At 47.4% G+C, this 144,179-nt stretch overlaps 1 long non-coding RNA gene across 1 annotated transcript; it reads left to right on the top strand.

Annotated features, from left to right (window-relative positions):
* The first annotated feature begins 75,412 nt into the window (after positions 1-75,412).
* LOC140213514 (uncharacterized) lies at positions 75,413-124,774 on the top strand. The gene is made up of 3 exons (XR_011890373.1): positions 75,413-75,810; positions 124,344-124,452; positions 124,663-124,774. It is a non-coding gene; the product is annotated as an uncharacterized lncRNA (long non-coding RNA).
* The last annotated feature ends 19,405 nt before the right edge of the window (positions 124,775-144,179 follow it).

Below are 144,179 nucleotides of genomic sequence, written 5' to 3'. Positions count from 1 at the left end.
CAGGATGAGTTTACACACGAACAAGTCTGAACGGGGTCCCGTTTGGCATGCACATAGGTTTAGGCACGACCAGTCTTTGCTACTAAACTTGCGTATACTAGACGCACTGGCACCGGACAGGGGCGCTTCTCTGGCACAAAAGCTGGCTTAATCTTGAGCTTTGTGGCAACCATAGTGGCTGGTATCATGCATACCAGTTTAATGCTTCAACAGAACTGGGGAGGAACATTTTTTTTCAATTACCTTACAATTTAGACCCTAGTGGTATATTGGGGCCATTATCTTGCTCTGCAGAAATTACGTGACCAATGGCGGGCATTGTAGCTTTCAAATAAAGCTGCGTGCACGCCAACTGCTCACAAAGTTATTTCGCAAGCCGTGTCTTTTTTAACACGTAGACTTTTGAAAAGCTCTGGCACACTAACAACGTATACAGCACGCGTTCGCGCACACACGCACACACATGCAAACAACGCAAGCCGTGTACGAATGCGCCGGTGACAGACAGTAGGAACGTTTATATACCGCTGTCACACGAACATTTCGATCGCTATCAAGCCCGATCCGAATTGTATTTCTGGTTGCTCAAAAGAACTAATAACAAACGAGAAATTCAATCCGGATCGGGCCCGATCGCGATCAAAAGTGCGCCGTGTGATAACCGTAATGCATTAACACGTCCACAATAAAGCAAGAAATCAAGCCACCATGGCAGCGACGTCCGATGCTTGGAGGGCACTGCTTATGAACTGTACACACCCGAAAAACGGCACACAAAAAAACAACGCGAAACAATGCGTCGATCACATTTCTATACGCCAAATGTGTCGTTAATAACGCCTCAGAAAAACAGACACCTCGCAACATTCACAAACCAAGCTATGATATGCTGCGAACTTCAAACCGATTTCCGGTCCTGAGACGTCTATACTTCCGCTACGCAGATTGCTGTCTTCTCTCTTAAAACCAATGTTGCTGAAACACGCCGCACAGGACGCTGTACGACTCGTATAACATCAAAATGTTATGCCGTCGTACACGCCGTCACCTTCCATGAGATCAATGAAATCATGGTCGCTTCCTGTGGCGGCCTACAGGTAGCGGCACCGGAAGCGCCGGTAAAGCTACTGATCATATTATTGTCCCGTCTTCGGCTGTCGCTACATATAAGTGCGCGTCTGCATTGATGCTGGTCGATGTGGTTGTTTAATCGTGTTTACGCTGTGCCGAGAGAAATCGTGGTGCATTTTGTATGCATTGAGAATCACAGAGCCCTGGGAACGCGCAATGTAGCGCGCAATATCTTTCGTGTGGTGAGCTCATTACGAATATTGTAGATATGACCCTTCGCGCCTTCTTTGTTCCCAGCTCATGAAAAGCCTCTGTCTTAAGAATCTCCTCCTCTGGCACTCTCGCATCGTATCAAACTGTACGGAAGAATTTGGTGAAAGTTGTGCTATTGCATCCTGTGGTTCATCCGCTATTCAAGAGTATGTGCGCCGGAAGGACCGTTGGTGCAGTCGATGCAGCAGTACCTGTGACACCAAAAGAAGCGTTTCCCGACTACGCTGAGAAAGGTAGTCCGGCGGTTGCGCGCATTCTTCTAGTCTATGGTTCGTGAAGTGTGCGTTGTTGCACGGATCGCAAGATCCGTAGATCAACCGAATCCGGATTCGTAAAGCAACAAAAATTATAAATGTGCTTTTCAAATGTTCGTGCTTCATGTGGCAGTGCACATTTACCAAAAAGTTGTATGAAAATGGCTCTTAAATGCATTGATGTTGCCAAAAGATTTATCTATGGTTTATTTATTTTCTCCTTTGAAGCATGCTAGCGTGGTTGGTTCTTCACTTCACTTCAGTTTATTACCTTGAAGGCCCCAGGATTGGCGGTATTACATAGGGTTGGGTAGATATTAAAATAAATTATATACGCAAGGGAAAGAAGTTTAGGTACAAGTTCGCTCGCTCGTAAATGTGTTATTTATACAGTTCAAAAACGTGGATGGGCAGGTGATTGCGGCGATGTCGTGTGGAAGGTCATTCCAGTCCGAGGCTGAACGTGGGAAGAATGATGTGGCAAAGTCGTAGTGTGCGCACGCGGACGGGCGACTTGAAAGGGATGACCAATGCGGAGTGAAATGCGGGCAGGAGGACTGATGTAGGGTGGATGATGAAGTGGGCTATAAAAAAAACCTATGAAGTAAGTACATAGTAGCGATACGACGCCGATAAGCCAGGGTTGTTAAGCTGGATTCTTCTTTTAACGATTATATACTGACATTATATGAATAGCATGAATGGATGAATCTTGTGGCACGATTCTGTACTGAATCTAGACAGTTTGTTAGATATTTTTGGTTAGGGCTCCAGATGATAGAGACATATTCCAGCTTAGAGGGTCCGAGTGACTTGTATGCAAGCAATCTTAGGTTTGGTGGCGCTAGACGTAGATGACGTTTTAGGACACCAATGCTTCTCTTAGCAGATGATATCAGTCTAGTGACATGCGCGTTCCAGGTTAAATCGTTAGACAACGTTACGCCTAGGTATTTGTAATACTATGTTATTGCTCTCGTGACGCGCGAGACTGTATAAGGGAACAGGAGAGGATTACGTTTTCGATCAAATGACATGAGTTTGCATTTATGGGGTTTAGTTCCATGAGCCATTGGGGACACCAGTCCTGGACGCAAGTTAAATCTCTTTGGAGAGTTAGTTGATCAGAGGGGTTACTCATTGTGCGATAGATAACACAGTCATCGGCAAAAATACGAACGTTACAGGATGTGTTAGTAGGTCGTTATTATATATTAAGAATAGAAGGGGAGCAAGGACTGACCCTTGCGGGACGCCTGATTTATTTATTTATTTATTTATTTATTTACACATACTGCAGCCCCTGTTGGGGCTATAGCAGGAGTGGATAATAGAATACAAGAAAGAAATACAATAGGCAACAAAGAAAGTTTAGGCGCAGTGTTGAGGGAGTACAGACAAGAATTCATTTAATGGGAGAGAACGGTTGGTTCCTGGTAGCGAATTCCAGGCTTCAATTGTTTTAGGGAAAAAGCTATACTTAAAAGTATTATTGCGTGCAAAAAATGGTGTAATGTTAAGCGCGTGATGTCTCCTACTAGAAGAGATTTTTGCAAAGGTGATATATTCATTACTGGAGAGGCGACAAGATGAGTGAATAATGCCATGAAAAAATTTTAAAGAATGAACGTGTCGCTGTTTGGCGAGAGATGTCAGGTTGAGTGAAGACATGACTGACGATGGTGAGAACTGGTGGTCATAACGTCTGTAGACAAATCTAATGGCTTTCCTTTGTATGGCCTCAACTCTGTCTATTTCGTACTGCTTGTAGGGATTCCAAACGATACTACCATACTCAAGTATAGGGCGAACAATAGTTTTATATAACAGTAATTTAGTGTCGCGCGGAGAATTAGACAGAGTACGACGTAAATAACCGAGTTTTTGTAGAGCTTTAGTCGTAATGGAATCAATGTGCTTTGACCAGGACAGGTTAGTGGTGAACGTGAGACCAAGATATTTATATTCAGAAACGCGTTGGATTAAATTATCATTGGATCCGTAGCTGAAAAGGAACGGGTTAGCTTTATTAGAGAAGGACATAACGACAGTCTTACGGAAGTTAATATTCATTTGCCATGTTTCACACCATTTAGAAAATCTGACAAATGATTCACTAAGGCAAACATGCTCAGAGGGAGATGAAATGATGTCATACAATACGCAGTCATCTGCATACATTCGAATTTTAGATGATATCTCGTGTGGCAAATCATTAATATATACTAAGAAAAGTAGAGGTCCGAAGACCGAGCCTTGAGGGACGCCCGATGACACATCCACCACCGAAGAATTGAGGTAAAGCTTACGAATTGAGTGCGGTGAGACAAAAAACTTTCTATCCAGTTCACTAATTGAGGGTTGTTAAGAATGGCATTTAGTTTGGACAGTAGTTTTGAGTGAAGTACGGTATCGAAAGCTTTGGAAGGGGCTTTGGAAGGGTTGTTGTAAGAGATCTAGAGGTTTTATTATTAACGTGAACAAATTGGGTACGGTTTGCCAGAAATTCTATTATCCACTGCAGTACGTTATGACGCAAGTTTAAGCAAGAAAGTTTTTGTAGCAAGCGCTTGTGAGGAACCTTCTTGAAGGCTTTCGCGAAATCTAAGAAGATTGAGTCAGTTTGAAGGTTAGAATCAAGGGCCACGTGGAGGTCATGGACAAAACTAGCTAATTGTGTTTCACAAGATAGGTTCTTACGGAAGACGTGTTGAGAAGGATGAAAGAAATTAATAGAGTCAAGAAAGTTCATTATGGAAGAATATATTACATGTTCCATGATTTTGCAGGGCACACGTTTTAAAGAGATGGGGCGATAATTATAGGGCGCTTCTTTCTTATCTGGTTTGAAGACCGGACGACCTTCCCCACCTTCCAATCGTGGGTATGCTACCTGTTGAGAGTGATCGTGTGAACAGTAATGATAGGTACACTCAAGAAGCACGATGAATGTTTTATAAGAGTTTGCTGGTGATTTCGTCAGTGCCTGCAGAAGATGACATCTTTATATTTTCATTGATACCAGTTATGCTGTGTGCAGTGAATGTGACTGGTGGCATGAGCGATCTTGGTGGGCAGTAGGGACAAATGTTGGCATATCATTTTCGTTTGTGAAGACAGATGAAAATGCAGTGTTAAATATATTTGCACACTCAGTGTCGCTCACTTCCTCGCCATGTGTGTCGGTAAGTGTAATGATAGGCACATAATCAGGGTTTAGCACTTGCCAGAACTTTCTGGGGTTATTGGTTAGGATCTTCCGCAGGTGAGTATGAGAAAAATGCGTGTTTGGCATTAGAAATAGACCGCAAATATGTTGACTCGGCCTCTTGGTATTTATTTCATGCGCATTGTCTTGGGTTTAGTTTTGCTGCACACAGAAGTGGTTTTTTCTTGTTTTCAAGTGTTATCAAGGTTCTTTGATCAACATAGGCACAAAAATTCAACAAACGAAGATTACTGTTTGTGTGCATAATTTTTCATTGACAAATGGTATAGGCATTTCTGGAAGTAGTACGTCGATGTGTCGCCCCCACAGCTGACAGTTGCTCGAGATAGCACCCGACTGCTGTGTGGACGCATGGCCAGATTTTTAGCTTGCATGCAAATTTTTCAGTTAATAGAGTGTCATCAGATAGCGTGTATTATTGTCCTATGAGTTATCGTGCATTTGTAAAGGATTCCGATCTTGCAGAGCTGCCGAAATTACAAGAACAATGTTTCTTTTTAATAGAAAATCAATTGTCTTTTTTGTGTTGTCACTCCGAAAAGCGGTTGGTCTGTTGTCATTTTGAGCGCATCGTCCTTTGGGGCAGTGCTTTGTTCCGCCGCATAAGGAAGTTGTGATTTGGAACGCTTTCGATGAACTAAAGAATTTTCTTAATAGTAACATTCACATTTCAGTTCATACAGATGTACGTTTGTGTGAAGCTTTCTATAGATAGATTCATGTTTGCTGCAGTTCAAATTACGTGTTATGTAACTGCCTGTGATGTAACAATAATTTATTCGCACAACCAGATGCAGCTTCATGTAACTGGTTGTATGAGACTTTTCAAAATGTAATGGGATCTTGTTATACCAAAAGTTTGCAGTTTCAGCAGGGAGGACCTTCTTAAACATTTATTATTGTTTAGGGATGTCAAGATGTTGTGAACCAGAGGGACCTCCACATAAACATCTGCGGCACCTCTGCAGCCTCAATAGCACGGCAAAGTACCTAATGGGCATGCTGCGACAAGGTGTGTGCAAAGCTGTCGCTGCCACTGACACGAGCTGCAGATTTTGTGGGTATCATTCATAGTTGGAAACTCTCGTGAATTTTTCGGGGGTTTACAAATCTGGGTGCTTTTTACGATTTTATCAATGTCACTTCAAAAAGAGAATGAAGTTGCGTTGGTTAAGGTGTTTTAAAGCTGTAGAGCGATGAGTGGCAAGACATTGTTAAAATGCATGTAAAAATTATTGTAATGCTATTTTACTGCTTTATTATTAGCAATTCAATATCTCTAATGAGTACATCGGAGCGGCACTCGCTTTAGAGAAGTTCGGCCAGACAAATTACTGAAGCAGCCTAAAGCGGCAGCAGCAAACACACGGAAGAAGCCCTGAAATAAAAGAACTATGTTGTCAGTTACTACCCTATGGTTCGCTGCTGCTTTTTATGCGGCACGTCAAGTTAAATATAGGTTTATACTGTGTTTGTGACGTAATAATTCGGCCGACACCCGCAAGGTGGAGAGAAGTAATTAATGAAGGGAAAATCCGGCATCCACCCATTCGTAGCAATCGCTGCCAAGGAAACGCCTATGGGTTCCTGAAAAGGAAAACCTCACAGTTGAAAAAAAATTCGTCCTTGTCCGGGACTCGGACCCGGGATTACCGCCTTCACGGGGCAGCCGCACTAGCATCTGAGCTGACCAGGCGGCTAGCAGGCGGCAGGGGTAAGTCGAAATTGTAGACCACACTAAGCAAAAGCAAGGGTTTGAGGTAATTTCTTCCCCTTTCATAATCACTTATCTCCACGTTGCGCTTTTCCGCAGAACTTATACGTCAGAACCTCGCCTTTGCTTCCTGTTGTCAACAAATTCGACTTCGCCCTGCCATCTGCTAGCCGCCTGGTTCGCTCAGATGAAAGAGCGGCTGCGCCGCAAAGGCGCTGGTCCCGGCTTCGAGTCCCAGACCAGGACGAACTTTTCTTCCACTGTTAGGGTTTGCTTTCGAGCAACCCGTGCGGGATTCATGAGTAGAAATTGATACGAACGGCTGGATGTGTGACTTTCACTTAATAATAATGTGTGCATGCCAATTTGTGAGTGCGGAGAACAAGCTTAAAAAAATTGTGTGCTATGTCCTGACAAAGAATTTAGTGACGGCAACATTTCTACAAAATAATATGTTCACAGGTTGGCAGTTATGAAATAATGTACAACAATGATGTAGAGCACTTTTGTTGTTGATGTCAAATTCACAACGTCCATGTTCGGTCTACTTGATTTGTACATTTAGAATTTGGCCCACCTTCTGTTTGATCAACTTACATAGTTAGCCCATCTGAGTTAACTACAATTGGGGGCTATTGTATGTATCCATGATATACCTACTCACTCTATTGTTACAGATATTTTAGGGACTTTGTTGTGAGGCATGCATATCCTTTTACCTGTATGTCTTGCTACAGGTTGCCAGACAAAAGCAGAAAAGCTTTGCCCACCTTTATTGTTATGCTTTCATGTAGACTTCTAACATCTGTGTCCACACAGACTCTATGTTCTTAATTACATTTTCCTAAGTGTTCTCTATTGTGTGTTACATTATAATTTTTACATGTTTTTCTTTGTTTTTAGAGGGGGTATTCATTCCTATAATACTAGAGAGAAAAGGACCTCAAAACAAATAGTCACGAAAGGTGGCTTAAAAGTGTATAAAGCTTTGAATTCAACATTCCATCTCCTAAAGTGCTACGAGAAGTAAAACATTTCTAATTACTTTTTTATGTGCTAGCTGCCAGATACATTGCCCCATTATGAGAGTACGTATTTTTTCTTCTTTTGGCTGACTAGTTTTGTTGAAAGTTCTCCTTGTTAGTTCAGACTTTGTTTTCTTGCCACGTCACGCAATAGTACAAACTGGAGCTTATGAGCTTAGTGTATAATAAAGACGCAAATTCCTGAAGCATGCAACAAACCATGAAGCATAACATTTAAATGTTGCCAGTTTATAATCCTTCTGATGTGCAGCGCAGCATGGAACTTGAGGCTGATCTCTTCAGATGTAAAAAAAAATTGCAGGTTATGAAAATGTGGTCCCACAACCTACTGGTTACGCATGTCAGTCAGCCTGTTGCAGTGGTCACAAGTGAGAATGGAACCGAAAGCTGGGCATACTCGGCTCTTTTGCATATGACACAGGATAAAGCTTCAACTCTGCTATTGCTTCTCTCATAACAAGAGCATCCCTCTCACCTTCCCCTCCTACTATTCTGTCAAATTGCCAATATGCATGACTAATAGAGACTTGGCGAGAGGTTTACTGCTGAACTTGGCATATGTGTGCCTAAACAGTGGTACCCCTGAAGCAATGATTTACATGGCGCGCTTGTTAATGTGGCCAACCTATTATTTGCAATTGTCTGCGACATTCTTAGGGAAACAAAGTATTGTGTTGTGAATAATGTGTAACCAGTTTCCCAAAAACGACCAGAAACAGTACTTCTTCACCTAACAAAAGTGGTTAGGCACCCCATGCTCAAGCCATGCTTTCTTAAAAAAATGTTATAGCTTGTTGTGTCAACCATGGCGTTAAAAGTGGCAAACAAAGGTCATAACGCGCTTTAATTTTACGATGAAAATGTGTGTGACCACCTAACCTGTCGCCTTTCCCTCTTTTGCCAAAAGTGGTTAGGCACCCCATGCTCAAGCCATGCTTTCTTAAAAAAATGTTATAGCTTGTTGTGTCAACCATGGCGTTAAAAGTGGCAAACAAAGGTCATAACGCGCTTTAATTTTACGATGAAAATGTGTGTGACCACCTAACCTGTCGCCTTTCCCTCTTTTGCCGTAGATACACCTAGCTTCTGGGATAAGTACAGACGTATCACAGCTACAGCTAGCTTCTGGGATAAGTACAGACTGAATAGGCACATTTTCTGATTTTGATGTAGTACTATACAGAGCTCCATCCAAACCTGTGTTTTCTTTTGTATTTAGACCATGAAACCACGTTTCTGTTATAGGAGAAGAAATCCATTTAGAACGTAAAGCGCGATAGCCTCGCTGATGGGAAAATCGAGTCCCATATTTTCTGAAATGACCACTGTTTTTCACATTAGACAAGGATTTGTAATTTTGATACATGACAAATAGAAGAAAATGACATTTGGCACCCTCATGTGGAAAAGCAATAAAAGAAGGACGCCCTATTATGTGACTTTCAATAAGTGTAAGCGGCTACTCCGCTTCATTAAAGATATTGAAATGTGGAACATTACTTTCTAATAGAAGCTTTTTTCTGTTTTTTGCAAAACGCAGCTAAATCTGCAATTCTTATGAGCACAATAATGTCAGAGTTTCTGAAGCAGGGCAGTGCACGCTGTAACCCGTTGTAGGAGACCATAGTGGCACTGTAAGGCCTTGCATGATGCTTTTTAGCGCAAGAAAGAAGAACAAACGAAGACACAGGCGAAAGAAAAGGAAAAGTGAGTGCTACACGTACAACTGATATTCTGAAAAACAGATCATTTATATATTGTTACGTAGGAAGACTCAGAAGAAAAGCTATATACAAACATATTTACCATGAAACAAGCCCCACTTCGCCAACCGGAAACAGCCCGCGCTGGTCTGTAATCGTCGTCGTCGTTTTCAACCTGCTCGCCTCTTCGTCATTGCAAGTACTCTTCCGTAGCACTACCCTTGGCGGCAAAAGCGCCGTCCCGGAGCGAGTAAAGGCCGGACTCCAAAGCAATGTAGTAGGACTTGAGCCTACTGACGTGCACGACATCACTGGATGCCAGAGTAGAGGACGAGGTCGAACTCACAGGAGCAATTTCGTACGTCACAGGCGTCACCTGGCGCAGCACGCTGTGGGGTCCTGTTTATCGCGAAAGGAGCTTCTCTGAAAGTCCGACGTGACTGCAGATTACGGTGGCGGGCGTTGTACTGACGCTGCTGAGTGATTTGCGAGGCCGTCAGTCGAGTACGGGCAAGGTCGCGTGAGTGATCGGCTATGGCGATGGTATAGGGAGCATACTTACTTGTTGAGGTTGCGACAGGAGGAAGTGCTGTGTCAAGGGGCAAGGTCACTTCGCTACCGTACAGTAGATACAATGGTGAAGCTCCGGCGGCGCCGATCCAGGAAGAATTATACGCAAATGTGCCGTAAGGAAGGGCAATGTCCCAGTCGTTGTGGTCATTGGAAACGTACTTGCACAGCATGTCGGTAAGAGTTCGGTTTAACCGCTCTGTCAGGCCATTGGTTTGAGGATGGTATGAGGAATTTTCTTGTGTTGAGTGGAGCAGGAACGCACAATGTCGGCGATAACGTTCGAGAGGAAGTTACGACCACGGTCAATAAGCAGATGACACGGGGCGCCATGAGCAAGATAGTGTCACGCAAGAGGAACTCCGCGGCGTCAGTGGCGCAACAGGTAGGAAGAGCCTGCGCGATAGCGTATAGGGTGGCGTAATCTGTCGCGACGGCTACCCATTTGTATCCAGAGGTTGACGTGGGAAAGGGACTGAAGAGGTATATTTGAACACGAAAGAATGGTTAGCGAAGGCAGACACAGAGAGAATGCCGTTGGCGGTACTACTGTTGGTGTCGTCAGGCCCGTCTACCGGGTAGCGAGACAGGCAGTCAGCGTCCTTGTGTAGTCGGCCGCATTTGTAGATGACAGGATAAGAATATTCCTGGAGGCGTCTTCCAGTAGGATTTTTCAGAGAGGATAACCACCAAAGCGTGTGATGGTCTATGACAACGGAAAAGGTCTGCCATATAGATGTGGGCGGAACTTCGCAACCGCCAAAACTAGGGCCAGACAGTGACGGACACTGATGGAATGCTTGCGCTCCGAAGTTGACAGGAGACTGCTGACGTAAGCAATAACATGGTCATTGCCGCGTTGGCGTTCTGCCAGTAATGAGCCAAGTCAATGACCGCTGGCATAAGTACGGACTTCGGTAGGCGCAGAAGGACTGAAATGGGCCAGAGCGAGAGGCGTTGTGAGAAGGTAGTATAGATGCAAAAATGCAGAGTCCTCGTTATCGCCCCACTGAAAAGGGGCGTCTTTTTTCAAATGCTCGGTTAGTGGTCGTGCTATTGCCGCGAAATTTCTCACGAAACGGTGGAAGTACGAACAAAGGTCGATGAAGCTGCGCACATCATTGACACACTTCGGAACAGGGAAGTGCGTAAGAGCATGGATCTTGCCTGGGTCTCGTTGCACTCTATTCGCGTCAACGAGATGTCGAAGGACGGTAATCTGGCGATGGCCGAATCGGCACTACGATGGGTTGAGTTGCAGACCGGCTCGACGAAAAACTTCCAGGACTGCGGAGAGGCACTCGATGTTCGTCGCGAACGTTGAGCAGAATATGATAACGTCGTCCAAGTAACACAGGCACGTGGACCATTTGAAACCGTGAAGAAGGGAGTCCATGATGCATTCAAAAGTGGCAGGAGCGTTACATGGACCGAACGGCATCACTCTGAATTGATAAAAACCGTCAGGTGTTACAAGAGCAGTCTGCTCACGGTGCACATCGTCCACGGCAATCTGCCAGTAACCGGAGTGAAGGTCAATAGAGGAGAAATAGGGAGCACCGTAGAGGCAGTCAACGGCGTCGTCAATCCAAGGTAGGGGATACACATGCTTTTTGGTGACACTGTTAACGTGCCGATAATCTGCACCAAAGCGCCATGAGCCATCTTTCTTTTTTACCTGTACAATAGGTGACGCCGATGGACTACATGACGGTTCAATAATGTTCTTGGCAAGCATTCTGCGAACTTCGGCGTGAATAACTTGACGCTCAGCAGGTGATAATCGTGACGGGCAGCGATAAGTAGGAGGGGCATCAACGGCATTAATGATATGTTTAACATCTGTAGTTTAGGCCAAAGGACGATTGTTAAAGTAAAAATTATCGTGGTTGGAAAATAGAATGCGGTAGAGCTGACGAGCGTGCTCGCACGGCTTGTCAGGCGAAATCATTTTCTGTAAGTCGGCGATGGTAGAAGTTGCCGAATGCGATGGTAGAGGAGGATCGGCTGAATTGTCATCTACTGCAATATATGCTACTTAGTTATCCTCTAATGAGCAAAGCTGGGCCAGAGACATACCGCGTGACAGCACTTGTGTCGTCAAGCCAAAATTGACCACGGGCAGGCAGATGTAATGCGCCGTAATAGACAAAATTATGAGGTACTGTGATCCCGTGTGTAAGGAGGACGTCTTGCATAGGAGCCGCGAAGTAGTGATCGTCGGGCACTGTTGGGGATTGCACTAAGTCAACGTAAGTCAGTGCCGAAGGTGGTAAGCGAACGAAGTCGACGGAACTGAGGCGACTGGGTTGGGGTTCAGCGGTATCCAGAGCAAGCAGCTCCAGTCTAAGCCGAGGATGGTGTAGTGGGGTCAACGGGCGATGACTGAATAGCACGATAGTGGAGCGACCGGCGAAGGAGACGCGGGCGGCACAGATACCAATTACGGGTGCTGTTCCACCATCGGGGACACGGAGAACAGGCGTCGTGGTGGGCGTGTTTATTTACTTTAGCCGGTTGCGAAGGTCAACGCTCATTACCGACACATTCGCCCCATTCTCTATATGAGAAGACACAGAAACACCGTCGACTTGCACGTCAAGAATGTTCAGACGAGTGGGCAACGTCAGTAGAGGTTTTGGCGGCGTAGGGAGCAAAGCAGCGTCACCTCGAGGCGCTGAATCGTCATGCTTTCCGGCTGGCAGTGGCGTCCGAAGGGAGTCGGCGAATAGGAGTGACGGGGCTGGGGAGAGCGAGATTGTCGGCGTTGGGGAGAAGGCGAACAAGAATAGGGGCAGTTCGGCGCAGGAGATATGAGTGGCGGCATTATCGCAGCGTGCGCCATAGGGACGAGAAGTGCCATGGGGGGGTCAGAGTAGGCAGTATAAGCAGACCGGGTCGGGTAACTCCAGCGACTGCGACAGTGCTGAGAAATGTGTTCGATTCGACGGCAGTGAAAACAAATGGTCTTTTCGTCAGCAGTGCGCCATTCAGATGGGTTGCGGAAACGTGGTGGATAATAAGAATGGGGGTGGGGTGGAATCGAAGAAGCCGGGTCTGTATAAGGGCGATGGGCCGAGCAGATGGTGTGACGACCCATGTTTGCGAACTCCTGGCGGACAACTGCCTGGATCAGGTAAACCGTGACGGCAGGTGCGTTGGAGGAGGTGGAGTCGAAGGCAGCCGGATAGGTGGCCTCGATCTCATGCCGGACGACCCTGGTAACATCGCCAGTGTTGTTGGGAAGAGGAGCGTAGACACAGTGACATGTCGCTGGAGTGTTGGGTGGACAGGCAAACTGCTGGTCGATACGTCGGCTTTTGCGAGTTCCAGGCGGAGGCACTCTTTTATAACTGCATCTACCGTCGTCACGTTATTGAAAACGAGCAAGTCAAAGGCGTCATGGGCAATGCCTTTGAGGAAGTGGGAAACCTTGTCTGACTCAGTCATGTGTGCGTCAACTCCGAGGCACAGAGCCAGGATGTCCTGAATGTAGGAGACGTAGGGCTCTGTGCACGTCTGCACATGGCCAGATAACGCCTTCTGCTCGGCAAGCTGGTGACCGTAGGGGTTGCCGAACAAATCACGGAGCTTTTGTTTAAGCGAATCCCAACTGGTTATCTCATCTTCGTGCGTCCGAAACCAAACCCGAGGAGTGCCAGCAGAGTAAAAGACTACGTTGGCGAGCATGATGGTAGGGTTCCACCGGTACTTGCGGCTGACCTGTTCGTACAGGCTGATCCCGTCCTCGACGTGTTCCCCACCTTTGCCCGAGAATACGCCAGGATCACGGGGAGCGGGGAGAGTGAGGTAGGTCGTCGAAGTGGCAGCAGGTGTCGGAGACGGCTGACTCGAGCATCATTCACTGACAAAATAAAACATGCCCTTGACAACTCCCATATTGTTGGTCCACTTTTCATTGACTTCAGTAAAGCATTTGACACCATCTGTCATAACATCCTTTCTTACAAGTTAGAAGCTCTGGGCATTCGTGGCCCAGCTCTTACGCTCATCCGCAGTTATTTGACTAACAGAACTCAAGTTGTAAATTTCGGAGGTTCACTTTCGCGTACTAAACCAGTCACTAAGGGTGTTCCACAAGGCTCACTTTTAGGCCCTTTACTTTTCCTAGTGTACATTAATGATCTTCCTCACTGTTTAACCAGTACTTCATCCATTCTATATGGTGACGACACGACTATATTTACTAATAGCAAATGCATAAATACTGTAATAAAACGACTAAATTCTGACCTAAGCAACTTATCTGCGTGGTGCACAAGTAACAAACTTCAGATCAACCCTTCGAAAACTCAGTTTATGCTTTTTCATACACATAAACGCGTCATCGCTCCCGCGCCACCGCTCGTCTTACAAACTCATGTTCTCTCACCTGCACATGAAGTTGTCTTCCTTGGCGTCAAACTTGACCCCCAAATTAAATTTAACTTGCATGCTGACATGGTTTAAAAAAAAATTGCCTTTGGAATAAGTGTACTAATGCTAACGCGCTCGTATTTTCCACAAAACGTCCGAACTTCACTTTATCACGCATTTATTCACTGTCACTTACAATACTGCATCTCAGTTTGGGGAAACACATATTGCTCGCACATAATACATCTACAACATTTACAAAATCAAGCCTTGAGGATCATTAATTTCTCTAGTTACATGTCACATGCTGTACCAATTTTCAGTTCCTTAAAAATACTACCATTACGTTACATGCTCCAGCTGAAATTGGTTTTACTAATATACCGCACACTAAATCATGAAATAATTTTAGATGCATTTAATAACTCTGCTCTCACCAACACTAACAATACGAGATTTTCCTCTAACAACAATTTTTTACTTCCTCGAATAAACACTAATTATGGAAGGTTTACTTCCCTTTTTACGGCCATTAAATACTGGAACAATCTACCACCCCATATTAAAGCCTGCCGCACAACATTAACATTCAGGACAGAGACGAAGAAATATTTACTAACGACACTACTGGCTACTGATTCATTACTATAAGTATATATTGTGTACAAATCTATTTCCCAGTTTTCAATGGTTCTGTACTTACCTATTGTATCGACAGCCTTTATTTATTGGTTATTCTATATCTTCCTTTGTCTTCTTTTTTCTCCTTTCTTAGGCATTTCAAATTTTTTGTCGCATAGTCTATATAACATTTGTACTTTCTGTATTGTAAGCATATATTTATTTCTAATTATCTGTTACATTAACCCCGTGTTCTTTGACATGTGTCATTCCTATGTTCTATAACGTGTCAAATACTACATATTTATTTATTCATACGCTGTATCGTTTTCATTTGCTTGTTTTGAACTTGAATTATTGTAAGCAACCTTTTGTATTTGTTTATTTTTTCATTAACTTCGTGTTTTCTGGTGTCTGTCGCTGCTATGTTGCGAAAATGTATTAATTCATGCAATGTTAAATTACTAATAGGAGGTCCCCCTGACAGTTCTTGTAACTCCGGGACCACCTTCTGTACTAATGATGAATGACGAAATCAATCAAATCAACCTTTACCACTTGCGTGTTCTTAAAACAGTTGTCGAGGGTTATATAAATTTCAGAAAGGAATAGGTCACTTAACAGACGCACTAGGTGAGTACAGTTGATTGTCAAAAATAATAAAAGTACGTTTGAGATAGCCTTCCAATAAGGTTAGGAAATTTTCTAGAATTTTCCTGTGAAGGTACGTTCCGTACCTTCACAGGGTTAGCCACCATCTCAAGAAAGTGGCGAACAGGTATGGAGTACCTGTCTTCTTCTCCATCTCTAACAAGCTGGCCCGTCTCTGCCACCGAATCATAGGTGGCCCCACGAACAGGTGTATAGTGCAGCTCGTTAAGGGTAACGTGGATTGCACCGAGGGAGTGGTTTACCTGATTTCGCTCAATTGTGGCTAATGCTAAATTAACAAACTGCGTTGCATCATCGACAGAATGAGAGAGCACGCAAGTATTTTAAAGAAAAATACGGCTGACTAGTGTTTTTTAACGAGAGGATTCTAGGCCGAAGCAAGAACAAAAGTACACGTGAACTGTTAGAGGCCTTCTATATCTATACCACTGGTCTACCTCGCGTAAGTCAAACTTCTGTTACGCTTTATCATTCGGAATTCAGATTGCTAAGCATATCAAAATTGATCACAATGCCTTCGGCGGATAGACGTCTCTCGCTTGTTTTATGTCATTGCGCATCTGCATCTTTGTGTATATATGGGATGCTCTGTTTTTTGGAATAAACAGTTGTAAGTGTAGTGCTTGTCCTTGCTTTCTTTCGCCTCTCTCTGTCTGCTTTTTCTTTAGTCTTTAGCGCTGGAAAGCAACATGTTAAGTAAGCACCAGCTTACCTAAGAAGAATTATTTTTGACAACTCAGAAGTCAGATACCTCATGATTGGAAAACAGCCAAAGCCATACCCTTCTTCAAAGACGCTGACAAAAACTTAGCTGAGAGCTACCGACCTATATCACTAACGTACATATGCTGTAAAATGATTGAACATATTATTGAATATCACGTTTACCATCATCTAGAATAGAACAACTTCTTTTTTTTCATATTCAACGTGGTTTCAGGAGAGGTTTTTCCGGCGAAACGCAACTGCTTGACATTACGATTGATTTAGATTTTAACATGGACTCAAACCTTCAAACTGACATCATCTTTGTGGACTTTTCTAAAGCTTGTGACCGCGTAGCTCATTGTCGCCTGTTTTTGAAGTTATCAATTAAACTTGATTCAGTAACTCTATCCTGGCTTCGAAATTGTCTTCTAATAGGCAGCACTTTCGCTAACAACTCCTCTTGCCCCCTTTCAGATGTTCCATCAGGTGTACCACAAAGAAGCGTTCTTGGTCCCTTACGCTTTTTGGTATACATTAATGACATACCCAATAACTTATCATCATGCATGCGCATTTTCGCTAAAGACTTCATTATCTATCATTCTATTAACACCATCGATAACCACATGATCCTCCAAATATATCTTAGCCAAATTAATAATTGGTGTGACACCTGGCTAATGACTCAAAATTCAGCAAACTGTAAAGGGATGTCTTTCACCCAAAAACGCACTTAGACTATTCCTGCTGTATTAAAAATGTCCCATTTTCTCGTACCTCATCATTTCAATATCGAGGCGTAAATTTCTCAACCAACCTCTCCTGCACTTCTCACATTGCCACCATATGTGCCAGTGCTTCCCGATCACTGGGTTAACTGTAACGTAACCTTCGAAACTCACCTCGACTTATCCGCAAACTGGCATTTCAAACAGTCGTTCGCCCTCGAGTTGAGTTCGCCACTCCAGTCTGGTCTCCCCACCAGAGTTACTTACCATGCTGGGATTAATCCAAAACGGAGCCGCACGTTTCATTTCCCCGAATTATGACTACCGTTCGTTTCACTTCAGCTGCTATGCAATCGTCGCTACATAGCCCTTTTGTCATTTTTTCATAAAAACGCCTACCACACTAACAAACGTTCCCTACACCTAGAAACGTAATCGCAGACGTCGCACAGATTACACAATCATCATAACTTCATGCGCATCTATGGTAAAACAGAAGCACATACCTCGTCTGCAATACCACGTGCCATTCGACTCTGGAACAACCTCCCCGATAACATAGTTGTGCAAACTGACCGTGAAAAAACGAAGCACTCACTCAACTCGCTCAACCCTTGTTAACCCTTATCATCACACTCACTGTTCTGTGGCATTTTTTCTACGTTTTCCTTGCACTGTTATACGTTTGTTACAAACTTATAGAGTTCCTTTTTATTGTACTCCTATGCAGCATTGTGTAGCTAATACGTTACTCTGACTTTTAGGCTGTGCATTTGGCTGGTGTTTTCTTTTTATTATTGTTGTTACTAGATTGTATGTACTTGATTCTATGCCCCCCTTACTCAATACCCATGTGGGGGCCTTGTAAGGTATTTTATAAATAAATAAAACTTGCATACATAGCCGAAACAAGGCACCAGAGAGGCAGCAGCATACAAAGGTAGCATTTTATTTTCCGAAGAGTATTTTTGCAAATGGTTAATTAAAGTTGAACTCATTCCTGCAAATGCCACCGATCAGTCTGCTTTCAGAATTAGTGAATTAGGCTAAGGGCCTTCCTATCACTTCTGTGTTGCTAGCGTAGGGCCTCCTATATTAAGGCGGCAATGCTGATCGAAAACTTCGACTTGCGAAATTTCCACGTAATATTGGAACCGAAGCACCTATAACTACTCCCGAGAATGAGCATTTATTTTGCCACAAATTACCCGGCTCCAAAGAAATTTGTTGTTAGTCCCTTTAAAACTGCTGTTACGTCACATGCGGAGCATCCCATTTGTTCTTCCCTTTACAGTGACTCCAGTTATTCAGTTTCATGTTGCATGGAATGCCAAGGTAATTTATTTGAGGCCAAGGATAAGTGCCTGCTTTGGATGGGTATACGATGACTACGGTGACATGACCCGGTAAACAAGCTTGCAAATTTCGCTTTAAAGTAATGGTAAAGAGGAGCACTAAATCCTTTTAGTTGGTGTAAGTATTCTCTGAGAAAGCTTTCTCTACTAAATATTGTAACAAGAGTTTAAATCTAAAGAGAGAATGAAGTTCCAAATTCAATTTCTAAAATTTTGTGCCAGGATTTCACTGCCAGTACGTTAGGGGCACATCATGCATTCCAGAGAATTTTCTAGTATTTTAGCTATTGCTGTACAGTTCACTTGTTTAAAACTTGTTTAGGTTCAGTTCCTGGTGCACTTATAATCCAATGTTGTATATTTTCCAAAGCCAAATAAATTTGACCCCGAGCAGGCTGCGTCATATTTCAAGGCATCACGGAAAGCTGGTGCGGGACCTTTATTGTAATTTGACCGTCCATCTCTCATCCTGTCTTTTGGGGCAAATGAAGCCTACTCGTTGGTAACTATTGTTTTTTGGTATTGTGGTAGAGTTATTTACTAATGCAGCTTAAATATATTGTTACGTGTAGAAAGATACATACGGAAGAGGCTATTTACAAGCTATTTACATTAGACTGGAGCCAGAGCACCAGGCCGACATTTTTCTTGCGCCAAGGGCACAGCCCCACTTCGTCGTCTTTCTCGCGGCGGCTCGTCTCTCGGGTATTTACCGAAAATATCGTAATAATATAATTTTCTGTGGTGCCCTGTTGAAGTTTGGCGTGAATCATGTAGTATGAGATGACACTGGCCGAAAGTTCAGTTGCATGTCAGCAGTTTGTGATGTATACTCACCAGAACTGTCCTCAGGAACCCAGAGATGTCACATCACTGGCTCCTCAGTGTAATGATCCCTTGAAAATCAAATAAGAGCATCTATAAATGTTCAGCAGTAAGCTCAATCATACATGAGTAGTGACAAACCATTACATCAGAAAAGCACTATAAGACTCTCAAATATTTGGCTTTTAACATTTTTAATTCTGATATACTGTCTTCTACAAAATATGCGTAGTGCGTCGAGAATGTTTCAGTACTTGTTTTTGCCTGAACAGGTGGCGAAAGACCAGTTCACTATTTTGTCCGCTGCATACTTGTACCTATCTTGATCTCTGGAGTTGTCTGTAGGATTATTGTTTACACAAAAATCAAGGTGGTTTTCAATGATGCCACTTTTCCATAATCTGCAGAAACACCAGTTTGTCGAAGTAATTGAACAAATGCAATCTTCTGTAAAACAAACTTGCTTTGCATAGCAAATTCAGTAAGCCTTCTTCAGTGCAGTAGCTGGTATAGGATATACGTAGAAAACTGTTTCGCCAAGATGTACCGCATGAGAAGGTATGTTTCTTGCTCATTCTATACAACGTAGCATTACCTGGTCTTTGAGTTACTTTCAGTTCTATTCACAGTACATACACATTGAAGATATAAGGGACAGGCAGGTTTGGTGTTCACAGTGCACACATATCGAGGTAATACCAATCAGACAGAGATTTAAAGAGCACAGCGCTCTTTCACTTTCATTGTGGGCACAGTCAAAAAGAACTCTTGCCAATTTTCCCAAGCTTCAACTGTTGTGGTTGGTGTTTTCGGTATACAAAATGCTCATAAGGAATTCGTAGCACTGGTGATTTTTGTGTGTATTGAAAAGGCTTATGCAATTCCAGAATAATTTCGCTGATTCACAACGTGCTACAAGACTTCTCACTGTTTATTTCAAAGGCTGAATTGGATAGGAAGCTATTGTAGTATTCTTCAAGGTGCCCTGGTGCATTAAGCTTCTGCAGATGCTTAAAGGTTGTACTATCTTGATGAAAATTAAGTTGAAGCGATAAAAGGGTGATTAATGAAGTGTAATAATGGCCTCCGGGTACACACGCTGACTTGTGCTTCTGGCGACACTTATTACTAAACCTTGTCAGGTAATACCCTTAGCCTTATGGGTGCTGTAAGCTTGCACTGGCTGCCGGATGGCCAACATTACAGTGTACATTAAAATTATTCTGCAAGGAATGCAATGATATCGGGATTCGACCAGCAAGTGACAACCTTTGATTACACTGTACCTGGAATCAGCCGAGCTTATTCAGCCAGGGAGACATCCATGCATAAGGGGAGGGGCATGTCAAAAAGGGGGCGTTCTAATAATGTTTCTCACATAGGTAGCTCATGTATATTGTTGCGTATAGCGAGCTGTGGCATGTGCGCTAAATGAAGTTCGAGGCGTTTGCACTTTATGAAACATAAGCGGCGACGCACAATACGATATGAACTACGTTGTCCTCTTCTTCAGATCCCTTGCTGTGCCACCTCATTTGGCAATATAATATTTCTTAACTTGTATGCTTGGACATGATAACCTAAATACGATAAGGCTGTTGTTTGAAGGGGTGTGCGTCGGAGGATTTCGTTATTCGGTGCTTCGTGATTGGCGGTTGGCCAACTATAGTAGACCGAGCGAACCACGCGCGGAATCCGTTCAAGAGATCCTGCAGTGCGCTCTTTTTGTGGTCCGTAAGATCGGTGTTTCTGAGCGAACTGATATCTGGGTCCACTTCAGAAGCAAAGCACTCGACGGTATCGGTTGATGGTTCGGCGTCGGCGACGGCATTGCCACGAAAATATGCCGATGATCAAAGGTATAGTCGGTAACGAGCACCGCCGTGTAGCTATCACGAAGTTCCACAAGGCTTCGCGCTACACAAGTGCCTTGGGTCAGCAACATATAAATGTCGCCTTCTACATTGGCTTCACCGTCTCGTAGCTCGTAGGACTTGATGGTAAGCGTAACATTCGCAGGCGACGGCATCGTGACACTGTCGCTGAAGCGCGAAGTGCAGATCTATGTCCAAAGGCGTCGGTCTGTGTTGTTGCCTTTTTTGTCGAGAAAGTGATCCAGCGCTCGCGGAGGTCAGTAATGGCGCCACATTTCCGGAGAAAGTCCATCATAAGAATTACATCGCGACAACACTCGCGTAGAATCAGACAAGTGGCGAAGAATGAAGCACTGCGAGTTTACACTCAGGCCGTGCATAAGCCAAGCGGTAGACCAAGAATAAGCCAAGCGATGACGACGTACGAACTGGTGCCCCATTCCAGGGCAACTTAACTTTTTTCAGAACGATTACCAGTATGTCACTTAAGTAATCGGCGCCGGTATCTACAACTGCAGTCAATTTTCTGTCGTCGATCAATGCAGGTATGTTCAATGAAATCTTGTTTGCGAAAACGGTTCTGGCGTCATCGTGTTTTCGTTGTTCTGTGCTTGGCACGATACGATAATTTCAGAGCATCGAGTATCAGCAAACCCGCCTCGGAAGGTCGCTGAGGTCAGTTTTTTCGGCGTGGACTTGGTGATCTCCCTTGCGCCTCCTCGAAGTGGTATCAGAAGCACGGAAATATCGCGGCGGTGAGGGTGAGCATGACTGCCGCTGCTGTTTCCCGATATACGCTGTTGTTCGAGGAATTCTGCGGTGTAGGGAGGCCTTTCGCCGAACCTAGGTCGAGGTTAACCGATAGAAAACCCGCAGTCCGAGACGTCGGTACGTGCACTCCCGACACACATGGCCAGCTTCGCCGCAGTGGTAGCACAGCGGTCGTCGATCGGGTGCTTGCAAAACCTCTGATTTCCTCGTGCGTGTTCGGCGGTCATCGAAGTACGGTAGTGGAGTGGTCGGAGCGGCTTGCGCCAATTGCAACGCGACTGGCGACGCAAGTTAGGTAGGCGCGAAAGCTCGGGTGGGCTCAGTAATACTTCTGCCGAAGTCTTGCGCCCGGACTCGCGTGGCAGAGGTGGAGCTTCACTGCTGGAAAGAGATGCCTGCAGTGCCCGCTGTACTTCGTGGCGTACGACGCTGGCGATGGAGTATGCGTAAGCATTGTGGCTCTTCTTCATCTACACGCAGTCCATGTCGTTATCAATGTTATGAGACTTGATCCGACGAATATAAGCGACAGCGCTGCGGCGACACGAGCTGCTGTGGTCGACGGCGCCAAGTGAATGGCGCAAGCAAACTACGGCCTGTGGCGGGGCCAGGTGCGCTACTGACGTTCCGTTCATTTTGAGCCGTTGTCGCTCTTTAGCCTTTCTCATCCGCGTCGAACCATTATCAACCGTTCTCCGGTGGCGGCGGCTTGTGACACGGCCGCGCGAACCGTATCTTGAAAGCGAACTGCAATGCGGACAGAGTGTGCCTACTGCTGAAAACTTCATGCGCAGTGTTCTCACCGTATATTTCGCTTTGAAAACAGACGCGCGTACACCTATCTTGAAATTGATCTGCGAAAAGCGCCTAGTGCGGCATGAGCTGAGAGCTTCGTGAGCGCTATGTTCTCGCCGCGTCGGTCGCGGTAAAGCGAGAGCTAGAACGAAGGTGCATTCACTCGCTGCTGCGGGTTCCATATTGAAAGATATTGCGTGGTACGGACTGACGGACGGATGGTTTTTTATTGTTGGGTAAATATAGAAATGCTTACGTTATAAAAAATCGTACGGTTCGCGAATTTCGCGATAACAACCAACACCAATCTACTCCCCCGCCCCCGCTGAGCGATGCCGCCTTGGTTGCCCCCTTTCCACCCTCAGGAAAAGGGACACTACGCCTCTATCTAGGTTGAAGTAACGATGATGAAACGTTAACAACGACAATAACGCCGTATCCATACGCGTTGTCCCATGGCCTCCAAGATTTGCATGCGAAGCTGGCGCACGCGAACCTAGGAGGCATAATTGACCGCTTAATCGCATAAAAAGACAAAATATATTGCCTAATGACACAGTAAAAAATGTAAACAAAGAACTGATCTTAAGCATACTGGTTGGGGAAAAGAAATCAAAAATTAGAAAGCCGCAATGCACGCCACGAGCCACCACCGCCGGCATAACGTCGGCACCAACAGTTGGCAACATTGGTTCACCACTACACCGCTGTTTCCTCTCCGCAACGAGAGCCGCCATCTTCTCGCGCCTAACGTTTCGTATGGTTTTGTTCTCTGCAAGTCCGCGCACGCAGCTCATCGGTGGATGCACGACTGCACGGCGTTACAATACGCCCTGCGTCATTTTCTCATGTTCACATAATCGGTGTGAGACATGTCGCATGTGATATGTTTGATAGAAGTGCCTCCCGTCCAAGTGAAGCGGCCGTACGGGCTTCCGAAGCGTCGACGGGTTTGCGGCATGTGGATTTCAGGTACAGCGATGAGCACAGTGAGGGTGAACACGCGAGCGCGTGGCCGACGACACTGTTGGCGACAATCACTGGAAGCACTGCACATGCGCAGTACACGTTTAGCGAGGCTGTCTTTCTAGCGCGCGCATCACGTCACTAGAGAGGCCCGTCCATCGTCTGCTAGCCGAGCTTCTGCCTTGTGAACTGATACTTTCGGCATTTCAAGTGCTTCATGAAAACAAAACTGAAAAAAACCGCACATAGCTATGTGGGGCGTGACTAATATCTTCAGAGTTGTTCCGCATGCAAATGCAGCATATAAAACACCGAGCACCTACCGCAGACGTTCAGTCTGTCGCCACATGCTATTATGGCTAGAGTTCCCGATCAACAAAGACGTTTTGTTGTTGACCTTTCACTAAAAGGTTATTCCCAGGGATACATCGGCTCTTTAGTAGATAGGCCTCTCAAGACTGTGAACCGAATAATTCAGGCATATAAGAACGAAGGTCGCATTCGGGATGCGCCACGCGCACCTCGTCCTAGGGCTACCACTGATGACGAAGATGCATGCGTAATTGCAGCTGTTGTCGAGAACCCTTTTTTGCCTGCCGCAGCAGTTCGCGAAGAGTTGGATTTAGACGTTTCGGACACTACTGTTCGACGTCGCCTGCGCAGTTCAGGCCTTCGCAGTTACGTCGCAGCACAGAAGCCGCTGCTTACGACTGCCAACAGGCAAGCACGACGGCGGTTCGCTGAGCAGCACGTGTCGTGGACAACCGACGACTGGGGGCGTGTCATCTTTTCGGACGAGTCCGCGTTTTCGACGCGACAAGACCAAAGAGTGCTTGTGTGGAGACAGCCAGGAACACGGTAACGTAAGCTTTTTCGTTGAAGAGTGGGTTTCTTACTTTATTTAACAACGGCATGCAGGAACGATCCAGACAACGTGCAACGTGTCTTTGGCAGCGGGAGAGCAAGTGTGAGCGTGTGGGGTGCGGTTTCGCAATATGGTTTAGGACCATTACACCGCATACGTGGGCACTTATCGTCTCAGCAATACTGCAGTATTTTGAACGATGTACTGTTGCCATGTGCGAGCAATCTATTCCCCGACGGCAACTATCTTTTCCAGCAAGACCGGTCGCCGATCCACACGGCCAGGGTTGGGAAGGACTTCCAGGCAGAGCAGCACATACCCATAATCGAATGGCCATCGAAAGGAGCGGACCTTAATATTATTGAAAACGTGTGGGGCCACCTGAAAGCTGCCTTGGCAAGAAAGCCCCTTTATTCCGCGACTTCCGACCAGTTGTGGGCCGCAGTCAGCCACGAATGGGAAAGCCTCAAGTCCAATCACGAATATGTGCAGGCACTTTATGAGTCACTACGGTCCAGGACAGCGGCAGTCGTTGCTGTCAGTGGTGACATGACTCGGTACTAGAAATTCTAATATTTTATTTCCCTGTAGTACGTCTGTTCCACTTACACTGCGAGCTTGCAGTTTAGTTCAATAAACAGTTGAAACACAAAGTGTCTTATGCTGATTTATTCATTCACGCGCCACATTTTGTACCAGATGGGCTGGCAAGTACTGAAAGTGTCAGCTCAGCAGACAAAAATGCGGCTAGCAGACGACGAACGAGCGTCTCCAGTGACGTGGTGCGCGCGGTGGAAATATCCTTTCGCAGAGCGCACACTGCGCATGTGCAATGCTTCCAGCGATTGCCGTGACGCGGCGCTAACAGTGCCGTCGGCCACGCGCTCGCGTGTTCACCCTAACTGTGCTCATCGCTGTACGCGCAAATGCGTTTCGCCCTCCTATCGAGCTCCGGAGCTAAGCGTGCAATATTAGATGTGAAAGATGCAGTGCCCGTCATCATGGTGTGAATTTCGAGCTGCAAATGAGAACTGTCGCACTTCGCGCACACCGCGGATGCTAAGTCAGCGTGGAAATTGTTTTTCATTACCGTAATATGTTGTTGTCAGTCAAACCTGTGGTGGTGGACATCTAGCGCCTTGACTTTTGCTTGTGGCTGCGATAAGTATGTAAATGGAAGCTGTAATAATTGTCGAGAGCAGACAGTTTCTTCGCTCGATGTTTGGTCGTGTTCATGGCGTTATGAAGGCCAGAAAACTGGCTTGATGGTGCTTAGTTCTAACTCCAAGAGGCGTAACGTTGGCGCTGGATGCGTTTCTTTTCCGTACCGCGAGTACCACTTTCATGCTTTTGTTGCATGAGAGTGGTAGCTGCTACATGCCGCCTGGACAGAATACAATAAAAGCAGTTTTCTCGCTTTCATACGTATGCAATGTGACGTAACAAAATTCCCATCGTTTTATTATTCGGAGCGTAAATATCCAGTATGGTTAAGTAGGAAACTCTACTTCTATCTTAGCTTAGTAGGTGTGAAACAAGTGAAACTCGGATTCCTTTTTGAATTGTTCGCCCAAACCGCACCGCCTGCGGTTGCCTCATCGGGTATTTGACAGTGGCTTCGCTACGTGAGTTGTTTTATGCACAAATATTGCCCGGTTAAGTATCCTGTTAATTTATGCCGACGCTCGTTCATCTTAATTTTAGGCGATTGCTATCCCCGAGTACCAGACGATGCCAAACTTGTCGTGAGGTGTAGCAAACTCGGGAAATTCAAAGTGGCGTGGCAGCAAGTTCCTGTTTTTACGTTTCTTGCATTCAAAGCCAACAGACACAGTATCGCTGATTTATTTCCATTTTTCCTGTACTTGATCAATCTACTGTGACAACTGTATTTGCTCTTTAATGTTCTCCATTTATTGTGTATTCAGCTTGGCTGCCAGAAAATGCTTGACTTTTTTTTTAGTACCCAAGTGACGGAATATTTCACTGACGGCCGCGTGTGAAACACACAAGATGACAAAACTGATAGCGAAATGATGAGAGGTTTCTTTTATAGAGTTAGGACTCGACTTTCGGTGAGGATGTCAATCGACCTTGGGCCTGGTGACAGCACACCGGACATGGCCAAAGTGCAGCCTGTCAGTTGAGTGCCCCCGAATGGACCATCAACATCGGAAAATGAAGCAGAGCCAGACAGGGGCAATTTTCACTTTGGAACAGAATACTTAGAGCTGCCTTTTTTTAAAGAACTAAATAACGTATTTACAAAACAATCCTTTCTCTTTGTGCACCCTACTTAGAATTGTTTTTGCTTGTTATACAGATCGTCAGAAAGCAGTTCATCTGAACCCCTTTTGCATGCACAAATAAATAAAGAGTGTGCTTTCTGAAGAAATTGATGCACTGAAATGTGCATTCGGCACACACAGAGATGGAAAATAACGAACAACTTTAAAGCGGTAAAAAAAAACAGGTTTTTAAGTTCTTCTAAAATCCTAACCCACCTTGTCATACGGAACTAAATATAGCAGCAACAGAGGTGCATGCAGAGAAGTGTTTTTAAATGCTTGCAAGAGATGGAGATTGTCTAAGAAATTGTTTTTATTTACTCGGAGCTTCTTGGTACCTTGGCAGTGCAGCAAGAGCTCAACAAGATGTCCTCCTCCTAATAAAGCACCTTTAGATTTTAAAATTAAATTAGGGCTTTTACATTCCAAAGTCGCAACCTAAAGTTTTGGGAACCTGACTTTCTTTAATGTACACCTCAATCTAAGTGCATAAGCGTTATTGCATTTCACACCCATTGGAGGGTAGCTGCCATGGCCTAGATTGAAGCTGTAACCAACATGACTGAGCAGCATGGCACATAGTATCTGGGCTATGTATAACACCAGGTCAGAATGAGAACTACTGCTTAGAACCACCAACTTCTTGGCTCACAAGCACATTGTACTAAGTTAAAGGAGTATGGAGTACTGACAGCGACCGTTTATGTACCAATTTCTTTTTAGGCTGTAGACTTCATTATTAGGGGGCAAAGCTTCAATAGTCAAAACCAGTAAATTACAAAACCAGCTCGAAACACGCACCATGTATATCTAGATTTGGACATGGAAAGGGAGTCCATTCATGTCACCGAAAATGGAGGTGGCAGTCACACCATTTCATGCATTTGGCCTAAAACATAGTCTATAATAATTAACCAATTTCTAAAATATTCTTCTCAAAACGTGTTTTTCTAGCATGAATGAAGGAGCCAAATGGTGTTCAGGTGCATGAGTAGTTAGTTGCTCAGCACATCCATGTATTCACAGGCTTCTTTCAAGCTTGAAAAAAAAAAATTTGTATTGCACCTATTGAGCAGTAGACAGCTGGATCGGGAATTTTTCAGGATGCTCTATAATTTTAGCACTGACACTTTTACTTTGAATATAAAACTTGAGCAGGTAAATAATTGTTAATAACCAATTACCTAATTAGGAAAAATGCGAAAATTGGTTTCACTTGCTCAAAACGATGGCAAACGATATTACCTTGGTTCTGTCCAGCTACGTGGAACTTGTACATATTTAAAGCTTGCACAAGTCACACAGACCACCTGGTACTTACAAGGCATATATAGAAGCGGCTAAGTTGTGTGAGCCAGCCATGTGTAGCGAATCATGAGAAAGCCTTCTTTCTTTGACTTAAGGGCACGGTGAGATTTGCATGTTTGACACCTTGTATCAGTGTGTTCTAGGCCTGTTCGTAGTTTAGCTGCTACATAAACAATATTTGTCCACATGTAAGCTCACATGCATCTTTCAAATATATTGCCTGGTGTTACCAAAATAAACCATCCTGGCGCTTCCTTCATTATGTCTTCATCTGTTGCTGTGCTAAATTTTTAACATGCGACTGCACAATTTTTCATCTAGTTTTTATATTTCCTCGTTGTTTGGTGGCTATATTTCTGAACGAGTTGTTTTGTTTAAACCCTGTTACACACAGCATTGCTGTATAGAGTGGGAATTGTTTTTTTCATACTTACATTAATACACCTTGCCTGGGCAATGTAAGGCTTTCTACGTAACACGGCCCTGCAATAATGTTTTATATTGCATTCCGGCATCGTGCAAAAGCTGTTTACTTACCAGATAAAAATATGTATAAGTGTTGGAAGTAACGGAACTGGTAGAAGCCAGCAGATAATGACGCCAAGGAAAGCATACAGGAACATGTTTTAAAGTTGTTTTTATATGAAGTATAGAAATGTTAAATTCAAGGGAAATGAAAGTGGATGAAACGACATCCACCTGTGGGTGGGGAACGGACCCATAACGTTCACATTATATACTACCCACTGTGGTACTAAGGCTGCGTTCGAGCGTCAACACTCTGAGGGGCCATTGTGGACGGTTGAATGCTACCTTGGTAGCACAGTGGTTAGTGCATCGCGTGCCTAATGCAAAGGTTGTAGGTTCCTTCTTCACCCATGGTTGGTCGTTTTCTTACCATTTTGATTTGCATTTATCATTTCTACATTTAAATAGAATACTACAAATAGGTTTCCACGTGCCTTCCCTGGCATCTCCCAGCTGTGATTTAGAAAAATTTTCACCCTCAGTTCCCTTTCTTCTCGTTTAGAAGAACAGGAGCTTCATTTTAAAAATAATGAATTCACCTTGTACAGCATCTCAATGTTGTATCAAAGAAATATTATCACAGCATGTGTATTACTAAGTGATGTTTTTGTTAAGATGATGATATAGCAGGGGACCTAATTAGTAGCCTTTGTTTAAAGAGATATGACTAGTCTAATACATAGGAGGATGTTAAGAAGCACTTCTAACAAGGTCTGATCATGAGTTTAAAAAAACTATAATCTAACATGATTTCAGGCATAACTGTTGCCCCTGAAAAATATTTCGATCGTCTGCATTGGCAATGTTTTTAGAGAGCACCCATACTGCGTTGATTGAAGTAGCCTCGTGGAACATGAAGCATCGCTTCTTGCTGGGTCAAGGAAATATCTGCAAATCTGAGGTGCATGTGTCATTAGCTCGAATGCTGTTTAAAGGCTGCTAATAAGAACATTACTGCACTAGCCATCCAGAGGTTGCTGAGATTGCTTCAATAGTCTATTCTATTCGATCATAACTAATTTACTAGATTGAATTTTCATTACAGTTGGCTTTGCAATGTTTAAGCAAAATACCACAATTGCCTACTAGACATGTGACTGAACTAAAGCGTGGAATAAATGACAAGTAAGATTTATCGGACAGCAAAAGTTAGTTTATTACTCTAGAACAAAATGCCAGGCACTTCGGTTATTTCTGCCATACAGTTCCTTACAGTAATTTCTAGTGGGAACTCTGGCGCTGCATTCGTACCACCATGAGAATGATGGGAAGCACATGGATTTGTCTAATCTTCGTGCTTGTGAATTCAGACGTTCGTGTGGCTTTGTATATTATACGCTATATAAATCTTATTGTCGTCAATTTCAGCACAGACTACTCTTCGAAGGGCAGAAGACGCCGCCAACACGCAAAATTCCTCTTAATTGCAATGATTGAGCTTGCCCAGGTGACCAAATCGAAATGCGCCAAGCGTCTCAAGGCACTGGTATGCCCGCGATAAATTCATCAGGGCGTTGCACTCGCTTGTCGTTACATGCCTCTGTGGCTTAATGGTTTCAATACCAGACTTCTGTTCTATAGTTCCTGTGTTCGAATCCTGTTGTCGGACGATTTTATTGATGTTTATTTATTTATCACAGAGTATATTGTTCAAAATGGCTAGTTTACAAAGTCACAAGGACGTTTAAAGCCAAACACACGACGTTTAGGGAAATCCATGTACTTCCCGTAATTCCCTTGCTTGTACAACCGTTCTTGTTTCATCTCCTGTAGACACTAGCGTCAGAGTTCGCTCTAGTAATTATTGTATGGAACTCTGATTTCTGCACCTGGCTGGTGCAGAAGCGGCACCACACCTGCTGCGTAAACATGCACTACCTTTCGACAAAGTGCAGGGGGTGCTGTGAACACGCCCTGCACAAAAGCTTGCACTGAGTAAAGCAAATCACAACGTGCAGTTGCTGCCATGTTGAACTGGTGGAACGAGTAGTGAAATGCAGCACCTCCTAAACTAGTTCAGGAAGTGCAGGTTAATCGAGTAAAACAAGTTGAGTGATCCTACATTGCATTCACGAAATATACTTCATGATACCTTTCCATTCATTTCCTTAGTTATTAAGAATCCCTTTTGCATTGTTGTACAAAACTACAGAATGCCAACTTATTTTCTAGCATTCACTGGTAGCAAACATGTCAAAACTAGTTCTAGTTTCTCGATTGCCGTTTTAGCCGTTAACCCCCAAGTTAATTCCGGAAAAATGTACACGATTTTCCAAACTTTTTTTATGTACTCCTTTTTTTGGTGTTATTCTCATTCTAAAAATACATTACTTCATTGCTCTCTGGTTAAAAATACAAAAAAAATAAAAGCTGCTCTTGAGGGCAGCTTTCCCTGAATGCCTACTGTAATTCATCTTTGACAATAAAAGAAGCATAACATCGGGCAGAAAGAGTGCGACTCGTTATTGGCGATATTGGTACTACCTCCAGTCACTAGTACAGCTCGGAATCAAGGGTTAAAGGTTGCGACTTCATTGCTGCCTAAGTTTAATTCTGCAGGTGTTACACGTGCGTATGTAAGTGTGCATGCATTAAAATGACTTCATGCTTAGTGCAAAGCAACTGTAGTGCAGAAAGGCATCAGCCATCTTTATATATTTGCTTTGTAAAGATGCACTAAGTTTACCTTTTGATGTATAGCCTGGGCGCTCTTTGGCCAAAGATGCCCTTGTGTTATTAAACCCTATCAATTAATCAGCTTTTTGAAGTAGCAGGTGCTTATTTTTTCTCAGGATCGGTGCGCCAGTCTTAATTTGTTTTTCTTGAACTGCACAATTCCTACTCATAGGAATGCATGTCAACTGAGGTGTTCCTTTTTCAATCAAGAATGTTGAGGTTGTCTTTGTGAAACTCGATTTCTTGCCTCAAACAAGCTTGGACAAACTGACCAAGCTGATAATTCTACCTGCTTATATATGAAATATGTTGCGGTTATGAACCCTCATAATGAATGACACATAGTACAAAAGTTTTATGTATTAAAACGATTTCATGAAATTTTTCGTGTTTTTTGCGTTCGTGTTGTCCGCTTTTCTACCCTTGTGTTCTGTCTGCACGCCTCACCTCTTTCTATGCATAATAAATATAGTCTAAATTAACCATGCTTTCTTTACAACGACGAAGAGAGAAAAAGTTCCAATAACGCCTTGCATTCAGTTTCGTGGCCCAGACGTGTATGCAAGCAACCTCCTTCATGTGGACCATAAACTACTCTTCAGTGTCTCGCGGACTTCCATGCGAAGCCCTCAACATTCTCGTCTCAGTGGAATTGCTGCTCATCTATCAGCGTGTCCATCATCAAGACTTTCAGCTGTAAACCTTCTGAACGACCTTTAAGAAACCTTAATGATGTTTCTATTTAATTTTCACAGTTGGCCGTAGAATTGGACCAATTTTGATGTTTCTAACATTTTTACCTGGCACAAAGCAGTGCAATAACTTTAAACCAGTGTAATGTATTTAAGTGATGCGCACTGTAATGCCTATCTGGTTTTGTTAGTGTTTAAGAAATTTGAATGTCTGATGAGGTAACAGCATTACAATTTGTCATCGTGGCTCGTTTCAATAAGCTGCTTGGAAATAAGACGCAAATCCTACCACATGCCAGTTGTAGCATTGTCGTTTTCATGACTACAGTATACGCGTTTCAAAAGATGAAAAGTGGGGAAAAAAGCCTAAAGAACATAACCATCCTAGGATTGTCATGTCCTTACAGCTCTGCAATGAGTAATTCCTCATACATATTGGGAGCACATTGGTCGCAATCCCTACAGGTATACTTGATAAGAGAATAGCTTGCACCCAGATTTGCCACACAGTTGATGGCTGATGGCTTTTTGTCTTCATGGTATTACTATGTATTCAATATTCATTTGTATGTAAAGGACACTCCAGGCACTGAATTACCAAATGGCACTTGCCTTTCAGGGGACAAACTGTCCAGCACGCCTGTCACAAAACGTGTTCTAGGGGCTACCTTGCCTGTATAGGTAAATGGACACCAGATGCTCTGTGTACAATGTAATCGGTGTACTTGTCTGGAGTGCTTGAAAGATGTGCTACGGGCTGTACTGGCACTATCTGAAGATAATGCATGGTTCTAGAAAGCCTACAGCTGAGCATCTGCCACCGTACTGAAGGAAGTGTCCTAATATATTTTGTTGATGTAGTTGAAATTTAGGAGCTGCAATGAGTAGTTCTGACTGTGGTAATGCTGCCAAACTAAAGCACAAATTACACACCTCGACTCATACAATGCACTATGAAGGTTTTGCTAGGTGGTATCTGTTTGCTGCCTGACCTTATGGCACCTTTACGAGTAGTCAGAGGTGATTGCAGCTGTAGAGGCCTTATCAACTGGCAAGGTGAAAAAGAATGCTGCGCCACCAGTGTGGCTGCACACTCCCAGATGGAAGCTATATTGAACCAGGTGTACGAAAGACGGCACCTGTGCAGCCAAAACATTGTTTGAACCCTATAGGAGACTGCGTTGACAACCGCACACAAGTGTGCTGTGTTGGGGTCTCGGTGCTGACGCCCGTTATTGCCAATGGGTCGCAAGCCCCAAGGGTAGCGTTGGCCTGGCGGCCTGGGGCACTGGAAGCATCCGAAGGTCCCGGCAAAGCAAGAGAAGACTGGTAACAGAACAACTTGTTTATTCTAACATGGTAAAAGAGCGGCCGGTCAGGTCGACCGAAGTGGAGAGACGGGAGAGCACGTAACTCAACAGAACAAATCGGAGCCTCTCTCCTGGCGTCCGGGGGCAGCTGCTCTTATACTCTCGGCGTCGCGGTCCAAAAGGGAAGGTCACGGGAAGAGCCCACGCGACGGCGGAGCATGAGCCCACGACGGCGCGCACGGTCGAGCCGAGAGACATGGTGAGCCGAGTGTAGTGACGCATCGCCAACCCGCCCACACGACGGCGCGCACGGTCGAGCCGAGAGACCTCCTGGCTCCTCATTTGGGGAACTCCGCTCCCCGGCTGCCGCGCTTTGACAAGCGAGGGCACACACACACACACGCACACACGAAGACACGTGGCACTGAAACACGCCTGGACACGCTTGGCGGGGAGGCGTTGCGGCGGCGTCGCACGGGCCAAAATGTCCGCCGCTTTGAACGAAGCCCCGGCGTCCGTTGCATCCGCGCCGGCATTACCGCGCGTTGTAGGCGAAACGTAACAGACCGCCCCGCCGGGGGAAGGAGATCCCGATGGTCAGGGGACTGCATCCGCTGTCCGGAGGGATGTCGCTCGATGATGCTCATAACCGAAGTCGGGCGTCCTTTGGCGTTTCTTGAGCGCAGCGCACAGAGAAGGCCTCGTTCTCACGTTCAGGTGCACACAGGACACTGCAAAGTGACTTCGGGAGAGTTGACATTTTTGTTCTCGTTTCCGGCAAGTGTTAGAACCACGCCAAAAGTCAACCGCTCAGTCAGCAAGCACGGCACAACCCTCACTAAGCCCTGCCAGGCTCTTTCCCCTTTTATACTGCTGCCTAGTTCCTTACAGTAGTTTAGCAGCACTCAGAACGCGTCCACAAATCGGAAAATTGCACTAGAAAGCACATCATCACTTTGAAACACAACACAAAAGCAATAGGTTAAAAATCCTGCCTCAGGAAGAAAAACATCAGTAACAAGCAATTTTGAGGCTGATTCCCACGTTAGGGGCTTCGACTTAAGCCATCGGCGTTACCGTTGAGACTCCCCTTTTTGTAACGCACCTCAAAGGAATATTGTTGCAAAGCGAGGCTCCAGCGCAGGAGGCGGCCATTTTTGGGAGAGATGGTCTGCAGCCATTGGAGAGGGCAGTGATCCGTCTCAATGATAAACCTCGAGCCAGCTAGGTAACATGACAATTTCTGAACGGCCCACACGATACACGCACACTCTTTCTCGGTGGCGCTATACGCCTGCTCACGACTCGTCAGCTTACGACTAGCATACAGGACGGGGTGTTCTACTTCTCCATTTTCCCGTTGGCACAGTACAACGCCCATGCCTCGCTCACTAGCATCACACTGAACAACGAACCCTTTTGTGTAGTCGGGCGATCGTAGCACAGGCTGGCTTGTTAGGGCGCTCTTTAGGGCGCTAAAAGCTCTTTCCTTTGTCTCGTCCCAGACGACTGTTTGCGGCTCTGTCTTTCTTAGAGCATCCGTTAGGGGAGCCGCGATATCAGAGTACCTGGGGATGTACCTCTGATAGTAGCCGGCGACACCTAAGAACGACCGAATATCGGTCTTCGTGCGCGGTTGCGGGAAGTCTCGCACAGCGGCCACCTTTATTTCAGAGGGGCGGCGACGACCCCGACCAATCACGTGTCCGAGGTAGACAACCTCGGCCTGTGCTAACTGGCACTTGGGAGCCTTGACTGTCAAGCCCGCATCGCGCAGGCGGGTTAGCACTGCCCGCAAGTGCGCCATATGCTCAGGCCAGGATGCGGAGAATATCGCTACGTCGTCTAGATACGGTAAAGCAAATTCTTGCTGTCCCCGCAACACTTTATCCATGAGGCTTGAAAAGCAGTATGGCGCGTTCTTCAAACCAAAACTCAAAACTTTAGGACGGAATGTCCCCATTGGTGAAATGAACGCCGCATACCTACTAGCCTCTTCTGTAAGTGGAACCTGCCAATAACCCCTGACAAGATCTAGGGTGGAAATAAACTGAGCGCTACTCACTCTCTCAAGGCGCTTCTCGATGTTAGGGATCGGATAAATTTGATCCTTAGTGATGGAATTAAGCCTGCGGTAGTCGACGCAAGGACGAGGTTCCTTGCCCGGCACCTCAACTAAAATCAAAGGGGAGGTATAATCACTCTCACCCGCTTCAATAACACCGAGCTGTAGCATTTTCTTTACCTCAGCCTCCATAATATCGCTCTGGCGGGGTGACACCCGGTACGCCTTGGATCGTACTGGCTCTGGGGAGGTAAGTTCTATGTCATGAGTAAGGACAGAAGTCCTACCAGGCCTCTCAGAGAACAGACCTTGAAACTCTTGTAAGAGCTGGTGTAGTTCGGTTTTCTGCTCAGGCGACAGCGATGCTTTACTTATTAACTCACTAATGACTTGATCGGTGTCTTTCCTGTTTGTCACTGAGCCTAGTCCCGGAAGCTCGACCGGAAGCTCTTCTAACTTTCCCGCATCGGGAATTTCCTCTCCAGTATCTGGTGCCTTTAACGCTACAGGCTCAATTTTATTCAGTTCGGGCGTGCTCTGAATACCAGCTTGCTGCGCCTCTGACCCTTTCTCATCATTCAACAACGTCGGCCCCGCAACTACCGCCTTTGCAGCGAGCTCCCGAACCTTCGATCTGGTTAAGGCCTGAACGCTAGCCTCACCAAACAAAAGCCCCTTCTCGCGCAGGAGGTGATCGGACCTGTTCGAAAATAGGTACGGGTACTGGGGGGGCAGCATAGATGACACTGCGGCCTCCGTCTCAAGTGCTCCGAAAGGTCCTTCAATAAGCACTTTTGCTACCGGCAGACACACGCTATGAGCTTCCACTGCTTGCTTGATCCATGCGCACTCGCCCGTGAACATATCGGGTTCTACGTAAGAGGGGTGAACTACATCCATTGTAGCTGCGGAATCGCGAAGCACTCGGCACTCTTTCCCGTTCACGAGGAGGTCTCGCATGTAAGGCTCGAGAAGCTTCATGTTCTCGTCAGTGCTGCATAAAGACAAAAACACGACTTTTGTTTTTGTTTCTGGACACTGCGCCGAAAAGTGACCCGGCTTCTGGCACGTATAACAAACGCGCGCTTGCCTCGTCTCGAACCGCTTTCTGCGTTCGGCTTCGGTTGCCGCCGTTTCCTTACGTTCGGTCGGACTGCTTTCACTCGCATCCGAACTACGTGTGTCCCCCTTTGCTCTCATGGGCGTGAACTTCGGCCTCTCAAACTTGGAGCCAAATTCACCCTTTTGACCGTCCTTAGCTCCGCGAGCCCGACGCGTCACAATCTCCTCGGCTAACTCAGCGGCTCTAGCCACCGTACTAACGTCTGGCCTATCCAAGACCCAGTACCGCACGTTCTCTGGTAACCGACTATAAAACTGTTCTAGCCCGAAACACTGCAGAACTTTCTCGTGGTCACCAAACGCTTTCTCTTCTTTGAGCCACTCCTGCATGTTTGACATAAGCCTGTACGCAAACTCTGTATATGACTCACTTTTGCCTTTCTCATTTTCCCGAAACTTCCGACGGAACGCCTCCGCTGACAGCCGGTACTTTTTTAGCAGACTCGATTTCACTTTGTCGAAATCCTCTGCCTCCTCTCTCTCCAAGCGAGCGACTACGTCGGCCGCCTCGCCGGGTAGCAAAGTGAGCAAGCGCTGTGGCCACGTTTCCCGAGAGAACCCCTGCTTCTCGCACGTTCGCTCAAAGTTAACCAGGAACAAACCAATGTCCTCTCCAAGCTTAAACGGCCGCATCAGGTCAGTCATTTTGAACAATACTCGTTCTCCTGCACCGTGTGCCTGACTTCCATTACGAGCGCGTTCCATCTCTAACTCGAGACGCTTCATTTCCAAAGCGTGTTGACGGTCGCGCTCTTCTTTTTCTTTCTCTTTTTGTTCTTTTAGTTCGCGCTCCTGTTTCTCTTTTTGCTCTTTAAGTTCGCGCTCCTGTCTTTTTGCCGTCTCCCTCTCCTCAATGGTCTCAAGGCATTCCGACAGCTCGTCATCCTCAGCTTCTAACTCAAGAATAGCCCTTAGCAGTTCTGGTTTTCTGAGTTTGTCTGAGACATCCAGACCCAACTCTCTCGCAAGCTCCAGCAATTTCGGTTTGCGCAACGACTTCAAATCCATGGCTGCTCTGAATGCTGCTTTCTCTACTGCCTACTATTGTCTTGCCGCAAACTAACCCGGCAGCAACGACAACCACAATTACCAGCTCTGTTTCTAACACTAACAAAAGCCTGGCAAAACTCAGAAGAAGAAAGTCCCGCACTCACCAAACCTCGCAGCCAAGACTTCAGCGCAGTCGTTCCGCTGCAGGCAACCAGTCATCACACAGGGCTCGTTGCACTGCTCCCGGATGGTCGTTGTGCTGCTCAGCATACATTCAACCGCATCTCTTCGCTGCTGGCCTCCGTTGTCGCGATCTCACCGCTGGCAACCAGATGTTGGGGTCTCGGTGCTGACGCCCGTTATTGCCAATGGGTCGCAAGCCCCAAGGGTAGCGTTGGCCTGGCGGCCTGGGGCACTGGAAGCATCCGAAGGTCCCGGCAAAGCAAGAGAAGACTGGTAACAGAACAACTTGTTTATTCTAACATGGTAAAAGAGCGGCCGGTCAGGTCGACCGAAGTGGAGAGACGGGAGAGCACGTAACTCAACAGAACAAATCGGAGCCTCTCTCCTGGCGTCCGGGGGCAGCTGCTCTTATACTCTCGGCGTCGCGGTCCAAAAGGGAAGGTCACGTGAAGAGCCCACGCGACGGCGGAGCATGAGCCCACGACGGCGCGCACGGTCGAGCCGAGAGACATGGTGAGCCGAGTGTAGTGACGCATCGCCAACCCGCCCACACGACGGCGCGCACGGTCGAGCCGAGAGACCTCCTGGCTCCTCATTTGGGGAACTCCGCTCCCCGGCTGCCGCGCTTTGACAAGCGAGGGCACACACACACACACGCACACACGAAGACACGTGGCACTGAAACACGCCTGGACACGCTTGGCGGGGAGGCGTTGCGGCGGCGTCGCACGGGCCAAAATGTCCGCCGCTTTGAACGAAGCCCCGGCGTCCGTTGCATCCGCGCCGGCATTACCGCGCGTTGTAGGCGAAACGTAACAGCTGTCACAGCAGAAAGTTGAGAACAAGCAGGAATTTTACCGGTGTTTCTTCGAAACATTAATGCAAGTCATTCTATCACCAAGGCTGATAATCATGCATAGGTAATGAGAACAGGGCATTTGTGACACACAAGGGGTCATGTGTCTAAAGTTTAATTAGATAAGTAATTTATGAGATGGAATTATAAAAAGTATACCTTTTGTTCCTCAGTGGTCTCTTGCAGAGACATGACCATTTCCGGCAGTTTAGATTTTACTTTTTATGTCTAGCTTTGGTGTGCATATTGCAACTGTAAATACCAGTCTTTGCTCTGTCCTGCCCAGTTTTTATGATGTCTTTGTGATATTTGCAATATTTTTCAGTTCAGCTGAGCGCAGTATGTGTCTACTATTACTAGTTTTCATGTTTAACTTTTGTGCAGTGCTCACCAGTTATTACTAGAAATGTTTTGTTCACATATGCTCTCGGATTGTTGTACGAAGTGAAACGGACACAGACTAGAAGCAGACAGGACGCGCGCTAACTCCCAACTAAATTTTTATTGAAACGAACAGCATATGTATATATATAGGTGAGTGCAAAAACCGCAGCATAAGAACATGACACGGTATGAAGGCATCAGTTAAACGTATCAGCAAATAGGGAAGTCATGAAAGGAAACAACAAAATGACTACTTCAGATTAACACACGTGTTGTGAAGATACTGAAATTCGTATTCTAACAGTGACAAAGATGCATAACAGCGAGTCGGCCTAGTTGGAACAGATTCATATTAAAACTTTTTGCGCGCAAACAAACGGACGACGAAAAGGGCAACACAAGGACGAAGCGCTCGTCTTTGTGTTGCCCTTTTCTTCGTCCCTGTTTGTTTGCGCGCAAAACGTTTTATAATGTGACAAAGATGCATGGCTAACGCGAGTCTCTCCTAATCTTTTAATGTGGAATGCCTCATTATTTCCCGTGTGGTCTGGCACTTGTGTCTTGAAAGAAATTTTGTCTTCAAACAGGTTTACAACCACAATTGAAACATTGTGACGCTAGGTACGAAGCATTAGGGTTGTTAAGCGAATGTTTGTGTTCTTTTAGTCTAATATTAATAGGCCTGCCGCTCTGGTCAATGTAAGTCTTCCCGCACTTGAGAGTAATCTGATAAGCTATACCAGTGTTTCAAGGCACAGAAGGGGACACGTGTCTAACACCGCAATCATCTTTTCTTTTTTGCCACCCTGTTCAAGTTTTCTATTGTTTTATATTGTTGCACATGACTTAGTAATGGCAGACTTAACAGCTGAGTAAGCTAGTCATGTCTACGCAATATGAAACAGTTTTTCACAACATATAGATAGACTCGAGCAGGCTGCTTATCCGGTGCATTTATAATCACTAACCTGCGAAAAGCTTTTAAAATGGGTAAAAAGCCCCGCTAAGAAACAAGAACAAAAAAGAAAAAATGTTAGCTCTGGTGCCTTATGTACATACATTATCCCGTGGTTTATGGAATTTAGCCAATTGATATTACGTCCATACAGTTTTCTCGGCCCCCCACGAGTTGTTTATCGTGCCCTATGATAAATAGGAAACCTGTGCAGGGTGGCAAAAAAAGAAAAGATTGCGGCGTTAGACACGTGTCCCCTTTTGTGCCTTGAAACACTGGTATAGCTTATCAGATTACTCTCAAGTGCGGGAAGACACATTGGACAGAGCGGCAGGTGTGTTATTATAAGACTAAAAGAACACAAACATTCACTTAACAACCCTAATGCTTCACATCTAGCGTCACATATATTAAGTTTCGGTTGTAAACCTTTGTTTGAAGACACAGAAATTGTTTCAAGACACAAATGCCAAACCACACAGGAAATAATCGAGGCATTCCACATTAAAGATTAGAAGAGACTTGCGTTAGCCATGCACCTTTGTCTTTGTTAGAACGCGAATTTCGGTATCTTCACAGCACGTCTGAAGTAGTCTTTTCGTTGTTTCCTTTTTTGACTTCCCTACTTCCTGATATGTTTAACTGATGTCTTCATACCTTGTCATCTTCTCATACTGCTGTTTTTTGCAAACACCTATATATATATATATATATATATATATATATACTTCCTTTCAATGAAAGCTTATTTGAGAGTTAGCGCTCGTCCTGCCTGCTTCTACTCTGTGTCAGTGCCACTGCGCTGCAATCCAAGATCATGTTACCGTACCAACTCGCCCAACGTCTATCCTTTTGTTCACATAGACACACTCAGAAGTGTTCTTATGTGGCCGGTTATATTACGATAAGATGCAGTGCTTTTCGAATGAAAACATGTGATAGTTCGTAGTGGGGTTATTTAAAAAAACGTTTCTGCTTAAAATCTAATTGAACAAGCCTGTGCTATTATTCAGTGCTTATGTATCTGTATTGGTATGGTTTTACTCCTTATCTTCCTTTTTACTTTTAAATTGTGCAAACATTATTATGTAACCATTTCTCTTTAATGCAATAAATACTTTTGTTCGGACATTTCTTCACAAATTTTACGATGATTTTGTTCAATTAGGTAACATTAGCCTTGGTGGTTGTTGTTCAGGTAGCTTAACTTACAATGACTGTGGGATATTCAGTGCAAGCATATGGTGAAAAATAAACTAAACTGTTCGGTATAAGCAGGTCACTGGAGCATGCATAAATTTCAGGAAATAGTGCATGCTTATATATTAAACAGCACGCAAAGCTATCCGTGCAGTTTTGTTTGCAAATGATGAAACATTTTTCTAAGTGGAAACGCTTTGTTGCACTTTGTTCTTTGGCTTTCACTGCTACCTTTAGGTCATTTTATATGTGAAGGTACTAGTAGATGCATCCCGTGGAGATAAATGAGAACTTTGCTGAATAGAGGTGTGAAATGTGTGCTTAAAACGGCAAAAAAGTGCTTGACAGACAAACGTATACTTTTGTAGTACTGCACTGGCTACCGTCGCCAATCCATGCATTGCTTGCGCTCTATTGCATTCAATATGAGCTACAACAACGAGCTGTGGTGGCTTTCCCACCTGGTAAAGCTGCTGTTGCTGCGAAAACTTTTGACCAAGAAAAGGGTAGGTTTTTAATTATTTCAGAAATGCATGTAACATCATGGGTTTGGTTGTGTGCTGTATCCATGGAGTGATAAGTACTGGTGCACCAAGGTGCGGGAGATCCTGTGCCCTTAGTGTAGCGTGCGTTGTTATTGCGCTATGCATCCTGCCGGTAGTGTACTATCACTGCAGAGGAAGATGACGAAAAGCATAGGGTGTGTGCGTTGCTGCGATCTTGAAACCTACAAATTTTTTTCCTGAAAGGGTCACACGTTATATATGCTAACACATGACAGAGCACAAGCGCAATATGACAACGCTTCACACATTCTGGCTGATTCTGAACAAGGTAGTATCATAGCTAAGGCTAGGCCGCATTCACAACAGCCACCCTGTCCATTTATTACATGGCTGTAGTGAACGCTAAAATGCAGGGATTACACCCTTTTGGAAGCGTCTTGTCCATGCTACACCCATATTGAAAGGGTGGTGTCTGTCTTACACCCATATAGGAAGGGTGTTGTTTGTTTTACACCCATAGGCAAAGTGACGTCATATTAACACCTTTTCCTTTGTGGGGTGTTAATTTACACCCCTTTGCTTGGGGTGTAAATGGGTGACACCCAAAAAGGGTGTCACCCATAAGTCCTTTACGCCCTTAAGGGTGTTAAAATTTTTAGAGTGCATAAAGCACGTTTCAAACGAATAAGATTACGCAATATTTCATTGAAGAAGAGAAATCGAGGGGCTCGTTTTCTCTTAGCAATACTAAACCATAAGGAGCCGATAGATATGGAAAACGAAAGCATAGTAACACTTTTGCAGTTGGGCGATGAAGAGCACCTAGGAGTAAGGCTTAATGTGGCCCTGCCGAACGTGTCGTCGCCACTGGTGGCACAATCTCAACGCGACGAATGGACGCTCTCGTCTTTACTGGTGAAACGTAAGCGTGGTCCGTGACACCGCCAGGTAACTCAACCTCCCGGTTCTCTCGTGGGAGACGCCCACTCCAGGAGAGCCCCAAAGTACTCGTGGCCTGCAGGACCTTTTATAAAGTTGATTTCCTTCCTTCCATCTGGCAGTCTCGGGATTAGGGAGGTAGTGTGGCCACACTTCGCTCGGTTTGTAATATTCTGCGCGACAGTCAGAGAGCGTCATCTGCGCGTGACCATTCTCATCTTAATGTAAACCGTGCGCCTACATGATCACCATACAACATACTCAAAGGCGAAATGAACACTCTTATAGAGCTTCGCTCAAATTTCGCATTAGGGAGTCACGCAGCCGTCGGCAAATTTCCAATGAACGTATAAGAATGATAAGGTTAAAGGACATTGTAATGGGCCAAAAAAAGAACTTCTCCCATTAGATTATAACTCACAGCTGCTGGCATTCACTCTGCGTTGTGCGACCAATAGTGCAGCGCCGGTGTGAAGGAACGCTCACAAATTATAGAATGCAAGGGCAGACTACATTGCGGCTGTCCTCAACAAGGGGAAAAGAATAACAAAGGAGGCTCAGGTCGTTGCACGGCTTGAGACCTCGGAACGGCCTGCAGCAGCCTCGAACCCGCGTACGCGCGATGTTCGGGAGAACGAGCGTCCGTCATCGAGACCAGGAGCGCTTTGGGTCATCCCGTTGCACGAGGCCTCAGGTCAGCCTGCTGACATCTTGGAACCCGCTTCTACGCGTGAGGTTCGGGTGGCCGCGTGTCGGTCATCGAAACGAGCGCATTGAGCCGTCTTCTTGCTTGAGACTTTCGGAGTGGCCTGTTCCCGTCTAGAGAGCGGTGGGCCATCTACCTTTACCGTCCCCGTGCTGCTGCGTCTGTTCTTCCACGCCGGTCATTACTCTGCGAGCGACTCATCATCATCATCATCATCAGCCTGATTACGCCCACTGCAGGGCAAAGGCCTCTCCCATACTTCTCCAACTACCCCGGTCATGTACTAATTGTGGCCATGTTGACCCTCCAAACTTCCTAATCTCATCTGCCCACCTAACTTTCTGTCGCCCCCTGCTACGCTTCCCTTCCCTCGGAATCCAGTCCGTAACCCTTAATGACCATCGGTTATCTTCCCTCCTCATTACATGTCCTGCCCATGCCCATTTCTTTTTCTTGATTTCAACTAAGATGTCATTAACGCGCGTTTGTTCCCTCACCCAATCTGCTCTTTTCTTATCCCTTAACGTTACACCTATCATTTTTCTTTCCATAGCTCGTTGCGTCGTCCTCAATTTAAGTAGAACCCTTTTCGTAAGCCTCCAGGTTTCTGCCCCGTACGTGAGTACTGGTAAGACACAGCTGTTATACACATTTCTCTTGAGGGATAATGGCAACCTGCTGTTCATGATCTGCGAATGCCTGCCGAACGCACCCCAGCCCATTCTTATTCTTCTGATTATTTCACTCTCATGATCTGGATCAGCAGTCACTACCTGTCCTAAGTAGATGTATTCTCTTACCACTTCCAGTGCCTCGCTACCTATCGTAAACTGCTGTTCCCTTCCGAGACTGTTAAACATTACTTTAGTTTTCTGCAGATTCATTTTTAGTCCCACCCTTCTGCTCTGCCTCTCCAGATCAGTGAGCATGCATTGCAGTTGGTCCCCTGAGTTACTAAGCAAGGCAATATCATCAGCGAAGCGCAAGTTACTAAGGTATTCTCCATTTACTCTTATCCCCAATTCTTCCCAATCCAGGTCTCTGAATACCTCCTGTAAACACGCTGTGAATAGCATTGGAGAGATCGTATCTCCCTGCCTGACGCCTTTCTTTATTGGGATTTTGTTGATTTCTTTATGGAGGAGTACAGTGGCTGTGGAGCCGCTATAGATATCTTTCAGTATTTTTACATACGGCTCGTCTACACCCTGATTCCGCAATGCCTCCATGACTGCTGAGGTTTCGACTGAATCAAACGCTTTCTCGTAATCAATGAAAGCTATATATAATGGTTGGTTATATTCCGCACATTTCTCTATCACCTGATTGATAGTGTGAATATGATCTATTGTTGAGTAGCCTTTACGGAATCCTGCCTGGTCCTTTGGTTGACGGAAGTCTAAGGTGTTCCGGATTCTATTTGCAATTACCTTAGTAAATACTTTGTAGGCAACGGACAGTAAGCTGATCGGTCTATAATTTTTCAAGTCTTTTCACCTCCTATATGCGAGCGACTGTTCCACCTCTAAGGCACTACGTCTCACTACGCTCCGGACTTGAACCGCCACCTCGTGAGACTACATGTTATCCTGTTTACCAACAAGCTTGTATGTGTGGGTGTAGTTGAAGCTATTCGTGTTTACGTGCCGTCTAATACAATTCTCCTGTGTTTCTAATCATGCACCGTCTCCTTCATCTTCCTCGCGTCACACGCCCTGTAACGTGACGACCCTAACCATCACATATGTGGCGTCTGCGACAGGACCGCTCTTACGCTATCGAAAAGAGCATCACATTGCATGTGCGTGTCTGACGGATGAGTATAGAGACAGACAAGCTTACGGCAATTGGAAAACTGGGGTTTACTGGCCCGGCACTGAAACAATGGGTAGACGAAGAACAGGCATGCGAAAGAGAAGCGTGTGAAGCACGTCTGGCTGAACGCAATGCAGTAAAAAAAAAGCTGATGCCGAAGCGCTAACACGATTAAAGGCAGGAAGGGAAGTGCTTGAGCTCAAGTGAAAGTTGAGGGAGTTGGATGCGACAGTGGGTAGCATGACTACAAGGCACCTTAGAGAGGGAGTGCACGCAGGTACTACCGAAGAGCTACCAAAATCCGCACAAACTAATCCCAGCATTTAACGAAGAACGCGATGAGTTCGATCCATACATTCAACGATTTGTACACGTCGCAAAGAGCCAAGGCTGGCCACAAGACAAATGGGCCCTATCGCTGCGCCTCTGTTTGACAGGCGTAGCTCTAAGTGTTGTCTGCATAATGGCACCAGATCATGCCATAGACTATGCGAGACTAATGAAGACACTCTTGCAACGCTTCAGGTTTACGGAGGAAGGTGTTGGAATCTCAGCGCTGACTCCCGCTATTGCAATCGCACCGCTAGCACGAGTTGTTGCAAATGGGTCGCAAGCCCCAAGGGTAGTGTTGGCCTGGCGGCCTGGGGCACAACTGGAAGCATCCGAAGGTCCCGGCAAAGCATGAGTCGACTGGTAACAGAACAACTTGTTTATTCTAGCATCGCAAAAGAGCGGCCGGTCAGGTCGACCGAAGTGGAGAGACGGGAGAGCACGTAACTCAACGGAAGAAATCGGAGCCCTTCTCTTGGCGTCCGGGGGCAGCTGCTCTTATACTCTCGGAGTCGAGGGCAAGAGGAAGGCCTCGTGACGAGACCACGTGACGGCGGGGCACGGACAGGCTGAGAGACACGTTGAGACGAGTGTAGTGACGCATCCGCCAAGCCGGCACCGGTCAGACCTCCTCGCTTCGCACTTGGGGAGCTCCTCTCCCCGGCTGCCGCGCTTTGACAAGCGTGGGCACCAACATGCACACACACACACACGCACACTTGAAGACACGTGGCACTGAAACATGCCTGGACGCGCTTGGCAGGGAGGCGTATCGGCGGCGCTGAACGGGCCAAAATGTCCGCCGCTTTGAACAAAGCCCCGGCGTCCGTTGCATCCGCGCCGGCTATACCACGCGTCGTAGGCGAAACGTAACAAACGCTACCGAAACCAGCTTCGGTCGGCAAAACCCGATAATTCCGAAACGGGTAGACAGATTGCCTGCCGCCTACAGGGATATTTTGATCACTGGCACGAAATGACCAATACGGACCGGACATACGATGCTCTGCGGGACAAGATTGTCTCAGGACAGTTCCTGATGACTTGTCATGAGAAACTCGTAGTCTTTTTGACAGAAAGGAATTGTCAGGGACTTCACAAACTAGCGGAAACTGCTCATCATTACCTGGAGGCGCAGGGGTTAGTCAACCTTGGCAAAGGTAAAAACGAGAGAGAATCTAGCTAGCCACCAGGTCAAGCTCGAACACCTGAGCGCCAAGAAGAGAAGGAAAGACCACGCTGCTTTCTTTGTAGTCAACGCGATCACAAAGCTGCTCATTGATGGACCAATACGAAGAGTCAAAATAGAAATACTCCTTTCTGCGGAAAGTGCCGCCGCACTGGGCACAGCGCCGGTGACTGCCCCAAAAAAGACAACAGCATAGAGAAGGCTTCGTGCTTGATGCAGCAAGTGGATGTGTCCAAGGCAGTTAAAGTAGTCACGAAGGCCTCGCGTTGAGTCCCAGGAAGTTTGGAACGCTACTGCCTTGCGAGATACGGGATGCGACTCTATTACTGTAAAAAGGTCCCTCGTACCAGACAGTAAGCTGACATGAAAAATTTCCTCGGTTTGTCTTCTGGACAGAAGATCGTTGAAACCACCTGAAGGAAACGTGGAGATCGCGCCACCGTTCTCCACAGGCAAGACTCGGGTCTTATGCATGGATAATCCTCTATATGATGTTGTCCTGGAAAATGTGAAAGGTGTGCGGAATGCCTCAAACCCTGCCAATGAATGGAAAAGGCGTCTTTATACATTGAACGGTTAGGAGGAATCATTTAGAGCAGAAGGTGGAAACCGTTGTACCAATGAATCTATCTCTGCTGACACTTTAGCATCGGCTGCTATCGAAACCAGGGACAAGTAGGAAATGGCAGCGACAACCAGAAAGACACGATCAGGTTCGCATTCTTTGCCAGTACCATCTATAAACCCCCTAGACACCAGCCCAATCGACTTGAGAACCAGGCAAATGGAGGACAGCATTCTACGTAAATGCTTTGATGTCGTGAACAAAGAGATGAAGGCTAGGTTCGCCAACGTCCAATTCTTAGTAAAGGAGGGAATTCTTTACCGAAAATACACACTGCGGTCAAAGAAACAAATGAAACAACTTGTCGGGCCCTGAAGGCTTCGTGATTTTGTGATGAAATTGGCTCACGAAGGGATCCTTGCAGGACATCAGGGAATAATACGAACCACAGACCGTGTCTGCGAAGAGCTCTAGTGGCCTTGAGTCCAATCAGACATCACGCGGTTTGTTAAATAGTGCGATACGTGATAGAAGACTTTTCCCAAACGTTTAATAGGTCAAGTGCCATAGGGAAACACTCCCGTCATTGATATTCCGTTTAATGGAGTTGATATTGACATTGTGGGAGCATTATCTCCTATGACAGAAAAAGAGAATAAGTACGTTCTGACAATGGTTGCTATGGCAACGCGGTACCCTGATGCTGTAGCAATGCCTAGTATTAAAGCGGAAAAAATTGCTGAGGCACTCCTGGAGATGTTTTCTCGTTTAGGAGGCGCACTGGACAAAATCAGTGACAGAGGCACATCATTCTCATCACACCTGATGAAGGAGCTAAGCCGGCTTCTCTCTTTTACACAGTTGCCAACAACTCCATATCACTCGATGGCAAGTTGCCTTGTGTAGAAGTTCAATGGCACCCTTAAACAAATGATAAGATGAATGTGCCAAGAGAGCCAGAAAAAATGTGACCGGTACTTGGCACCTTTGCTGCTAGCTTATCGCGAAGTTCCTTAGTCAAGCCTGGGGTTTGCACCCATGACTTCTTGTATGGCTGTTATTTCAGAGGACCCTTGCAATATTGAAAAAAAAAATTACGGGCAGGTGATCGTGTTGATGATGACTCGCAAACCTCATACAGGTATTTAGTTCAGCTGCAGAGTGTCTTGAAGGCACTTGTCGTTTAGCCAAGGAGGAGCTTCAGAAAGCAAAACTTGTACAGCAGAAGCACTACGACAGTAAGACCAGACCACGCTATTTAGCTGTTGGAGACAAGGTTCTGCTACTTATCCCGTCGGACAACAACAAATTGGTTCTTACGTGGAAAGCGCCATTCACTGGGCTTGAGAGGACAAATGACGTCGATTACCTTATTGACCTCGGAACAGGGACGAAGCTATTCCATATAAACCTGCTGAAAAGTATGGGGAACGGCCACCTATATCACCGCCGTTACCGGAAGCGTCAGCTGCTTGTCAGACTGATGACACTGATACTGACGATCTACCATGCGTACCGTTCCAAAGAAAAGAATCGGCGGCCGACTCATTCTATCGGAATCGCTCTCTCCTGACCAGCGCTTAAGTCGCGGGTCTACTGAGCATATACGAGAATGTATATACCGATGTTCCCGACAAGACGCACTGCGACCAGTGTAAGCTGATACTTACCACGAATACAGCCGTAAGTATGCGCACGTATCCAATAGTATTTGCTAGCCAGAAAGCAGTACAAAAATAAATTGGAGAAATGCTACGACAAGGCATCATAGAACCATCTGAGTCCGCCTACCAATCACCTATAGTTGTCGTGAAGAAAGAAGGGCGGGACAATGCGTGCGTGCATTGCTTTCAGACAAATAAACAGTATACTGGTCAGTGACAACGAGCTTATACATCGGATGGATAATGAGACGTGTACTTATCTTTATAGGGCGACCACGTTTCGCGGCTAAACAAATGTTATCGCACAGCGCAGGACGCGCCTGCATGTATAGGAATTTTCTGGAAAGTTATCGATGCTTCTATCCGCTGTCTGGTGTCGACGAACCTTGTGTTATCTTATTTCACCGCGTGACGTGAATGGTGCAGAACTTCGTGGAAGGCACCCGGGTTCCAATGATTAGTCTGAAAAATTCGACGACTGCTGTATAAAAGCCGACGCGCTTGACCCGCTCATCAGATTTTCGACGATCGCCGACCGTGTTCGCCGCTATCGTTGTGCTAAAGGTGTAGCCTGTTTTGTGGGCAGAGGTTCGCCCAATAAGAGTTCTGTCGTTCACAGTATTGCTACTGTGTTCTTCAACGTCACTACCACGTGACAATATTCTTTGGACAACTGCGGAACGCAGAGTATTTTCGGAGTTTGAAGTTGCTAAGGGATACTGGCAGGTGCCCATGCATGAAGAGTCGAAACCAATGACAGCTTTTGCTATGGCCTCAAACCTGCATCAGTTCCGCTTCATGCCGTATGGCATTAAAACCGCACCAGCTGTTTTCAACCACCTCATGAGAAAAGCGGTAGCAGACATACCACATATTTACTACTACTTCGATGACGTGTTCATTGCCACTGAAACGTGGGACGATCACGTGGGTACACTTGAGTCAGTTCTCCAACGAGTGAGAGAATCTGGGTTGACAATTCGGCCGACAAAATGTGAAATCGGTCAAAGGTCAGTGCAATTCCTCGAAGCCCTTGTTGGAAACGGTATCATCAAAGCACAGCTCGAAACTCTAGTGCTGTAGTAATTTTTATGTGTACTCATACGTGCCGAGTGTGCGGTGCTAGGAAATGCGGTGCAGTGGTAATGCTCTTGCGGTGCCTTTGTGCTACGGTGGACCAACGGATATCAAGTACGCTGAAGTTCTTTCAACGAAAGATTTTCTTAAGTGGGGGTGATTGTGAAAAAGTGCTCCCAAATTACATAACGCAAGAGCATATGACATTGCGGCTGGTATAAACAAGAGTAAAAAAAAACAAGGGAGGCTCGTCTTGCGAATGAAAAATGGGGCTCGCGCGAAGGAGATAGTTGGAACACCGGCGTGACTAGCGCCGCAGGGCCTACGGAACCCACATCTACTGGTGAGGTTCACTTGACTGGGCGTTCGTTTTGGGGACAGGGAACGCCGCAGGTCGTTTCACGGCACGAGACCTCGGAACGGCCTACTGAAGCCTCGACCCCGCATCTACGCACGAGGTTCGGGAGAGCGAGCGTCCCTCACCGAGACGAGGAGACGCCTCGGGTCGCCGCCTTGCACGAGGCTCCAGGTCGGCCTGCTTACATATCGAAACTAGCTTCTACGCGCGAGGTTCGGGTGGCCGGGCGTCCGTCATCGAAACGTGCGCCTTGGGCCGTCTTCTTGCTCAAGACATTCGAAGTGTTCTGTTCCCGTGGCCATCCACCTTTTCCGGCCCCGTGCTCTGTGACTGGTCTTCCACGCTGGTCAGGACTCTGCCAGCGAGTGTTGCGCCTCAAAAGACTGTACGTCTCACCACACTCCTGATTTCAATCGCAACCTCGTTAGAGTACGTTTTATCCTGTTTACGAACAACCTTGTATGTGTGGGTTTAGTTGAACGTATTCATGTTTACGTGCCGTCTAATATAACTGGCGTGTGTTTCTAATCATGCACCGTCTCCTCCATCTTCCTGACATCACACGCCTTGCAAAGTGACGATCCTAACCATCAAAGCCGGCTTTTCGGACTACGGACGGCGGCGGCTGTAGAGATATGAGGAAACGGCATTACCACCAAGATGGATTCCAATCGATATCTTGAATGTGGAGGAGCGAACCCACGACATCTGGTGGGTGTTGAGCACACGATGTTTGATGTTAATTAAGGTGAGCTTAGGTAACATACGAGTAATTAACGCAGAGGTAATGAAACCGATCGCACTCACGACCTTTGGTTGGAGGAAAGAAAAGAAAGTAAAAGCACATTTCAAAATTCATGTCAAGTAGTTTAGTATATGTCATTAAGCGGGCACGCTTTCGCCTTCATCTGCATTAGGGCATGTTAAAGTGACTGTCGAGTTTTAGAATGTCGAAAACATTCATCGAAGTAATTACAACAAAAATCGATAGCAATGAGGCCTGCTAAGAGTAATAACATTTGGAAGCGAACCACGGACTTGAATCGGTTCCAGCATAGGAGCTTATATCACGAGAAATTTAGGAATGTGACGAAGTATGCTAGGCTAAGAACGGCGAGTTGTGATCTTATACACATAATATGGCGGTATCTTGTATCGCTACCTCAAATACATTTGGCCATGGTATGTTCGATCTGCATAGTGATACAAATCCCAAGAATATTTTCTCACCACTGTCATAGCTGCTGCCTTCCATGTTAGTGCGGGAGCTTCGTTGAACAGTAAAACGAAATTGTTATTATTAGTACCCGGCATGCTAATAATTAGGTACGTAGTTTTAGCCAGGCTCTATGATATGCTGTGCAAGAAGCTGGTACATAGTTTGCGTATGTGTTGAGCATTAATACCAGTGCCGTGATCGAGGAAGATCGGCTCGGCGATGGTATGTGCTGTACGCAGCACAGGTGAGGTTGTGCAGCCCAAGTTGTCCCTGTAGGGTCAGGGTTGAAACTGGTGCACCGAGACGGACCCCTGGTACGGGGATGGTCAGGTGCAAGGCGAAGGGAAAGGGGCCCCGTAGCGAGCCGGCTTACGGTGGGCTACGGCGGGGCGACGGGTAAATAAGGGCGCTTGCCGGTTAAGCACTTCCTCATGTCTGGTTGACTAATAAAACTAGGCTTTAAATGTTGAGCAACCAGTGGGCATAGCGCACCTATACATTTACTATGATGCAGACGTACCCTAGAACTGTCCAATTTTAGCCGCCGTTGGTTGTGGGTCCTCGAAACTTCAACGACGCCGTGTGGCCGATATACCTTGGCACTAACGGGGCGCCAATGATTCAGTGAATTTAAATCTAACACTGTTCACGCTGGAACAGTCAGTTTGCTGGAATTGAAGAAATGCTTACTTCTATTTCGACGACATTGAGGCGTGTTCTCACTCGTATTTTGCTGCAATCCTGAACCACTGTCGTCAGGGTGGTGTTTTCTGCTCCATAGGGCCTTTTTCAAAGGTAGGATGGTACATGATCACCGTAGCCTCTTCAATGTTTTCAATTATTCAACGCGAAAAACAAAGCTGAACTGTTATCACCGTACTCCCTAATGTGTAATTTGGCCGCAGTATACGCGTTGTCTTTTTGCGATACATTGAGGCAAATAATTTAGGAGACACGTGCAGAAACGTTCAGTTACAGTGTACTGAACTCTTGACTTTCTGCACTTACTCTTTCCTCAAGAAGCACCCGCTTCAAGGTCCTTTATGATATTTAAGGAGGCCTTACTTACACAGGAATCCGCTGATGTAAGTTCGAGGTGCCTGGTTCTGAAAAACGAGCTTTCTGCACGCATTTCTCACGGTTTACTAAGCAGTGGGAAGATTTGCGACTGAGAGGAACGGCGTGTTCTTGCGCGTTAGTGGAGGGAAGGTTTCGGTTGTCTTTACATCTACATCGAAGTCCTGCAATACTAATGTTGGCATATATCGATGCGTGGTAAGTGCAAGGTGCACGAAGTCGGCGACTTATTTGGTGTCGGGTTAGGCAAGATCTAGACAGCTGACACTACAAGCAAGCCGTTTCGCTAAGTTGCGTCACACACTTTACCAACTTCATCTGCCCTACCAAACACTTCAAAGGGCATTGCAAATAGAACCCTACTCAAGTACGTAGATTCTCCCGCCACATTCATGTGGTATCGGCCATCGCCCAAGCTGGATTGGAAATTTGGGATTTAGAGGCGCTGTTTCGGATCCATTACCGTTTTCGCAAGGCAATGTACAGAGCCATGCCGTAGAATGTGATCGTGATGTATCTCTTTGGCATGTGCCCCGTGGCAGCCAACTTTAAGCGCCGAGATCAACGAGTACTGCTGCAGCTCATTAATAGTGCAGCACTTGGCGGTGATGATTTCAAGTTTTATTTGACTGCAACCAGCAAAATTAATCGGAAACCCTTCTGTAGGACTTGGGCTTTCCATGGTACAATGTGAAGTTGTGAATGTTGATCAGCTAGTATCAGCTAATGTTTGTCGCGCGACTCAGCGCCACCTAACAAAATTTTATGGGTAAGACCTCCCGTAAGAGCATGCGACTTCATTGTACGAGGCACGCAGGAATTTACGGCTCTTTTGGTCAATTGCCTGCAACTTCGTCGCACCGTTCGCACCGTTCGGTCGCACCGTTCCCCTGGAACGCAGGGCAACGGTGCGACCTTCGGGGGTATCCAATTTTGCTGATTCTTTCTGCTGACCTTTCACTGCTTTCTGCTGACCTTTCAATGCTGACCTTTCAGCCACCACGATTCCAATCTCAAGTTTAGAGACAAGCTTACCGAAGTGCAACCATGTGCACTGGGTCCTAGAAGACGATAGAAGTCATCTTGTGCATCCGCTTGAGATTTGATGTACAGAGAAAATTACCGACGGACATGTTGTCAAAGTTTGCGGTTGGACCATTAACTGAAAAGGTTCTGTCAGGACCGTCGCCTGATCCTCTACATCAGCCGAGTAGTCTGAAGGCCCGCCACAAATTTTGCTATAAAGCGAACTGGACAAGAAACTTTGAAGTGTCTTAGAGCTTGCAAGAATCTCACCACCATATTGTCACGTGGTGGTGACGTTAAGAACACAGTAGCAATACTGTGAAAGGCAAAACTACATTTTATTGGGCGAACCTGTGCCCACAAAACAGGCTACACTTATAGCACAACGAAAGCGGCGAACACAGTCGGCGATCTTCGAAAATCTGATCAGCGGGTCAAGCGCGTCGGCTTTTATACAGAATCGTCGAATGTTCCAGACTAATCGTTGGGACCCGCGTGCCTTCCACAAAGTTCTACACCATTCGCGTCAGGCGAATAAATCAGATAACACAAGGTTCGGGGACAACAGACTGCGGATAGAAGCATCGATAACTTTCCAGAAACTTCGGATACATGCAAGCGCGTGGCGCGCTGTGCGGTAAGATTTGTTAGGCGGCGAAACGTGGTCGCCCGATAAATATAAGTACACGTGTCAATACCCCTCTCTTAAAAAGCATCTTCCCGATGCTACAAATATAAGAGAGCGAAACACAAAAGGACACTTATTAAACATAATTAACAAAACAACGAAAAGAAATCAAGTCCAAAGGTCAGTTACGCGAAGTCCCAAAGTTCGTCAACGCTGGTGGTACGGCTTGAGTCGCACAACGTGGACAATTTCAGGTCGTGAGCGGCGCCGCTGTGACAGCGAAATGCCGTCTGGCACGACCTCATAGTCCAGTGCGCCAATACGTCGGATGATCATGTACGGTCCGTAATAGCGACGCAAGAGCCTCTCGCTCAGTCCTCGTCGGCGTACAGGGGTCCAAACCCAAACACGGTCACCGGGCTCGTACTCAACAAAGCGTCGTCGGAGGTTGTAGTGTCGGCTGTCGGTCCTCTGCTGGTTCTTGATCCGCAGGCGGGCGAGCTGTCGGGCTTCTTCGGCACGCTGGAGATAGCTAGCGACGTCAACATTTTCCTCGTCAGTTACGTGCGGCAGCATGGCGTCGAGCGTCGTCATCGGACTCCTGCCGTAAACCAGCTTAAACGGCGTGATCTGTGTTGTTTCTTGCACCGCCGTGTTGTAAGCGAATGTTACGTACGGCAGGACGGCATCCCAGGTCTTGTGTTCGACGTCGACGTACATTGCTAGCATGTCGGCGAGGGTTTTGTTCAGGCGCTCCGTGAGACCATTCGTCTGCGGATGGTAGGCAGTTGTCCTCCTGTGACTTGTCTGGCTGTATTGCAGAATGGTTTGGGTGAGCTCCGCTGTAAAAGCCGTTCCTCTGTCGGTGATGAGGACTTCTGGGGCAGCATGTCGCAGCAGGATGTGCTCGACGAAAAATTTCGCCACTTCGGCTGCACTGCCTTTTGGTAGAGCTTTAGTTTCAGCGAAGCGGGTGAGGTAGTCCGTCGCCACGACGATCCAATTATTCCCGGATGTTGACGTCGGCAACGGCCCCAACAAGTCCATCCCAATCTGCTGGAATGGTCGACGAGGAGGTTGGATCGGCTGTAGTAATCCTGCTGGCCTTGTCGGTGGTGTCTTGCGCCGCTGACAGTCTCGGCATGTCTTGACGTAACGGGCGACGTCGGCGGTGAGACGCGGCCAGTAATACCTTTCCTGTATCCTCGACAGCGTCCGGGAGAATCCGAGGTGCCCAGCGGCTGGGTCGTCGTGTAGGGCGTGCAGTACTTCTGGACGCAGCGCTGACGGTACTACAAGAAGGTAGCTGGCGCGGACTGGTGAGGAGTTCTTCACGAGCAGGTTGTTTTGTAGCGTGAACGAAGACAACCCTAGGAGCGACTAACCCATCGACCTCAACAACATGGCAGGAAACAACCAATTAGAGATTTGGCAGTGGAACTGCAGGGGCTACAAGCGCAATCAAGGGCTCCTGCAGCAACTCATTTATCAGAGAGGAACCGCGCCAGACTTGATACTACTACAGGAAACCTTTAGCACTCCGGCACTTAGGGGCTACACGTGCCTGGAGAAAGGGAATACCGCGACACTCATAAGTAACAAAATCGTCACCATAGCTCACGACGAGATTAAGGATACAAATATCGAGCACGTGATAACGGAGATTATTCCTAAAAAGAAAAGGAAATCGAAGAGCACTTTCTTAATTAACGTATACAGCTCGCCCAAACAAAGGGACGGGGACTTTCTAAAACTTTTTGCCGAAGCCAAGAGGCTAGCGGGACACAACAGCCTAGTGATAGCGGGAGATTTCAACGCTAAGAGCCCCCTGTGGGGTTACGGCAAAGAGGATAAGAAAGGGAGGGCGATTAGCATGGCCGCGGAAAATGCGGGATGCGAGCTCCTAACCGACGAGGCCCAGCCTACCAGAATGGGTAACAGCGTCAGTGTAGACACGTGCCCCGACCTCACGTTTGTCAAGAACGCCAAGAAAGCGGAATGGGAGAACCTGCTGGAAAACCTGGGCAGCGACCACCACGTCCTCCGCCTAGTACTCGAGGCGGAAAACACGAAGAGAAAGATCGGCTCGACCAGACTGACGGACTGGGACGCCTTCAGGAGACACTGCAGAGAACTGGGCGGCGACATCACTTCCCCGGAAGAATGGAGCCAACAGTTGAAGCAAATCCAGGAGCTCTACACCCGCGAGGTGGACAGAACAGAACAGGCACCGGAGGTGGACAAGCGGCTGCTGGGGCTATGGGAAGCACGCCGCGGCCTCACAAAGCGCTGGAAGAAGCAGAGAATGAACAAGAAGCTAAAGAAGAAGATTGCGGAGATCACCAAGAAGGCCGAGGAGTACGCGACGCAACTGGCCAGACAGGTGTGGCAGCAATTCACCGACTCGCTAAACGGCACCCTCAGCACGGCCAGGACGTGGCAGATACTCCGAGGCCTACTGGACCCCAGCAAGAGCAAGCGAGAGAGCAGCAACTCGATCCAGAGGCTGATCCACCTATTCCAAGGCACCGACGAGCAGCTGCTCGAGGAGGTCCGCAAGAAATGCTACGGAACGGGAGAGCCGGAGGGATACCGCGGTGAGTACCGAGGCGAAGACAACCCGGACATGGACCGACCCATCTCGAGGGAGGAGGTCGTCGAGGTCATCAGATCGGCCGCTAAGAACACGGCGGCGGGAGCGGACAGAGTCCGGAACTCCCTCATACGCAACCTGAGCGACGGAGCGATAGACCAGCTCGTCAGGTACCTAAACACGCTGTGGCAAGAAGGGAAAGTTCCGGCGGAGTGGAAGCACGCCATCGTCGTAATGATCCCCAAGCCCGGAAAGAAAATCCAGATTGAGAACCTGAGGCCCATCTCGCTGACGTCGTGCCTAGGAAAACTCAACGAGAAAATCGTCACCAAGCGCATCCAGCGGCACCTACAAAACGGAAGATACTATCCAAACTCGATGTTTGGGTTCAGGGCCAACCTGTCGACGCAAGACGTTCTGCTGCAGCTCGAGAAGGAAGTCCTGACTACAATGCCGAGAAAGGGCGAAAACGTCGTCATGGCCCTCGACGTCAAAGGGGCCTTTGACAACGTCAGCCACGAGGCCATCATGGAGGGCCTCAACAATACAAACTGCGGCAGGAAGACCCACGACTACGTCAGGGACTTCCTCTCGGGCAGAACGGCGACGGTCGGCCTGGGCGAGCTGAGGAACGGTATCTTTGCAACGCCTAGCAGAGGTACGCCCCAAGGCTCGGTAATCTCGCCCGTACTGTTTAACGTGGCGATGCTGGGCCTAGCTCAGAGACTCGAAAAGATCCAGGGAATCCGGCACGCGATGTATGCGGACGACATCACGGTCTGGACCACCTGCGGAACCTTGGAAGAAAAGCGAGCGGCGCTGCAAGATGCGGCCAAGTGCGTCGAAGACTACGTGAATGAGAGGGGCCTCAGGTGCTCCACCGAAAAGTCCGAACTGCTAAGAGTCGGCAGACATCCCACCAAGGCGAAACTGGAGGTCAGCCTCGAAGGACAACTCATCCCCGAACGCAACATGATACGCGTCCTCGGCATGTGGCTGCAAGGCAGCAGAAAGTGCAACCACACCATCGGCCTCCTCAAGAAGTCGACCGAGAACGTGAGCAGAATGATAAGCAGGGTCTCCCAGAAGAGGCACGGCATGAGAGAAGAAGACACTCTGAAGCTCGTCAACAGCCTGATCGTCAGCAGAGTCATGTACTCGCTACCCTACCAAGTGAGGACTAAAACGACCAACGAAGAGATTGAAGTCGTCCTGAGGAAAGCTTACAAGACGGCGCTGCACCTGCCGAGAAACACCTCCAACGAAAAGCTGATGCAACTAGGGGTGAGCAACACCTTCGTCGAAATGGCGGAAGCACAGCGGAAAGCGCAAATGAAAAGACTAACGGGGACCTACACGGGGCGAAACCTGATCGGTAGGCTGGGCTTCGAAATAGGAGACGTCGACCGGTACGAGGACGTACCGGCGGGAATTAGGAAAACCTTTAATGTAAAGCCTATACCGAAGAACATGGATCCCAGGCTCTACGAAGGCAGAAGGAAAGCTAGGGCCGAATATATAGAAAAGACAGTGGCTAGAGAAGAGAACACTCTCTTCACGGACGCGAGCATAAGTTTAATAGGAAGCGAGGCAAAGGCCACCGCGGTAGTACTGAACAAGGAGGAAGAGCTTGTCTCGTGCGTCTCGGCCGAGATACGGAGCGTAGCTGAAGCCGAGGAAATCGCCGTGGCGCTGGCGGCGATGCAAGGATATAGGGAGAATAAATCGCTAAATATTCTCACAGACTCGAAAGAGACTTGTCGCAACTACATGAGGGGCAGAATATGCAAAACTGCCCTTAGGATCCTCAGAGGGGGTAACCCTTCGGAGGAGGCGAAAATCAAACACAATCTGATCTGGATACCTGGACACGAGGGCATAAGGGGTAACGAGGCGGCGGACGGTCTAGCTCGAGCTAATAGATTCCGGGCTGGGCAGCAGCAGGAGTACCGCGCTAGTTACGCCGGGATCCTCAGTGACAGTTATTCGGAATTACTGCAACACTACAGGGGGACTAGATTCAAGTACCCAACGCCCCATAAAGCGCTGACGAAGGAGGAAGCAACGGGCTGGCGTAGGCTGCAGACAAACACCTTCTCCAACCTTTTCATATTCAACAAGATGTTCCCAACGCAGTATAGGGACACCTGCCCCTGGTGCGGGGCTACACCCACACTCTATCACATAACTTGGGAGTGCGAACGAAACGACGCATTCCGCGATCATAAACCCCCGAGTGCGGAGCATTGGGAGAGCCGGCTCGTCAGCTGCGAACTCGCCGTCCAAAGAAGGATGGTGGAGCACGCTAGGGACGCGGCCAAACTCAGTGGAGCCCTGGACTGAGGGACCACCCGTGCTGAAGAGGCTTCCCTTCGACGAGAAGACAGCGTGAAGAAGAGAAGACCTTGATCCGCGAGAATTCCATTTTATAATTCAATAAATGTTTTTCTCTCTCTCTCCGCGCTTATTATTCCAAGGAAGGCGTCGTCGTCCTCGTCGTCTTGCGGCGGGGGATCGATGGGGGCACGTGATAAGCAGTCGGCGTGGGAGTGTTTTCTTCCGGACTTGTATATTACCGTGACGTCATATTCTTGTAGTCTGAGGCTCCACCGGGCCAGCCGTCCTGAAGGGTCCTTTAAGTTAGCTAGCCAACACAACGCGTGATGGTAGCTGGCGACTTTGAATGGCCTGCCATAGAGGTAAGGGCGGAATTTTGCTGTAGCCCAAACGATGGCGAGGCATTCCTTTTCAGTCGTAGAATAATTGCCTTCCGCTTTTGACAGCGACCGACTTGCATAAGATATCACCCGTTCAAGTCCGTCTTTCCTCTGGACTTGGACGGCACCGAGGCCTAGGCTACTGGCGTCAGTGTGGATTTCCGTATCGGCGTCCTCGTCGAAGTGTGCAAGTAGCGGCGGCGACTGCATGCGTCGTTTGAGTTCTTGAAATGCGTCGGCCTGCGGCGTTTCCCACTTGAACTCGACATCACATTTCGTTAGATGTGTTAGCGGCTCCGTGATGCGTGAAAAGTCCTTGACAAAGCGCCTATAGTAGGCACACATGCCAAGGAATCTGTGCACTGCCTTCTTCTCGATTGGCTGCGGGAACTTTGCGATGGCAGCTGTGTTCTGCGGGTCGGGGCGTACTCCAGATTTGCTGATGACGTGGCCTAAGAATAGAAGCTCATCGTAAGCGAAGCGACACTTTTCCGGCTTCAGAGTGAGCCCTGATGACTTGATGGCCTCTAATACTGTCGCAAGCCGCTTAAGGTGATCGCCGAAATTGCCTTCCGCTTTTGACAACGACCGGCTAGCGTAAGCTATCACGTGTTCATGTCCATCTTTTCTCTGGACTAGGACGGCACCGAGGCCTAGGCTACTGGCGTCAGTGTGGATTTCGGTATCGGCGTGCTCGTCGAAGTGCGCAAGTACGGGCGGCGACTGCATGCGTCGTTTGAGTTCTTGAAATGCGTCGGCCTGCGGCGTTTCCCACTTGAACTCGACGTCACATCTAGTTAGCTGCGTCAGCGGCTCTGCGATGCATGAAAAGTTCTTGACAAATCGCCTGTAGTAGGCACACATGCCAAGAAATCTACGCACTGCCTTCTTGTCGATGGGCCGTGGGAACTTTGCTATGGCAGCTGTCTTCTGCGGGTCGGGGCGGACTCCAGATTTGCTGATGACGTGGCCTAAAAATAGAAGCTCCTCGTAAGCAAAGCGGCACTTTTCCGGCTTCAGAGTAAGTCCTGATGACCTGATGGCCTCTAGTACTGTTTCAAGCCTCCTAAGGTGAACGTCGAAATTTCCGGCGAAGACGACGACGTCATTCAAGTAAACAAGACAGGTCTGCCACTTCAATCCTGCTAAAACCATGTCCATCACGCGGTGGAACGTTGCAGGCGCCGAGCACAGGCGAAATGGCATAACCTTGAATTCATAGAGGCCGTCTGGCGTTATGAAGGCGGTCTTTTCGCGATCCCTTTCGTCGACTTCTATTTGCCAGTAGCCAGACTTGAGGTCCATCGATGAGAAGTATTTAGTATTGCAGAGCCGATCCAATGCGTCGTCTATCCGTGGGAGAGGGTATACGTCTTTCTTCGTGATTTTGTTGAGTCTTCGATAATCGACGCAGAAACGTAGGGTTCCGTCCTCTTTCTTCACTAAAGCAACTGGAGACGCCCACGGGCTTTTCGACGGCTGGATGATATCGTCGCGCAGCATTTCGTCGACTTGCTGTCTTATAGCTTCGCGTTCTCGCGTCGAAACTCGGTAAGGGCTCTGGCGTAGTGGTCGAGCGCACTCTTCGGTTATTATGCGATGCTTTGCGACTGGTGTTTGTCGAATCCTCGATGACGTCGAAAAGCAGTTTTTGTATCGTCGAAGCAGACTTCTGAGCTGTTGCTGCTTAATCACGGGGAGACTTGGATTTATGTCGAAGTCTGGCTCGGGAACTACGGTCGTCGGGGTAGATGCAACAGAATCCGAGAGGACAAATGCATCGCTGGTTTCCTGAATTTCCTCGATGTATGCGATCGTCGTGCCCTTCTTGATGTGCTTGAAGTCCTGGCTGAAGTTTGTCAGCAACACTTTCGTGTTTCCTCCGTGCAGTCGAGCGATCCCTCTTGCTACGCAAATTTCACGGTCGAGCAGTAAACGTTGGTCGCCTTCGATGACGCCTTCTACGTCAGCGGCTGTTTCGGTGCCGACCGAAATAACAATGCTGGAGCGAGGCGGGATGCTCACTTGATCTTCGAGCACACTTAAGGCATGGTGACTACGAGAGCTCTCCGGCGGTATCGCTTGATCTTCAGACAGAGTTATCGACTTCAACTTCAGGTCGATGACTGCGCCGTGTTGGTTTAGGAAATCCATGCCGAGAATGACGTCGTGTGAACATTGTTGGAGGATAACGAAAGTGGCAGGGTAAGTCCGGTCATGAATGGTAATTCTTGCCGTGCAGATTCCACTCGGCGAGATGAGGTGTCCTGCAGCGGTCCGAATTAACGGGCCTTCCCATGCAGTACTAACTTTCTTTAATTGGGCTGCGATGGGTCCACTCATGACGGAGTAATCGGCTCCTGTGTCTACTAAGGCGGTAACGGCGTGGCCGTCGAGAAGCACGTCGAGGTCGGTGGTTCTTCGTCTTGCGTTACAATTAGGCCTCGGCGTCGGATCACGGCTGCGTCGAGTTGACCTGTGGTTGGTACGTGGCGTCGTCAGGTGGTCTTTCTTCGGCGTGTTCTTTCCTGCCAGACTTCGTCGGGACGGCGGTGTGACGTCGTTGTTATGTCTTTTTGTTATGTCTGTTAGTCTTTTCGGCGTCTTCGTCGGCGGCGGAGGATCTTCGTCAGTTCGACGAACAGCCACCGCACCTCCATCGGTTGCTGCTTTTAGTTTTCCGGACTATGGGTTGACGGACATGGGTTGACGGACACACCCCGGGCTGGGCCAGTGTATGGTCAGCGCTGTGGCGACAGGTAGCGGCCTGGTGACGGCGAACGGGACGGTCGTCGAGGGCTCCACTGAGTAGCGGCGAGGTAGTCGGCGATGTCACGAGGGCGTTCACCTTCCCGAGGGCGCGGTGCGTCGACGGCGAACCCTGGCAATCCCAGGTCGCGGTATGGGCATCGGCGGTACACATGGCCGGCTTCGCCGCAGTGGTAGCAGAGCGGGCGGTGGTCAGGGGCTCGCCAAATGTCCGTCTTCCTCGCGTAGCTGCGCTGGGCGATGGGTGGGCGTGCTGGCGGCGGCGGCGGTGGACGACGGAATTGCGGCGTTGCAGGGCCCTGGCGGGGTCGCGGAGGGAGACCTTGACGGCGTGCGACGGCGGCGTAAGTCATTGCTTCTGGCTGGGGCTGCGGTACTTGTTGTTGCACCTCAGGAACACCAAGCGATCGGTGCACCTCTTCTTTGGCGATGTCGGCGATTGAAGCCACTTGAGGCTGCGACGGTGGCAAGACCTTGCCCAGTTCTTCGCGCACAATGGCCCTGATGGTCTCGCACAGATCGTCTGTGGCCAGTGATTGAATTCCGGCGTAGCTTGTCGGCTTGGTGCGTCGGCCGAATTGTCGGTTCCGCAATTCCAGTGTCTTCTCGATGCTCGTCGCCTCACGAAGAAACTCATCGACGGTCTTCGGTGGGCTTCTTACCATTCCGGCGAAACGTTCCTCCTTTACACCACGCATCAGTAGCCGTGCTTTCTTCTCCTCGGACATTTCTGGGTCGGCGTGGCGGAACAGACGGCTCCTTTCCTCAGTGAAGATTGCGATCGTCTCATTCGGCAGCTGCGTTCTGGTCTCCAGTAGAGCTTGCGCTCGCTCTTTTCGCACGACGCTTGTAAATGTTTGCAGGAAGCCGCTTCGGAAGAGGTCCCACGTCGTCAATGTGGCTTCTCGATTCGAACCACGTCCTGGCGGCGTCCTCCAATGCGAAATAGGCATGTCATAGCTTGTCGTCGCTTGCCAAGTTGTTAAACGTAGCGACCCTCTCATACGTTTCCAGCCAGCTTTCCGGGTCCTCAAATGTGGAACCGCGGAACGTCGGTGTTTCCCTGGGCTGCTGCAGCACAATGGGGGACGCGGGGGCTGCCATTGGGGTTGCCTTGGTCACAATCTTCTTGGTCTTCTCCGGTAGAAGTCCGTGCTCCGGGGGCAGCTGTTGAAGACGGCGGCTTGCTCGATGGTCCGGGGACTACATTGGTGTTCTCTTTGCGGTCCGGGCTTGGATCACAGCTTGTCGGGGGCGTCCGGTACATGAACAAATAGCACCTCCACCAGATGTCACGTGGTGGTGACGTTAAGAACACACTAGCAATACTGTGAAAGGCAAAACTAGATTTTATTGGGCGAACCTGTGCCCACAAAACAGGCTACACTTATAGCACAACGAAAGCGGCGAACACAGTCGGCGATCGTCGAAAATCTGATCAGCGGGTCAAGCGCGTCGGCTTTTATACAGAATCGTCGAATGTTCCAGACTAATCGTTCGGACCCGCGTGCCTTCCACAAAGTTCTACACCATTCGCGTCAGGCGAATAAATCAGATAACACAAGGTTCGGCGACAACAGACTGCGGATAGAAGCATCGATAACTTTCCAGAAACTTCGGATACATGCAAGCGCGTGCCGCGCTGTGCGATAAGATTTGTTAGGCGGCGAAACGTGGTCGCCCGATAAATATAAGCACACGTGTCTATATTCATCCTATTCTTTCGACGCCCTTTCCCATCCCCCTAACGCTGAGTCCTCTCACAAATAATAAATACCTCTCTCACTTTCTCTCACGTCGGTCGTATTGGATTTATGACAGCATTTTTAGCGACCCGTTAGCTAGGCTATTGGAAACATGGACATTGAAGCTGAGCATGCATGGTTTGCTAACGCGCAGCATTATAAGGTCACAAGTTTTATTGTTAGGCTTTTGGTAGTGTTACAGCTTTGCTCGTTGACTCTCTCTCATCTAGTGTAAAACTATACCCAATACACGTATCCTGCGCGCAGCGTGCTACAGCATTCACCTCAGCTCGTGTGGTCGTGCTTATGTTGTGGTAATCCGATGCCTTGTTACAGAGGAACACGCAGATGCATCCGGGACAAGAAATGTATGCTTGCTGTAATGTGATGAGGCGACTCGCGATCAATGCGATTTTCTCCTGGTTTATTTCGTCTCAGTCTCCTATTTTCGCAAGCACAGTCGTAAACCTTGGACCACTTTGCAATGTGAATTTGGTGAGTGTAAAAATATTAGAGATGGTCCCGTGCAATTTTTGTTCTAGTTGGAGCAGCCGTCTCTAGGCGCTTGAACACATTGGCTGCACAAATGGCGGTAAGATTCCGCAGGTCTCGGCCTACAATGTCGTGTTCGCACCTAAAGACTTCAGATATTTGCAATTGATCGTGCGCAGGCGTGAGTCCCTTCTATGAATTTTGTAGGCAGATATCATACAAACTTCTTCAGTAACCACACGTTTACCACTCCTGAATGCATAGCGAAAGGTGTTACACTCGTGGTCCCGGAATGCGTCGTTCCTCTTGAGGCTACGATTAAACTCTACGTGTACTATTATTTAAACGAGTGCCACTGCCGCTTTTCCGGTTTATCCACAGGCCACGCACGCCTTTGCATTGTCTGTGCTAGCACGGTTACAGCACCTGCTGTGGACGTCCACGAAGGGGTGGAGTAGAAATGTTTTACCAGATCACGGCACTCCCGTGAGGAAAACTTGCGTTCTTCGAGATTGCGGGCTGATTTGTCGGTGTAAGGCCTATCGGACAAGGTTGCATAGCTCCTACTTTGTCTTCCGGATGGTTTCCCAGTGCGCGATCTCGGCTCGTGGCACTTTTGCATACGCACAGTGCGTGCAACTGCTTAAAGGAAGCATTGGAGCCGACTGCACCGATGCCCGTCAGAAGCGTGGTTAATCATGGATGTCGGATACAGTGTCACCTCAGAAAGCTTAGCAGTTGTGCACCCCTCCTCGTTATATTGTGCGATTGGTGAACTGCGAAATTCATGGAGTTCGTCAAAGTTTACATCACTCTGGCAGCCTTATTTGTCATGGCGGATGAGGTATGTTATGTTTCCGAGAGCAGCTGCCTACAGTTCTTAATTAAAGTGCCTACTTCCAAGTGGAACCGATAGCACAACTGGACACCTTCTTTCTGCAAGTTAGCTTTATCATCGAGGGAATAAACATGGTTACGATGTATGACGCGCTCAATGCTCTTGTTCAAGCTGTGCTTGTTGTAGCTGGATGTGAAATAGGTCACAGGGAGGCTTCTTATTCTGGGGCGCGATATTAATAGCGCTTAACCCTGTTTTGAGTTGGAAAATGACCGCTACATTGTCGCGCCACCTATGCGGTGGCGATTTCGAGGTTGTTTTCGTAAAAGAACTGATGGCACAGAACACACTGATGTGGCATGAGAAATTAGTGATGAAGACGAGCCACAATAAAGAAGAGCATATTTTCACTGGGCAGAAGGCCCTACCTGACGGTCAGACAAGGGCCTGCTTTGCTGCCTAGGCAATGGCCTGATACCAGACAGCCGTGGTTCTCCTCATCTTCATCGATGTCCACGCTGCTACAGGAACACTCCCTTTCCCCCCTAACACTATTGTCGGAGTCGTGCAAGTAGACTAAATGATACCTTGAAAAATTTGTGACCGGAGGTTGGGAGCTGACTAGGTTTACTGACGGGTTTGTTTATTGACTGGAAGTATGTTTAATTAAATCTCCTTCGAAGGGCTCGAGCCTTCCGTACAGCGGCATGTCTGTAACTACGTGGGGCGGTGTTTCGCCGTCGTGGCGGCGTCGGAAGATCCGTGGGTACTCGTCGCCAGTGTTTCGATCCGCCAGGGTTCGTGAACGAGGGAGGGCTCGAGGTACTTTCTGTTAGACAGACGCTCAGCAGCGTGGTGGTGATCAAGGATGACTGACCACCGAGCAGCTGTGCTCGTCGGTGTTTATTGGGTGCGGTGACCAACGTTGCCTACCAAGTCTGGCAGGCCGCCGGGCCTGGCCGCTCAACGATGATTATGTCCGAGGGGGCGTCACAGTATGTTCAATGACTGCCGAGGACAAGTAGGCTTTCGGCTGATTGGTTTATCCGGAGATAGAGGGATAGGTGCTAAGCCAAATCTTATTTGAGGCAATCGGTACATACAGTGTCGTGTCTGTCATTTAAGTTCACATTGACATGCTAGTCGGCAGGATGAATGACACGGTATGAACAGTATGACACCGCATGAACAGGGCATTTTAGTTGTTTCCATATGGAGTCATGGCGGAAGAAAACATAAGAGGAAGTCACCAAGAGTTTGGGAAGATGGGATAAGGTACTGTGCTGATAGCCGGATTCAGGAGTACGAAGAGTTTTGAATTAGGCTAGCAGGTTGTTGATGTAGTTGGTAAGGTCACGGCATGGCGATGAAAGGTCACGGTGGAAGAACTCTGCTGGAAGGCATAGTTATGCTTTAAAAACCATCTCGGCAGGCATACAGCGCAGCTCCAGCTATAGTGCAGCCTGAGGAGTCACTATCACCAGTGGTAATCATGTGCACCACTGAGGGACATCAGGTTGTGCTCTGAGAGAGGCCTTGATATAGTTGTCGAAACGTTCAACAAGACCCTTGGTGATGAGGTGATATGCCGTTGTGCGTATGGGAGAAGGGCTTAGGAGGGTCACTACGTCCCTGGATAGTGCGAATTTAAACTGGCACCCAATATTGGTAGCAATACTAGATGATACGCAGTCCCGGAGGAACTGTTTGCGGTGATTTCAGTATGGATATCGGGCAGTGGGAAAGCTTCTGGCCATCAATTACAGCGATCTATGGATGTTAGAAAACAGGTGTCCGTATATGACCACTGAGTTGGACTCAAATTTTCAATGCGTACTCAGCAATGTCGTTCAGATGGTGGAGTGAAGCAGCCGAAATTACCCTTGCGTCTCGGCGAACCTGCGATTGTTGGCACACTAGACAACAATACGCCCAAACCCCTGTGCCCTTTGTGATTCCCGGCCATATGAAAGGTTGTGTCAACAGATCTTGCGTGAGGAATATTACAATTTGCTGAGGATGGCATGACACAGATATCAGGACCAACCTGTACTTTTGTGAGCCACAGAGAGCAAGTGGTTGACTTTGGCGCTCGCACCACTTCTCGCTTCTAGTGATGCTATGGGCAGTTTCTGTGAAAACTGCATGGTGACGTACATTTTGGCATGCAAACCTGCTGACTTATTCCGTCGCATTGAAGCATTGGCGAGAGTCCTGCGGTGCTGTAACGTAAAGCTATTCAAAACTTGTGTATTCCGACTCGGCAATGAGGCCTACGCGATCGGTCGAAAGCCTTTTTGGACCACCCCCACTTTACCTGCCTGTCAGGCGACGTCACGAAAACCACGATAGCTCTCCATCTGATATGAGGTGTACACACAGATTATGCATCATTGTACTCAACTAAAAAGATGGTTATTTCTGATTTGAGGCCGTTCCGCCTTTAGCCCTCGGATTTGGCAAATGTTCTCGGACTGCACCCACTTCAGCGGCCTGTCACGCGATGTCAAATTGCCGCGAAATGTACCCGCGTAAAAATGACGTGTAGCCGGTAAAGATGCAGCAATATGCGTAACAAAATTGTAATTTTTCTTGCTGAATAGCCGCAGGCTGCCCCGTTCCGAAGAAAATAAAGGTAGCAGCCGCGGTTCCCTAAGCCACTGGCTACTCGCACCTGCCGGAAAACATTAGTTTATTTTAGTACAACAAAATTTTGCGTTGCAGTGTAGCGTTTTGGAGCACTTTCAGCACGTTTACGATCTCTCTCTGCCAACGCTTCATTGCTGAGAATCCGTTTTAGCCTCATTCCCTATTGCAAAATTTTATTTATTTCCAAACTGGTTTATACAGATTTATACTGGGTTTGACAGGGACCTGTTTAGCAACAAACGTGTATAAAGAGGATGAGTTTACACACGAACAAGTCTGAACGGTGTCCCGTTTGGCATGCACTTAGGTTTAGGCACAAGCAGTCTTTGCTACGAAACTTGCGTATACTAGACGCACTGGCGCCGGACAGGGGCGCCTCTTTGGCAGAAAAGCTGGCTTAGTCTTGAGCTTTGTGGCAACCATAGTGGATGGTATCATGCATACCAGTTTAATGCTTCAACAGAACTGGGAATGAACATTTTTTTTTCGATAACCTTACAATTTAGACCCTAGTGCTATATTGGGGCCATTATCTTGCTCTGCAGAAATTGCGTGACCAATGGCTGGCATTGTAGCTTTCAAATAAAGCTGCGTGCACGCCAATTGCACACAAAGTTATTTCGCAAGCCGTGTCTTTTATTAACACGTAGACTTTTGAAAAGCTATGGCACACTAACAACGTATACAGCACGCCTTCGCGCACGCACGCACGCACATGCAAACAACGCAAGCCGTGTACGAAAGTGCCATTGACAGACAGTACGGACGTTTATATACCGGTGTCACACGAACATTTCAATCGCTATGAAGCCCAATCCGAATCGTAATTCTTGTTGCTTAAAGGAACTAGTCACAAACGAGAAATTCAATCCGGATCGGGCCTGATCGCGATCAAAAGTGCGCCGTGTGATAACCGCAAATCGTAAACACGTCCACAATAAAGAAAGAAATCAAGCCACCGTGGCAGCAACGTCCGATGCCTGGAGGGCACTGCTTATGAACTGTACACACCCGAAAAACGACACACAAAAAACAAGGCGAAACAATGCGTCGATCACATTTCTATACACCAAATGTGTCGTTAATTACGCCTCAAAAAACATTCACAAACCAAACTACGATATGCTGCGAACTTCAAACCGATTCCCGGTCCTGAGACGTCTATAATGCTGCTACGCAGATTGCTGTCTTCCCTCTTAAAACCAATGTAGCTGAAACACGCCGCACAGGACGCTGTACGACTCGTATAACATCAAAATGTTATGCCGTCATACATGCCGTCACCTTCCATGAGATCATTGAAATCATGGTCGCTTCCGGTGGCGGCCTACAGTTAGCGGCACCGGAAGCGCCGGTAAAGCTACTGATCATATTATTTTCCCGTCTTCAGCTGTAGCTACATGTAAGTGCGCGTCTCCATTGATGCTGGTCGATGTGGTTGTTTAATCGTGTTTACGCTGTGCCGAGAGAAATCGTGGTGCATTTTGTATCCATTGAGAATCACAGAGCCCTGGGAACGCGCAATGTAGCGCGCAATATCTTTCGTGTGGTGAGCTGATTACGAATATTGTAAATATGACCCTTCGCACCTTCTTTGTTCCCGGCTCATGAAAAGCCACTGTCTTAAGAATCTCCTCCTCTGGCACTCTCGCATCGTATCAAACTGTACGGAAGAATTTGGTGAAAGTTGTGCTATTGCATGCTGTGCTTGATCCCCAATTCAAGAGTAAGTGCGCCGGAAGGACCGTCGGTGCAGTCGATGCAGCAGCAGCTGTGACACTAAAAGAAGTGTTTCCCGACTACGCTTAGAAAGGTAGTCCGGCGGTTGCGCGCATTCTTCTAATCTATGGCTCGTGAAGTGTGCATTGTTGTACGGATCGCAAGATCCGTAGATCAACCGAATCCAGATTAGTAAAGCAACAAAAATTATAAATGTGCTTTTCAAATGTTCGTGCTTCATATGGCAGTGCCCATTTAGCAAAAAGTTGCATGGAAATGGCCCTTAAATGCATTGATGTTCCCAAAATATTTATCTATGGTTTATGTATTTTCTCCTTTTTAGCATGCTAGCGTGGTTGGCTCTTCACTTCACTTCACTTTATTACATTGAAGGCCCCAGGATTGGCGGTATTACATAAGGGTTGGGTAGATAATAAGATAAATCATATACGCAAGAGAAAGATGTTTAGGTACAAGTTTGCTCGCTGGTAAATATGTTAATTATACAGTTCAAGAACGTGGATGGGCAGGTGGTTGCGGCGATGTCGTGTGGAAGGTCGTTCCAGTCCGTGGCTGAACGTGGGAAGAATTATGTGGCAAAAGTCGTAGTGTGCGCACGCGGACGGGTAACTTGAAAGGGATGACCAATGTGGAGCGAAATGCGGCAGGAGGACTGATGTTGGGTGGATGATGAAGTGAGCTATAAAAAAACCTATGAAGTAAGTACGTAGTAGCTATACGACGCCGACAAGCCAGGGTTGTTAAACCGGATTCTTCTTTTACCGATTGTATACTGACCTTATATGAATAGCATGAATGCATGAATCTTGCGGCACATTTCCGTACTGATTCTAGACAGTTTGTTAGATATTTTTGGTTAGGGCTCCAGATGATAGAGACATATTCCAGCTTAGAGCGTACGAGTGAGTTGTATGCAAGCAATCTTAGGTTTGGTGGCGCTAGACGTAGATGAGGCTTTAGGAAACCAAGGCTTCTCTTAGCAGATGATATCAGTCTAGTTACATGCGCGTTCCAGGTTAAATCGTTAGATAACGTTACGCCTAGGTATTTGTAAGACTGTGTTATTGCTATCGTGACATGCGAGATTGTATAAGAGAACAGGAGAGGATTACGTTTTGGATCAAATGACATGAGCTTGTATTTATCGGGGTTTAGTTCCATGAGCCATTGGGGACACCAGTCCTGGACGCAAGTTGAATCTCGTTGGAGAGTTAGTTGATCAGAGGGGTTCCTCATTGTGCGATAGATAACCCAGTCATCGGCAAAGATATCAACGTTACAGGAGACCTGTGTTAGTAGATCGTTAATATATATTAAAAATAGAAGGGGACCAAGGACTGACCCTTGCGGGACGCCTGATGTTACTGTAGGAGATTTAGAGGTTTGATTATTAACGTGAAGAAATTGGGTACGGTTTGCTAGAAATTCTTTTATCCACTGCAGTACGTTATGATGCAAGTTCAACCAAAAAAGCTTTAGTAGCAAGCGCTTGTGAGGAACCTTGCTGAAGGCTTTCGCGCAATCTAAGAAGATTGAGTCAGTTTGAAGGTTAGAATCAAGGGCCACGCGCAGGTCATGGACAAAAATAGCTAAGTTTGTTTCACAACATAGGTTCTTACGGAAGACGTGTTGAGAAGGATGAAAGAAATTAATAGAGTCAAGAAAGTTCATTATGGAAGAATATATTACATGTTCCAAGATTTTGCATGGCACACTTGTTAAAGAGATGGGACGATAATTAAGGGGCGATTTTTTGTTATCGGATTTGAAGACCGGACGACCTTTCCCACCTTCCAATCGTGGGTATGCTACCTCTGGAGAGTGATCGTGTGAACAGTAATGAAAAGTACACTGAAGAAGCACGACGAATGTTTTTTAAGAGTTTGCTGGTGATTTCGTCAGTGCCTGCAGAAGATGACATCTTAATATTTTCAATGATACCAGTGATGCTGTGTGCAGCGAATGTGACTGGTGGCATGAGCGATCTTGGTAGGGCAGTTAGGACAAATATTGGCATATCATTTTCGTTTGTGAAGACAGATGAAAATGCAGTGGTAAATATATTTGCACACTCAATGTCGCTCACTTCCTCGCCATGTGTGTCGGTAAGTGTGATGATAGGCGCATAATCGGGGTTAAGAACTTGTCAGAACTTTCTGGGTTTATTGGTTAGGATCTTCGGCAGGTCAGTATGAAAAAATGCGTGTTTGGCATTAGAAATTGACCGCAAATATGTTGAATCGGCCTCCTAGTATTTATTCCATGCGCATTCTTATGAGTTTAGTTTTGCTGCAAGCAAAAGTGGTTTTTTCTTGTTCTCAAGTGTTTTCCAGGTTCTTTGATCAACATAGCAACAAAAACTCAACAAACGAAAATTACTGTTTGTGTGCACAATTTTTCATTGAGAAATGGTATAGGCATTTCTGGAAGTAGTACGTCGATGTGTCGCCTCCACAGCTGACAGTCGCTAGAGATACCACCCGACTGCTGTGTGGACGCATGCCCAGATTTCTAGCTTATATGCAAATTCGTCTGTTAATCGAGTGTCGCCATATAGCCTGTATTATTGTCCTATGAGTTGTCGTGCATTTGTAAAGGATTCCGATCTTGCAGAGCAGCCGAAATTACAAGAACAATGTTCTTTTTATTAGAAAATCATTTCTCTTTTTTGTGTTGTCGCTCCGAAAAGCGGTTGGTCTGTTGTCATTTTGAGCGCATCGTCCTTTGGGGCAGTGCTTTGTTCCGCCGCATAAAGAAGTTGTGATTTGGAGCGCTTTCGATGAACTAAAGAATTTTCCTAATAGTAACATTCACATTTCAGTTCATACAGATGTACGTTTGTGTGAAGCTTTCTATAGATAGATTCATGTTTGCTGCAGTTCAAATTACGTGTTATGTAACTGCCTGTGATGTAACAATAATTTATTCGCACAACCAGATGCAGCTTCATGTAACTGGTTGTATGAGACTTTTCAAAATGTAACGGGATCTTGTTATACCAAAAGTTTGCAGTTTCAGCAGGGAGGACCTTCTTAAACATTTATTATTGTTTAGGGATGTCAAGATGTTGTGAACTAGAGGGACCTCCACATAAACATCTGCGGCACCTCTGCAGCCTCAATAGCTCGGCAAAGTACCTAATGGGCATGCTGCGAGAAGGTGTGTGCAAAGCTGTCGCTGCCACTGACACGAGCTGCAGGTTTTGTTGGTATCATTCATATTTGGAAACTCTCCTGAATTTTTTGTGGGTTTACAAACGTGCGTTCATTTTACGATTTCATCAATGTCACTTCAAAAAGAGAATCAAGTTGCGTTGGTTAAGGTGTTCTAAAGCTGTAGAGCGATGAGTGGCATGACATTGTTAAAATGCATGTAAAAATTATTGTAATGCTATTTTACTGCTTTATTATTAGCAATTCAATATCTCTATTGAGTACATCAGAGCGGCACTTGCTTTATAGAAGTTCGGCAGGACAAATTACTGAAGCAGCCTAAAGCGGCAGCAGCAAACACACTGAACAAGCTCTGTTATTAAAAAAAAAACTATGTTGTCAGTTACTACCCTGTGGTTCGCTGCTGCTTTTTATGCTGCACGTCAAGTTAAATATATGTTGATACTGTGTTTGTGACGTAATAGTTCGGCCGAGACCCGCCAGGTGGAGAGAAGTAATTAATGAAGGGAACATCGGGCATCCACCCATTCGTAGCAATTGTTTCAAAGGAAGCCCCTATGGATTCCAGAAAAGAACGGAAAACCTCACAGTTGAAGAAAAATTCGTCCTTGTCCGGGACTCGGACCCGGGACTACCGCCTTCACGGGGCAGCCGCACTACCATTTTCCTGTGTTTCCTGATTAGCAATTGCTACGAACAGGTGGATAACAAGCTATATATATATATATATATATATATATATATATATATATATATATATATATATATATATATATATATATATATGTGTGTGTGTGTGTGTGTGTGTGTGTGTGTGTTATTCATTTATTCAATAATATGTATATTATTGTTATTAATTTATTTAATAGTACTGTCAGCACAAGCCAAGGCAGCAGTTACGGTTACATTGCTGTCATAAATCTGGATGGCCATGGTTGGTGCTTAACCAATTCAGTAGAATATAATCACAAGGTACATAGTGCGTTTTTAAACAATTCAATCGCAAGCAATCCGGATAGGAAGGCACATCATATAAACAAATTTGAAGGAATAAACAACATCAGCCAGAATTAACAAATGTAGCACTATATGGGTCTAACGAAGAACTAATGCGCCAAAGCAAGTGTAACCGACAGACAGCCAGGAATAATACCTAGTCTCAAACGTTCACAAATAATTTGGTAACAGGCTTTACGAAACATTGTAAATCGGTACATTCTACTATATCTTCTGGCAAGTTGTTCCACTCGTGTATGCTTCGAACCAAGAGTGAATTTTTGAATGATTCTGCTCTATAATTCAGTTGCTTAATATGTTTTGAACGCTTTGTTCTGGGGTTAGCACATCTCTGTTATGTGATGTGTCTGATTTTCTAAGTCCACTTTATAGTCTCCGCTTAATACGTAAAAAATAGTGTCAGCCTTTTAGGCTGCATTTTCTGCTTGACAGTCGTGAGGCCAGCTCTATTTAAGGGTTCGTTGACGGACTAGGTTCTAGCGTATGGGTTAAAAATAAACCTCAAGGCCCTGTTTTGTACGCGCTCACATTTTATTGCATTTTGTTGGGTGTACGGCTCTCAAACATGACTTGCATAAGTCATTACAGGATGTAGAGTCATATTATAGGCCATTGGTTTTATCTCTGGAGTGGCGTCGTGAACTTTGCATCGTAATATCCAAAGTTTACACTTGGCCTTATTACAGATGTTATCAACATGTACCGACCACTTCAAATCATGTGTGAGATGAATTCCTATGTATTTCAATTCCTTAACCTCACCTAACTCGGCTCCGTCGATGCTGTTGGGGAAAAAAAGGATCTTTTTTTACACGTCTGCGCATACAAAGAGTATTTAATGCATTAAGTTCCGTTTCCCCTCGCCCACCCGAGACTGACTTTCTGTAAATGGTTACCAAGGTTCTGTTGATTATTAGGAGTGTATATTTTAGCATATATAATGGTGTCATCAGCACAGTGCATGAAGGCTATTTGTGGTGAAAAACATGTTCCCATATAATTGATAAAAATGGAAAATATTAACGGGCCTACAACAGACCCTTGCGGCACACTGATCGACCTGATTTATTGGTACTTTAAAGAGAATATGATGAAACAAATTGTTCCCTTTCTGACAAATATGCCTCAATCCAATTTAATAGCTGAGTATTACCGAAGAAATGAGACAGTTTCATAAGGAACCTTCTATGGTATGTTCTGTCGAATGCTTTGCGTAATCGATAAAGACAATATCCATTTGACCGCTTTCATCAAGACATTGACCGATTTCAGGCGTAACTTCAGTGAGGAGAGTGACTATGGAGTGCCCACGGCGAAAGCCATGCTGGGTTTTACCCAAAATGTCGTTTTCTTATACAAATTTAGGTGGGTATTTAAGATCTGCTGTATCGTTTTGCAACAAGTACTTGTCAAACAGATGGGTCGGTAATTAGCCACATGTTTGTATCGCTGTTTGTGAATTGGTACTACCTTAGCCCCCTCCAGTCTCTTTGAACGTCGCCAGATTCTAGAGAGTTAGTATATAGATGGCAAAGTTTTATTATTTTCTTTATTATTTTCTCTTGCAGCGGCAGCGGCGACGTACGCACGTCATTTAATCAAGTTGTGTGGACTTTTGCAGAGGCCGGCGCTTCATCTGATACCTGACCAGGACTGTTCTGCGTGTCCCGCCATCTGCCTGACTGTACTGTAACCACGGCCTTCTGTCGCTTCTTTCTTGGGGGCGGTGTTTTCATGGAAAGCTGGCTTCACTCTGGCAGCGGCAGCGGCGACGTACGCACGTCATTTAATCAACCTGTGTGGATTTTTGCAGAGGCCGGCGCTTCATCTGATACCTGACCAGGACTGTTCTGCGCGTCCCGCCATCTGCCTGACTGTACTGTAACCACGGCCTTCTGTCGCTTCTGTCTTGGGGGCGGTGTTTTCATGGAAAGCTGGTTTCACTCTGGTAGCGGCAGCGGCGACGTACGCATGTCATTTTATCAACTGTGTGGATTTTTGCAGGTTGGTGGCATTTCTTATTCTGTGCTGTAGCACAGCTCCTCCCCTGTCGTCGCTGTTGCTGCCACGAGTCTTGTAGTGCTTTTACCTTGTTGTGACTACTGGTTAGAGTGTCGTATATGCCATATCTATGCCGCATTTAGGCTATGGAGGGTTCTGGCTCTGGAAGCCTGCGCGATGTCGCAAAGTCTCCTGCTGATAAGCAGCCAGGTACTATAGAGGAAGTCACAAAAGTGTTGGTTGAACTGACAGCTAAGCTTGAGGCGTTTGCGACGGACATGAGAAATGTCGTCGGTGCTGTTGCTAACTCCAATACAGAGATTCGCTGTAAACTTGGAGCCATTCGCGACTCCATTGGCTTTATGAACGACGGTTTCGAACAATTCAAAAAGGATGTTGACGCGTTCCGTCGCGAGCTGACTGCAGTGACGGCTGAAAATCAGCGATGTAAAAGAGTATGAGCAACTAAGTAAAGAACTGAAAGAAGCAAAGAGAGAAATAGTTGAGCTGAAACAATACAGCAGGAACATGAACCTTGAGGGTAAAGGACTACCGTTAGTTGCAAACGAAGATCTGAGAAGAAGTGTTGGACAAATTGCCACATGTATAGGCACAAGTGTCACGGACAGTGACATTGATGTAGTACATCGTGTCCCTTCTAAAGATAACAACAAACCAAACGTGATCATAAAGTTTTCGGCTAGGTCTGCACGAGACAGCGTACTCTCTACTGCGCGAACCGCTAAGTTAAGCACTGGGACCCTGGGCTTGGAAGAGAGTAATCCTGTATATATCAATGAGCATCTGTGCGTTGAAAACAAGGGTCTATTGGGTAGAGCTCGACAACTGAGGCGAGAAAAAGAATGGAAGTTTGTGTGGATGTCACAGGGAAAGATCCTGATGTGGAAGTCTGAAAATTCGCCTGTCCTACATGTTACCTGTGACTCGTACCTAGACAAGGTGCGTTAGGTTACCCGCTATTGCATACTCAACGCCACTTATGTCATGGTGCCAACAGATAGAATGGCTCAAGAACAATCTAGGAACCTATGGTTCTTCTTGCTTTTCTCGATATTTTTGAAAACAGTTAACGGCGCGATTCATCAGACACCCACGCACATTTTCCGAATCTATGTGGTTTCGTACCTAGCAAATGCGCCTGATAGTGTCTTTATGTATGGGAGCTCTAAACTACTGTCGGAAACAGAAGTTCTGTTTATGAACGTTAACCTTTTGACCAATATTGTACACCTTAGAGTCCATAGTACATCAGTGTTGCACTCATTTCTTCTTGCTTGCTACAGTGTTGCGGTTGAGGGCGTCACCCACATAAAAATTTAAATTCCCCTTAATATTCTCTTCAGCAGTTGGTTTTGCATATATAGCATCTTATTCGTCTATGCCAACGGCACTGTTTCTACATTGCAATGGCTGTCTTTTTTTCCCCTGAGAATTAAGTTTCAAAATGGCTCTGAAATGTACTAGTCCCTCTGAATTAAGCAGGATTGTTGCGCATCAGCGCCTATCGACTCTGAGTTTCCTGCATATGAACATACAGTCAGCCCGTTCTAAAGAAGACGAATTGTGGAATTTTCTAGATGAATTTAAATTTAACTTTTCTGTGATTATGTTGACTGAAACTTGGTACCGCAACGACACCGACATTGTGCATATTGATGCGCATAATGTGGCCTACATAAATAGCGAAACTAGAGGCGGCAGTGTATGCATATATGTTGAAACAAGTATCGGCTATCAGTATATTGATGAATGGTCTCGATGCTGTGAAGACATTGAAATTCTGTGTTTAAAATTCGAAAACTCTCTCTTTACTGTTGTGTATAGGCCTCCTCACGGCAACATCAACAATTTTCTTCAATATTTAGATGAATTCTTTTGGTTTGTTAATGAAAATAATTATACATTAGTACTCGGAGGTGACCTCAACATTGACATGCTCACAAAGACTAGCACACAAACTGACCTGTCAAATCTACTTCTTTCGCATGGCCTTTCATATGTTAAAACTACCCCAACTCGTATTACAGCTGCTACAGCCACCTTGATAGATCTATTTATAACAAATTCTCCTAATCTACTACAGCATGGTCCGATAAGTATCGCTATCAGTGATCATTTGCCAATTTGCCTAATTACTACGGTTGAAATTAAACAGAGGCACCCGGTGAAATCAGACATTTATTTCCAAGACATTATTTCACAATCTCTTTCTTGCTTTCGTGGCGAAATAAGCTCGTTGAGCTGGGATGATATACTCTCCTCATCATCACCTGATAGCGCCTATGACCGCTTCATTAAGATCGTGTGCACAGTATACCAAAAACACTTTCCTTACAGGCACGTAAAAAAACCTAAACACGCTCGCAAGCCATGGATCTCCTCTAAGCTAATCAAAATGATAAAAGAAAAGAATAGGCTGTACTATGCGTTTTTGAATAGCCGTGACCCAGATGATTTGAAGCAGTTTACGAAATATCGAAATAACCTGACTATGCTGCAAAAACAAGCTAAATGCGACTATTACTGCTCCATGTTCGATGGTATCGTTGATGCAAAACAGACTTGGAATAAGCTGAATTCTGTTATATCATCAAGGCGACCCGCCAGTACCATTAAAGAGCTCAATGTTGGTAATGAGGTTCCTAAAGATGAAGCACTCGCCAATAAATTTAATGATTACTTTGCCTCACTAGTTGAAAGCACTTATGATCAAGATGCCTTGATGTATTTGCCCAGTCCCCTTGCGCATTCTTTGTATATTGATGAGACTGATGACACTGAGGTTTTAAATGTGTTCAAAAATTTTAGGCGATCTAAAAGTGAGGATGTGCACGGATTAAAAATACAACCAATTGTTTTTTATTGACCTGCTCACCCCTTGCCTCAATCACATTTACATCTCCCTAACCTCTGGTGTTTTTCCTCAACAGATGAAAATTGCAGGGGTAGCTGTGGTGTACAAAGGCGGAGAAAGGGAAAGCTTAAGTAACTATAGACCAATCTCAATTCTTCCACTGTTTTCGAAAGGTTTAGAAAAAATTATTCTCCTTAGAATGACTGCCTTTTTTAACAAGTATTCTGTTTTAACACCATGTCAATATGGCTTTAGGTCAGGCTGCTCGACTGAAACTGCTCTTTTTAAACAAAAGGAACTAATTTTGAAAAATATAGAGGCGCGGAAACTAACATTGGGAGTACTCCTTGATTTCTCAAAAGCTTTCGACAGAATTAACAATGAAACACTATTACAAAAATTGAATTCTTATGGTACACGCGGTATAGTTTTAGATTGAATTAGAAGTTATATAACCAACAGAAAGCAATGCGTATCAATAAATAGAAAATCATCTTCGTTTAAACTTATTAAGCAAGGTGTGCCTCAAGGTAGCATATTGGGACTACTTCTATTTATCATTTACATAAATGACATTGTTAATATTGATGTTACCATTAACTATATTATTTACGCAGATGATACTGGTTTATTCTTCTCAGGAACTAAGGAGGATCAACTCGCCAATTTTGCAAAGGAAATATTTCACAAGATATATAACTGGTCTGTAAAATTTCTCTCCAGTTAAACTGCTCCAAGACAAAAGCAGTCCTCTTTAGAGCGCAGTCCACGCCTTGTGACCTCACCCAATGCCTCACACTCAATGACACAAAAATAGAACTTTCCGCTACAGCAAAAACATTGGGTGTTATCTTTCATGAATTGATGCTATGGGACCACCACACCGATTACTTACGAAATAAACTTAGTAAAGCGTTAGGTATGTTGCGCAGATGCAAGAGGCTACTACCAATACCACAGAAACTTATGGTTTATAACGCACTATTTGCTTCTCACCTGCGCTATTGTAACCTGGTCTGGTCAAATAGTACTAAGAAATCATTAGGTAATTTAGTTTCAGTTCAAAAGAATGCCTTACGTGCTATATCAGACTTACCTTACATTGGACATACGCGTGACATATTCCGGAAGTTCGAGATTTTACGTGTAGACCACCTTTACGAGTATCAACTCATCTGTTCTTTTAAACGTGACTTGATTAAGGGTTCTAATCATATCATAAACATCGCGAACTTGCAGCGGAATCCTTCTTTTCGCCTAAATCGATATACGGAACACTGGGAAGTCCCGCGCCCTCGGACGAACTATGGCCTTCAAGCACTGTCGTACTGTCTTCCCTCTACACTTAACAAATATAGTCTACATGATGTAAACATACGCCATATATCCAAGAGCACATTACTGCAAAAATTTCTGTGAATATTTAACTTTTTGGTTTGTCGACTGAAAATTATTTCTTTGCTATTTCTAGGTTGTCTTTTCTGGTTTTCTTCCATACATGTATGCGTATATGCATGTGTGTATCTATATATCTATATATATGTATAGATGTGTGTATATACATGCGTCTGTGAATATGTATATATTGACCCTGCCACAAGTATGTGCTACGAATATCTTGCCATGTTGCTGCCTGTTCACGGGGAGGTGGGACTAGTCAAGCTGCCGTTATGCGGCTTTTATCCTGCCATCCCTACCGCTTTGTATATATCAGTGTACTTATGTGGTAAAATAAACTTCTTCTTCTTCTCGGTTACATGTGGTAGAGACATAGCTGATCACCATTTCGTGGTCAGAAATTGCTTCTAAAATATCACACCCGTATTTCCATTGTGTGACGGATCTGCTCGAAAACGCCAAATCCAGTAGTGATTCTCCTGATTCGTAGGTTCCATGTGGGCATAGTTAATATTTGTCTTAAGTCAAGGGAAAAAGTCAGATTAAGAAGAACACGAGACACTGCCTGATCATTTTGATCTTCCGGATAATATACCCAGTCAATATTCGGTTAATTTATATCTCCGGCCATTAGATCCTGCAATTGCTGTTGCTAAACTTTTCAAGAAAGAACTCGAGGAATAGCATGCATTCTTCGGTGGTATCGGGGGGTGGAGGGGGCGATATACTGCAACAAAAAGAAAATACAGGCCACCGATCTCTGTGGTACCCACAATACACTCCAGTTCCCGAGGGGATGAAGCTTCAACGAGATCCATCGAAGTTTTATAAACAATAGCAACACCTCCTCCTCTGGATTCTCTGTCTTTGGGACAAACCATATAGTTCGGCGGAAGGAAACAAGCACTCTAAATTGATTTATTTCACCAGGTTTTAGTTACAATTACGACATCCGGTTTATGTTCCAAGAGGACAGCTTCCAAAAGTGAAGATCTGTTGCATGTGCTCCGTGCATTGACGTTTAAAACTACTTGTCTGCCAGGAACACTCTTCCCTGCTGTCAGATCTGTTTCCCTTTTCGTGCGACATTTATCTGCCGCCTATGTTGCTACTTTTGTCATGACGACGCGGTTCCCCACAGGGCCTACGTGTGGAAGTATCATCCTCCTAGTAACCCGCCTTGCCGGCCGCATAAAGCCTGTCATAAACTAGGCGCACTCGACTTCTCATTTTTAGCTCTTTCCCAAAGGCACTTTCTGCTGTGCACCACGCTCTTTGAGAAACCATCGCTTATCGAAACGTTCATGCCTTTCAAATTAGGAGAATTGCGCATAATTTGCTGTTTTTCCTTGAAATCATACAGCCCGAAAATAACTTGTCGTGCTTTTGACTGCTGTTTTTCAAGACGGTGCATGCGCTCAATGATGCGGTGAGAAGTACCAATCATTTCCTTTAGCAGCTTCGATAAGTATGCCTTTGTTTCATTGTCTTCAATCAATCAATCAAATCATTATTTTCCATCAGGTGCTACAGATGGAGGGGCTACGGAAAAAAAGCTGCCACTTGGCGGCTTGACGAGTCCGCAGACCCATATATAAGGCAGCGTCTAGACAGCACCAGAGCATAAACAAGCAATAAACAAATCGAGGCACTTGATCAAAGCAAATAAATAAAATAAAAAGTCCTGAGCCAGATCAATCAAACACAGTCAACACAAAAGAATGAACAGGCAATAAGCGTTTCAAGGCACTTGATAAATGCAGAAGAAAAGAAAAAGTCTTGAGCTAGATAAAAACAAACACCAGAATAGCTAAAATCAGGTTAGTCAATAAGCAAACAGGTCTCTAAGTGTAACAGTGGAGCAACTTAATAAATCAAAATTTAGTGACTGATAATAGTTTAAAAGAGATAGCAGAGAGAAACACAAACGTTCCATACCAGAATTCAAGCGTGGTACAGCAACCTTCCAGTTTTCTCCACGTCTAGTATTGTAATATTTCTCATTTGTTTCTAAATGTGCCAAGGCATCGAGGCTATGAATATTTTTTTTCACCTCATATTTAAACCGAGCACTCAAACGGTACCGGTATAGCTTGTGAGCTGTAATAACATGTGCCCTGTGAAAAAATTCTGCAGTGGTTGCATTATGACGAGCATTGTATACGTGGCGTAGATACCGTTTTTGCATAAGGAATATTTTTTGTGTGTTAGAGAAAGTAGTTGTGCCGCAGACAAGTTGGCAATAGTTGACGTGTGGATAGAAAAGAGAATTGTAGACCAATATTTTCGTTTTACTAGAAAGCATGTACCGGAGCCGGCCGACTACACCGGTTATTCGAGCAAGTTTGGCTAATACAAAATTCACATGCGGTTCCCAGGACAGATTGGTAATGAATATCACGCCTAGACATTTAAACTGGTCAACAATGTCAACAGGGCGAGAGTTTAAAACAGGGAAACTTGTCTTGTTCAGGGAAACCGAAGATAAGGTTATTGCGGCGCTCGACATTTTCCTTATCGTCACCTTTTTTTAGATAGCACTGTTACTGTTCCGTTCAGTCGAGACACCGCCCGCTGTGTGTTATCAATTTTCAAAAAAACTCAAGTTTAGCTACGCGGTCTTCGAAAGTTTGATGGGGCACCATTTACTTTCACTTCTTTTTGAACTACTCTCTGATCACGTTTAATGTCACTGAACGTCTTGCTCTGGCCGTTCAACGTTTGGAAAATCTGTTCGAGTTTTTCATGTATAGTCAAACCGGGGCCGAATTAAACTCGACATCCCCACTTTTGACAAGCTTGAGACATACAGACGAACAATCACATACAAGCAGCGCTAGAATGCGGGGGCATGGCACGATGATCAGAGACAAACGATTACTCCTAATTAAAGAGAAGTCGTGTCTCTGTGTGCGTGTTATTCCTGCAGTGTCCCGGGTCATATATCGCGGTTTTGCAACCAGCATATGACCATGTGGTATGGCCAGCCGTCAGAGTTTTCTACGCCCCTCGAACGACCACACGGTGCCCCGTGGCCAGCACACGTATCATCTGGCGACGAGTATTGGCCGAGCAGCTCTCGGAATCACTCCTCGGCATCTGACAGAAGTTTGACACCCCCACCGCAACGTCGTACTCTGCGTTCTCCTTCAGCGCTGCGTCGCACCAAGTCCCCTTCGTCACCGGAAAACTAGCTAGCGCGGTGGATGACAAAGACGTGCTAGTGACAAAGATACATCCTGTGCTGATGCTGAAAACAAAGTGCGTGTTCTTGTGGATATTATGCCTGTGATGGCTTTGGTGGACACAGGCACAACAATTTCGGCCAAGAGTGTCCTTTTTGAGCGCGTGTTAGGGCGCAAGGTTTTGTTTAAATGGGACGAAGATTCAAAGTTCTGTGGAGTGAGTGGCAAGCCGTTGCGACCTATCGGGGTGTGTAGTGCTGACGTGTTTTTGGGTGACCATTTAATTACGACAGAGTTTGTAATTATTCTTCGGTCGACCCATGAAGTTATTCTCGGCATGGACTTCTTGCGGTAGTGTGGTGCTACTGTCGACTGCCGCACAGGGAAGGTGTTCATAAGTGGTAGGATTCCGTCAGGACTCCTGGAGAACCCTGTAGATAGCGAAACTACACTGTGTTTGTTGTGATACGGTCGTACATGCATCATCTACCACTTGTATTCCCGTTGTCTGTTTCAGCGCACGTTCCTACAACTTCGATGCCACCGTAGAACCAAAGCACTTTAACCGCGTGACGAAGAATGTGTTCGTGTCACAACGTGCGGTGTAGATAGAAGGCGGACGCACTGGCTGATGAACCGTAAGCTGTTCTAAGGAGCCCGTGATAGTACCAGATGGCATAACACTAGCCTTCGCTAGTGAAGACGCGTCTTTATCAGTGGTTAAACTAACAGATGTGCCCGAAGAGCCTGAAGACCACACTTCGGAAACGGCCCTTTTGTCGATGGTAAATAAATAGCTCAGCACAAGTGAACGTCGAAGGATAATGCGTGTGCTTTCGAAGCACGGTTCGGTATTCGACTTTACGCAGAAGGACAAAACACCTGCAATTCCCGTATCTCAAACGCGCCATACCATCAACACGGGTTCGGCAAACCCGATTAGACAAAAGCCATATCGTGTTTCATGATCAGAGCGCCAGAGTATCAACGAACGAGTAAACGAGATGATGAAAAAGGGAGTCGTACAAGAGTCGGCGAGTCTGTGGGCAGCTCCAGTGATTCTTGATAAAAAGATGGATCTTGGAGATTTTGCGTCGACTATCACCGTTTGAATGCTATAACAAAAAGGTACGTGTACCCACTCCCACGTCATGATGGCGAAATTGACTGTCTTCATTCGACCTCTTACTTGTCCTCAGTAGATTTACGATCCGGCTATTGGCAAATTCCGATGCACCCTTACAAGGAGAAGACTGCTTTGTAACCCCTGACGGGCTCTTCGAATTTAATGTGATACCACTTGAGCTGTGCAACGCTCCAGCAACTTTCGAGAGATTTATGAACACTGCTCTGCGCGGCTTGAGGTGGAACATCTGCATGTGCTACATCGACGACGTCGTCATCTTTGGCCGCACTTTCAGCAAACACAACTCGCGTCTCGATATTGTCCTGAACTGTATTAGAAACGCTGGCGTAGTTTCAAACGACAAGAAATTCCACTTTTGCGACCTCCAAACACTTATGCTTGGGTGCCTCTTCGATAAGAATGGCATCCGCCCTGATCCCCACAAAACAGAGCCCTTGAAGCGTTCAGTGCACTGTGCTCTGTCAAGGAGCTACGTAGTTCTCTGGGGCTTTGTTCCTATTTCCGCTGCTTTATTCCTAAATTCTCCGACGTCGCGTATCCGCTGACATGGCTGCTACGAAAAGACACCTCCTTTGAGTGGACTCCGGAGTGCGAAAATTGTTTTCATCAGTTGAAGTTTCTGCTGAGGTGACGTCCACTTCTTCAACACTTCAGTCTTTCAGCTCCGGCGGAACTCCATACAATTGCCAGTGGCACAGGAATTGTTGCCGTCCTAGTTCAACGCTACCGTGACCTCGAACACGTGATCGCATATGCATGTCGCTCATCCAGTAGGCCCGAGCAGAATTACACTCTCATGGAACAAGAAGGCCTCGCGGTAACATTAGCGGTTCAGCGGCTTTGTTCTTACCTTTATCGACACCCTTTTACAGTGGTCACCGCCCACCACTCTTTGTGTTGGCTTGTGAATCGCCGTGAAGCTTGTGGCCACCTTGCGCGGTGGGCGCTCCGACTGCATAAATACAGCTTTACCGTCTCTTATGAGAGCGGTCTACGACACGCTGATGCGTACTGCCTCTCGCATATGCCACTTAGCACTACGGGCGGCGACGCCGACGACTTACATCACCTCATGGCTTCTGTGTCGCCGCGTTTTCCAACCTTCGATTGCTTCAAAGCCGAACAGCGAAAAGACGATAAATTAACGCCGCTCTTCACCGCTACGATCGCCTCGACGACAGCAAACCATTTCTGTGTTCTTGATGGACTCCTGTATTAGAACTTTTCCAGCACTGGAGCACGTTTTCTCCTACTAGTACCGGAGAGCCTTCGCACAGCGATTCTGAGGGCTATGCACGACGACCCTTTGGTTCGCCAATTATTTTCGGCGAGGACGCTCTACCGAACCAAGGAACGCTTTTATTTGACTGGAATGCGACAGTCTGTTGAGACCTATGTGGGCAGCTGAATGCAGTGTCAATGCCACAAGCAGCCATCAACTGGTCCAGCTGGTCTCCTGCAGCCGATCCCGCCTACAAGCACACCTTTCCAACAAGTGGGCATTGACTTCCTGGGCCCTTTTCCATAATCAGCCAAGGGAGATCGTTGGATAGTTGTTTGCGTCCACTACCTCACACGCTACTGCGAGACAACAGCCGTGCCCACCGCAACTGCCACTGGCATTTCAACATTCCTGCTGCAATATGTCATCCTGCGACATGGTCTGCCTCACGTGATCATCAGCGATCGTGGAGGACAATGCACAGCGGATGTCGTAGAGGAGCTGCTTCGTTAGTGTGATTCTCACTTGCGTCACTCGACACCATACCATCCACAAACGAATGGGCTTACGGAACGCACCAACCTAACAATTGTAAACATGGTATCTATGTATGTTTCCTCCTTCCACAAGAACTGGAATGACGTAATGACCTTTATCACGTAGGCGTTCAACGCCGCGAAGCACAAGACCACCAGCTATAGCCCTTCCTTCCTGCTGTATGCACGGCCACCCCGGTACACAATTGACACCGTTTTCCCTTTCTGTAGTCACGGAAATCCCGTTGTCGCGGAGGCCCTTTGCCTTGCCGAAGACGCTCGTCATATTGCTCGTTGGGCACTTTGGTATCGCAGGACAGATCAAAAGCACGCTACGACATTCGCCACCGTCCGGTAACCTATCACCCTGGTGATTTAGTCTGGCTTTGGAATCCAGTATGGAAACGCGGGTTATGCCAAAAGCTTTTGGCCACCTACGATGGACCGTTTATTATTATCAGACTCACGGAAATCACCTATAGCATAGTCGCCTCACGGCGAGTGGTAGAAGAGCTGCCAAGACCCAAGTGGTCCATGTCGCTCCCTTGAAATTGTTCACGTCAAGACAAATGGATTCACTGGCCCGGTGGGTTTTTTTCTGCGACGAGATGAATGTTACGCATGAAGAAAACGAAGACCGATAAACGTGCTTGCGGTCCCGAGTGGTGGCAAGAAGAAGAGAATAACGTTGATTTGATCAATGAGCTGGCCGCTCTTGCGTCACCTTCGCGACCTAAAATAAACAGCCCCATACATCCGTAAGGGTGATAGGCGGTCTCCTTCGCGCGTAACAGTATAACGAACTACAGATGTTACCGACTGGATAGACCCTTCGGATGTGGTGTATAAGCTTTTCTCATTTCGTCTGAGTACTATCGTGAGACAACAAAATAACATCATACTTCATTTCGCCGATGTGAAATAATAATCTTAGACATAAGTATTGTAGTTTTCTCCCCGCAATCTATGTATTTTATTGCTGGGGTGTAAAATGTACAATCACTTCATGTCGCAGTGGCCTATTGCAAAAAGAGCATATTCTTACGTAGGAGGACGCAGACGAAAACCTACATACAAGTATATTTACAAGAAAATACGCCGCACTTGGCCAAGAGGCAAGAGCCCACGCTAGCCTTCAATCGTCGTCGTCGTCTTCACACAGCTCGCCTCTACCTCATCGTAAATGCTGTTCCGTAGCTCTAGCCCCGGCGGCAAAAGCGCCGTCGCGGAGGGATCAAACACCGGACTCGGAAGCAGTGTAGTAGGCCTTGAGGCTACTGACGCGCACGACATCACTGGATGCCTAAGTAGGGGACGAGGTTGAACGTACGGGATCAATTTCGTACAACACAGGCATCACCTGGCGCAGCACGCGGTGGGGCCCTATGTATCGCGAAATGAGCGTTTGAGAAAGTCTGACGTGACGAGAGGGCGACCACAGGAGCACAAGCGCACCAGGTGAAAACTGTACGTCACGGTGGTGGGCGTTGTACCGACGCTGCTGAGTGGTTTTCTAGGCCGTCAGTCGAGCACGGGAACCTGGCCTGCATGGTTGGCGAGGGCGATGGCATCGCGCCCATACTCGCTTGTTGAGGTTGCAGCAGGAGGAAGTGTCGTGTCAAGGGGCAAGGTCGTCTCGCGACATTACAGCAGATAGAATTTAGAAAATCCGGCGTTATCGTGCCGGGAGAAATTATAGGCAAAGGTGACGTAAGGAAGGGTTGTGTCTCAGTCGTGCTGGTCCTTGGAAACACACGTGGACATCATATCGGTAAGAGGACGCTTTAGCCACTCTGTCAGGCGATTGGTTTGAGGATGGTATGAGGTAGTCAGCTTGGGCTGAGCGGAGCAGTAACGCCCAGTGACGGCGATAACTTTCGAGATGAAGTTACGACCACAGTCAGTAAACAGCTGTTGCTGGGGGCCAAGAAGCTGGATAATGTCATGTAAGAGAAAGTCCCCGACGTCAGTGTCGCAACAGTTAGGGAGAGCCCGCGTGATAGCGTATCGGTTGTCGTAATCAGTTGCGACGGCTACCCATTTGTTCCCAGAGGATGACGTGCGAATGGACTGAGGAGGTCTAATTCAACCGTCAGGTAGCACCTCAGACGTTTTCCAACGCTGGCAGGTATCACAGGCAGCAACAGAGCGGCGGACGCAGCGAGCGAGACTAGGTCAATAGAAGCGGCGGTGTACGCGGTCGTACGTGCGGGTTACCCGAAGATGTCCTGCAGTGGGTGCGTCATGCATGTAAAAGAGCACAGTCTGCCGTAGATGTTTTGGAACGACAAGAAGAAGATCAGATCCATCAAGGAGGAAGTTCCTTCAATACAGAATGCCGCCGTGGACGACATACCCGCGAACGGATGCATCGGAAAGTGTAGAGCGCAGACCCTCGGCGTCGTTAGTCTTGTCTACTGGGTGGCGAGATGCGCAATCAGCGTCCTTTTGTAGTCGGCCAGATTTGCAGGTGGCAGATTACGAATACTTTTAGAGGCGTAAGGCCCAGCGACCAAGTCTTCCTGTAGGATCTTTCAGTGAGCATAGCCGGCAAAGCATCGCCGGTAATAATGCGATGTTTAACAGCTGTAGTTTGGGACAAAGGACGATCGTGAAAGTGAAAAAAATATCGTGGTTGGAAATCAGAACGCGGTATAGCTCACGTGCGTGCTCCGATGGTATGTCGGGCGCAATCATTTCTGTAAGTCAGCGATTATACAAGTTGGCGAAAGCGATGGTAGAGGAGGATCGGCTGAATTGTCATCTACTGCAATATATGCTACTGAGTTATCCTCTAATGAGCAAAGCTGGGCCAGAGACATACCGCGTGGCAGCACTTGTGTCGCCAAGGCAAAATTGACCACTGGCAGGCAGATGCGATTCGCCTTAATAGACAAAACATTATGAGGTACTGTGATCCCGTGTGTAAGGAGGACGTCTTGCATAGGAGCCGCGAAGTAGTGATCGTCGGGCACTGTTGGGGATGACACTAAGTCAACGTAAGACAGTGCCGCAGGTGGCAAGCGAACGAAGTCGATGGAACTGAGGCGACTGAGGTGTTGTTCTGCGGTATCCAGAACAGGCAGGTCAAGGCGGAGAGTACTGGCCAACTAATCGATCAGAGCAGAGTGTGCGGAGAGGAAGTCTAAGCCGAGGATGATGTCGTGGGGACAGTGGACAATGACTATAAATTGCACGGTAGTGGAGCGATCGGTGAACGAGACGCGGACGGCACGTACCAATTACGGGGGCTGTTCCACCATCGGCGACACGGACAACAGGCGTCGTGGCGGGCGTGAGTACTTTGTTGAGCCAGTTACGAAGGTCAGCGCTCATGACCGACAACAGCGCCCCAGTGTCTATATGAGCAGATACAGGAATACCGTCAACTTGCACGCCAAGAAGGTTCAGATGAGTGGGCAACGTCAGTAGAGGGTTTGGCGGCGTACGGAGCAATGCAGCGTCACCTCGAGGCGCTGCATCGTCTAGTTTCCGGCTGGAAGCGGCGTCCGAATGGAGTCGGCGAAAAGTAGCCGTACGTTAGTGCCCAACGACGTAGGTTAGTGTTCAATATGGACACTTGGGCTCCAGTATTGAATAATGCCGTCAACAGAACACCATGTTCGTCTACTTCAATTAGGTTCGTGTTGGTGAGGAGCCCCAACGGAGGATTTAGAAAGGACGAACATGATTCAGCAGTACCTCAGTGATCTGCGTGACCTAGTTTTCCGTCCGGGATGTTCCATAATTTGTCGGCGACGAATAGCGGCGTGACTGAGCCGACGGGGACCAACGGCGCTGAGGTGATGGCGAGCCAGCTGGACGACTGACATCGACGAAAACATCAGAGGTAGCAGGCATCCGGTGAGGCGAGTAAAGGCGTGGATCGGCATATGGGCGAGGAGACGGGGAAAAGGAGCTCAACTAAGGCGACGTCCTGGAGGTGCGACATTGCAAGCGACTTAGCCATTGCGGAGGCAACGGAAGCAAATAGGCTTGTGGTCAGGAGTTCGCCACTCGGCAGGGTTGCAGTATCTGGGAAGGGAATACAGATCGCCGTGAGGCGGAGAAGTCGGCACCGGTCGGGCGTCAGGTCGGCAGACGCAACAGGCAGCAAGAGAACCTACGTTTGCAAATTGTTTCCGTACAAATGCCTGTAGGAGGGAGATCGCTGGGGCTGGTTGTTCAATGGTGGGTTCAATTGGGCGTGAATGGAACGGCACAGGACTTGCAGCCCCTAGTTCGCAGCGAATACGTGTGACGTACACGTTTACAGGTGGTGAAGTGGTAAGTTCAACGCAAGACGACGTCACAGTCGTGTTAGGGAGCCGGAGGAACAGTGGAATGACGCGGCGGTTTTTTTACTCTCGTCGCAGAAAAAACCCACCGGGCCAGTGAATCCATTTGTCTTGACGTGATCAATTTCAAGGGGGAGACATGGACCACTTGGGTCTTGGCAGCTCTTCTACCATTCGCCGTGAGGCGAGCTGTGTTATAGGTGACTTCCGTGAGTCTGATAATAATAACAAACGGTCCATCGTAGGTGGCCAAAAGCTTTTGGCATAACCCGCGTTTGCATACTGGATTCCAAAGCCAGACTAAATCACCAGGGCGGTAGGTTACCAGATTGTGGCGAATGTCGTAGCGTTCTTTTGATCTGTCCTGCGATACCAATGTGCGCAAACAAGCAATACGACGAGCATCTTCGGCAAGGCAAAGGGCCTCCGCGACAATGGGATTTTCGTGACTACAGTAAGGGAAAACAGTGTCGATTGTGTACCGGGGTGGCCGTGCGTACAGCAGGAAGGAAGGGCTATAGCCGGTGGTCTTGTGCTTGGCGGTGTTGAACGCGTACGTGATAAAAGTCAGTACATCATTCCAGTTTTGCGGAAGGAGGAAACGTACATAGATAGCATGTTTACAATTGTTTGGTTGGTGCGTTCCGTAAGCCCATTCGTTTGTGGATGGTATGGTGTTGAGTGACGCAAGTGAGAATCGCACAAACGAAGCAGCTCCTCTACGATATCCACTGTCAATTGTCGTCCACGATCGCTGATGATCACGCGAGGCAGACCATGTCGCAGGATGACATATTGCAGCAGGAATGTTGAAATGCCAATGGCAGTTGCGGAGGGCACGGCCGCTGTCTCGCAGTAGCGTGTGAGGTAGTGGACGCAAATAACTATCCAACGATCTTCCTTGGCTGATTTTGGAAAAGGGCCCACGAAGTCAATGCCCACTTGTTGGAAAAGTGTGCTTGTAGGCTTGATCGGCTGCAGGAGACCAGCTGGACCAGTTGATGGCTGTTTGTGGCATTGACACTGAATGCAACTGCAAACATAGGTCTCAACAGACTGTCGCATTCCAGTCCAATAAAAGCGTTCCTTGATCCGGTAGAGCGTCCTCGCCGAACCTAATTGGCCAGACATAGGGTCGTCGCGCATAGCCTTCAGAATCGCTGCGCGAAGGCTCTCCGGTACTAGTAGGAGAAAACGTGCTCCAGTGCTGGAAAAGTTCTAATACAGGAGTCCATCACGTACACAGAAATGGTTTGCTGTCGTCGAGGCGATCGTAGCGGTGAAGAGCGGTGTTAATTTATTGTCTTTTCGCTGTTCGGCTTTGAAGCACTCGAAGGCTGATAAACGCGGCGACACAGAAGCCACGAGGTAATGTAAGTCATCGGCGTCACCGCCCGTAGTGGTAAGTGGCATATGCGAGATGCAGTACGCGTGAGCTTGTCGTAGACCGCTCTCATAAGAGACGGTGAAGCTTTATTTATGCAGTCGGAGCGCCCACCGCGCAAGGTGGCCACAAGCGTCACGGAGATTCACAAGCCAACAGAATGAGTGGTGGTCGGTGACCACTGTAAAGGGGTGTCCATAAAGGTAAGAACGAAACCGCTAATATTACCGCGAGGCCTTCTTGTTCGATGACAGTGTAATACTGCTCGGGCCTACTTAATGAGCGACATGCATATGCGGTCACGTGTTCGAGGTCACGGTAGCGTTGAACTAGGACGGCACCAATTCCTATGCCACTGGCATCCGTATGGAGTTCCGTCGGAGCTGAAAGGCTGAAGTGTTGAAGTGGACGTGACCTCAGCACAAACTTCAAATGATGAAAACAATTTTCGCACTCCGGAGTCCACTCAAAGGAGGTGTCTTTTCGTAGCAGGCCTGTCAGTGGATACGCGACGTCGGAGAATTTAGGAATAAAGCGGCGGAAATAGGAACAAAGCCCCAGAGAACTACGGAGCTCCTTGACTGAGCACAGCGCACTGAACGCTTCAACGGCTCTGTTTTCTGGGGATCAGTGCGGATGCCATTCTTATCAACGAGGCGCCCAAGCATAAGGGTTTGGAGATCTCAAAAGTGGAATTTCTTGTCGTTTGACACTACGCCAGCGTTTCTAATACAGTTCAGGACAATATGCAGACGCGAGTTGTGTTTGCTGAAGGTGCGGACAAAGATGACGACGTCGTCGATGTAGCACATGCAGATGCTCCACCTCAAGCCGCGCAGAGCAGTGTTCATAAATCTCTCGAAAGTTACTGGAGCGTTGCAGAACTCAAGTGGTATATCATTAAAATCGAAGAGCCCGTCACGGGTTACAAAGGCAGTCTTCTCCTTGTCAGGGTGCATCGGAATTTGCCCCTAGCCGGATCGTAAATCTACCGAAGACAAGTAAGAGGTGGAATGAAGACAGCCTATTTCGCCATCAATACGTGGGAGTTGGTACACGTCCCTTTTTGTTAAAGCATTCAAACGGTGATAGTCGACGCAAAATCTCCAAGATCCATCTTTTTATCAAGAATCACTGGAGCTGCCCACAGACTCGCCGACTCTTGTACGACTCCCTTTTGCATCATCTCGTTTACTGGTTCGTTGATACTCTGGCGCTCTGATCATGAAATACGATATGGCTTTTGTCTAATCGGGTTTCCTGAACCCGTGTTGATGGTGTGCCGCGTTTGACACGCGGGAATTGCTGGCGTTTTGCCCTTCTGCATAAAGTCGAATACCGAAACGTGCTTCTAAAGCACACACATTACCCTTCGGCGTTCACTCGTGCTGAGCTATTTATTTACCATCGACAAAAGGGCCGTTTCCGAAGTGTGGTCTTCAGGCTCTTCCGGCACCTCTGTTAGTTTAGCCACTGATAAAGACGCGTCTTCACTAGCGAAGGCTAGTGTTATGCCGTTTGGTACTATCACGGGCTCCTTAGAACAGCTTACGGTTCATCAGCCAGTGCGTCCGCCTTCTATCGACACCACACGTCGAGACACCAACACATTCTTCGTCACGCGGTTAAAGTGCTTTGGTTCTACGGTGGCATCGAAGTTGTAGGAATGCGCGCTGAAACAGACAACGGGAGTACAAGTGGTAGATGATGCATGTACGACCGTATCACAACAAACACACAGTGTAGTTTCGCGATCTACGGGGTTCTCCATGAGTCCTGACGGAATCCTACCACTTATGAACACCTTCCCTGTGCGGCAGTCTACCGCAAGAAGTCCATGCCGAGAATCACTTCATGGGTCGTCCGAAGAATAATTACAAACTCTGTCGTAATGAAATGGCCACCCATAAACACGTCAGCACTACACACCCCGATAGGTCGCAACGGCTCGCCACTCACTCCACAGAACTTTGAATCTTCGTCCCATGTAAACAAAACCTTGCGCCCTAACACGTGCTCAAAAAAGACCCTCATGACCGAAATTGTTGTGCCTGTATCCACCAAAGCCATCACAGGGATAATATCCACAAGAATACGCACTTTGTTTTTCAGCATCAAAACAGGATGTATCTTTGTCACTAGCACGTCTTTGTGATCGACCGCGCTAGCTAGTTTTCCGGTGACGAAGGGGACTTGGTGCGACGCAGCGGATAGGGAGAACGCAGAGCACGACTTTGCGGTGGGGGTGCCAAACTTCTGTCAGATGCCGAGGAGTGATTCCGGGAGCTGCTCGGCCAATACTCATCGCCAGATGATACGTTTGCTGGCCACGGGGCAACGTGTGGTCGTTCGAGGGGCGTAGAAAACTCAGACGGCTGGCCAAAAAAGCGATACCACAAAACCGCGATATATGACCCGGGACACTGCAGGAATAACACACACGCAGAGACACGACATCGCTTTAATTAGGAGTAATCGTTTGTCTCTGATCATCGTGCCGTGCCCCCGCATTCTAGCGCTGCTTGTATGTGATTGTTCGTCTGTATGTCTCAAGCTTGTCAAAAGTGGTGATGTCGAGTTGAATTCGGCCCCGGTTTGACTATAGATGAAAAACTCGAACAGATTTTCCAAACGTTGAACGGCCAGAGCAAGACGTTCAGTGACATTAAACGTGATCAGAGAGTAGTTCAAAAAGAATTGAAACTAAATGGTGCCCCATAAAACTTATTGAAGACCGCGTAGCTAAAGTTGATTCTTTTTCGAAAATTGATGACACACCACGGACGGTGTCTCGTCTGAATGGAACAGCAACAGTGCTATCTAAAAAAGTTGACGATAAGAAAAATCGCCAGCGCCGCAATAACCTTATCCTGTTCGGTTTCCCTGAACAAGAAAATGAAACAAAGGCATATTTATCGAAGCGGCTAAAGGAAAATTTATTTTCTGTGATTGGTACTTCTCACCGCAGCATTGACCGCATGCACCGTCTTGAAAACAAAGCAGTCAAAAGCGCGACCAGTTATGAAGAGAAGAGGGCGTAATTCGGGCGAGTCACCTCGAAGACGGCGGGTGGTCCTCTGGTGTACAGATGTCAGTTCCACGGGATGGATTTGCTGGTGGTCGAGGCAATGCTGATTCCGTCAGTGGGTCTTCGCCTCATACGCCGCACCTCCACAAGCAATGTAACGATGTTAATAAAACAACGATGTATATTAAGGGCGAGTTTTTGTCCACAACTAAATGTCACTGCGGTCGTGAAGAATAGCCTGGCAGTCGCGTTCTCAAACTGGCCTCGAACCGTCGGCTTCGGCCTTCTCGCGCGAACCCTCGTGCGCGTGGCGCATGCGAGCCGGGTCCACCCGCCTACTCCTGCCACGAGGATCGCTGCTTGTTGTTTCTGAACAACACCGCGGTACGGCGTGGATTGTGTCCAGTACGGAGGCCGCGCAACTTGAATGTGACCAAGTTGTCGCAGCAATATATATATATATATAAATATATGCTTGTGTGTTACACGACGCCCGGTAATAAGGCGCAGCGTTTGCATGGCAACGCAACCGCTCAAGTCAGTGAGCTAGTACCCGACAGCCAAACGTTCATGATGACTGTGAGGTAGGCTGTATACATTCAGAACAAATTTTTTTTCACACGCACTAACTTCCAGTCTTTAGAACAGTGATCGGCAAGACAGCAAGCCATAGACAGCAGCAACGGAGATGATACGGCTTCAGGCGAGAGATGCGAACGATTTGGACGCTGCGGTAGTGGCGGCCAGTAGCCGAGCTGACAGGAGCAACACGTTAGTTTGCTGCAGACGTTCTTTCAATAATCGTGCACGGGCCAAGATTCCTATGAAGAAAATTTTTCGCATAGCCCCAGTACACCAACGTGTGTCTATAGGGGGAATTCGTCGCCTGGGCGGAACGAAATGAGACGACACGTGCCATCACCACGGACATTTCTTTTGTCTTGAATGGTGGCAGTGATGGCGCGTGCTGTTTCATGACAGTGGGCGTAGCGGGTGGCGAACTCTTTGGTAAGTGATGTGGATGGGACAGACAGCGCAGAGGGTTAAATGGTATACAGAACGAAAGGACAGTGCATGACCGTACACGAGCAATGTGGAGCTGTAATTTGGAATCTATTGTTCGATCAATAGCAATATTATAAGCAAACGTCACGAAAAGAAGTGTAGTGTCCCAGGTTTTGTGGTCAGCTTTAACATACGCAGAGCTCAGGTCAGACAAAATTCGATGGAAACGCTCGGCAAGACCATGTATTTGGGGATGATACGCTTCTTATGGATGGTGTTAGATGCCTCCAGGGCCATCAGGAAGAGTAGCCTAGCCACAGTCGCTCAGAACACGAGGCGCATCGTGGCGCAAGATTATGGCGTGCAGGAGAAACTCGGCGAATTCAGAGGCAGCACTAGAAGGAAATGCTGCCGTCTCTGCGCAGCGAGTCATATGGTCCGCGGCGGAGACAATCCAGCCCTGACTCGTGCGTGTAAGCAAAAGGCGTCCGTACAAGTCTATACGTGCCATTGCGACGGGAAAAACGGGCGCCACATTCGTTTTAAAGGGCAGGGGGGACGAGGTGTGGAACGTTTTCGGTGTCGACATGACGCGCAGGAACCGACGTACTTGGCAGCACTAGTGTACAGGCCAGGCCGAAAACAGCGACTCTTAAGGCGATCGTAGGCTTTGTTAAATCCTAAGTTGTCAGCCGTGGCATCGTAGTGAAATGCTTGTAAAACTTGTAGTTGTAGTTGTAAAACTTGTACTCTTTGGTTGTGAACTTACTAAAGTAATTATGCACCATGCAATTTAATACGTGCAAGTGCGTTTCATAAGAGGATGTTGGGTGGACGGCATAGGCCAATGAGCCGGTGCATAATACTGGGGCTGTATGTATCTGCACGCTTGAGGGAGCCGAGGTCCGCTGAGGAAAGGATGTCTGCCGACGTAACGAATCTTATACGGCTAACAGTCCTTCTATTTGTCGGTTGACTTTGCGGTGTCGAACAGATGGAAGGAGAAACACGGGCGTTTGGCGATAAGGGGCAGTGCGACGAAGCGTCATGGTCTTGGTGCTGGCTGCCAGACCTATATCTGACTGTGTACTCATACTCGTGTAGGCGAAGCGCCCTGCGGCGAGGAGTCCGGACGAATTTTTCAGGGAGGATAACCAACAGAGAACATGAAGTTTTCGGTAACACGTGTGAAGTGGCAGCCACGTAAATAAGGGCTAAACTTTAGTAAAGCCGAAGGAATTCTTGTTTATTGATAGCATAACATCGCTCAGTAAGAGAAAGAGTACGGCTCGCATACCCGACGATTTGCTCTTCATCGCGTGGCTCCACTGCAGCGAAACAGCGCCGAAGCCATGGCCCCCTGTGTCAAGGCTGTGGGATAAAAGGGAGGAAACACCTGATGTGAGACGTCGCGGAAGAGTCTAAAAGGCGCCTTCATAGTCATCCGTCCAGAGAGACGGTGTGGTCCTGGTTTGACGTTTGTGCCGAAGAGCTGCGTAAGGAGCGATGTCACGGACAACGGCGGAAGTACTTTAGGAACTTACGCCGCATTTAGGTACAAAGCGGCGGAAGGTGTTTAGGTGGTTGCGTTTGGTAACTGCAGTACAGCAGCGACATTGTTGAAAGCGTGCTCAATGCCGTGTTTGCTGACGACGTCACGCATTGAGGCATTGATGCTGACGACGTGGTAGTCTCGCAGTAGTTATGGGTCTTGCTAGTTGTAGACAAAGAATTACAGAATACAAGATCAAATTGAGGCGGTGCCAGCCTTTCTCTAGAGTTGAAAACTAGAGTTGAAAAAACGCACTTTCACTCGTTTTAAATCACCTTAATAGTGTTCAAATATGTGTGTCCACACCACCACCGCTATTACACACTATTGATCATAGTCCACTGTATGCTATGGATGTTGAAGGGAAACTGATGAAAAGTACTAAGCCAAAGTTTATGTGTAGATTATTCGTCAAGAAGTCTATTATTGTTTTTGTGTCCTATGATATGACTGTTGTATGAAGAATTGCCACCCAAGGTCCCGCTGCTGCTTTTCAGCTTCAGTTGATCTTACCAAAATGAATCAGTTGACATGATATCCGCGTGACCCTCCCCTTTGCCGATCTTCGTGAATCTATCAGTGCTGACGTTGCATTATTGGTAATATACTCGAAAATATTTGGCGTCACTCCAGCTTTCCAGTTCCAATATTTTGAAGCCCACATAAGCTCTGTTGTCAATCTGAATCATGAATTCGTTATTACAGGAACGTTATCTTTTACCCTAGCTCGACTGAATATATTGCATAAGTGTCCCTTTAAAGCTGAAAATTTATTCCTATTGCGCATCTTAAGAATTGGTGAGGAGCATTACACAATCGGAGCGACTACTTTAATCTAGAGGCAGCATTTTCAGAAAGAGAGGCAGACCTTGAAAACGGACAAATGCTTTTAGTGCAGATGTGCTACTGAGTGCAGTTTGTCTCCGTGCCGATTTTAATGTCACAAATGAGTGTTTGTTTGCACTATCGACATTCGCAGACTATTGAAGGCCTCCTACTAACCCACTTGAGTGAAACAGCAGGGCACTCAGTACGAGCGATGGCACATTTTTCTTACCTTTTCTGTATTGGGTGCTCTCCGCATGCCACATCAGAAAAACACCTTTGTTTGCCACTGCAGTTATTCATAATTGCAGATAGCTTTTGCTTCCACGAACTTTAAACTGAAACGCTTTAGCTTAGCTTTATTGGCAGCTGTGTTTGAAATCAAATCAAATCTTTGTTCAAATCAGACCTAATTTCAAATACATTTTATTGACAGATCTTGTTTTCTGGTCAATCTAAGCACATCGCGCTTGTTAGAAGCTATCCTTTACTAGCTTTTTCATTGTCATGTGCATGTTCGTGCGTTTCTTCAAGCATTTTTGTTTGTTGTTGCCAGTGGCAAAAAGAGGTACCGTGTGGTGCTTAGTTAAAGTGGACCCCCAAATTATTAAATTTCTACCAACTGCAACGCAGTTATGTCATCAAGGCAAGCGGATTTTTCATTGCATATACGGCTGTGTGTCCTATCAGCCATTGTTTTTTTTTCATAGATAAACAAATGTTCCGGATTCATTGACTTTATTACCATCTATACCTCCCTTTTAAGAGTACTGTACATTGTATGCCTTTATTTTATTGCGTGACATCTTATTTTTATTTGAGGGTGTTTTTGTACGGCCGCAAAAGCAGCCACATCCTTAGTTGCTTTGCAATCAACATGGGCATTAGCTTTTTCGCTACAACACTTTTTGTGTTTATTTTGCTGCATCTCTAGAATATAGTCGCAGGCTCTCGAATGGACACAAAGGCAAAACGGCATCAATTTGTGTACCTAATTGCTCGTCCAGAAACCTCGCAACATCTATCTTAAGATGAGTTAGTTCATGACCAGATTACCGCGGCAGGTGAAGAGCACCTTCCCCTGGGTCGCCGCCGTCTCACCGCTCCACCCGCCTTGTCCTGCCTCCAGTTCAGTTTGCCCCTCGTCATTCCAGAACGTAGCTGCGCCGCTCTCCTAGGCTATGTGTCTCATTTTCCCTTTGCCCGCGTAGCTCCTCGTGCACTTTATCACTTCTTTTTCGATCATACATTTTATTATTTCGTTCGGAAGGTGACTTCTTTCTGTCGTTATTTTTTCCACCGACACCTCTTCCTTTCTTGTGATCTTCTTATCTTCTGCTCTTTCTTCTTCTTTCTTTCTTTATTGGCTCATTACACATTAGCATTTGTCATGGCACTTTTGACCACGCCTGGCCTTATCGCCATAAAACACCCCACATCATTATACACAACGCTGGTATTTCAGTCCCTGGTGGCTATACTCACCGAAGCATGTTACGGTGGAAAAGAGGACAAAGTCGTCGACTATAAAGACGACAAAGTGTCAACTGCCTCTCGGGGTTCTGTGCTGCTGCATATGTACGCATCGTGTAACTACATCGTGTAAATAGTTTATACCCGTGACATTTTGGTGGACGTGTGGGGTACGTGTCTTCGCCACGGAGCTTCGCAGCGGACGTCTCACCCAGCCTGGGACCATGCTTCGAGTTGAAGGCACCGCGTGTGCAGCTACAATGCCGACCACGCATACCCAGTACGTTGCTCTACGTCAGCCACAAGACCCCGGCAAGGTCACCGGCCTCGAAGGCGTTGACGTGGAAGAATGGTTGAAGATGTATGAGCGCGTGAGCAAGGTGAGCAGGTGGGATCCGACCATAATGCTGGCCAATGTCGTGTACTACCTCGACCGAACACCGCGTACGTGATTTTACACACACGAAGGAGAGCTAACTAGCTGGGACTTTTTTAAAGAGAATCTGTCGGCCGTCTTTGGCAATCCGCCCGGTCGACAACTAGCTTCCAAGCAACAACTCGCCACGCGTGCCAGAACTGCTACCGAGTTGTATGTCTCATACATTCAGGACGTCCTAGTCCTCGGTCATAAAATCGACACGTCCATTACAGAGGCGGACAAGGTTGGACACATTATCAAAGAGATCGCGGGCGACACATTCAACCTTCCGGTCTTTAGAAACTTATCGACTGTCGAGGCCATCGTGAAGGAATGTCGACGTTTCGAGCAGGCGAAGAGTCGTCGTATATACAATAAGTTTACACGGCTTCCAAATGCGGCAGCGACCTCTTCCTGTACCGACACCACCGGCCAATCTAGCTCGTCACCACCAAGCGAAAACGTGACCCGAATTGTACGCCGCGAACTCGAAGCAGCGTTTCCTGCCTCGCCTCTAATATAGCTAATATGGGACTTGCCAGCGCCTGCTCCGTAAGTCGCCCTGACACCCTCCCTGCTCCTATGCCTCGGTCATATTGCAGTCCACCTCACAGTGTCCATCATCCCTACACTACCAGGAATCCATCGGACTGGCGTACGCCTGACGACATACCGATCTGTTTCTGCTCTGGCCGAATCGGTCTCAATTCCCATCACTGCCGGAGCTGTTGGCCATCTCCTCCTCCAAACACCTTCTGGAATGCAAGTTCGCCCCGAAGTTCCTCACCCCGTCGCTTCTATGAAGCTTCCGACGCCACTACGTCGACTCACTGCTATGCTCGCTCGCCCTCACCTCAGCGTCGTCAGACACGTCCGCCCCAGCTTCACCGCTCGCCGTCGTCGACCTGCCCAGGGCCGCCCAGCAGAAAAACTAGGCATTGCGGCACCTCGAGGTGGTGCTGCAATCTCGCATTCGTCGCAAAATCCTCCTTTGACGCTGTTTACGAGAAATAACCTTCTTGAAGTACAAGTTGATGGCACACCCGTCACAGCACTGATATATACCGGAACACACATATCGATTATGAAAAGCAGTCTACGCCGCTATTTAAAGAAAATTGTTACGCCTGCCGTTACTCGGTTCATACGAATCGCCGATGGTAGCACGGTGACCGTGGTCGGAATGTGTACTGCACATGTGAGCATTTCCGGCCGCCATACTGTCGTCCTTTTCACTGTGCTTCACCAATGCCCCCATGACCTCATACTCGGCCTAGACTTCGGCTCCGCCCATTCAGCGCTCATCGATTGTTCCTCAAGTACTGTGAGTCTTGACCTGCCTCTGGTGCAAGTTCCTCCGACACCACATGAAATTCGCCTAAGACTGATTGATTTTGTTCACGTTCCACCACAGGTCTGCACATACATTGAAATGTCGCCTTCTACGCCAGTTCCCGATGGTCATTACATCTCCGCTCCCATAACTACCATCGTTCTCACCCACAACAGACAGTAGCACGTATCTCCCTGTGGTGAATTTCGGGCTGGCTGAGCAAGTTCTGCCCAAAAATATCACCCTGGTTACAATCACTATTTTCGAAGTTAGTTCTGTTGACACCTTCACCGTCGATGCTACCTGTGAGCCTTTCCGGTCTGCTAAATGTACTGACAACGACATTAAGAAAATCATCGCCCCGGCTCTCACTCCTGCAGAGACTGAACAGCTCTGCAGTCTATTGCTTTCCTACAAGGATATATTCGACCTGGACAACCGACCCTTAGGCCAGACATCACTTGTCAAGCATCGTATACATACAGGCGATAATCCACCCATCCATTGGCGACCCTACCGAGTGTCAGCTTCGGAGAGTCATGTCATCAAATCCGAAATTGAAAAGATGCTAGCGAAAGACATCATTGAGCCACCGCCTGTAAGTCTGGTCAAAAAGAGGGACGGTTTATGGAGATCCTGCGTCGATTAGCGCCACCTCAACCGCATAACGAAGAAGGACGTCTACCCGCTACCTCGTATCGATGACGCCCTCGACTGCCTATACGGGGCACAGTATTTTTCGTCGATCGACCTGCGGTCCGTATATTGGCAAATCGCTGTCGATGATCTAGATTGTGAAAAGACCGCCTTTATAACACCTGATGGTATTTACCAATTCAAAGTTATGCCTTTTGGGCTATGCAACGCTCCGGCTACCTTTGAGCGTATGATGGACTCATTACTCCAATAATTCAAGTGGTCGACTTGTCTTTGCGACCTAGATGACGTTATTGTGCTCTCGCCCTCATTCAGCACACACGTTGAGCGCCTTTCAGCTGCACTTGCCGTTTTTCGCAAGGCCGGTCTACAGCTCAACTCCAAGAAATGTAACTTCGGCCATCGTGAAAATACTGTTCTCGGACATGTCGTCAATGCGACTGGCATCCGACCGGACACAGAGAAAATTCGCGCCATGAAAGTGTTCCCTATCCCACGGTCCGCAAAACATGTCCGAATTTTCGTGGGCCTTTGCTCTTACTTCCGCCGGTTTGTTAAAGATTTTGCCACGATAGCACGCCTTCTCAATGATCTTCTGAAGAAAAGTGTGCCATTTGCATGGGGATCCTCTCAGGCCACCGCCTTTTCTCGCCTTATCACCATCCTCACAACCCCACTGATTCTAGGACATTTCTCTATTTCAGCCCCAACAAAGGTGTGCACCGATGCCAGTGTCCACAGAATCGATGCCGTCTTGGCACCAGCTTAACACGGCCATGAACGTATCAGCACGTACGCTAGCCGTCTTTTGTCACCTGCGGAGCCGAACTTCTTTATTACCGAGTGCGAATGTTTGGCCGTTGTGTGGGCATGGCGAAATTTTGCCCCTATTTATATGGATGGCTATTTTCTATTGTAACGAACCACCACGCCCTCTGTTGGATTTCGTCCTTAAATATCCCACAGGCAGGCTTGCACGATGGGCTTTGTGTCTACAAGATTATTCCTATTCGGTGGTGTATAGGTCTGGACGCCTGCAGAAGAATGCCGATTGTTTGTCCCGTTATTCTGTATACACACCCGCCAATACCGACATGGACGCATCCCCAAGTGTTCTTTCCATTTCCCAGCTTTTGGACATGGCCAAGGAGCAACGCCATGACCCTACTTTGAGGACCCTAATTGACCGAATGGAATCTGCTCCTACTCATTCACCGTTACGGTGGTTCATTATCAACGACGGGATATTGTACCGACGCAGTTTTTATCCTGACGGTCCTCCCCTTATCCTTGTAGTTCCTCAACACCTACGCTCAACCGTGCTTCAGTAGCTTCATGACGCCCCAACTGCGGCACACCTTGGCTTTGCTCGCGCTTACGACCGCGGGCGCCGCCGCTTCGACTGGCCCGGCTTCGCACGCTCCGTGCGACGCTATGTAGCTGCTTGCATGCCCTGTCAACATCGCAAAAAGCCAGCAACGCTTCCTGCCGCGTACCTACAGCCGATCGACGTTCCACCTGAGCCGTTCTTTTGCGTGGGTTTGGATATCCTTGGCCCTTTCCCCGAGTCCTGCTCCGGCAACAGGTGGATCGCTGTGGCTACTGATTATGCGACGCGCTATGGCATCACTCGGGCACTTCCCACGAGCTGCGCAGCCGACGTCGCAGATTTCCTACTCCGGGATATCATTTAATACATAGCGCCCCGCGACAGCTCCTTACTGACCACAGCCGCACTTTCCTCTCGCAAGTAATCGCAGATATCCTACGATCATGCTCTACCAAGCACAAACTGACCACCTCCTATCATCCCCACACCAACAGCCTTATTTAGCGACTTAATCGGACTATTACTGACATGCTATCGAAATACGTTTCACCCGGCCACAAGGACTGGGATGTGGCGCTGCCCTACATCACGTTCGCCTATAATTGATCACGCCACGATATTGCTGGGTATTCCCCCTTTTACTTACTTTTCGGTCGTGACCCAGTATTACCACTGGTCGCTTCCCTCCCCTTGATACAGGATCCGAGAACCCAGTATGCAAGCGACGCCTTCGTCCACGCTGACGGTGCGCGCCAGCTTGCCCGTACGCATCTGTTGGCATCGCAGGAATCTCAACGACACGCTCACCATCTCCGCCATCGTGACACATATTTTTCACCAGGCTCTCTCGTGCTACTTTGGTCCTCTTGCCGCCGAGTGGGCCTCTCCGAGAAACTGCTCCCGTGCTACAAAGGCCCTTACCGTGTTCTACGTCAAGTGACCATTGTCACTTACGAGATCATTCCCGAGACCTCCGTCATGCCACCCGCTTCCACATCACCTGACGTCATACACGTCTCTCGGCTTAAGCCGTACTAGGCCCTTACCGATGGTCCCACCTGAGGCACCGGGACGGTACTTTTTAAAGAGGACAAAGTCGTCGACGGTAAACACGACGAAGTGGCAACAGCCTCTCGGTGTTCTGCGCTGCTGTATATATACGCATCGTGTAAATATATCGTGTAAATAGTTTATTCCCGTGACAATATACAAATTATTTAAGCCACAGTTAACTAAGATACATGCAATTAGGGCACTTGAACCAACCACTTTTTGTCGCACTCTAGCCCACGACCTGTGGTGTTAATTGGCGCGAAGTTTCATCATCATCATCAGCCTGGTTACACCCACTGCAGGGCAAAGGCCTCTCCCATACTTCTCCAACTGCCCCGGTCAGGTACTAATTGTGGCCATGTTGTCCCTGCAAACGTCTTAATGTCATCCGCCTATCTAACTTTTTGCCACCCCCTGCTATGCTTCCCTTTCCTTGGAATGCGTACCATGACCCTTAATGACCATCGGTTATCTTTCCTCCTCTATAAATGTCCTGGTCGTGCTCATTTCTTTTTCTTGATTTCAACTAGGATGTCATTAACCCGCGTTTGTTCCCTCACGCAATCTGCTCTTTCCTTATCCCTTATCGTTACATCCATCATTCTTCTTTCCATAGCTCGTTGCGTCGTCCTCAATTTTAGCAGAACCCTTTTCGTAAGCCTCCGAGTTTCTGCCCCATTCGTGAGTACTGGTAAGACACAGCAGTTATGCACTTTTCTCTTGAGGGATAGTGGCAACCTGCTGTACCTATTTGAGAATGCCTGCCAAAGGCACCCCAGCCCATTCTTATTCTTCTGATTATTTCAGTCTCATTTCCGGATTCTTGATCACTACCGAGACAACGTCTAGCTACCACCCTCAAACCAACGGCCTAACAGAGCGATTTCATTGCACGCTGTGCGACATGTTATTCATCTATATTCAACCTGACCATCGTAACTGGGATGCGAGTCTTCGATTTGTAACATTTGCATGAAACAGTATTCAACGGACCACCGGATACTCTCCGTTTGTCTTTGTATACGGCCGCCACCCAACCTCATCACTCGACGTTTCTTTCTTCTCTCGCCCCGTCAACGCTTCACCATTCCGTTGCGACCAGTTCGTGTCTCGTCTTACCCAATGTCGTCGTCGCGCCCGTATGCACACTGAAGCCAGCCAAGACGATCGCAAACATCGGTTCGACGCCTCTCACCGCGTCGTTTCCTACCGTCCTCCTCTATAAATGTCCTGGTCGTGCTCATTTCTTTTTCTTGATTTCAACTAGGATGTCATTAACCCGCGTTTGTTCCCTCACGCAATCTGCTCTTTCCTTATCCCTTATCGTTACATCCATCATTCTTCTTTCCATAGCTCGTTGCGTCGTCCTCAATTTTAGCAGAACCCTTTTCGTAAGCCTCCGAGTTTCTGCCCCATTCGTGAGTACTGGTAAGACACAGCAGTTATGCACTTTTCTCTTGAGGGATAGTGGCAACCTGCTGTACCTATTTGAGAATGCCTGCCAAAGGCACCCCAGCCCATTCTTATTCTTCTGATTATTTCAGTCTCATTTCCGGATTCTTGATCACTACCGAGACAACGTCTAGCTACCACCCTCAAACCAACGGCCTAACAGAGCGATTTCATTGCACGCTGTGCGACATGTTATTCATCTATATTCAACCTGACCATCGTAACTGGGATGCGAGTCTTCGATTTGTAACATTTGCATGAAACAGTATTCAACGGACCACCGGATACTCTCCGTTTGTCTTTGTATACGGCCGCCACCCAACCTCATCACTCGACGTTTCTTTCTTCTCTCGCCCCGTCAACGCTTCACCATTCCGTTGCGACCAGTTCGTGTCTCGTCTTACCCAATGTCGTCGTCGCGCCCGTATGCACACTGAAGCCAGCCAAGACGATCGCAAACATCGGTTCGACGCCTCTCACCGCGTCGTTTCCTACCGTCCTGGCGACGATGTCCTCTTATGGACACCTGCACCAACACTCGATTTGTGTTAGAAGCTCGAGTCTCGATAAACTGGCCCCTACAAAGTCATAGAGCAGACCTCGCCGGTGAACTATCGCGTTACAGCTGTTGGTGCCCCAACGGACCAACGCTGCCGCGGAACAGAGATCGTGCACGTTTCCCGCGTGAAGCCCTTTCACCTCCGTTCCACTGTCTAATGTGCGGCCAGGTTGGCCGCTTCCGTCCACGGGGGAATTTATTGTAAGCCTTTATGCGGACTTCATCTTCAGCCGTACAACATCATCATCAAGCATCGGCTCGTGTTCGTTTTCGCATCGACGCCTTCTTGCCTTTTTGGAAGAAAGGGTCGTCTCGACCATGGTATTGCAATATATATATATATATATATATATATATATATATATATATATATATATATATATATATATATATGTGGGTGTGCGCGTGTGTGTATTATAGGACAAGGTTTATGCAGCCAATCTTTTTATTCTTTCGAGTGAGAGCCCCACCACCAAGCCCCAAAACGGTGATTATGAGTATGTACTGGTGAGAATATCAAGCGCATGAATAATGCTCACACTAATTTCCCCGCGCCCGCAAGCGGCCGGACAGGCCGCGACTTTGCCCAGAGGTAAGCGACAAACCAATTGTTTGAGGCCCGAAACCACGATAGCGATGGTCCGAAGAAACGCCTACTGTAGTAACGCGATTGTTCACGGGGGATGCTTCTTCAATAATAATGTAGGCTCGAAGGAAGTGGGATTCCAACTGCTCACATATACCGGGCGTACGAATGGGCGTCCAAAGGACTACTTCCTCTGCAGGACGAAACGATATGTCGTAGCGAGAGATGTCGTAACGTTGCTTGCGATGTAGCTGATTGACTTCTGTGCTGAAGCGAGTACGTCCACGGCATTAATGAAGTCTTGAGACGAACTGTTCGGGTATACTGGTCGACGTGTTAGTTGGGGCATTAGAAAAAGCGGCGTTAATGTTGAATGTCGGTGAATGGCAGTAAACTAGGTAGAAAGGTAAGTACCCCGTAGTTCGTTGGATACCATTATTGTGCGCAAACGTCACAACTGTAAAAGTTTGTCCCAGTTTTCATGATCTGGCCCGATAAAAAACTGATATCATATCTGTTGTGTGCGATGAAATCGCTCTGTTATGCCATTTGTTTGAGGGTGATATGTGGATGTCGTCTTATGAACTGTGCCACAAGCTCCGAATACTTCTTTGATCATTGCTGACATGAAAGTCTTGCCGCGGTCACTTAACAGTGCACGAGGTGCACCATGATCCAGCACAATGGCATCCAGAAAGAAGGTAGCAACGTGTAAGGCCGAACTAGAGCGTAGAGGCTCTGGCTAACGTGGAGCTGTTCAACAGCTTTCACAATCCATCGCTGACCTCCCAGCGTCATGGGCAGAGGGCCTATCAGGTCTACCGAATGATGGCAAAGGGTGTCTCGGGACCTGAGATGGGTTATAAAAGCCCAGCAGGATGCGAAGTCTGCCGTTTGCGCCGTTGACGCTGGACGCAAGAAGTGACGTACGTTTTTGTTTTTATTTTTTATGTATTTATATTGGTATTTTTATTTATTTATTTATTTATTTATTTGTCCACAGTGCCACAGTGGCATTACAGTCGAGGGGTTTTGGCTGTACAATTAAGAGCAGTCACAATCACAATGCAAACACTTCATTGTCAGTAATATTAAGAAGAAATGAAGATAAAGCATACCATGTTTGAACACCGTAAGGAAAAAACTACATCTTGAAGATATCGGTTTTTGACGTGAATTCGCGCACTTTATAATCATGATGAAGCCGCTCGGATCTGTAACGTGGATGTAATATGTGCGTCTGCCTAGGCATAGCTATGCTGTTGTAATATATATTATAAAAAAATTAAGCCTTAGCTTTCTCCTTCTTACTTCAAGGGATTCCCATTGTAATTCCTGTTTTATGCCAGACACACTAATGTATTTACTATATTTCCCAGTAACATAGCTGGTCGCAAGGTTCTGGATTGTTTCTAATTTTTGTCTCTCGGAGTTTTTCGGCGGGTCTCACACAGTACAAGCATATTCCAGCGTGGACCTAATATGCGTTTTACATAGTAATTCCCTAGAGTCCTGCGGAAAAAGTCTCGTGTTACGGCGCAAAAAAAACAAACATTGTGCAAGCTTTCCCAGCAACATAACATGTACATGCCAACATAGCTTTGAGGTGATGTAAACTCCTAAATACTTATATTCGAGAAGAGTTTCCAATAGGTGCCCGTTTATGTTACGGACGTATTTAGGTACACTTTCTTCCTCGTGAAAGATATGTACACTGTTTTTCGGAAAGATATCTTCATTTGCCCCTGTTCCCATAACCAGTGCAATGAATTTAGGTCTTCCTGCAAAGCAAGTTAGTCCTGGGAATTTTTCACTTCTCTGTAGAATACACAGTCATCAGCGAAGAGTCGCATGTAGGAATTCATATTCTCTGATATGTCATTAACAAAAAAAGAAAAAGCAACGATCCGAAGACTGACCCTTGTGGGACGCCTGACTTGACGGAAGTTACATTTGATTTGGCTCCGGTTATTGTGAAATACCGACACCTTAAAGTTACGTATTCCCCAATCCATTCAACAACATTAACAATAATAATAATCTTTATTTACATCGGGATGATGAGAGGTTCTGGGTAAAAGCTGCTCGTAAACGGCAGCTTTCCCGTTCTACAGGGCAACAACAGCAAAGCAGTGAAAGACACACACAAGTATGCATATAATCTCTTCGCAATTCAGCAGAGCCAAAAATAACAGGATCATTTCATAAATGAAATAGAAACAAAGAAAATCGAACCACAATCAATACAATAAGTGCAGAGGGTATAAACCTGCACAATAAACACAGGATTAAGTACACACATTATAGGAATACAGGTGGAGTTACTAGGAATGTGTGCAGTGAATCTGTCGTAATTCACGTTTAGATATTTAAAGTAGGTCAGTCCCGGATTTTTTGCAGTTGTTTAATAGAGTTGGAAGTGTGAAGGATAATTTTTCCATTGTGTAATTGGTTCTAGGAATTGGTACAATCCACTCCTCTTTATGACGGGTAGTGTAAAACACAGTGCTCTTTTTCAGTAATGACAACTTATGCAGATATTTAAGATGATTTTTTAGTTCGCGCTGGAATGCAAGTGCAAGCTTAAATTGTAAAGAATGAACACTGGTATTATGCATGCGTTGGAGAAAAGACCTTGCGAGTGACTGTTGTGAGGTAGATTCAAAAGTACTCTGATAAGATTTTTTTGAAGTATAAAGATCCTTTGCAAATTTGTATACGTGGTTATGCCCCAAACGAAGAAACAGTAATTAAGATGAGAGTAAAATAGGGAATTATAAAGCAGGATCTTTACTTGATACGGGAGATATGATCTGTAATGGGAAATAATGCCGACTGCTCGAGCTAACTTAGAATAGCATCAATGTGGCTATCCTATAGCATGTTCTGAGAAAATGTAACACCCAGAATTTTAATATTATTTTTTATTTCGATTGGTGCGCCACCATAACTTAGTCTTACATGAGAATTTAGCTGCCTCGATTTAGGTCTAAATATTACAGCTTTCGTCTTATTAACGTTTATGTTCAGATGGTTTACTATTGACCACGTTTTAAGCTTAGTAAGGAGAGAATTCGCGTCATTGTGTAAGATATGACAGTCTGGAGCAGATAGAAATATACTAGCGTCGTCGGCATACAAAACATATTTAGGTTTAGTAGAGATGTTAGTGGGATAATTGATGTAAATGTTAAAGAGAAGCGGACCAAGAATGCTGCCCTGAGGAACACTATGGATTTTAAATCAGAACGATACGTTTCGATTTGAACGAACTGCGGTCGAAAACTGAGATATGATTTAATGAGTTCAAGAAAATGACCTCGGATTCCATAAATTTCCAGTTTCTTCAGCAAAGTTAAGTGATGAATACAATCAAATGCTTTAGAAAAGTCAACATAAATACCTAGTACAAAGTTCTTTTGTCCAAATTGAGACAAAATAAATTCCTTCTGTTCCAGCAAAGCTAATTCGGTCGATTTGTTCTTCCTAAATCCATATTGAGCATCTGAAATAAGTTTGTCTAAATCATAGAACGAGCAAAGCTGATAATGGGTAAGCTTCTCCAAGCCTTTGGAAAATATGGGTAAGACAGAGATGGGTCGGTAATTATTCATATCATTACGATCACCCTTCTTGAAGAGCATAGTTACTTTAGCGATTTGCATTCGCTTTGGAAAGCATGCACTTGTTAGGCAAAGGTTAAAAATATGGGTTAAATATGGACATAAGACATCCAACACATATTTCACCGGACGTGTCTGAATTCCTTCAGCATCGAAACTTGAACTATTATTTAAAGAAGAAAAAACTGATGTAACTTGATCCTCTGTTACAGGGCTTAGAAAAGCAGATGAATTATTTCTAACGGGCATAAAATTGAGAAAATCTACAAGTATACCTTGATCAGAATAATGAAGTAAATACTCATTAAAGGAATCTGCAAGAGCACAGCCAGACACTTCACAGTCATTTATTGACAACTTCTCGATTCCAGGTGAAAGTTTCGTGCGTTTAAAAACAGTGTTCAACTTTTTCCATACGAGGTCACTTTTCTTTAGGCAACTGTGGAATTCAGAATAAATGTAACTAGATCTGCTTTTTTTAACCTCCTTGTTTAATTTATTTCGGCACGCCTTAAATTGCTTTGAGGTATCAGGATCTTTTGTTTTAATAAACTGATGGTAAAGCATATTTTTCTCGTTGATTTTTCGGCGCAGTTCTGGAGTTATTCAAGGTTTGCGGATTTTTTTACCTAGCTTAAAAGTTTTTATTAGAAAATGTCGCTTGTAAACCTGCAGGAACTGGTTGATAAAATTTCCATACCCTTCGTCGGGACTTTTTATCTTCATTACCCATGTAAAATCTGACTTAAGTAGTTCAGTCCTGAAGCTGTCTAAATTTGACAGAGTAATAGATTGAAAAAAAATGGGTGGTCGGCTTTTGCATCCTTCTAAATTCTGCTTCTATACCCTAACAAATATCGGAAGATGGTCGCTAAGACCACATGATATAGCTCCTGCTGTGATGTCTGTATTATCAAAATTTGACAAAAAAAGGTCTAGCAGTGTTTCATTGTCTTTCGTAATTCGGGTCGGTAGTGTGATTGCATTATCGCATCCATTTGATATAATAAGCATTTTCATGTTTCTTTGTTCGTTAGTGTTTGCTAACACATCTATATTAAAGTCACCGGCTGACGTGACAGAGTAACCATTCTCATTCACATTTAAAGAATGCAACTTGCGGACTAAGCGACCATGACCGACTACGTCAAAAGCCTTATTAAAATCAATGTATATGCAGTCAATGGTGCTACAACGATCCAAAGATTCGCATACCTCAGGAGCAAACTCGGTTGCTTGAGTAACACAGTAAGTTCCCTGCCGGAAGCCATGCTAATTTGGATTTAACAAGGGATTGGCATGATTCATTAGGTTCGTATATAGGATGTGCTCAAGAGTTTTAGAGACATTTCTTATTAAGGATATAGGACGGTAATTAGAGACTAATTCCAGATGCCCGATCGTATATATAGGAACCACGCAGGCAACCTTCCAATATGTACGAAGAAAACTGGTGAGCAAAGATTAATTGAATAGGAGACTTGGCCACAAAGGATGACATGCCTGGCCAAAAGAAACGGCTCCTAACGTGGTGGTATGTTTTGTGGAAACTCAAATGACAAACGCGCACGTCGTCCTGAAAGGCTTGAAGGACTTGTGTACGCAGCGAACCTGATAGAACAGGCACCCAGCGGTGTCCGTCGGAGCTTTGAATGTAGCGGTGCTGTACATCGTTGACGAGCTTAAATACTCGCAGTTGTCTATATATTGTGGCATTTGGTGCAGAAGAAGTATCGCAAAGGCGTTGGATAATGCTGTTGCAGTAGCGATCAGAACGTTGACACAATTCGAGTTGAGCAACGCGGTCGGAGTATAACGTGCCTCAACCACATCATCATGGGGCGGGCGATGGAGAGATGTACTCGAAAATAATAGCAACAGGGGGCAGCGAGAGAGGGCACCTGCGTCTTGATATTTTTCCCAGACTTGCAGACAACGTCGAAATCGTACTGTTGCAAGCGGACCACCCCTGACTAAGGCGTCCAGACAAATTTTTGATTGACGACAATCAGCATAGGGCGTGGTGGTCGGTTATGACCGTCATGTGGCGTCCATAAAGATATTGCCGAAATTTTTGTGTCGCTCAAACTACTCTGAGACATTCCTGTTCTGTGATCAAGTAGTTCTTTTCGGCATTCGTTAATGCGCCACTGGCATAGGCGCCAACTCTCTCTCGTTAGGTTTAGGTTGCCATTCACTTCTTTATTCATCCGAGTGAGAGCCCCACCACCAGTCCCCAAGACGGTGATGATGAGTATGTCAGGTGAGAACATGACGCGCATGAAGTATGCTCACAATATATATATATATATATATATATATATATATATATATATATATATATATATATATATATATACATATATATAGGCACTCAGAAACGCGTCCGGCTCAGTCGAGCGTCAGACACAGAGCGCGCGATGCCCTCTTCATCAGCGGGCCGGCGATGATTGTGCGTCCATAGGGCGCGCCAATCTTCCTCGCTACAACTGCCCCCGGGAGAAGAAGGAGCCATCCTGGCGACTCAAGGAGAAGCGAGGAAAACCGGGTCGTAATAGGGTGTAAGCCTCTGGACGCGCACTGTCTGGTGTCCGCGAGGACCCATGTGAGTAGATGGCGTTGGCGGCTAGAACACGTAGTTGACTGGAGTCGTATGTTGTACGACGCGGTAGGGACCGTGGTATTGAGCGAGGAGTTTAGAGTATAGACCAGAGTTGCTTGAAGGTATCCACAGCCAGGCTAGTGAGTCCGGCTGGTAGGTGCAGGGAGGTCGGTCATCATCACGACGTAATTTTTGAGACTGTTCTTCCGCCATGAACGAATGGGCCAGCTGACGGCATTCCTTGGCATACTTGGAGGCTTGAGATTGAGGCGCGCGCTTTGATGGGTCAGGTAGGAAGGGGAGAATGCTGTCGTGCGTACAGGTAGGTTTACTGCCATATACGAGAAAGAATGGCGAAAATCCCTTTGTAGCCTATGAAGCGGTGTTATAAAAGTACGTAACATATGGCAAAAAAAGGTCCCACTTGGTTTGATCCGATGTAACGTAAATGGATAGCATGTTGCCCCAAGTACGAAAATTCAATTTCGGCGCGAGAACAATCAATGATGGCCTGATGATAGGAAAGGAAGCCGCACCACAAGATTACGTCGTGTTAACAGGATGAGAGGACGTCGAACTCGACTGTATACGTCTATCTTTGAGCGACGATGCGGGCGGTACATGCGGCAACTGGGGTAATGCACTCAGAACTAGCTTTCCGGAGTTACAGCGCAGACAAGTGCGTCATTGCTTTTTGAACCTTGCGGCAAAGTTCTGCCGTAAGTACTGAAACGGCGTCGCCTGTGTCGGCTAATGCCAGTGTGGCGACTGCTTCTACAGACTATTCGATTACGTTCGTCGGAAGGGAGCGAGGCTTTGTGTGGTTCCACTGGAACGCAGTTCCCGCCTCTTGAACTGCGGTAGCTTGTTTTCCTGCTCCGATGGGGCCGGACGCCGCAGCGTGGGGGATAGGTTTGCGGAGACGAGGAATGGCGTGCGACAAACACAAGCAGAAGGAATAACGTTGCTCGTAGACGGCAAATGGGAGTCATTTGGGGGCGACAAGGACGAGAGAGAGAGAGAGAGAGAAAATGATAAATGAAAGGCAGGGAGGTTAGCCAGGACTGAGCCCGGTTGGCTACCCTAGGCTGGGGAAAGGGAAAGGGGGATGGAAAGATTAAAAGAAGAGAAAGTCCACTGGAGATATCAGTCGGTCACTCAGTCCGGATCACAGACGCTGACTCAATCCGGTCGCCTTCAAATATCGCAGCAGCACTTTTGTGGCCTTTTGTAGCCGCGATATGTGAGGCCATGGTCCCAAGATCTTTTTTAAGCTGAACGGCCTTCCATCTAGTTGATTGAGAGCTCTGCAGAGGTCTTGCCTTTCATTTTCAAAAGATGGGCAGTAGCACAGTATATGTTCTATGGTTTCCTCGACACCGCAGGCATTGCACTCGGCGCTATCAGCCATTCCAATCAGAAATGCATAAGCGTTGGTGAATGCGACGCCCATAGTAAGTCGCACAGGACTATTTCCTCATTTCGCGGAAGACCTGGTAACAGCCGCAGTTGCATAGAGGGATCGAGGAAATGCAACCGATGTTGAGTGAATTCAGGTGTGAACGAAGCTGGCGAAACGTAGGGGCGGACAAGTTGGTCATTACCTTGGAGCCATAAGCGATTGCGACAGTGCCGTGCCACGCGACCAGGCGTTCCACAGAAGAAGCACACAGGCCGATTGCCGGGTGTAGGCCAGGGTCCCGTGCTAGCTGGAGATCTGGTGGTGTGCACTGGAGGGATTGGACGTGGCGGTGCAGCAAACGCTGGCGTTGAAAAAGTCGATGGAGGTGGTCATGCTGCAACCTGGGCGTAGCTTAGATGTACACGCAATTGTGGCGCTGCAAGAGGGGGCTGAATAGCTTCGGACGCTTGTTCCTGGAGCATCTGGCGGAACGTAGGAGCCAAGGACGTCGTAGGCCCTGGGACGGCAGTGAACAGGGTTAGCTGGCGCACCTCTTTGGAGCGTATAAATTCCTTGATTTCTCTGAGCAGATGGTCGTTGTTAGTCACAGCGGCTAAACATGCAATAGAAGTATCGGGGATCGAAGAACGTCGAGTGAGTAGACGTTGCCTCCTGAGTTCGTCGTAGCTTTGAGAAATTTCAGAGACTTCGACCAGGGTCCGCGGGCTTTTCGAGAGGAGAATTTGGAATGCGTCGTCCTCTATGACCTTCATTAGGTGACGGATCTACTCAGACTTAGTCATCGATGGGTCGACACGCTTGCAAAGGTCCACAACGACTTACATGTACTTGGTGATGTTTTCACCGGGTTGCTGGGAACGGCTGCGCAAGTGTTCTTCGGCGCGGAGCTTCCGCAGCACATGGTGACCGAAGACTTGCGTAATGCGCGCCCTGAAATCTGGACAGGTGCCGAGGTCGGAATCGTGGTTGCGGGGCCACACGCTAGCGATACCTCTGAGATTGAAGTTCAGAGGTGGCCTCCCGGTGACGAGGCCACCTCTGAAACGGCTTCGGCTTGTCCGACTGCTCCCGACGTCACGGTTTCCCAACATCGCGACCCTGGTGTGTTCTCTGGCCTGGAGGGACAGGACGTTGACGAATGAATCAAGCTATATTAACATGCGAGCGCTAATACCAGGTGGGACCCAACCATTATGCTCGCCAATGTCATCTTTTATCTCGGCGGCACCCCACGCGTGTGGCACCAGCCGCATGCCGATGAGATGACCAGTTAGGACAATTTCAAAGAAAAGCTCAGGGAACTGTTCGGCGACCCCATTGGGCGCAAGGCTTTCGCGAGAAAGGCTCTTGCGTCTCGTGTGCAGACATCTACAGAGCTGTACGTTTCATACATGCTCGATGTATTGGCTCTATGCCGAAAAGCTGATGACGCTATGTCCGAAGCAGATAAAGTTTCACATGTCCTAAAAGGCATCGCCGACGACGGTTTCAATTTGCTTGTTTTCGGCAACGTCTCGACAATCGACGCCATCATTAAGGAATGCCGTCGCCTTGAACAGGCTAAGAGCCGCCGTATCACACACCATATCACGCGGCTACCCAACACTGCGGCTATGTCGACATGTGAGGGTCGACCACGTCAGGCTACCACCTGTGACGACGTCACCCGTATTGTTCGCCGCGAGCTCGAGGCCGCCTGTTCGCCAGCTTTCGCCGCGACGCCTCCCAATCCGCCAGCAACCACGTTTGCAATGATTCAGGCCGTAGTCATACAGGAATTTGAGAATGTGGGTCGGAACTCCGTGTGTACAACGTTTGAACCACCCGCCGTGGTTGCTCAGTGGCTATGGTGTTGGGCTGCTGAGCACGAGGTCGCGGGATCGAATCCCAGCCACGGCGGCCGCATTTCGATGGGGGCGAAATGCGAAAACACCCGTGTACTTAGATTTAGGTGCACGTTAAAGAAGCCCAGGTGGTCGAAATATCCGGAGTCTTCCACTACGGCGTGCCTCATAATCAGAAAGTGGTTTTGGCACGTAAAACCCCATAATTAAATTTTTTTTTAACGTTTGAACCCAACGTTCCCCAGTTTTCTACGGGCCCTCCTCGTCCCCGGCAGTCCTTTTCTGCCTTATCTCCCCGCAACCCGTCCGAATGGCGTACCCCTGATGACAGGCCGATCTGCTTCCACTGCTGTCGCATCGGCTACGTCGCTCGTCTCTACCGCAACCGATGGATACCACCTTCTCGGACATACGCCGCCACTTCTTCCCGCACTTTTGGACCTTCTGTTCCATATGACAAACGCCATGAACCCACTGTTGCTGCTGCCCCTGCCCCGAACCTTCGCTACAGCCGCCATCACCTCGCCGCCATCAGTCTCGTTCGCCCCAACCCCGCCGCTTCTCTTCGCCGCCTATCGCGTCCCGGACCCAGCCGGAAAACTAGGCACTGCAGCTGCTGGAGGTGAAGCTGCGTTGTCGACCATGCCCCCAAATCCTCTGCTCACGTTACCATCGAACCAAAACCTTCTTGACGTTAACGTTGACGGCTATCCTGTCACTGCACTCATCGGTACAGGCGGACATATTTCTATTATGAGCGCTGCCTTCTGACAACGACTCAAAAAGCTCTTCACCCCAGCGTTGGCACGCGTCGTGCGCGTTGCGGATAGCGGTACTGTGCCTATCATCGGCATGTGTACGGCACGAGTCAGCATTGCCGGCCGCCACACCCCTGTCATCTTCACCGTGATTGCTCATTGCCCCCACGACCTAATTCTCGGCCCCGACTTTCTCTCCGCGCATTCTGCCCTTATTGACTGCTCGCCTTGAGTTCGCCCTTCGCCTTGAGTTGCCGATTCTCGTAGAACCTTCTGAAGCACCCCAGTGCCGCTAACGCCCCACCGGCTTTTTTCGCCTGCCGCCAAAATCAATAGCCTATTTTGAACTCTTTTCTTCCCCACCAGTCCCTAATGGCGAGTACCTCGTCACTCCTCTGCCCGACATTCCACTTCTGTATGACGTCACCGCGCCTCACAGTATACTGACTATTACTGCGAACCACACTCGAACGCCTGTTTGTAACTTTGGATTGGCAAAGCAAAACCTACCGCAAGGTATTTGCATTGCCAACGTTGTCTCGGCGACCATCACGCGGCACCGTTGTCAACAGATGCTTCTTGCGGGCTTAACAGGCCCATCGTGCCAGCCTCGGCCGCCGATCCCAAGATACAGAAAATTGTTGCGACGGGCCTGTCCTCTGCGCAGGCTGAATACCTTTGCCAATTGTTATCGTCCTACCGAGATATTTTCGGCTTCGACGATCGCCCTTTAAGCCGGACGCTAGCGGTCAAGCATCGGATTCTTACTGGCGATGCTACGCCTATTCACCGACGACCGTATAGAGTTTCTGCTTCGGAACCCCAAGTAATTCAAAGTGAAGTGAACAAAATGCTACAGAAATACATCATTGAGCCTTCTTCAAGTGCTGGGCGTCACCTGTGGTGTTGGTTAAGAAGGATGGCACATGGCGCTTCTGTGTAGACTACCGTCATCTGAACAACATTACTAAGAAGGATGTCTACCCGCTCCCACGTATAGACGATGCACTTGACTGCCTGCACGGTTCCAGCTATTTCTCGTCTACTGATCTGCGTTCTGGATACTGGCAGATTGCGGTTGAGGATATGGACAGAGAAAAAACCGCGTTCATCACACCTGATGGTCTATATCGATGTTAAGTAATGTCACTTGGATTATGCAACAACCCTGCCACCTTTGAGCGTATGATGGACTCCTTGTTCCAAGGTTTCAAATGGTCCACACGCTTCTGCTACTTTGACGGCGTCATTGTCTTCTCGCGAACGTTCGACACTCACCATGAGCATCTAACATCTATACTTGATGTATTTCACAAGGCGAAGCTGCAACTTAACTCATCCAAATGTAGTTTGGGCCACCGTCAACTTACTCTTCTTGGCCATCTCGTTGACGCTTCCGGAGTAAAGCCTGATCCCGACAAAACCCGCGCTGTCCGACATTTTCCGGTACCGAAGACAGCTGCAGACGCCCGATGTTTTGTAGGACTATGCTCGTACTTTCGTCGTATCGTTCCAGATTTTGCGACAATTGCTAGACCCCTCACTAATCTTTTGAAGAAAGTGTACAATTCTCCTGGGGCACTTCAGAAGCCGCCGCCTTCTCTAGTCTCGTCACTCTTCTAACCTCACCACCCATTCTCGCCCACTTCGACCCTGATGTGCCTACAGAATTGCGTACAGATGCCAGCGGTCATGGCGTAGGTACCGTCTTAGCTCAGCGTCAGCGGGACAAGGATCGCGTTATTGCTTATGCAAGCCGCCTCCTAGCACTATCGGAGCGCAACTATTCCATTACGGAACGAGAGTGCCTTGCTGTTGTCTGGGCGGTTGCGATGTTCCGTCCTTACCTTTACGGTCGCCCTTTTTCCGTAGTCACTGACCATCACCCTCTCTGCTGGCTCCCATCGTTAAAAGATCCTACAGGCCGGCTTGGTCGATAGGCTTTGAGGCTACAAGAATTTTCATATTCCGTGGGCTACAAGTCTGGCCGCCTGCACTAAGACGCTGAAAGCTTGTCGCGTTACCCTGTTGGCGATACTGACTCCTCCGATATTACCAGTACTGGTTGCGTATTCTCTGTATCCCAGCTGTTTCATTTCGCCGACGAGCAACTTCGTGACGCCTACATCAGAGCACTCATCGACTGTTTTGAACACTTTCCGGCCGATTCCACTCTACGCCTCTTCGTCCTCGACGACGGTACTTCGTACCGTCGCAACCTTCATTCGAACGGCTCTGAGTTCCTTCTTGTCATACCTAAACACCTCCGCTCAACCGTTCTAGAAGAGCTTCACGACGCACCAACGGCAGGACACCTCGGCGTATCTCGAACCTATGCCCGTGTACGTGGCCGTTTTTTCTGGCCGGGCCTTGCCCGTTCCGTACGAGGTTACGTCGCCGCTTGTCAAGTTTGCCAACGACGCAAGAAGCCTTCCCAGCTACCCTCTGGTTACCTGCAGCCGCTCGACATCGCTGCCGAGCCCTACCATCGTGTTGGCTTAGACCTTCTCGGCCCATTTCTGGAATCTACATCACAAAACAAGTGGGTTGTAGTCGCGGCTGACTACGCGACCCGCTACGCCATAACCCGCGCTCTTCCAGTACAAAAATGATTGTTGATTAACCATTGAGATATCTTTGGGCAACTGTTGAAACAACGGACTTCAACAAGTTTTCAAGAGCAATTGAGTTCACTCAACCCTTGCAAAACAATATTACCGTTGAGTGTTCTATATAAACAATTTATTGGGTAATTTGTGTTGATTTTTCTAGTTGTTCTTTTGTTGTGTAGCAGTTGAGTCCAGTATACAATAATTGGGACTCGCATATGAACATTCCAAACATTTATTTCGATGCGTTACAACCTCATTCCTGTCACTTTGTGGCAGGTTGGTTCTTCTTTCGCCACGCTTTAATTAAAAGAAAATAATGTGTGACCGATGGGGTGGAATCAAACGTCGGCCGTGGAGCCCGGTACTCTAACCAACGAGCGCGCGCATACTCCTCTCATTCGACAGCCAGTAAGCTCTGAAGTGCTTGGCGCGTGCGCCGCGTGCCACTTCCTGGTGCTGTCGCTACAGCTGGCGCTTTAAAGCGCCTATCTCCGGGACCGCCCCACTTTCGTAGCCATTTTCGCTACGTAAAAACTGCGACGTTAGACTAGATTCATGGCCGCCCAAGTTCAAAACGATTTATTTCTTCGCCGGTGTACAAATGCCCATAGTCATTTTAACATACACTAGGGGTGCGATTTTGTAGGAATGCCTTTTTTCATGCCAACACCTTTTCGCGTGACGTCACCGATTTTGGAAATTCTGTATACGTAGGCACGACGTTTTCTTGGATCGTCCAATCAGAAGCTCCCTTCATTGGCCGGATGTTTCTTTCGTATTCTCTTCTCTTTTTCCGGGACTGTATAGCAAATTTGTTTTGTAAAACGGCACTTAATAAAAGCGGACTTCCATGCTGCGCAAAGCAAATTCATTTTGTTACATTACAACGCAAAAGCTGCCGCAGTCCAAAGAAATGCAAACGCAAGTGCTCTATTTTTAAAGCCGTAGCCACATAGTAGTCGGATGTGCATCCAATCCATGCCGTTGAGCGCACGCAAAATGGCAGCCTTTGTTTACCTGTGAACAGCTGACAGCCTCTAGCGTGTCCGTCTGAACAGCTGACAGTCCCTTGCGTGTCCGTAATTGCGGCCCCGCCCCCGTCAGATCAGGATTGAGGTGAGTAACTATTGCTCGTGTACTGCTTGCATTGTCGTGTGGTTTTCGCTGCATGTCTGACGTGTGATAATTTCTTTTTTAGGAAGGGCCAAGAAGAATTATCCGTAGCCCCCGAGGTCAAACTTGTGGGGATGCGCGACCCTCGCGCCTCCCCTGATGTTTTCCCGCATAGCGCATCCCCTGATATGCTGTTTTCCCGCACGGCTCGCGTGGCCTGGCGCCCGCGGCGCTCGGAGTGGTACAAGCGCGGTGCGAGAGATGGCGCGACCGTCGCACCGCGGCGGGGTTACTCGGGCGCCGAGGGACAAGGGGCTGTCTTTTTCCCGGCGGGTCGGGCGCACGGCGTGGACGTCCCACGCGCGCGCGGCGACCCATGCTTCTGCGAGACCGCCTCGCGTGGCGGCCTTCGAGCGCGCCTCCGTTGGCGTGACCGAACACGCGAACGACCAGGCGTTGGGATCCAGCATGGGGCGAACATATTCGCTCGCTCGCGGTGAGTCGGACTTCTAGATTTGTCGCGCGCCCATCGGCATGTTTTGTGGATAGCCACTCGGCTAGCAGGCATGGATCTATGAAAGGTGCAATAAATGCCCTTGTGACTGTTAGCACTACTGTGTTGTCGTTCCTTTGTCCCCAAGAGTACGGAGGAGAAACACGTATCTCCCACATCTGGCTGCCCAACGTGGACCTCTTGGGGCATAGGACGATAATTTTAAGTGTTGCTTCGTTCGAGACCGTTGTTCGAACCGAAGCGTAGGGCTAGCGTGGATTTTGATCGCTAGCGTCGGCGGCGTGCTTTCTTGAGCGAGGCGGCGGTGGCTGTAGTGTGTTTGAACATGTCAACATGCTAAGCCTTTTCGCAAGTGTTTTTTTTTTGATGACATTCGTCGGTACGAGAGCCACGTGGTCTTCATCCTGGGAGAGCGAGGCTGAGTGCCCGCGGAGCAGTGGCAAGACTGAAGCGAGTGAGTACGGAAGCCTCGTGGGTGGTCCGAATTTCTTATGTAAATAGCTTCTTCTATCTCTTTGACTCGGATGAAGTCGCGGCTCTGGGAGCCGGGTGGCCGCGGGCCACGGGTGCCACGACGGGCTGACTGGTATTGCGGCCTGGCACCGGGCGCTCCGACACCGTCTGGGACGGTGGGCGCCGTCAACTCGGATGCTGTGTGCACCGAGCGGAGTAGGACCACCTCACAGAGCTAACGTCTTCTCGCGGCTGCCTGTTTTGCGCTCATTTTGAGTGTTGTTTTTGGATGCCGGTTGTTGTCAGGGTAGCGACGCTTTAGGTCTAAGGCTTTACGAAGCTGCCTGTCGCACGTGGAGGGACACAACCTGGTGGACCGTGGCGTTGAGGTGTTGCAAGTTGCTTCCCTCATTCTAGTTAGCCTCGCACGAATTGAAATTACTCGTTCGACTCAAGAAAGCGAGCTTCGTTCACGTGAACTTAGCATCTGAGTAGCTGCCCGATCTTTTGCTAGCCGAGTTGAACATCGTACCACGTGGGCGATGCGCATGCAGAATTCCTCTCCCTTGCACTACTTTAGTGTTTGCCGAGTGTTTTGAGTGTACGCAGCGTGATTGGAGTCACCCCTGGCTGGCTGTCACCTGCACATCGTCTGCGCGGCTGCCCCGGACTACGATCGTGTCACCCCGGGCGATGGTGATGCTGTGGCCAGTTCGGCGCAGCGACTTCGGCGGCCTCCTGCATCCAGCTCACAACCCTCGGCGGCGGACAAAGGAGCCAGCGGTCACCGACAGCTACGGCGGCTCTTGCCAGCAGGGCGCGTCGGCGCGAGCGACGCTTGCTCGTACCGACTACTGCGTCGTCGTCTCCGGAGTCCTGGCCTGGGATCGTGCCGTCGAGTCGCAAAGCTGCTGTGGTGACCGGCGGACGCCAGCGGTGTACCCCAAGGACAGTCGGCTCGCATGTTATGGACAGCGTGTGGACATTTCCCCGGCGCGGCCACTGTTGCATGTACCACCTTGTTCGCGAAGCACGTGTTGATGTTAGACCGTGTCACATGTTTCGCCGGAATAAGTGATTTAAGGTTGGGGGGATGTGGGGATGCGCGACCCTCGCGCCTCCCCTGATGTTTTCCCGCATAGCGCATCCCCTGATATGCTGTTTTCCCGCACGGCTCGCGTGGCCTGGCGCCCGCGGCGCTCGGAGTGGTACAAGCGCGGTGCGAGAGATGGCGCGACCGTCGCACCGCGGCGGGGTTACTCGGGCGCCGAGGGAGAAGGGGCTGTCTTTTTCCCGGCGGGTCCGGCGCACGGCGTGGACGTCCCACGCGCGCGCGGCGACCCATGCTTCTGCGAGACCGCCTCGCGTGGCGGCCTTCGAGCGCGCCTCCGTTGGCGTGACCGAACACGCGAACGACCAGGCGTTGGGATCCAGCATGGGGCGAACATATTCGCTCGCTCGCGGTGAGTCGGACTTCTAGATTTGTCGCGCGCCCATCGGCATGTTTTGTGGATAGCCACTCGGCTAGCAGGCATGGATCTATGAAAGGTGCAATAAATGCCCTTGTGACTGTTAGCACTACTGTGTTGTCGTTCCTTTGTCCCCAAGAGTACGGAGGAGAAACACGTATCTCCCACAAACTTTGCAACATGGTGGATCGAGAACTGTCAAGGCATTTTCCATAGGGCACCGCCATGACATAACGGTAGCTTCGTCAAAGTTATCGCTGCATCGGTAATACTTCCTGCACTGATACGCTCCCAGAAAGAAGCTGCTACAACAATAAATCTGAGTAGTGACTTCACCTTTTTTGACATTAGTGGTATAAAAAGGCAGAAATAAGTCGTAGTGAGCACTTTATGCAGGCGCTTAGCTTAGACAGAATGTTTGCCTCTAAATTTCTTACTGTGCTGCGGGCCGGCTGAAATTCCCATATTGACAAAGAGAAAATGGCAGCAAAAGGGCCGCGGGTGTCAAAAGAGCAGGCGGCTATTCTCGTGCAGTTCATCGAGCAGCACCCATACCTGGCGAGAGCTTCTACAGAGTTCTCGCCACGTATGACTGCTGCTCGAAAAAACGAACTGTGGGAGGAGGTGGCGGCGGTGCTTAACGCACAGGGGCCAGCCGTAAAGGCCACCAGCCGTTGGCGCAACCATTGGGCCAAGATGGCCCATAAAGCGAAAAAAGAAGCGGCCAGGGCCGCAAGCGAGAAGAGTTGAGCTTCTAATGATGCTGACAGTAACGTAGTTTCACGTTGTCGTTGTTCCCGTGTTTGCAGGGCTACTGGAGGTGGCAAAGTGGGTGGCGTGGACGGCCGCGTCCTCGACGTCCTTATGAGGACAGGAGGGGTCCTTGTTTCCCCCCCTGAGTACTTCCCCGATAGCGAGGTGCGTATATTGGATTTAAAAAAGTGTTGTTTGTGTGACCTGCTGCGACCTCACAAATTTTCAGCATTACATTGTAACACAATATTGCAAAATGTTTAAGCCCTTTTTTGTGCAAGTGACAATATAGGTTATGTACTCGAGCAGCAACTTGTGTAAATGATGCGCATTGCACACACTGCTCGCAATGTCTGAACACTACTCTGATTGCAGGACGAGGCAAGTTCGGAGGAAGCTGCAGGGCCCAGCGGTTCCCGCGGACATCCACCAGCGACAACTGCTTTCGTGGTGTCGGGCCCTGCAGCTGTGGCTGGGCCAAGTGGCCTTACACGTAAGGCAGTGACCTAGCTTTTGTAATAGCATTGTTGTTTGCAGTTGCTGTATGATCTTGCTATGAAGTAAAGTACGTCACTGTGCTGCTATTACATTTGTGTCTAACATCCAGCTCTTATTCATGGAGGAGAAATGCAAGACTACAAATGACATGATGTTGTAATAGAGATTCCTTGTGCTTCTTAAGGGTTACTGCTACAGCAACTTTCTGTGGCATCTTTTGCTCTAACTACCTGTTTTCTGTATCATTATTGTAGCTATGCAGCTATAATGACATTTCAAAGTGACTGGTTAGGACAATCAATCTATGTAGGTCGGATAACAGTGAATGAGCAGTCTTTGCTTTTGCCTTGCATGAAGAGCCACCGGCTACGCCCCAGGTGCTGCGGCCTACCACCCATGTGCCGCGGCCTACCACGCAGGTGCCTCCGCCAACCCCGCAGGTGCCTCAGCCAACCCCGCAAGTGCCGCAGCCAACCCCGCAGGTGCCGCAGCCAACCCCGCAGGTGCCGCAGCCTACCCCGCAGGTGCCGCAGTCTACCCCCCAGGTGCCGCAGCCTACCCCTCGAGAGCCACGGGCACCCCGTAGACAGCCCAGGCAGCAGGAACTTGATGGTGCTGTGATGACAGCTACTGCCACATACGTTCGCCAGAGCCAGTTGGAGGAAGCCAGAGTTCAAGAGGACACCCGCTTCCGCCAAACCGGCAGGTATGTGTAAGGCCACAGATGTATATGTTTCTGCGTATGAAATTGATGAGCATATGACCTCTCTAAAAATTATATTAATCAGTGAACAAGCATAATGTATACGTGTAGTCCTGTGGTGATATCTTGTACACATTCGCGTGATATAACATGTGTGAATATCTACGCAATTATGTGGCAAAAAGAAAAAAGTGGCGTTGAATTCAAGGAAGCAGGTATAGCAATGTAACACATCTTAATGGAATGCGACGGCACAAGTTTGATGGGCCAGAAAGATATTTCCAGTGTTTGAATATACAATGACAAGACAATAGACTGCAAATGGGGATGGATGCAACACACGAAGGCCTTGTTACTGAGCTTCTGTAATTAAACTAATTACACATCTTTGCTAACAGCACCACGAGGCCCACCTGCAGAGCCTGCGGCAGCACCACGAGGCCCACATGGAGAGCCTGCGGCACCTCGGGGAGGAGGTGGCGGGAATGCGGGAAGTGCAGTCGCAGCGCCTCGAAGTGCAGCGGCAACGCCTCGAAGTGGCGCGTCGGTCGCACGAGACCAACGAGCGCCTGCTTCAGCTGCTGCTGGCTGCACTGCGGCATGGTGGCAGCCAAGCCCCTACCCCCTCTCAGGCCCCACATAATTAAAGGATGCAAAGGTAGCATAGGCAAGGAATTTGTAACTTATCTTAAAATTTGCTGATGTATTAATGATATGAAGGGCAAGTATTGCTAGTTTGCAAATAAATAATTGCTGAACTCACCCTTTAATGCAACCATAAGTAGCATAGCCGTTGCAGCATGATTTTTTTCTTCAAGGTTTACTTCAGCCATAAGAGCGTGCACACCATCAGGCTCGCCTGCAAAAGTGCCTGTAGGCCTGGTGTGTGCGGGCATTCCGACTGCGGCGCTGCAATTTTGAGGTGCCTAGTTATTGTCATGTCAATTTAAGCACGACGCCACACTGCAAGTGTTCTACAATTTAATCCTTCTCATCGAATGGTGAAATTTTCAGGCCTTACTATAATGTCGAAAGCAACCTGTCACTATACACAGCAAAAAAGAAAAAACGTTATGAAAATTCCTTGCCTATGCTCCTTCTTTTCATTTGTAATGTTTATTTTTTGTTTGTTGCATATTTGTTTGTGTCACTACCTGCTGAGCTGGAATGTCTCTTTTCTTGCACATCTTTCTCATTATTAAACATTTTGTTGTCATTCAGTAATCTTTCAGGTTGTGCTACATTGTAATTTAGCCCTTGTGGTGCAATTTGTGTGTAATATTTATGCAGTTTGTCTTAATGAATATCATATGGTGCTATGGCTCTTTCAGTTTCAGAGCGCCACAACAGCATGTTCCTTTCACATATAGTGATGTACCTATACATTTCGCTGTGATAAATATTCGGTTGGCGTGTGATTTAAGCACCTGCTCATTTGTTTCTGGTGCAGTTTAAGCCAGTTGTTATTACTGTGTACTTGTGCCGTGTACAACAGTTTTCTTAAGCGATGCATGCCGTTACCTGTGATATATTATGATGCAAGAAAAATGTGATCCAATATTTATGCCAACGTGTCTGTGATATGTTGCATAATGTCTCTACTACTGAGTACTCATGATTCTCACATTTCTTCAATGTAGAGACTGTCGCATGTGATGTGTGCATAAACAAGTGTATGTTGAAGGCTGAAATACAGAAAGGTGCAGTTTTCCTCTTGTGCTTTTATTTACACATCGCAACCACATTTCTAGTGCTAGCTTGCACTGTACAAATATTACTGTTTAACATTGCTGAGTTCTGCTATATACAAGTGAGGTCACTTTGTTGAAATCAATCAACTGCTCGTGCGTGCACACACTTCGCGGGAGCCACAGCGCTTGACATGTCGGATGACCAGTTGGACGGCATTTTCGTCACTCGAAAGGAACTTTGCCGTTGTTGCGAGACAAAATGGTGGAGGACCTAGAAGCTGCGCGTGCAACAGCACGTTCCATGGAGCGGAAGGTGTGACGTGCACTGTACATCTTGGCTTCTGTGAGCTTCTCTGTCCTAGTAGAAAGTGAGGAGACAGGCGCTTATGTCCATCAATGCGTAAGGTGATACGAGTAAGAATCAGGCTACATGCATCTAGATGACGACAGCAGCAACAAGCAAATTGTGGAAGACACTTTGAATATGCACTTATTTTTAGCTTGCTTTCAATCTCATCTGTCACCTCTAACGATACTGTTTTACTTACTATAAGTGCAGACTTTACATAACCCTTCGCTACACAACTTTTATGTACCCACCGTGGTTGCTCAGTGGCTATGGTGTTAGGCTGCTGAGCACGAGGGATCGAATCCCGGCCACGGCGGCCGCATTTCGATGGGGGCGAAATGCGAAAACACCCGTGTACTTAGATTTAGGTGCACGTCAAAGAACCCCAGGTGGTCGAAATTTCCGGAGCCCTCCACTACGGCATGCCTCATAATCGGAAAGTGGTTTTGGCACGCAAAACCCCATAATTTAATTTTTTAACAACTTTTACATTTCTCAACAAATCATGAATGCTTTGCATTACGCAGACATCAACTACAACTTAGCACGGGAAATGTATCTGCAATTTCACAGCATGAAATGCACAATGCAATTACTTAAAACTGTGTGCATGCACCTAACGATGCTGACGCTGCTGTTGACGTCGCAGCTGCCGCCGCACGCTCCTCAAATAACGCATGTGCTGCGCACGGGTTGTGCCAAACATGCCAATGAGATTGTCGCGAACAGCCCGCCCTCTCAAGTAGTGCATTCTAGAGCCCGTGTTACGGGGCAGACTGTGCGGCATGGGGTCGCCGTTATTGTCAAGCTCACTACTACTACTGCCGCTGCTGCTGTCGTCATCACTGTCATCGCCTGACTCGTCGCCTTCAGAAAGGCGAAGGTTGTGCAACACAGCACATGCCGTGACAATGTTGACTGCACGTTTCGGCTCGTAGAGGAGGGTGCGATATCGCTAAAGACAGCGGAAACGGCTCTTTAAGAGCCCAATGCACTTCTCCACTACGGAACGCATGGCGGCATGTGCTGTGTTGTACTGCCCCTCGGCTGTGTGCACTGGAGGATGGCCAGGAACCGGGGTCAGGAGGCACGGCTCCAAGGGGTAGCCACTGTCACCTGCACAAAGATGGAAATAGTACATTGAGTACTCCGCTGACGAGAGGCAAGTTGTCAACTGAGGAAAGCTAGAGCATCATTCAACAAAGGTAGACTTCAGGGTTGCAAGTCCCAAGTAAAAGCATGAGTTGAGCATGTCCATACCCGACACAAACTCTTAACCAATATACATGTGCACTACTCGGTGCCTGCCACAAACAAGAAATCAACACTTGTTGCTGCTATCAATGACAGTAGTAGCAGTAATGTGTGTTCATTTCTTCTGCTTCAGGCAGTCACTGGGTGCAGAGAGCACTAATACGTGTTGCTTTCGTCAGCTCCTCGCAGACACCTAATGTGCTTGTAACTTAACACTTCGAACATTGCCAATGGTGGCAGTCAATGTCTTAATTTTCTTTTTTTACTCCGGAATTACTCATGTTCTTGTGGTTTCGTTAAAAGTTTGGGTTGGAGCGGACACGGCGTTCTGCGCTGCTGAAGCGTGACTGCGCCAAAAGAAATGTTTTTTTCTCACCGAGGAGGTATTCCCCGGCATTCACGATGCGCCCCGCTTGGAACCGCCGGCGCAACCATGTCGTCCGCCAGACAAAAGCGTCGTGGTCCGACCCCGGTCGCATAGGGTCCAAGGCCAAGATTTTCATGTCCGCGTCGCAGATCTGAGGTAAAACGTAAACCAGAGAAAGTGCCCGTTGGCAGGAGCAACGTAACTTTCATAAAGGATCGCAGAAAACGTGAGTTTTACTTACGAACATGCAGTTGAGGGCGTAGTATCCCTTGCGGCACATGAACACAGCCTTGCGCTCACCCTTGGGTGCGATAATGGCTATGAGGCTGCCGTCTACGCATCCGATGACGCCGGGGATAACGGCGCGCCGAAGGAAACCCTTCTTCACGGCTGCCTTTTCCTCGGCTGTCTTTGGAAAATGGACCCACTTGTTGCGGGCCCCTGCGTTCACGACAGCCTCTGCCACACGTCGCACGCACTCGCTCACCGTCGACTACGACACACGGATCGTCTCCTCGCTCCCAACGGACGCTTGGAAGCTCCCGGTAGCAAAGAAGCGCAGCGCACACAACACTTTCCGCTCCACCGACAGTCCCGTCGCTCGCTCAGCTTCTAGTTCCCCCGCCAGTTCCTCGCACAACAACCGCACCGTTCCCTTCGAGAGGCGAAAACGCCGTCGAAAATGGTCATCCGGCATGTCAAACGCGTCGTCTGGCTCTCCCTGTTCACGTCGGCGACGGCGAAGAGCCACGGCCATAGCGATCAGAGGGGCGGCCATTTTTTTATGCCTTCGGAAACGACCCTGCCTCTGGCCGTGCCAAAAATCCGTTCCTTTTGCTCCGCATAATGAGTGCGTCAACGTCACGATGACGATTACAGTTTTTGCGGGTTCCTGACGTCGCGTGATTGACAGACAAAATGGGTGCGGCCCGGTCATTTTCGACCAATGGCTGCTCAGTGATGGCGGCTAAAGGCATAGAAAAAGTAATAGAATTCGTACAAAATCGCACCCTAGATGACATAACCTTTGGTACGATCCGAAATGAGCACGTTTCGGGGAGCAGAAGAATGCGAAATTCACTTGCAAACACGGTGAATACGCGCATGTGGAGTTCCCCAAGAGTAGACGGCGGCAAAGAGAGACACGGCGGAAAGCGGCCGGCGATCACACATGTGCCGACAGGCGACGACGCCACCTTCGAGCATCGGACGCGCTGTGGGAAACGGAGGATGCAAGCGTCTTCGAATTTCCTGCGACGTACCCTCTGTCCGTAAAGCAAATATAGTTTTTTATCCATTGTCCGTGGTACTAGAGATCAAAGAACGAACGCGCTTTGAGATCGCAGCGTGCAGCCGCTATAACCATTGACTTCAAAGAGCTTCGGATTCAGCAACAGCCGCAACAGTATCACAGCTAATCGCTGTATCTGCGGCTGCTCCCGTCTCTCGCCTTGCCAGAAGCACGCGATATATTTGAGCCTCACCGAACTGTCTTCTCATCTCCCAAGCCTGCAGGTCTCGTATGTTCAGTTAAGAACACCAAAGGAAAATAAAAGAAATACAGGTAACGGACTCTTATCATACTTTACTTCTCACCTCGTCATCTGCAAAGGCGCTAGAAACTATATTAGAAGCTTTATTTTTGTAAAAATAGCAAAACTAGTAGTAATGTTTATTTCTAGGTGGCGCGACGAACGTCAAGGTAGCGTTCAGGTGTGTATGTGTGCGCGCAAGCCAGTGCAACCGCACTTCGTTTTGCGCTCTTTAGCAACAGTACACACGGTTACCGCTAGTTTCGTAGTCGAATTTTTTTGGTCGTTCTATTTATTGTCTACGCTACAAATAAAGTTGTTCTGAAAAATTTATGAAGGTTAGTTGATGAAAAACTATTGCTAATTAATTAGCGGTTTTTAATTACCGTTATTTTGTGTTTGAAATGTTTTATAACTGAATACGATAGCGAAGCTGTGAACGGCTTTCGGACTCAGTTATTCGGTTGCAGTTGTGCGGTGGTTCACGCCTTGTGCTGTTTGATGAAAGTATTTTTTTTGTCCTTTCGGACATCATGACGCACAATTTAGTTAAATGCTTCAACGACGATAAGTGGGACGTTTATCCGTTGAAGTGGTCATCTCACCCAGCTACTAGTCTTCTAATGATGTGCGAGCCTGGTTGTCTTGATGAGTTGCGCGACAGAGGTCATGATGCCTGTTGGAGAGAAGGCACCCCGAAACGGTCGCAGCCACATTTCTGAAGATAGGTAAGTAATCTCGTTTTGCTTGGGCACGTAGCCTTTTTTTTCTATTATGACATTGACGAGCGTGAGATGTTAAGCACACCGTTCACTTTCTTCAAGCAAACCGCATGCCCGGAGCAATTGCGCGCGATACTAACTCTCGCTGCCGCCGTCACTTCGTTTGAAACAATGGTAGGCGAAGAGGCAGCGGTGGCCCATGTGCGTAAAATTGAATTGCTTCGCTTGTTCCTGTCTAATAACGTTTCCTTCATTTGTAAGAGAGAACTTTTGTATGAGAGCACACAATTGGAACATAAGGATCGGCTTCTCTGTGCAGTCATAATTTTCTACAGTGGCCACGTCTTCTTTCATGGGGGCTCACGTGGGCCGTCTAAGCGCTTGTTATCGCGTTCCGATACGTGAGAGGCGCGCTGCCTTTCAAGGTATTTAGGCAGGTACTACGAGCTTAGGAGAACCGCGACAATTAATTGTGCAGCAGGTGCGCAGCTGTGCTACGCTTGTACCACACTCGTACCGGAAGGCACTGTTGCACTTCACGCTTACGCATTTCCTAACTATGGTGGCCGCCGTGGCAACTATGGCGACCGCCCTGCAGCGGCCGCATTCCAAAGGAGCGGAATGCAAATACGCTCGTGCGTTTTGCATTGTATGCACGTAAAAATTTCCAGGAAGTCAAAGTTATTACGGAGTCCCCAACTACGACTTGCCTCATAATGAGATCGTTGGTTTGGCACGTGGAACATCAGAATTATTTTTTTTTTTCTGTAGTGGCTCATCGTATGCCCTACGGTTAGTGTGATCACCTCTTGTGCCAAAGCGGTTAAGCGGGCCTCGATTTAGGTTGCGGCTAATGATGCCGCGCACCGCGAAATATATTTCGCCTCTTTGGGATTTGCGGAGAACGGCCAACCGATTAGTCACAGCTTCCGCGCGGTGACTGCACACGGATACACACCGCAAATGAACAGAGGTGTGGTAATGAGGTCGGCAAAGAACACAGCCGCCGACGGGCTCACCTTATTGCCTATCACCGCATAAACTACCGCAGTAGGCATCTTTACCCGCCGTGGTTGCTCAGTGGCTATGGTGTTGGGCTGGTGAGCTCGAGGTCGCGGGATAGAATCCCGACCACGGCGGCCACATTTCGATGGGGGCGAAATGCGAAAACACCCGTGTGCTTAGATTTAGGTGCACGTTATAGAACCCCAGGTGGTCGAAATTTCCGGAGTCCTCCACCTCCTAATCCTCATAATCAGAAATCGCCTCATAATCAGAAAGTAATTTTGGCACGTAAAATCCCATAATTTTTTAGGCATCTTTATCTAGCGCGGTGGGTTGCCGTTGAAGGCGTACTGTACAATTTCTTCAATTTCTTCAATTTTAATAGGCGATAACCGAATCATGCCACCGTTCACTGCTGCCTCTCTGAGTAAGACCGATACGAATGTGCGTTGCTTCCAGAAGCGAAAGGAGCACCAATCGGCGCGTTGTCGCCTCGAGCTAAGCGTCGCTCTCGACCACCGTTTGCGCGGTGAAGAATGACGCGTACATGAAGCTAGCTCACGGCGCGGACGCTACCGCGCAAAACGCGCAAGGGCGTGTACGCGACGTTCTGCACACAAATCGCGCGGGATGATCGGGGCCACGCCGGAGCGGCTAGCATCAAAGGAGCGGTACATGTTCTCACTCGTACAGGCGCGCGCACGCTCGCATCGCTCTCGGCTATCTTTAAGTCATTCCTCCTCCTGGACTTCTACCCAAAGATGCGATATCTGCTTGGTATCGGCTAGGCACTGTCGCGTGGTCTTTGGTTCTGCGAGAGAGCCGGGAATATTTTTCTCCGCTGTGAAACGTCGCTATGCGTGTTTTAGCTAACATTTACCGTAGCAACCCATTTCTTCCTTTTCTCGACGGCACTCGCAAAGAGTCGCAAATTTTTACTTGCCTATATATTGTGCACTTCTATTTCGTGCGTAGTTGTTGTGCAGTGTGTGGCAGATTCTTAATCTTTGTAATCTCATTTTCTGTCCACATTCCCTTCTCACAAGTTACGCATGCGGCAAATTCCCAGGTGCTAAAGTGTTCTACGCCAAAAGCACCTGGGCGTCGTGCAAGAGACGCCCGTTGATATGTGGCTGATTCACTAGCAAGCTCGCATCTCTGTTGCCACTCTCAATCAAGTGGGATTTTCAACAATTTTTTGTGCTGCTCTGTGGTGTACTACCTGCCGCATGGACGCTGTGAAGGCTTACTTTCGATTTGCTCTGGCGTTTAGTAGTCAAGGATGGGCTACCTTTTGAGGGGAGGTATTTACTTTCGTTAGTGAGAATGTTTAATAGCCTAACTAAGTGATACGTGCGTATTGCAAAGAGCAGCCCGAACAGAGGCGGACGACGGACGACGAAATAGGTAGCAGCACACACGAGCACAAGCTCTACTAAAAGTTTACTTTTCATGACAGAGGAATTAAGCACACTGGTCAACCTGACAAAGGTAAAGATCCGTGCATGCATGGCAGAAACAGCCACGTGCGACGAGAAAAATATATGAAAAAGCCATGTCATGTAGAATAAACGTGCGTGAAAAACGAGAACTATCGGACAAATCTTTCGAAAAATCGAAAGATTTGTCACATCAGTGATACTACCCAACGAGAAATACTCTTTTGACAACTGCAACTTTATCCCACTAAGGCCAACAGATAACTTGGTTATGCATTTGTTTCGTTTGTAATCAATAAATATTGCTTTTGGAACTCCTCTGGTGTTGCGGTATAGAGCAGAAAGAACGATTATTTCATCAAAAAGACCAGAACACAAGAGGACTTATGGTGGTATTATTAATTGATCACGAAGAAATATTCATAAGCAAGATTTCTGTGACCCTTAGTGGGAAAGAGTTGCTGCAGTACTTCTCGTTAATATTGTTACGTGTGGAAAGACACATAATAAAGAAGCTATATACAGGTCATTTACACTGGAGCCAGATCGCCAGGCCGACACTCGCTCGCGTCAAAAGGCACAGACCCACTTCGTCGTCGTTTTTGCGGCGGCTCGTACCTTCAGCATCACTCGATGATACCGTAATACTACCCCCCGGCGGTAAAAGCGCCGTCACGTTGCTGTTAAATATCCAAGGCGCGTGGAGAGTTGTAGGGTTTGAGTTGGGCGACGTAGACAATGTCACTGGCTGTCACAGTGGAGGACGTAGTGGGCGTGGCTAGAGCGATTTCGTAGGTGAGATCGGTTACTTGGCGAAGCACACGATGTGGGCCTGTGTAGCAGGAAAGCAGCTTTTCAAAAAGCCCAACTTTACGTGATGGTGACCAAAGCAATACGAGGGTGCCAGGCACTAAATGGACATCACGGTGACGGAGGTCGTAGCTTTGCTTCTGTTTGCGTTGAGAGACTTGTAGACGAGTGCGCGCAAGTTGGAGAGCATGGTCAGCATGGGCGATAGCGTCACGGGCATAAGCGCTAGTTGAAGCTGTGGTGGACGGAAGCACAGTGTCCAGTGGTTGCGTCGGTTCACGGCCATACAAGAGGTAAAAAGGCGAAAAGCCAGTAGTTTGGAGACGGAAAGAGTTATACGCAAATGTAATGTAAGGTAGAGTCTGGTCCCAGTCACGGTGGTCGTCTGAAACGCATTTGGATAGCATGTGTGTAATGGTGCGGTTCAAACGCTCAGTGAGGCCGTTCGTTTGAGGGTGGTAGGAGGTGGTAAATTTATGCTGTATTGAGCAGGCACGCATGATGTCGTCAATGATTTTGGCTAAGAACGTACGGCCACGGTCTGTTAGCAATTGACGCGGGGCACCATGAATCAAAATGATATCATGCAGGAGGACATCCGCAACATCAGTTGCGCAACTGGTCGGAAGAGCGCGGGTTACGGCATAGCGGGTCGCGTTGTCCACCGCGACTGCAACCCACTTGTTTCCTAATGTAGATTCCGGAAATGGGCCGAGAAAATCTAAGCCGACACCATGGAAGGGCTCGGCGGGGATGTCGAGCGGCTGCAGGTAACCAGCGAGGAGCTGGGAAGGCTTCTTGCGTCGTTGGCAAAGTTCACAAGTGGCGACGTAACGTCGTACGGAACGGGCAAGGCCCGGCCTGAAAAAACGGCGACGTACACGGTCATAGGTTGGAGATGCGCCGAGGTGTCCGGCTGTTGGTGCGTCGTGAAGTTCTTGTAGAACGGTTGAGCGGAGGTGCTTAGGTATGACAAGTAGGAACTCAGAGCCGTCCGGATCAAGGTTACGACGGTACAGAGTACCGTCGCGGAGGACGAAGAGGCGTAGAATGGCGTCAGCCAGAGAGTGTTCAAAACGGTCGATGAGTGCTCTGATGTAGGCGTCACGACGTTGCTCGTCGGCGAAATGAAGCAGCTGCGACACAGAGAATACACAAGAAGCATTGATAATATTGGAGGAGTCAGGGTCGTCAAAAGGGTAACGCGACAAGCTGTCAGCGTCTTCGTGCACGCGGCCAGACTTGTAGACCACGGATTATGAAAATTCTTGCAGCCTCAAAGCCCATCGACCAAGCTGGCCTGTAAAATCCTTTACCGATGAGAGCCACCAGAGAGCATGATGGTCAGTGACTACGGAAAAAGGGCGACCGTAAAGGTAGGGAAGGAACTTCGCAAGCGCCCAGACTACAGCAAGGCATTCTCGTTCCGTAATGGAATAGTTGCGCTCCGATGGTGTGAGGAGGCGGCTTGCACAAGCAATAACACGATCCTGGCCACACTGACGCTGGGCTAAGACGGCACCTACGCCATGACCGCTGGCATCTGTACGCAATTCTGTAGTGGCATCAGGGTCGAAGTAGGCGAGAATGGGTGGTGAGGAGAGAAGAGTGACGAGACGAGAGAAGGCGGCGGCTTCTTCAGGGCCCCACAAGAATTGTACGCCTTTCTTCAATAGAGTAGTCAGGGGTCTAGCAATTGCCGCAAAATCTTGAATAAAACGACGAAAGTACGAGCATCGCCCGACAATACTTCGAACGTCTGCGGCTGTCTTCGGAACCGGAAAGTCTCGGACAGCGCGAGTTTTTTCGGGATCAGGCTGTACTCCGGAAGCGTCAACGAGGTGGCCCAGAACAGTAATTTGGCCGCGGCCGAAACGACATTTGGACGAGTTAGGTTGCAGGTTCGCATTTCGAAATACGTCAAGTATAGCTGTTAGACGCTCAAAGTGAGTGTCGAACGTGGGCGAGAAGACGATGACGTCGTCGAGGTAGCATAGACAGGTGCACCATTTGAAACCACAGAGCAAGGGGTCCATCATACGCTCAAAGCTCGCAGGGGCGTTGCATAATCCAAACGGCCTGACTTTGAATTGGTATAGGCCATCAGGTGTAATGAACGCGGTTTTTTCTCTGTCCATATCGTCAACAGCAATCTGCCAGTATCCAGAACGAAGATCAATGGAAGAGAAATAGCTGGAACCTTGGAGGCAGTCAAGGGCGTCATGTATACGTGGATCGGGTAGACGTCCTTCTTAGTAATGTTGTTCAGATGGCGTAAGTCTACACTGAAGCGCCACGTGCCATCCTACTTCTTAACCAACACTACAGGTGACGCCCAGGGACTGGAAGACGGCTCAATGATGTTTTTGTCGAGCATTTTGTTGACTTCACTTTGAATTACTCGGCGTTCAGACGCAGAAACTCGATATGGTCGTCGGTGAATAGGAGTAGCATCGCCAGTAAGAATCCGATGCTTGACCGCGAGCGTCCGGCCTAAAGGGCGATCGTCGAAGTCGAAAATATCTCTGTAGGACGATAACACTTGGTAAAGTCTTAGGCCTGCACAGAAGACTGGTCCGTCGCAATGATTTTCTGTATCTTGGTGTCGGCGGCCGAGGCTGGCATGATGGGCCCCATAAGCTCGCAAGAAGCATCGGTCAATAATGCTGCCACGTGGTGGTCGCCGAGACAATTTAACGTTGACAAGGCAAATACCTTACGGTAAAATTTGCTTTGCCAATCCAATGTTACAGATAGGCAGGAAAGTGCGGTTCGTCGTAATAGTAAGTATACTGTGAGGCACGGTAACGTCATACTGTAGCGGAATGTCGGGCAGAGGAGTGACGTGGTACTCGCCATCAGGGACTGGTGGGGAAGACAAGAGTTCAATATAGCATATTGATTTTGGCGGCAGGCGAATAAAGCCGGTGGGGCGTAGGCGGCACTGGGGTGCATCAGAAGGTTCTGTGAGAATCGGCAACTCAAAGCGAAGGGTACTGGCAGATCAGTCAATAAGAGCACAATGCGCGGAGAGAAAATCGAGGCGGAGAATGAGGTCGTGGGGGAATGAGCAGTCACGGTGAAGAGGACAGGAGTGTGGCGGCCGGCGATGCTGACACGGGCCGTACACATGACGATGATAGGCACAGTACCGCCATCCGCAACGCGGACGACGCGTGCCGACGCTGGGGTGAGGAGCTTGTTAACGCTGGTGAGGAGCTTAATTGCCGTTTATAAGCAATAGAATGCGTTTAGGTGCACGACTGAGTATTTCGAAGGGACCATCATACGGAGGCCATCAGGCAAGACTCACAGCGTCGTGGCACTTAGGACGCGCATACAATGCTCAAGGCAAGAGTTGCCGTATTTACGACGTGCAGAGCGTCGTTCTTTGGGGGGAGGGACAGCAGTAGGCTTAGCGTTCCGTGCACAGTAGACATAGTCGGAAACGCAGCATGTATGGTGAGCGAGTCGCCGCAGAATTCGCAGGGACTCGTAGAGTCGTGCCGAGCGTAAGCTCGGCGGCGCATGTGGAATAGTCACTGCGAAGGGTGGTGTGGATGTTAAGAAGAACGAAAGGAATCACACTGATTCATGATGAAGGAAAAAACGAGGCCATGGGTTAAACGTTCAATTGACGATGAAAGCTTCCGATGACTCAATTGGACACCGGGGGTACAAGAAATTGTAGATGTGATTGACCCAAAGTATCCGAGATAGATTGTCGAACAATATTGAGTCGGATTGGCGACGAGCGTCTCTCGTAATGGTGGCAGGGAACACATAGCGGCTAATACAGAGTGTGATGACTGCTCAATATATCGACTCCGCCGTTATGTATAGGAGCGGTATCGCTAGAGGACATTAGCTGAACCTCTTAATGGAGGGTATAATGTTGCGATGGTTCCCGCAGGGACGAATGGCGCCAATAATATTTACGTGACGGTGACGGAAGCGGGTTTCCCCGGGCGAGAAGGCGCCAAGAGGAGTCGCAGTGCGGTGAATCACTTTACAGTGTTGGCAATTGAGGCACGTGCTTGACCAGCGACAAACGTATGCGTTGATACTTGGCCACTCATAATGAGAAGGAACAAGTCGTGCTGTTGCGCGAATGCGAGGATGAGCTAAAGAATGGAGGGCATCAAAAACGGCACGGCGGTATGAAAGAGGAATCTAAGCATAAGGTCGTCCGGACGACGTATCACAAACGAGGGGCACATCGTAGATGGGTGCGGGATATCTTTCCAACACCAGAGAAGTACCGATAGGGTTTAGCAGGTGGAGCTCGGCGTCGACACTCTGACCGTGCCAGGGCCACGAAGTAGATGACCGGTCCCCAATGAACCATTGTATGGTTGGCAGCGTGAGAAAGTGTTTCTGCAACAGCGTTGGACTTGCCGCAGAGTTTAAAAATCTCGCTCTTGACTTGAGAAACGCAAGGAAGATGTCTGATTCACGGGAAGTGTAGGAGGTGCTACTTGACGCTAGAACGGAAGTGAGTGATTTATGGTCGGTAACACATAAAAAGGAGCGTCCCCTGAGAAAATGATACACGCGATTCACAGCAAAATAGACCATGATCAGCTCTCGGCCGTGCATGCTGTAGCGGCGCTCAGGAGGCGCATGCGTATTCGAAAAGAAGATCATGGGATGCCAACACCAGCAACAAATTGTGGCAAGGCTTCACTAACAGCGGTTTTAGATGCGTGAACAATGACAGGTTTGGGGTGGACGCGGAGCATCGCGCCGGCAATGGCTCCTTTGATGCATTTAAACGCTCGGACGGTGCTGCCATTCCAGGCCACGGGTGTGTTCGGTGTCCTGATGCCCGAGAGAACGTCGTGTAGAGGCTGTAGTATATTGACGCGTGTATTTATCTTTATCAAGCGACCACGTTTCGCCGCCTAACAAGTGTTATGGCACAGCGCGGGTCGCGCCTGCATGTATCCGAAGTTTCTGGAAAGTTATCGATGCGTCTATTCGCTGTCTGTTGTCACCGAACCTTATGTCATCTGATTCCATCGCCTGCCGCGAATGGTGTAGAACTTTGTGGAAGGTTTGCGGGTCCCAACGATTAGTCTGGAACATTTGACGACTGTTGTATAAAAGCCGACGCGCTTGACCCGCTGATCAGATTTTCGACGATCGCCGACTGTGTTCGCCGCTATCGTTGTGCTATAAGTGTAGCCGGTTTTGTGGGCACAGGTTCGCCCAATAAATTTTAGTTTAGCCGTTCACAGTATTGCTACTGTGTTTTTCAATGTCACCACCACGTGACAATATTGAAGCAGCGAGTAATGAAGCACCGGTAATAGTTCGCGAGGCCGAGAAATTCCCACCTTTGCCTGGTGTTGAATGCCTGAGGAAACTCATGGATGGCTGTGACGCTGCTGGAGAGTGGGTGTATGCCGTGTGCCTTCACGTGATGGCCGCCTAAATCCAACTCGCTGACGCGCAATGCCCTCTTTGGACTATTGTCAACAAGACCGCACAGGCCGAGTCTTAGGACCATATGACGTAGATGGACCTTGTGATCATCGGCCGTGGAGATGTACACGAGTATGTCGTGAAGAGAGGGAAAGCAGTACCTGAAGCCACGTAATAAATGGTCAAGAAATGCTGAAAGCTTTATGCCACACTACGGAGACCGACAAACATGCGCAGATATTTGAACAGGCCGAATGGTCTTATATTAGTGGTTTTGGAAGTAGCTTAGGGCTCCAATGCAGTCTAGCGTTATGGTTTCACCAGGTGGACCTTGCTGAAGTTTCACTGGTGAAGAACGCGGCTGGCGTGTGGGGATGACAGGGATCTCAGCTCTCAGTCGGGCTATGAGCAGCGTGAGCACCTCTTTACCTTTGAGGAGACACGCATAGCTGTTCCTAGTGGCGGCGCCGTTGTAAAGAGGGCGAGGAAGGTGATCAACTGTGGTCGCGGAGGAGAAACGGACATTCAAAATCTTGTCGGCCAACTGAGCCAGCGATTCCACGTCAAGAATGACAATGCGTACAAGATCATACGCACATGCGCTGGAAGGCGCTACAGGAGAAGCTCCTAGAGAAGTGAGCTCTCAGTTGATTGATGGAGCCAGGGGCCCTATCACGTAAAACTATTCCAACATGTTTTTATTCTAATCTCTTGACGTCAAATTTGGTTAACCAGTGGTGCGAGCATGGGGTGGTGAAGCGAACTGTTGTTTAATAAGACCAACCATAAGATCTTCTCGTCTATGGAAAGTCAATTTTGTTTGCGCTAAAAACGAATTACATTACTTACAATGAGCAGCCTGTCTGATCTAATTGGTTTACAAGAAGCGAAGATTGCGATCAAGTCAGAGAGTGTCAATAGGCCCATGCCAGTGCACTGACGATCGTTAACTGAATGAAGAGGGTAGTGCCGGCGTCTTCGATTTTCCAACTTTCACTTGCATTACTTGTGGTGGCTGGTAGCAAATCGCGGTGAAATGCAACGGAAGTGTAAGAACCGCACTTGAAAATTATATTTGTTTTCAAGCAGGTTTCAACAAATAAGGGTATGGAACCGGACCCCGCTTGATCCTGTTCAGTCCGGACCCGTTTAAATCCTGTTTATACCTGTTTAACCAAGACCCGTTTATATCCTGCTTAGTCTTGTTGATTCGAGACCCGTTTAATCCTGCCCTATATGACCCGGACCTCTATGCCTCTGTTCAGAACTATTTCTTGCTGCATTCATACTAGGTCCTTTCAGAATGGATTGATGTCGCTTAATATAATTTACTGTTCAAACCTATTTTGTACATTTGCGTATTTTTCCACCTGCAAGTAGGTCTGAAATATATTTTCTCGAAGAATGCCACTTTAACATGTAGGTTTTGCCTGGAACATTGTATTATACGAAGATGAACAGAATTTTCGGCATAAATTGGTTAGCGCTACCAACACAGATGTGATACATCACGAACAAATTTTGTATGACCCACCAGTACCTTCTCTGTGTATGATCTACAAGAAAATGCACCCTGAAAAAGACAGTGCCTTATTTTCGTACTTACTACAGGTATGCAAATGGAATTCTTGCAAGTTTAGTACACGTTTGAGTAATTTTACTCGTCCAACTGCAGTTCTTTCTAGCTGTAGTGGTTTGATCTGCAAACTACAATAGAGCGTAATTTTGGGGTGGAAAATTTCAGGCAAGGTGTTGACACGTACTTGTAAGTAAAAAAGAGAAGTATACTTTACGTAAGTATTTCTGTACACCCGCTTGAGCTTTCATTGGGCCTGAAGTCCTCCGGTTCAAGCAAAAGCATGTTATACATGTCACAACCACTGTTTTTGGACCTTCTAAAGGTACTTTAATGCACCCAGTCTGACGAGACAAGACCGCTGGAAGGTGTTGATTGGTTGAGAGTGAGCAGGGCACCAGAAAAAATAAAGCCAATAATTTATCTTGACTCATAGAACAGGTGCACAACACATTCCAAATTTGCCTATGTGCCCAGAGATAAGAAGGGTTCAGCATTCCAACATAGGAGATAATGAAAAAATACCATTGAAAAATATGTAGTGACACGCAATGCCTGTTTCGAGGGAACTTGGATTACCGTGGGAGAAGAAGCTGTCATAATTAGGAGACTACTAAAACAAGTGTTACAGGAAAAAGATGGACACATTGTTTGATTAACAATAATCTCTAGCATTGACTGAACAGGATACACGCATGAAATAACAAGCATGAAAAAATTACCCAGAAACTACATCCTTCTGCCAACAAAGTAAATACCGTAGTGTACTCGCTTTCGCATTGCGCTGCTCAGTCAGAGGTCATGGGATCAAATCCCGGTCACAATGGCTGCATTTAGATGGTAGAGAAGAGCAAAAACCCCAAAGTAAGATCCATTGGGTACACGTTGGAAAAGACTAGCAATCCCGTTAACTTGAAGTTACAAAGACCGGGGGAAATTTCGAGATAAGCAAACTCACAAGAACAGACGGCCCTGGCCATGCAAAGACCATATAAAGCCTTTCAAGGTAGGTGCCAGCGGCCGCTGAATTTCTTGCAAAAGCTAAATATAGCACAAGAGGTATTTTTCGGTAGATCACTTTTGCAAGGTATTGTACTATTTGGCGCCCGACATGTTGGGCACCCACGGGAAACAGCAATTCTTGCACAGATCAAAGCAAACACTGTTGCACGTAGGTATTGACACATCCAAAGCCTAGTCACACAAAATATCGCGAAACTGGCCGTATGACAAAAAAGAAGAAAAGTAATCAACTCGCAATACTGCCCAAAGCTCGGTTTCGTAGCCATGCGTCCCGCTTGATTATGTGCCACTCTTTCTTCTACCGTCGTCGGCTGGCTTATCTCCTACTGAAAACGCGCGTGGAGATCACTATGGCAACTGACGAAGTGCGATTAGAAATGGCACCGGAAAAGGCAGTGTAGCAAAACTACATTCCTGATCTCATTAATAATGAAAATACCTATAACATACCAAACATGTGGCGGAGCGCAGAGCATGGCGTAGTGTGTCGGTTTCCACAGAACACCGCAAGCTGACAACTCGCTGCACAGATGTGAGCATGCATGTTATGGAGGTCACGTGTGCCTTGTTGTGCTCATCGCGCTTTTGAAGGGGTGCAGTTGACGCTGCTCGACTGTGGCAAAAATATAAAGACAAAACAGCTGGAGAGATATTTGATGCTTAGAACGACGTTGTTTGAAAAAAAAAAACATCAGATATCTGACGTTTTTCTTATATCTATGACGGGGAACCTAGTACTAGCTCCCCATGCAGAGAATTGCTAGACAGTGAGACTGCTTATTATCATTGTAAAACAAATGTCACGCTAGCCATACCTTGGGTCCGTTTCGTTTTTCTGCGAGCAGCACGCATTCAGATCTATTCTGCCACTTTCACCTTTCGCACGATAACACGGTGGGAGTAATTAAACTGAACTGTTAGTAGCGCTCAGTCCCGTTGCCTCATTTTCTTCTTTGTGAATTGTGTATCAAATAACGCTTTTTTTTTGGTGAAAGAGTGCTAGTTTAATGAATAAACTAGCTCCATGGCAGTTTGTAATAAAGAAATGTTACCATTCCCTAAAAATATGTCCATGCAGAACCGTGTCAAAAGAGCGCCCTAAAGGAAGAACATGAGTGTACTATCATAAAGGTCAACCCTTGTTTTTTTTTTTTCCTTAAAATAAGTTTGAATACCAATATTGAGGTACAAGCTCACCATATAATATCACCTTCCTAATGAAGCAAGGCAGAGTGTTGCTCAACTTTCGCGGGACCAACTTGGATGTGGAGATCGGCGCAGATCAGCAAGATAGCATAGTCTGCTTACAATTTTTGTCCAAGTCCAGCCATGCCAACAGCAGCTCTAAAAGAAGTGAGCTTAGTGTCACAAGGAAAACAATCTAAAAAGTAATACTGAAGAAAGCAACTATCGTTAGGCATAAATAGGATCGAAATGGAGACATTCTGCCTATACTAACTTCACTTTGAGCAACAAAGCATCCAAGTTATGAAAGA

The sequence above is a fragment of the Dermacentor andersoni genome, chromosome 10, assembly GCF_023375885.2.
Source record: "Dermacentor andersoni chromosome 10, qqDerAnde1_hic_scaffold, whole genome shotgun sequence".
Taxonomy (NCBI): Eukaryota; Metazoa; Arthropoda; class Arachnida; order Ixodida; family Ixodidae; genus Dermacentor; species Dermacentor andersoni.
The sequence above is the reverse complement of the archived record's forward strand: the minus strand, read 5'-3'. Positions and strand labels throughout refer to the sequence as shown.